General features: G+C 35.7%; 6 protein-coding genes, 2 long non-coding RNA genes, 1 other non-coding gene and 3 pseudogenes across 17 annotated transcripts in view; 6 read left to right on the top strand and 6 right to left on the bottom strand.

Moving 5' to 3' along the window:
* Positions 1–1893: 1893 nt before the first annotated feature.
* LOC121251691 (pentatricopeptide repeat-containing protein ELI1, chloroplastic-like) lies at positions 1894–3753 on the bottom strand. 2 transcript variants are annotated; one of them, XM_041151011.1, is made up of 2 exons: positions 3321–3478; positions 1894–3162 (listed from the first exon to the last, which is right to left on the bottom strand). In XM_041151011.1, the coding sequence occupies exons 1-2, from the start codon at positions 3338–3340 to the stop codon at positions 2001–2003; spliced, it is 1182 nt and encodes a 393-aa protein (XP_041006945.1). In that variant the 5' UTR covers positions 3341–3478; the 3' UTR covers positions 1894–2000. The 2 variants fall into 2 exon arrangements, with proteins under 2 accessions (XP_041006945.1, XP_041006944.1); XM_041151010.1 differs by having other exon boundaries at positions 1894–3753.
* A 12185-nt stretch (positions 3754–15938) lies between these two features.
* Positions 15939–20251, bottom strand: LOC121253564 (annotated as a pseudogene).
* Positions 20252–28927: 8676 nt separating this feature from the next.
* Positions 28928–31421, top strand: LOC121253092 (annotated as a pseudogene).
* Positions 31422–31577: 156 nt separating this feature from the next.
* Positions 31578–35822, bottom strand: LOC121253668. Of its 3 annotated transcripts, none has more exons than XR_005938424.1 (9): positions 35635–35820; positions 35321–35448; positions 34992–35064; positions 34232–34314; positions 33914–33952; positions 33183–33253; positions 32994–33108; positions 32580–32725; positions 31578–31798 (listed from the first exon to the last, which is right to left on the bottom strand). XR_005938424.1 is itself a non-coding variant. In XM_041153671.1 (9 exons), the coding sequence occupies exons 1-8, from the start codon at positions 35693–35695 to the stop codon at positions 32657–32659; spliced, it is 639 nt and encodes a 212-aa protein (XP_041009605.1). In that variant the 5' UTR covers positions 35696–35822; the 3' UTR covers positions 31578–31798; positions 32649–32656. The 3 variants fall into 3 exon arrangements, 1 of the variants encoding a protein (XP_041009605.1); XR_005938425.1 differs by having other exon boundaries at positions 35650–35816; XM_041153671.1 differs by having other exon boundaries at positions 32649–32725; positions 35635–35822.
* A 421-nt stretch (positions 35823–36243) lies between these two features.
* LOC121253143 (protein BUNDLE SHEATH DEFECTIVE 2, chloroplastic) lies at positions 36244–39849 on the top strand. The gene is made up of 5 exons (XM_041153076.1): positions 36244–36490; positions 36641–36738; positions 37423–37486; positions 38601–38697; positions 39566–39849. The coding sequence occupies exons 1-5, from the start codon at positions 36433–36435 to the stop codon at positions 39642–39644; spliced, it is 396 nt and encodes a 131-aa protein (XP_041009010.1). The 5' UTR covers positions 36244–36432; the 3' UTR covers positions 39645–39849.
* Positions 39850–42114: 2265 nt separating this feature from the next.
* Positions 42115–42196, top strand: TRNAS-GCU. The gene has a single exon. It is a non-coding gene; the product is annotated as a tRNA-Ser (tRNA).
* Positions 42197–42239: 43 nt separating this feature from the next.
* On the bottom strand, positions 42240–44171 carry LOC121253142 (annotated as a pseudogene).
* Positions 44172–56996: 12825 nt separating this feature from the next.
* On the bottom strand, positions 56997–61068 carry LOC121253255 (SPX domain-containing protein 1-like). 2 transcript variants are annotated; one of them, XR_005938382.1, is made up of 4 exons: positions 60649–61068; positions 58954–59080; positions 57514–58085; positions 56997–57423 (listed from the first exon to the last, which is right to left on the bottom strand). XR_005938382.1 is itself a non-coding variant. In XM_041153251.1 (3 exons), exons 1-3 carry the CDS (start codon positions 60958–60960, stop codon positions 57631–57633), a joined length of 894 nt encoding a protein of 297 aa, XP_041009185.1. In that variant the 5' UTR covers positions 60961–61068; the 3' UTR covers positions 56997–57630. The 2 variants fall into 2 exon arrangements, 1 of the variants encoding a protein (XP_041009185.1); XM_041153251.1 differs by having other exon boundaries at positions 56997–58085.
* Positions 61069–61495: 427 nt separating this feature from the next.
* Positions 61496–67561, top strand: LOC121252548. Of its 5 annotated transcripts, none has more exons than XR_005938237.1 (7): positions 61496–62124; positions 62224–62301; positions 63202–63716; positions 63805–63893; positions 65179–65336; positions 65458–65542; positions 67191–67561. It is a non-coding gene; the product is annotated as an uncharacterized LOC121252548 (long non-coding RNA). The 5 variants fall into 5 exon arrangements; XR_005938239.1 differs by having other exon boundaries at positions 61497–62124; positions 63202–63706; XR_005938241.1 differs by lacking the exon at positions 62224–62301 and having other exon boundaries at positions 61497–62124; positions 63202–63706.
* Positions 67562–84632: 17071 nt separating this feature from the next.
* On the bottom strand, positions 84633–85745 carry LOC121251542 (ethylene-responsive transcription factor WIN1-like). The gene is made up of 2 exons (XM_041150813.1): positions 85490–85745; positions 84633–85316 (listed from the first exon to the last, which is right to left on the bottom strand). The coding sequence occupies exons 1-2, from the start codon at positions 85567–85569 to the stop codon at positions 84746–84748; spliced, it is 651 nt and encodes a 216-aa protein (XP_041006747.1). The 5' UTR covers positions 85570–85745; the 3' UTR covers positions 84633–84745.
* Positions 85746–96903: 11158 nt separating this feature from the next.
* On the top strand, positions 96904–97562 carry LOC121253638. The gene is made up of 3 exons (XR_005938411.1): positions 96904–97035; positions 97113–97177; positions 97368–97562. It is a non-coding gene; the product is annotated as an uncharacterized LOC121253638 (long non-coding RNA).
* A 46299-nt stretch (positions 97563–143861) lies between these two features.
* Positions 143862–144179, top strand: part of LOC121251436 — a 1041-nt gene continuing 723 nt past the window's right edge. The window contains exon 1 of the mRNA XM_041150695.1: positions 143862–144092. Coding sequence (XP_041006629.1) covers positions 143909–144092 — 184 coding nt within the window. The 5' untranslated portion in view covers positions 143862–143908. The remainder of the gene's footprint in view (positions 144093–144179) is intronic.

Consider the following 144179-nt stretch of genomic DNA (forward strand, 5'->3'; position numbering starts at 1 on the left):
CCGCATGCACTACTTCACATGTAGGCCATGGCTCAAGTTAAAACCAAAATAACGAGGTCCAAACACGCAGTTGTATTTTCTACACCGATGACCACCGGAATTGTCCATATCTAAAACGACCTATCTCCTGTTTCAGTGCTTGTCCAAAGGCAGTGGAGTGGCCACCTAAAGAGAGGGATGGATCAGAAGCAAGATTGGTACGTAGAAACTAGAAACAAGTTACCTGTACTTGTCTGTCTCAGCCCACATGTGCATGCCATGTAGTCGATGTATGTCTTCACAAAGGATAGTTCCTCTTGGTTTGCAGACCAAATTCGACCTATTTTAATGGCTAGCTAGTTCCTTCTAATTTCACGGGATGTATTTGGTCCACAATGGCAAGGATCCGTACCTAACATTTTGTAATATTCTGTTCTCACTCATGTCATGCATGTTAGAAAAGTCTTGATCTAAGGGATCAATAAGGTTTTTTCTTTTTTTTATGGTGTAATTTGAAAAATTGGGTTCCTCCTGATTAAGAAATTTTAGCAATTCTTAATTTGGAGACAATTTTGGTAACCATAGCCCAATATATAAGAATTGAAACTTATAAAAATGTTTTAGAGGTTCCATACAATTGATCGTGTTGTGTGTAAATACCCCGTGAACCATCACGAAGGTTGTATAATTTACAAGCAATGAGATAGCAGAGGGAGCATTCACATCAAGCTGGACAATGTTTAGTTACAAATATTTTTTATTTTTTCTATTTAAATATTAACTTTACAATACTCTTTCATTATTTCATTTAAATATTTTATTATTATTTTGTGTCTTCCAGCATTATTATTATTACTACTACATTTTTTTTATCAGTATGTCCAATGATCTATTAGCCCTTCTAGAATGGAATAGCTAGGCATTTAAAAGATCTTGTTTGGAATATAATGAAGATTGTTAAAAGAAGCCTATTAAGTTAAAAAAAAAAAAAAATCTCAATCACAAATTAATATGACTAAATATCATACGATAGATCTACTTTATCATAAAAATAGTTTTATAATCTAATGTACTATAATGAGTTACATCAGTTTATAAATTTAGTTTTGTGATATTTTTTTACTGTCTTTCAAACATTTCTCTAAAGGAATTTATGTGCGCTCACGCTTTAGGGTCGGTCATGGCAGCTCCCTTGCTGAATTGAGGTGTTGCACTTGGACCACACCTGACACCACCAATTGTGACGATATTCTGATGTTCACCTCATGCTGGTGGTGGAGAGCTTCCATGGGCATGGAGCGGATCTAGATCATAAGGCTTACATGTAGCATAGGACAGCCTCATGACTTTCGGGGGTCCCATTCTATTTAAGTTCATAAACCCTAGCTTGGAAAATATGAAACCAAACTTCGTGCATAGACAGGAGAAAAAAAATGTGCCTCCTATGATCTTTGGGTTATCAACTCCCTGTTTTAATCCAGTTGATTTTAAAAGCATTCTGACAATTTTAAACCAAAGGACATTCTTCAACAAGTATAAGAAATAAAAAGAAAAATTGTTGCTAGAGAACAACTGCTCATGGTGGCCAGCAGGCCTCCGGAACCCCGACATGGGGTCGAATGTGAGCGGGTGGGGAGGGTCTCCCTCCATAGGACCAATTGAAGAGGAGGGTCGCATGAAGTGAACGATCTCCTCTCTCATTCCCACATTGGCATCGCACCAAGGTGGTTCGACAGGGGATCCCTCCTCTCCTTGTCCATGTAAGCAATGGCTTTCTAGCCTCTCTTTTTTTTCCCTCCATACGAAGTTCTACGTGCCATTTCTCTTTCCAAATTACATTTAATCTTCAACCACACACTGTGACAGAAGGGAGATAAAAGTATACGATGTAGCATAACTCATATTATTAACTCTGTAAAAGAAATGCAAGATTGTATTACTCAGTTTTAATAATCGATTCTTGATATATTGAGAGGAGAGAACATAATTACTAATACAATATCACATAGAAAATGGGCAATTCATTTAACCCAGTCCTCCAAATTAATGATTTTGGACAAGGAATCAAGCGTCTTACATATTTCTTGTGCCTGAGAATGGCAAAGATCACCTGCAAGGAACTCTTCTACTTTGCCACTGACCTCTATCACACTACAACCTGGTTTCTTCTTCAGTCTGGAATCAGAGATTGTTTTTCTGACTTTCTTCGCATCCATTTCCCAGCCAGCCTCCCGATACATATTGTATGAAAGAACACTAGTACCAGAATCAACCACTCCAATATCAATGAGTTTTTTCCAGACTCTGTTCCCAATTTCAACATTCCCGTAAATTCTACATGCACTCTGTAGTGCTCCCCAGATGTTGGCATCTCCTCTGCTGAAGCCCCCCATCTTCTCCTCTATAAACCTCTCGGCTTCCTCTAGCATACCTGCTCTAGCCAAAAGGTCAACAACACATGCATAATGCTCAAGCTTTGGTACAACCCCATAAATAGTATCCATTCGTTCAAACAATTTAAGCCCCTGATCAACCATCTTTGCATGTGTACAAGCTGTAAGGACAGCAACAAATGTTGTATCTGTAGGTTGAGTTCCAGTTGTGGTCATTTCACTGAATAAATCAAGTGACTTCATTGCATCTCCATTCATTGCGACGCCGGAAATCATAGCATTCCATGCTCCTGCATCTTTCTTACGAATAGTATTGAAAACTAACAGTGCTGATTCCACACAACCGCATTTTGAGTACATGTCCACTAATGCGGTTGCCAGAATCGGGTTGGACTCAAGATTATGTCGCTTAGCATAGGAGTGGATCCATAGTCCTTGTGTGACTGCACCAAGATGAGCACAAGCAGTGAGAACGCTAACAAGCACCGACTCATTAGGCTTTATACCCGTTTCTTGCATTTTCTTAAACAAACGAAGCACCTCTTTGAAGTCACCGGCCCGAGAATAAGCAGCCATCATCGCACTCCAAGAAATCACGTTCCTCTCAGGCATTTCTTCAAACAACAATCTCGCATTTGCCACGTCCCCCATTTTCCCATACCCATCAGTCATCGCGGTCCACATAACCACATCCTTCTTCGGAGTTATATCAAACAACAATCTTGCAGTTCCCATGTCTTGAGCAACAGAGTAATACTCAATGAGCGCGCTGACGACAAATGGGTCATCACTGAAACCAAATGTAACAACATGGGCATGAACTAAACGACCTATTAGCTTCGAAGAAGGGACTGAAAATGTACAAGCTTTGATCAACGGTGGAAAGGTGTAGTTATTAGGCACAAGGCCATAATTCAACATGCCAAAATAGCACAAGATGGCGCGTACCGGTGAATGTGATTGAGCATGCCCTCTAATCATAGTATTGTACATGAATATGTTGCGATGACGAAAATGTTCAAAAACCGAACGAGCATAAGAAAGAAAAGAAGCATCATTAGAGGTTGCGGCGATGGAGAGGAGCGGGGCGATGGCGTACGGGTTTACGGGTAAGTGGGATTTGAGGAGGTGGGCATGGATTTGCTTTAGTTGGTTTAGGGTTTTGCATTTCTGGGAGAGGTAAACAAGGGCGTTGTTTTCAACGGTTTTTTGAATCATTTGAAATGGCTGAACATTGTAAGCGGGGACCCCTAGCAATGCTCCATCGTTTCAAAATGATAGAACAATGTGAGGATGGTAGTGAGAGCGAATTCGGTTACGTATGGGATGCATGCTGCGAATCCTCAAAAACTTTTGAGCGATAATGCTAACTTTTCTTACACTACTTTCTTTTTAGCTGGCCATTGATGCAATGATGTTTTGAATTTTAGATAGTGTTTTTTCACAAAGAAGTTAGGATTCTAGATGAGAAAACTATTACTGTTTAGAGAAATACATATCTTATAAAAGGTAAACTAGACCCTATTCTTGGAGGGATCCTCAAGTTCTTATTAAGCCCCGTTTTGATTGTGAAGAAGTCTATTATAATTTTTTAAAATTTTTTAAAATATAATAAATAATTCAATTTTTTTAAATTTTGAAATAATAATAATAATAAATAATAATAATATTTTATTTAACTTCCATCTCATCTCAACTCTCAATCTAAACAGAATCACTTGATGAATTTATCTCTCCCACTCGAGTTCATGAAATTTGTGTAAGAATTGACAACCCTGAAATTGGTGCAAAAACTTGAAGCGATCTTCATTTTTGGATATTTAGGCTTTTTTTATTTTTATAGATGAGATGAGATAAGATGAAATAAGTTGAGATTAAAGTTAAAAATTAAATAAAATATTGTTAAAATATATATTTTTTAATATTATTTTTATTTTAAAATTTAAAAAAATTGAATTATTTATTTTATTTTGTGTGAGAATTCAGTAAAGTTGTAATCATTAAATGAGATAAAATGAAATAAATTGTGAGTAATTGTGAAAACAAACGAAAATTTTTCTTAAAATTTTTTGCAAGTGACATTACCTATGAGGCTCCACAATTTGATTCGTGATCTTTCATTTCGATAGGAAAATGCTAGTTTACCCCGTCGGAATTATCCCACTTTCTCCCCTAGTGCAGAATGTGTTTTGTTTTGTTTTTTTTTTTTTTCTTTTCTTAAAAAAAATGCTAATTTGCCTCTCAAAATGCCCCCAATTTTGAAAGTGTTTATTTTTTAATATTAAAAAGACATTGCACTAGGGGACAAAGTGGGGTGCACGATAGAGTAGCATTGTCCATTTCGATATCACTTGTCAGACTACATATATTGCTAGTCCATTTAAAACTAATTCGAAGGACGTGCTAATGTCTTCTATTACAATTGATATCACACCTCAAATGCCTGTTTTAAGAGCAATCGCTGGAAAGGTTATTGTGAACATATCCCAACACTATCCAAAGTTATATACATATACTATCTATGTAATCAATCTTGGAGATGAATTGTCGTTTAGAAAATCAAAATTTTCTGCTATTTTTCTAGGCTCATGAATTAGTCTTAGCTGTGCAAGTTACCAATATGGTGAGACATCGCCAATTGGTTGAGTGCATGTACATGATTGATTAGGGTTAAAATAAATTTATTTAGTTAGTATACTCGATGTGTATTATAATTGGCCAATTGTTACTATTGACAGTACCCAAACTTCAATGGACAAAAAATCCAATTTAGAACACTTACCAAATGCAGCGGTCTCCACTATGGCAACTCCACGCCCAACATCTACCATGCCATCAGTGCCAAAAGATCACCTCAATGGAAGCAACGGCTAGAAAGTTTCTTTGTAAATCAATTGTGTATATTTTGTTATAATAATTTCCATGTATACATTAATCATTGTCTAACGGTAATATACACCTTGTATAGTTGTAAAGCCATGGTATAAATACGAATACATTTATAGTACCAGAGCCCTTGTAAGAGAAGAGTCTTCCTCCCATGGCTACCATAGCTCTCAACGTCGGTAATTTCATCACATTGCGCCTCAACAACAACAATTATCTATTGTGGTGTGAGCAACTATTGGCCTTGGCTGAGAGCCAAGACCTTGTGGACCACCTCTTGAGTGACTCCTTGACACCTCCATAATTTGAAATACATACCGATGGTGCCTCTAGTTCTGGAAGACCAGAATCCTTCCCAGCCTTCTTTCATTGGCGAAAAGCAGATCGCTTGCTTAAAGGATGGATCATCGGGACTCTTTCAGAAGAAGCCCTTGGACTGGTTTTTGGCCTAGACTCCACCCACCAAGTCTGGGCTGCCCTCAAGGCGGCTTATGCTCATGACTCTCAGGAGCGAGAGTTTCATCTCACCCAGCAGCTGACGTACTTGAGAAAGGAATCCACCACCTCACTGGCCGATCACTTGCGGACGTTCAAGGGGTTGTGTGACAACTTGGCCTCCATCGGACACCCTGTGCAGGACAAGATGAAGGTGTTCTTGCTATTGAATAGCCTGGATGCCAAATACAAACCCTTCACCATGTCGGTGCTCAAGCCACCCATGCTGTCCTATGTCGAGCTCTTCTAAGGGCTCGAAATTTGCACCTCTCTTCATGATTCATCTTCTACCTCATCGTGGCAAGAGGGGTCACGTGGCACTCAAATGTTGGAATAGGTTTAATCATTCCTATCAACCTGATGATATTCCTCAGGCACTCGCTGCTCTAGCTTGAAAACTTTTCTCATGATATTAAATGGACTGTAGACACTGGAGCACCTGCCCATATGACAGGTAATCCAAGTATGCTCGAAAATCTTCGTCAATATTTTGGACATGATGTTGTCATTATAGGAGATGGTAGTTCTCATGCTATTACACATATCGGTGACACATATCTTGATAATGGCACCACTAGAATTAAATTGCTCAATGTGCTTTTAGTACATGCTCTAGCAAAAAATCTTTTATCTATTGGGCAACTTACTAATGATTATCCCTATAACTGTGAATCTTATGGTGTTGGCTTTGTTGTTAAGGAACGGGAGACCGACCATGTCCTGATGATTGGACAATGGAAGGGTAATCTTTACACCTTATCCCCCACTTATGAAGCTCACTTCTCTACTCGGTTCCGGACTGTCTTTGAAGACATGTGGCACCAGCGTTTAGGACATTCTCAGGCCTCTGCTCTCCAAGTCCTTAAATCCAAAGGACTATTCAAACCATTGGTTCTAATAAAATTCACTCTGTTTGTGAAAGTTGTCAGTTAGGCAAACTTAACAAACTCCCTTTTTTGCCATCTACTAGTTTTACTCATGCTACATTGGATAAGATTTATTGTGACTTATGGGTTCATGTCCCTATTATTTCTGTTGGAAAATTTCATTATTATACATGTTTGGTTGATGCCTTTTCTAAATCTATGTGGTTTATTTCGCTTTGAAAAAAATCAATTTTTTTTTAGTACTTTTTTAGAAATACATTGAATGTCAATTCAATAAAAAAAATAAAACATTTTCAAATTGATGGGGGCGATGAGTTTGCCAACACTCAACTTACTTCTCATTTACAAAAATAAGCTATTATTCATCAATTTTCCTATCCACGTACCCCTGAACAGAATGGCACTATCGAACGTCGTCATTGCACCATCCATGAACTTGGTATGATGATGCTTTTCCACAGTGGTGTTCCAAAACGTTTTTGGGTTGAAGCATTTGCTACTGCTACTTTTTTTATTAATCGACTTCCGACTTTCATTCTTGATTTACAGTCACCTTTTTCCATACTTTATGAAACTTATCCCGACTATAGTTCCTTACGTGTGTTTGGTTCCAAATGATATCCCTACACTTGAGACATCAAGCAAAACAAATTTGACCCCAAGACTTTACCCTGTGTTTTCTGGATACAGTGATAAGCATCGTGGGTACAAGTGCTTTCACCCTCCGATGTGTCGCACTTATATTTCTTGTCATGTTGTCTTTGATAAACATACGTTTCCTTCTAAAAATCCTGGGAATCTTTATTTACCTCCACTTGCTGAGCCAACTCTTTACACCTTTGACGTCTGGATTACACCTCCCTCGGCTCACCCCCCCTTCCGCTGATACTATCCCTTCGGCGACTGACTTACCAATCCCTTTACCTATTCCCCCCTCACCCCGCCTTGTCCCTGATCCTCCCTCCACTCTCTCTCCTCACCTTGATACTCCAACATGTTCTACTCCACAGTCTCCTCATTCCTCGCCTCTTACTAGGCCCATCAACCACACAATGGTTACCTGTTCAAAAGTCGGCATACACAAATCCAATCCAAAACATGCTAACCTTCATGCTCTCACCACTATTCCCAAAGAACCAAAAAATGTTCGCTCTGCTCTCAATCACTCTGGTTGGTCCCAAGCCACACTTGATGAGTTACATGCCTTATCTGCCAACAACACGTGGACACTTGTTCCTCGTGATCCCTCCATGTCTATTATTGGTTGCAAATGGGTTTTTAAAGCCAAACTGATGGTAGTCTTGATTGCTTGAAAGACCGTTTAGTCACCAAAGGCTTTCAATCAAATCGATGGTATTGACTACCACGAAACATTTTCACCTGTTATCTGACCAAGCACCATCTGGATTGTTATCACACTTGCCCTGATCAACCGCTGAACATGCACCAGTTGAACGTGAAGAATGTATTTCTTCATGGTGATCTTCATGAAGCTATCTACATGGAACAACTTCCAGGTTTTATTCACCCAACTCACTATTTTCATGTTTGTAAGTTAAATAAAACGCTCTATGGCTTAAAACAAGCACCACGTGTATGGTTTAATAAATTCAATAGTTTATTGCTCACTTACGACTTTATTTGTAGCACTATTGATTCCTCTCTATTTATTTATCACTCCTCTCATGGTTGTCTTATATTATTTTTGTATGTTGATGATATCTTATTTACTAGGTCCTCCATTGATTTTCTTAATGACTTTCTTTCAATTTTTCGCACTCAATGAAGGACCTTGGCCCCATTCACTATTTTTTGGGAATTCAAATTACTCCAACTCCTGATGGCCTCATATTGTCTCAAACCAAATATGCTCTTGATATTTTAGAACGTGCTCAAATGACTAATTGTAAGCCCATGGGCACTCCTATGATGCCTAAGACCAAAGGCCTTACCTCCACATACACTTTTCCTGACCCGGCCCCTTATCGCAGTATCGTGGATGTCCTATAATATCTCACCCTTACCCATCCTAATCTTTCCTATAGTGTTAATTTTGTTTCTCAATTTATGCACTCTCCTACTAAAGCCCATTTTAAAATGGTCAAATGTATTCTTAGATATCTAAAAGGCACTGTGGGCCTTGGCCTTCATTTTCACTCAAATTCTACACTTGATCTTTATACTTTTTATAATACAGATTGGGTAGGGCGTCCTCTCACTTGAAGTTCCACCATCGAATATTGTGTTTTTCTTGGTAGCAACTAGGTCTCTTGGTCTGCCAAAAAGCAACCCACTGTATCCCACTCAAGCTCTGAAGTTGAATACATAGCGATGTCTCAAACTACTGCTGAGCTCACCTGGATTTCATTCCTCCATTGTGACTTAGGCGTCACACTACCAACTTCCCCATTATTACTTTGTGATAATCTTAGTGCTCCAACTTGCTGATTTTCTCACCAAACCACTTTGTCTTCCTGCACCTTATGATCTTCGCACCAAACTTGGTCTCGTTCCTTGACACAGTTTGCGGGGCATATTGACAGTACCCAAACTTCAATGGACAAAAAATCCAATTTAGAGCAGTTACCAAATCCAGCGGTTGTAACACCCCGTATTTCAGTGTATTTTTACTAAAGGATTATTTTTTATTGTTCAAAAATTTATCCTCTTATTTTAAAATTGGTTGGATTTTTAGTAAGTTTATTTCTATGATTTTAATTTGGTGAAAATTATTTTTATGTGCTTTCCAAATATTTATTTATTGTTATACATTTAAATTGCTTTTAATATTTAAATTAATTACTGTGGGATTTAATTATTTCAATTTGACTTTACCATTACGTTTAAATTATTTTGTTTAACTTGTGGTTTTAAAATCATCTCCGTTGGATCATTTTTGTGACCCAAGTTATGAGGATTGGACCTCATTTCTTTTCCCTCAATTTTTCTTTCCTTCCTTTTTCTTTTCTTTCTTTTCTTTTTTCTTCTTTATTTTTCTCCTTCCCGCGCGCAACTCCCTCTCCCTCCCTCTCTCTCCATCCGTTCTTCCTCTCCCCCAGCTCGCCGCCGTCGCGCCGCCGTGCGCGACACCGCCCGGCCGACCAGCTCCCCCTCCTTCCGGCGACCTCACCTCCCAAATCTCAGCCCCTACCTCGCCGCCGGTAGCCCACACGCACCCCACGAAGCCGCGGGCCACTTTCACGCCAGCGCCGCCGTGAGCCGGCGGTGGCCTTCACCGCCCAGCCCGCTAGCTTCCCCAGCCGCCGGCGACCTCACCCCACCAACCTCACCTCCATCCGTGCCGCCGTTAACCACCAGTAGCCCTTCGAAGACGCGGCACTCTTTCTGCCGTTGCGCCGCCGTCGCACCACCATTGGCCACCATCTTCCTACCACTTCATCCCCGACCTCTTGGCAACCCATTGGACCCAACCCCAGCTCTGATCCGTCACCGGTGAAGCTCCACCATCTACATTTCCGATTTGGGCATTTTGGTCTTCTACCGCCAATTTCGCCGCCACCCACGGCAAACCACCACCACCATTGGCTTCACCGACCTCCCTAGGCCCTACCCTACCATTTTTGGGTCTTCGTTTGTCCTCGTTGAAAAGTGGGTATCTGTGACCCACGGCCACAGTGTATTTTACACTGTAGTGTTGCTCAGACATCACCACTTGCAACTTCGTGATCCTTCGAAAATTGTTATATTGCACTGTAAGTATTTTCCTTAAAGAACTTTCGTGATTTAAATATATTTTTGCACTAACACATATTATCTGTGAATTGGTTTGTTTTGCCGGACTGAGTCTGAGGAGTTTCGGGGGTCGGATGGATTGTGGACGGAGTTGTGTGTTTGTTTGCATTGTGAATTGTGGTTGTTGGTTGTTGGTTATGGCTTGTTCATATACATCGCATATTGCATGCATGATCATGTTTGTAAAAGAAAACTGAGTTTTCATGTATTGCATTCATGTTCATGTGATTTGAAAAGCTATGATTTTATGTGATAATATTTTTGGTGCGTGTGTATCACGACCCCAAGCCGAGATGGGGCATTAACTCGGTGGAGCTCCTCTGGTTACTCGGGAGCGGAATATACTGAGTAACGTCCCCTGGATTGTCGCCGGGCGACAATGGGATCAGACGAGATGGTCTCGTGCCGACTCCGTGGTCCTTCTGCTGGCGTAGACTAGAGGATGTCTGGCCACGTACACGCTGGGCGCGGAACTGGGCATCGCTCGTTGCGTAGTGTGGGTGCTTGGCCATGTACGCGCTGGGCGCGGAACTGAGCACCGCTACGAAGCCAGGACGTGCGGATGGTCCATAGGGGAGGCCATGGTGCATATGGAAATAATGCATGGTGCATTTGGAATTAATGCACTATTTTCTGGGAAAATAGTGCGAGTTGGTTTTTAGGTAAATCATTTTCTGGAAAAATGTTTTACGGATATTTTGGGCCAAAATGGGATTTTGGTGTGTGTTGGAAAATCATCATTTTCGGGGAAAATGATGTTTGTGGAAAATGCATATTTTTCATGTGCATGCATGTTAGCTGCATTTAATGCATTTTATATTACGTTGTTGCTTTGGGTTATACTTACCTGCGATACCATTTTGTGGTAACGCAGATTTTGATGCTGAGGAGGAGGAGGGCGAGCCTGAGGAGACGGCTCCGCCTGAGGAGTGATCTAGGATCACTCGTTTGTATATCTAGAACTATTGTAAATTATTTTATGGATGACTGTATAACTGCTATTTAAATCTTTACTGATGTTTGATTGTAAATAAATTCTAGTACTTAGTTGACTATCCGCTGCGTTATTTTATTTGTACACTGTTGCATGTACACACACTGGCACTTCGTTGGGATGTGTGACCGTGTTGTCACCATCCTGGTGTCTCAATCCCTGTGTATTTATATAAGGGGGATTGGGGGCGCCACAGGTGGTATCAGAGCAGTTCGGCTCTAGGTAAAACCACATGTCCCATAGGTGTAGTACCAGAAAATTTTAAAATTTTGATTTGAAATTATTTTGTTGGGAGTATATTATTTTAATTTATTTTATTTATTTTATTGTACGTTAATTGTTTGTTTATTTTTCTTATTTTTGTTATTTTAGTTTATTTAGTTATTTTATTATATGGCAGGCAATTTTACTTGTTTCAATTATTTTCTTGTGTACTATTTCATTTGTTTTATTCCTTTTGTCTTATGATATTTTATTTTGTTGGTTTTATTTTATTTTATTTTATGTGATATGGTTGTATTTTAATTTATTTTACTATAATTATATTTTTAGTTTGTTTTAAGCTGATAGTGGGGTTAAGGGTTACGCTATGGCAGGAAAATGGTACGACCAAGAAGGCAAGCTAATGAGCCCGAGGATGAATTACCGAGGGGTGATGGAAATTATGCCATGGCAAGGGCGTTGAATAGGATGACGGAGTTTCTTCAGCAGAATTTTCGTCCACAGCAAGGAGAGCAGTACAGGGCGATGCAGGCCGGGTGCACCTATGAGCGCTTCTTAGCGCATAGGACCCCTGCTTTTTCTGGTGAAGAGGATCCATTACGGGCTAGAAGGTGGATTCAAGATCTGGAAAGAACGTTTGAAGTCTGTGGATGCACTGAGGCCCAGAGGGTATTATATGGGAGCTATATGCTGCAAGGTGAAGCGGCAAATTGGTGGGAGACCAAGCGGTCACTTTTAGAGATGGAGTTGGGATCCTTGGCTGTTGTGTCTTGGCAGCGTTTTAAGAAAGAATTTGATTATCGATTCTTTCCTGTTTCGGTGAGACGGCAAATGGCTCGGGATTTCAATAATTTGGTTCAAGGAGACATGACTGTCGAGCAGTATGCAAGGAAATTTATGGAGCTTGGACGGTTCGCTCCTCACCTCATTGCTACGGAAGAGATGCGGGCTGAACGTTTCCAAGAAGGGTTGCGCCCTCAAATCCGCAGGCAGGTCGCATGCCTAGAAATCCAGAACTTTCAGAGGTTGGTCAATGTGGCCTCAATTGCTGAGTGAGAGCGAGGTGCTGTGGTAGGTTCCCCTCCGGGTAAGAAGCGACTGAACGTTGATGGTGAAGGGAGCAGCTCCGGGTCGCCACAGAAGTTTGTGCAAAGGATCGGGGCCAGAGCGCAGGCAGCTTCCGGTATACGTATTGGGGGCCGAGCTCCAGTTTGTGGTAGATGTAATAGAGCCCACGAGGGCGAGTGTCGTCAGGGTTGGAACCAGTGCTTTGAGTGTGGTCAGACAGGGCACTTTGCTCGTGAGTGCCCTAATTGGACCCAAGGAAATCAGGGTGGTCATCGCGGTGGTAGGACTAATCAGAGGCAACTAGTTCAGGCTCGGGTGTGTGCAGTGACTCCTGGTAGTGCTGGCGACGAGATTCCAGGGACTCAGGACGCTGGAGTTACGGCAGGTATGGGTCTAATCTTACCTTTCGTAATGGATGCCATGTGTGGTTTATTCTTGGGTTTTGGGAAAGTTATGCAAGCTGTACCCATGCCCATTGGGTGTTGGAGGTTGTGTGATTTTCTTAAGAGTGTTCTGGTTGTATTGGGTATCCTGCTTTAGAGTGATGTTTGGCCCTACAAATTTCGAGGACGAAATTTTATTTTAAGGGGGGAGGATGTAACACCCCGTATTTCAGTGTATTTTTACTAAAGGATTATTTTTTATTGTTCAAAAATTTATCCTCTTATTTTAAAATTGGTTGGATTTTTAGTAAGTTTATTTCTATGATTTTAATTTGGTGAAAATTATTTTTATGTGCTTTCCAAATATTTATTTATTGTTATACATTTAAATTGCTTTTAATATTTAAATTAATTACTGTGGGATTTAATTATTTCAATTTGACTTTACCATTACGTTTAAATTATTTTGTTTAACTTGTGGTTTTAAAATCATCTCCGTTGGATCATTTTTGTGACCCAAGTTATGAGGATTGGACCTCATTTCTTTTCCCTCCATTTTTCTTTCCTTCCTTTTTCTTTTCTTTCTTTTCTTTTTTCTTCTTTATTTTTCTCCTTCCCGCGCGCAACTCCCTCTCCCTCCCTCTCTCTCCGTCCGTTCTTCCTCTCCCCCAGCCCGCCGCCGTCGCGCCGCCGTGCGCGACACCGCCCGGCCGACCAGCTCCCCCTCCTTCCGGCGACCTCACCTCCCAAATCTCAGCCCCTACCTCGCCGTCGGTAGCCCACACGCACCCCACGAAGCCGCGGGCCACATTCACGCCAGCGCCACCGTGAGCCGGCGATGGCCTTCACCGCCCAGCCCGCTAGCTTCCCCAGCCGCCGGCGACCTCACCCCACCAACCTCACCTCCATCCGTGCCGCCGTTAACCACCAGTAGCCCTTCGAAGCCGCAGCACTCTTTCCGCCGTTGCGCCACCGTCGCACCACCATTGGCCACCATCTTCCTACCACTTCATCCCCGACCTCTTGGCAACCCATTGGACCCAACCCCAGCTCCGATCCGTCACCGGTGAAGCTCCACCATCTACATTTCCGATTTGGGCATTTTGGTCTTCTACCGCCCATTTCGCCGCCACCCACGGCAAACCACCACCACCATTGGTTTCACCGACCTCCCTAGGCCCTACCCTATCATTTTTGGGTCTTCGTTTGTCCTCGTTGAAAAGTGGGTATCTGTGACCCACGGCCACAGTGTATTTTACACTGTAGTGTTGCTCAGACATCACCACTTGCAACTTCGTGATCCTTCGGAAATTATTATATTGCACTGTAAGTATTTTCCTTAAAGAACTTTCGTAATTTAAATATATTTTTGCACTAACACATATTATCTGTGAATTGGTTTGTTTTGCCGGACTGAGTCTGAGGAGTTTCGGGGGTCGGATGGATTGTGGACGGAGTTGTGTGTTTGTTTGCATTGTGAATTGTGGTTGTTGGTTATGGCTTGTTCATGTACATCGTATATTGTATGCATGATCATGTTTGTAAAAGAAAACTGGGTTTTCGTGTATTGCATTCATGTTCATGTGATTTGAAAAGCTATGATTTTATGTGATAATATTTTTGGTGCGTGTGTATCACGACCCCAAGCCGAGATGAGGCATTAACTCGGTGGAGCTCCTCTGGTTATTCGGGAGCGGAATATACTGAGTAACGTCCCCTGGATTGTCGCCGGGCGACAATGGGATCGGACGAGATGGTCTCGTGCTGACTCCGTGGTCCTTCTGCTGGCGGGGACTAAAGGATGTCTGGCCACGTACGCGCTGGGTGCAGAACTGGGCATCGCTGGTTGCGTAGTGTGGGTGCTTGGCCATGTATGCGCTGGGCGCGGAACTGAGCACCGCTACGAAGTCAGGACGTGCGGATGGTCCATAGGGGAGGCCATGGTGCATATGGAAATAATGCATGGTGCATTTGGAATTAATGCACTATTTTCTGGGAAAATAGTGCGAGTTGGTTTTTGGGTAAATCATTTTCTGGAAAAATGTTTTACGGATATTTTGGGCCAAAATGGGATTTTGGTGTATGTTGAGAAATCATCATTTTCGGGGAAAATGATGTTTGTGGAAAATGCATATTTTTCATGTGCATGCATGTTAGCTGCATTTAATGCATTTTATATTACGTTGTTGCTTTGGGTTATACTTACCTGCGATACCATTTTGTGGTAACGCAGATTTTGATGCTGAGGAGGAGGAGGGCAAGCCTGAGGAGACGGCTCCGCCTGAGGAGTGATCTGGGATCACTCGTTTGTATATCTAGAACTATTGTAAATTATTTTATGGATGACTGTATAACTGCTATTTAAATCTTTACTGATGTTTGATTGTAAATAAATTCTGGTACTTAGTTGACTATCCGCTGCGTTATTTTATTTGTACACTGTTGCATGTACACACACTGGCACTTCGTTGGGATGTGTGACCGTGTTGTCACCATCCTGGTGTCTCAATCCCTGTGTATTTATATAAGGGGGATTGGGGGCGCCACAGCGGTCTCCACTATGACAACTCCACACCCAACGACTATCATGCCATTAGTGCCAGAAGATCACCTCAATGGAAGCAATGACTAGAAACCTTGCTTGTAAATCAATTGTGTATATTCTATCATAATACTTTCAATGTATACATTAATCCCTGTCTAATGGTAATTTACACCTTGTATAGTTGTAAAGCCATGGTATAAATACGAACACAGACTCTCAATGCTCTCACGGTTATTGAGAACTTTCATCAAACACCTCTGTCTCAATTTCTTTAGTTACCAATGCAAGAAATGAGTTTTTCTCTTTCTATTCACTCATTTCCATAAAAAATTTCTTATTTCCAATATTATCACCACGAAAGAGTCCAATGAAAGCAGAAGGGATGCCCTCTACACCATACATGTGTGATGTCTTCGATGGAGGGCTTGAAGTTGGAGATTATTACTTTACGAAGGTGATTAGAGGTTGTTAATATAAAAGTTGTGTACAAATACATATAACCAATTGCCAAATATCCTTGGATTGTGAGTCTGATCTTGTACACAACATAATCTATCATATCTGGTGCAGCTCGCTTTTCATTTGTATATTTGGAGATTACGCAAGAAATAGCAACTCTACCAAAAGTAGCATTCATGTTATAAGCAATTGCGACTTCCAACATCTCACCACCCACATTGTCAAAGTAAATGTCAATTCCATTAGGGGAAAATCAATTGAGATCCTTTTTAATTTTCTAATTGAAAAAGATAAGCACAATGTTAAAAGGTTCATGTGGGGTTATTCTGTCAAATAACTCATGTAGTGTGTCTACGTTGATCTCTCCTGAATTGAACTATCCAATTCGATCAGTCCATTGCAGAAAATCTCAATTCCAACAAAACTATGTCATTTAAATAAAGTACACAGACAACTCCAAGCTACAATCACAATTGTCCTAATGTGCATACATCCTCAAGCATGACTTGAGGTTTTTACCTTTTCAAAGTCGATTTCAATTTTGTTTCTTCCCTGTAGTTGAATGCATCGTCAAGTCCGAGCTTTTCTTTAAGCAATTTTACCTATTATAAGTTGATTATAAAGTGAAGATATAAAAAAATTATAAAGCGTTAAAATCATATTTTCTAAGACTGTTCATCTGGCATGGATTTTTTCCTAGCCCTATCCGGGTTCCGGCTCGGAATAACCCCAGGTCGGTACCCGCTTTTTAAAACCAGAGCCTATCCGTCCCAGATGCGGGTTTTTACACCCGGTACCCGGGTTTAGATATAAAAGCATCCTTACCTCGTTACCCGGAGATGCCCTAGCCCCCCCCCCCCCCACCCCCTCGAATCACACCCTCAAGTCTCTCATCTACTCTGTCTCTCACTCTCACTCACTCACTCACTCACTGTCTCTCTCTCTCCTCTGCGAAGTCGATGCCCTACGCCTCCCTCCCCCCGATTCCTTTCTCTCATCTGCTCTCTCTCTCGCTCTGCTCTGCGTCTGCAATGCCCTAGCCCCTCCCGAAATCACTCTCTCATATGCTCTGTCACTCTCTCATCTGCTCTATCTCGCTCTCTGCTCTGCTTCTGCGATACCTTAGCCTCTCCCGAAATCACTCTCTCATCTTCTCTATCTCTCTCTTTGCCATCTGTGATGTCAAACGGTGGAAGTGCTTGAGCTTGGGATCCAAGAGATTGAAACGTATTTCCGTTTGGATATGTTTTCTTTCATCCCTCTGTTTTGTTATCTATTTGTTGATTTTGGGTGTTTTTTTACTAGAATGTTTGAATTTTTTAGGAGTATTTTAATGGTTTAGATCTGTTTTAATGTTTGAGTATCTGTTTAGATCTATTTAGCTGCAAAATGCTAGAGCCGTGGGTTATTATTATTTGGAAGATTTGTTTATATCTGTTTATATTTGTTTAGATCTGTTATATCCGAAAACATATATATATATATATAATGAAGATTTGTTATGATTTGGAAGAAATGGTTTTTAGGATGTTGTATCTTTGATTTTTCTAGATTATTTTTAAAAATTAGTTGTGTTTCTGGGTGGACTTTGGAAAAAAAATTGGGACCTTTGGGTTTCTAATCACATTTGGTGAAGCAGCTAGTCCTCTAATCACATTTCTATATTTAATTGTAAATATCTATTACAAGTTTCAACCTCATGCAACTGAAGATAAGAATAATAATAATAATAATAATAATCACATTAACACTACAATATGCTAATACAACATCTTTATAGGATAGCCCAAATGTAAGGCCTTATGTTCATAGTTGATAAATAGGTGAGTGACTTAAGGTTTGCCATGGTAGGTAGAGCAAAAGGAATACCTTGCTAGTTTGTCCCGTGATGATTGCAAGATGTAGATTGACAAAATAAACAACAGCACAAGCCCTGGTTTATGCACGAGGAGTTTTAGTAGCAATTCTGAGAATAAAGTGCATACATTTTTACTGCTTGCAGACTCATGAAGATTGTGTTGTTTGAAAGTTGGTCCAAATTTCTAATTGAGTTAAATCCCTCAACCAGAAATCATGTATATTGGCATTTCTTTTAGGGTTTGATTGCATGCATAGCTTGTATACTAAAGATTCTGGAGAGGCAAGTTGTAGACCACCAAAAACATCTAATCATGTCAAACCCAGTTTTTTAGAGTTTTATTTTTCTCAGGTTTATGTACAACTATTATATTGTTTCTAGTTTGTACAGGTTGTAACAAATTCTCCTTTCCCATATGGCGTGCAACAACATCAAATACTAGTTTCTGATTCAGCCAAGAGAGCTTGTCAAAACCACTTTCCTATGATTGTTGAAAGAAGAGCTCATTGCTGGAAAATTTTTTGATTTTTTGTAAACAATTTGTTGTGTATAAGAGTTTGAATAAAGCAATGAATGTATTTTGTAATATTCTTAGCAAATTAGTTCAAACAATATAATATGTAGTTGATTGCATATTGTATGTTGCATGCATTTTACATGATGAATATTGATTTTTTTATTTTTACATGCATTTAGTTAAAAAGTTAATTAATTGTTTATAGGCTTATGTTGTATTAAGAATGAAGACTAAAAGAGATTTATATTGGTTTTCTATTGAGAATATGATTTGAAATTCTAAATGGAGACAAAATATTTGAAATCCAATTAATAATAAAAAAGCTTTTGTAAAAAAAAAAAAGAAAAAAAAAACCGGGTTCAACCCGGAACCCAGAATCCAGGTTTTGAAAAACCCGGGTTCCGGCCCGGGTCTGACCCAGACCATCTCGGTCTGGGTTCCGGCCTGGGTTTGAAACCCGGTTCCCAGTCCAGGTAGACCCGGGTTTGAACCCGGATGAACACCCCTAATATTTTCCATTGAAATCAAACCATGTAAATTACTAACAAAAGGTTTGCATGAGTGTAACCTCTGGTTTGCTTCCAACACAACCAACAACATAGCAACCAAACAATTTGCTGTATTGTCCAACCAAATTTCCAATTGATTCAGCAGTTGTAGATACAAAGACTTTCTCCCCCTTCTTGGGCTTGCATACTTCAAAAAGAAAATAAAGAACTAATATCTCTTGGTTCCATTAATCGACAAGATTAAGTTGTTGAAGAAGATGATTATGCCGATGATGATGATGATGAGTAACTAATTACCTAGAACTCCAACATGAGTAACTAATTGCCGATGGAAAGCCCATGGGATCCAATTTGTTTAACTTCTCTTACTAAACTATACTCTCCCTAAGTGATCAAACCAGAAACCAAGTCATTCTTTTCAAACTTGGGATTCCCAGAAGCCACAACCCTTGCCATACCATATGCGTCAATAGCATGTCCAAACCACTCAAAAACATTTCAAGCCGAGTTATTAGCAGTCTTTAAGGTATTGCATGAATGCATGCAAGGCAGCTTACCTAGCACGCTGGGGATTATGTCGACTAAAACATTTTATGGCTTTCTGAGAGGAGTCACAACTCTTGATCATGCGGTTGGTTTGGTATGGGTTGATCGAAACATACAGATTCTTCACTATAACATCAGTGGAACCTGGCTCAACTGAGAGAGCAAGAGCTGCAGTCTTGAGCTCAAAGTTAGACTCTTTTGGTGCCCCTTCAACATGAATCTCTATTATCATGTATTTGTTGGTGGTCACTTCCCTTGTAACCTCTACCTCTTTGTGCTGTTGAATTGCTCAGTGTTTCAGGTATAATAATAAGCAACAAAGAAATTGAAAAAGAACATAGATTACTTTAAAGGTGTAATCTGAAGTAATCTTTGTTGAGAGGTGGCTTGAATCTTGTCGAAAAAGTGCCTCTATAGAATGTTCGCTCGAGCGGCGTCTCTGCCGCTCAAGTCAAACTTCAACTTGAGAGTTCACTCATCACTTGCTTGACAATTAGCTCGAGCTGGACACAACCCGTGAGTTCGCTAGACCCTACTCGACACTCAACTCGAGTGAGATGGTAACCTATGAGTTCGCTTGAGACCTGCAAGATAGTCAGCTTGAGACCTGCTCGACCGTCAGCTCGAGTGGTATGCCAGCCCAAACGTTCGCTCGAGCACCACTCGACACATCACTCGAGCAAATGTTGCTTTTTAGGGCACCGTGCTATTTAAGTATAAATACAAAATGTTTTAATTGTATTTGTACTTTATGCATTTTGAGGCAGCCGTATACATACAATAGAGAGAGAGAAAGTAGTCCTTTTGTGAGAATCTCAAAATTCATTGGATGTACTAGGGATTTGGGATTAAGGACTTTGTGACTGATCTCTTGTACTCCACATTTGTTGATAGTGAATTCATTGAGACCGACCCCACTAGTGGACGTAGCTCACATTGAGCTGAACCACTTAAATCTTGGTGTTATGTGTGTAATTGTTGGTATTTCTTTTATTTGCTTCCGCTGTTATACTTCAAATTAGCATTTGATAACCAGTTAATCCCAACAATCTGGTATCAGAGCGCCAGGCTCTGCGTGAGATCTTGAGGGATGGCTATGGAAAAGTTTGAATTGGAGAAATTCGACTGTCAGAATAATTTCAGTTATGGCACATCAAGATGAAGGCTTTGTTGCAACAACAAGGGTTGTCCAATGTATTAGATGGGAAGGTGTCTGATGATTCTCCTGCACCATCAACAGAAGAAGAAGAGAAGGCACACAGTGCTATTCTGTTGTCATTATCAGATGAAATTTTGAGGAAAATTGCTGATGAGGAGACTATTGCTGGACTTTGGACTAAACTTGAGAGGTTGTATATGAAAAAATCTCTCACCAACCGTTTTAATTTGAAGCAATGATCATACATGCTCAAAATGAAGGAATATACTCCTATCTCTGAACACTTAGATGGATTTAATAAAATTATTATGGATCGAAGGAATATTGACACTAAACTTGAAGAAGAGGATCAAGCCTTAATTGTTTTGTTTGTTGCCCATGTCGTTTGATAATTTTGTGAATTCCATGTTGTATGGTAAAGACACTATTTCCTTGACACGAGATCTGCCTTGAATTATAAGGAATTGAGAACTAAATTGAATGTGAAAGACACGGATAATCAAGCCAGTGGTTTGTTTGTTAAGAGTTATTCTAGCAAGGGTAGATCCAATGAGAGGGGTTCAGAGAAGAAAAGGCAGTTCACAGTCGAAACTTAACAAAAAAAATATTAAATGTCATTACTGTCATAAGTTCAGTCACTACAAAAATGAGTGTCCTAGACTGAAAAATAAAGAGGAAGGCACTAGTTCCTCTACTGCTGTTAGCGTTGCTGATGAAAAGTTACTGGCTCAGATATTGTTTTAGCAATTAGCGACTCCAATGGTCGCATTGGTGAAAAGTGGGTCATGGATTCAGCTTGTATTTTTCATATGTGTTCCAAGAATGACTGGTTCACTAATTATGAGCCAATCAACAATGGCTTCGTTCTGATAGGGAATGATATGACTTGTAAAATTGCTAGGATTTGTTCAGTTATGATTAAGATATTTGATGAAATTGTCAGGACATTGTCTAATGTTCGACACATATGAGATTTGAAGAAAAATCTTATTTCCTTGGGGACTCTTGATTCTTTGAGTTTCCGGTACACCGACAAATGTGAAGCTATTAGAGTTAGTAAGGGCTCTATGATTATAATGAGGGGAGATAAGACAATTGATCTTTATTTCTTTCAGGGCAGTACAGTGATAGGTGCAACTGCAGTGTCTGTTTTAGATAATTCTGATTTAGATATCACCTGTTTGTGGCACATGCATTTGGGTCATATGAGTGAAAATGAGATGTCTATTTTGAGCAAGCAGGGTTTGTTGTGTGATTAGAAAAGATAGGAAAACTAGAATTTTGTGAACATTGTGTATTTGAAAAACAGTGCAGAGTTCAGTTTACTACAGGGATTCAGAGAACTGAAAGTATTGTGGACTCTATTCATTCTGATCTTTGGGGTCCATCTTCTATTCCATTGAAAGGTGGAGCTCAGTATTTGTTTATATTTATTGATATTTACTCAAGAATGGTTTGGGTTTATTTTCTGAAACAAAAGAGCGATGTATTTACAAACTTTAAACAATGGAAGGCTTTGATTGAAAATCAGACAAGTAAGAAGGTAAAACAACTTCGAACTGACAATGGTATGGAAATTTGCAGATGTGAGTTTGATGAATTCTACAAAGATGAATGTATTGTCAGGCACCGCACAGTTAGACATACGCTACAACAAAATGAGGTAGCTAAACTGATAAATAGGACTCTCTTAGAGAGAGCCCACAATATGCTTTCGAATGCTGGCTTGTATAAGGACTTCTAGGTTGAAGTAGCCAACACATCTTGCTATTTAATTAACCGTTCTCCAGCCACACATATTGGTTTGAAAACTCCAAATGAAGTATGGTCTGGTACTCCTGTTGATTATTCAAATTTGAGAATTTTTTTATGTCCTACATATTTTCATGTTAATGAGGGAAAACTTGAGCCAAAGGAAAAGAAGAGCATATTCATTGGATATGCCAATGGGGTGAAATGATTCAGGTTGTGGTGTTCTGATCCTAAATCACCTAGGTTTGTAATTAGCAAGGATGTTGTATTTGATGAACAATCCATGTTTAATTAGAGAAAAGAGTTTACTATGCCTACAGGTGAAGAACAAGGTAATGACAAGAAGGTGAAGTTGCAGGTTGAGGCTTCACAAGGGATGCCAGGCGGCACTCAAGATCATGTTATTGCTGATAAGCATGATTCTAATTATGATAATAGCGCATAAGGTAAGCAAGACTACAATATAGCTACTAGTGGACAGAGGAGGCAGATCAAGCCACCTCACAAATATGCTCATGCAGATATGGTGATGTATGCACTTACTATGGCAGGGGATATTGTTGGTCAGGAGCTTTCCAGTTATTCAAAAGCTGTTAAGAGTAAGGAATATGCACAGTGGTGTGCAACGATGACTGAGGAGATTGAGTCTCTTCACAAAAATGAAACTTGAGATTTGGTTAAATTGTCTCAAAAGACGAAGACTGTTAGTTGCAAATGGGTCTTCAAGAGAAAATAGAGAATCCAGGGTGTTGCAGATACAAGGTACAAGGCACGCTTAGTTGTAAAGGGCTACAGTCAGAGAGAAGGCATCAACTTCAATAAAGTTTTCTCTCTAGTTGTGAAACACAATTGAATCAGAATGTTACTTGCTATGGTGGCATTGTATGACTCAGAGCTACAACAACTTGATGTTAAAACAACATTTCTTCATGGTGAGCTTGATGAGGCCATTTGCATGCATCAGCCAGAGGGGTTCATTGTTGAAGGAAAAGAAGATCATGTATGCAAATTGAAGAAATCATTGTATGGTTTCAAGCAGTCTCCAAGGAAATGGTATAAATGTTTTGATTCTTTTATGATTGATCATGGTTATTTGATGAGTAGCTATGATAGTTGTGTTTATCACATGCAATTATCTGATGGGTCTTTCATTCATTTGTTACTTTATGTTGTTGATATGCTTATTGCTGTTAAAGGCATATCTAATGTAAACTTGTTGAAAACTCAACTCAGTAATGAGTTTGAAATGAAAGACTTAGGTGCTATAAAGAAGATTTTGGGGATGGAGATTCATAGAGATAGGAAAGCTGGAAAGTTGTACCTGTCCCAGGGAAAGTACATTGATAAAGTTCTTGAGAGATTTTGAATGTCTAATTTCAAGCCAGTAAGTACACCGCTTGCTACACATGTTAAACTTTCAACATTCCTATCTCCTCAGACAGACGAGGAGGAAAGGTTCATGGCTAGTGTTCCTTATTCCAGTGCAGTTGACGGTATTATGTGTGCAATAGTTTGTACTCATCCAGATATTTCACAGGCAGTGAGAGTTGTTAACAGGTACATGGCTAATCCGGATAAGGCTCATTGGCAGACTGTGAAATGGATACTCAGGTATTTGAGAAGGACTTCGAATTTTGGCTTAGTTTTTTTTATAGAGATACTGATTTCAGTTCTAGGGTTGTTGGTTATATTGATTCTGATTATATTGGGGACTTAGATAAGAGAAGATCATTGCCAGGTATGTTTTCACTTTGTGTGGTTTTACTATTAGTTGGAAAGCAACACTACACTCCACCATTGCTTTATCAACTACAAAAGCAGAATATCTAGCAGCAGTAGAGGCTATTAAGGAAGCCATTTGGTTGAAAGGTTTGATCAATGATTTGAGACTACAACAAGATGAAATTTCAGTATTTTGTGACAATTAGAATACAATACATTTGACCCAAAATCAAATGTATTATGAGAGGACAAAGCATATTGATGTCAGGTATAATTTTCTTCGAGAGTTTGTTACAGAGGGTGTATTAGAAATTTAGAAGATTGCTACTATTGAGAATCCAACAAATATGATGACAAAGCCAATTCCAGTGTATACGTTCAAACTCTGTTTGGACTTAATTGGTGTTCAGGGTCTGTGATTCCCTTAGGGGATTTGGTGGAGGGGTTCAATTCTTTGGTTAATGAATTTTGTTAGGCTTGGTGGAATTCAAGCCAAGGTGGAGATTTGTTAAGAGGTGGCTTGAATCCTGTTGAAAGTGCCTCTACAGATTGTTCGCTTGAGCAGTGTCTCTACTGCTCAAGCCAAGCTTCAACTCGAGAGTTCACTCATCAGTTGCTTGATAGTTAACTTGAGCTGGGCACAACCTGTGAGTTCGCTCGACCTCGCTTGACACTCAATTCGAGCAGGATGGCAACCATTGAGTTCGCTCGAGACCCGTTCGACAATTAGCTCGAGCGGTATGCTAGCCTTAACGTTCGCTCGAGCACCACTCGACACATCGCTCGAGCGAATGTTCCTTTTAAGGGCTCCGCACCATTTCAGTATAAATACAAATTGTTTTAATTGTATTTGTACTTTTTGCATTTTGAGGCAGCTGTATACAGACAGTAGAGAGAGAGAGAGAGGTCCTTTTGTGAGAATCTTAAAGTTCATTGGATGTATTGAGACTTTGAATTGCGGACTTTGTGATTGTCTCTTGTACTCCACCTTTCTTGATAGTGAATTCATTGAGATCGACCCGGCCAGTGGACGTAGGCTCACATTGAGTCGAATCACTTAAATCTTGGTGTTCTATATGTAATTGTTGTTATTTTTTTTTATTTGCTTCCACTGTTATACTTCAAATTAGTCTTTGATAACCAGTTAATTCCAACAATCTTATTTGAGAAATGCTTGGGATCCCGATAATGGGTCCCGAGCATTTCTCCTGACGGTATTTTTATTTTTTATTTTTTTTACTTAGTGATTAAGAAATTATTTTTTAATGATGTTATGAATCTCTTTTTTAAAATATTTAAATATACCAAAAAAATGAATGAAAATGAATTAGAAAAAATAGAAAAACTTTATTTTGCCTTCTCGAGAGATCCTTGGGCTACATCCTCGGGGATGCACTACTCATGTTATTTATATGCAACCGTCCTATAAGAAGGGAAGGTGATTTTGAATTTAAGGATATTTCTATAAAATTATATTGTTTTTATAAATTATTTTATAAAAATATTCTATTTAAAAGTAATTATGTAAAAAATTGTACCCGTATCATTTAGATACTTACCACCACTGTACGAACATTGTCGAACTTCACACATATCCTGTCCCACAAAATGGTCTTAGCATGTTTAGTTGACAAAACAACCATTCTATAAATTCAAAATTAAATATGATTTTTTAAATAAATATTTTATTACATGGTTTTGCATTAATTGTACATTTTTTTTAATAATAACGGAGCACATTCTATTCATGAAAGAGGATATTACAAAGTTGACTTGAAAATAGGTCAATTATAATCGTTAATAGCTTCCCAACACACATCCGTGACTAACATGGTCTAGTCTAGGCGGCAGATCTCTAAAGACTAAAGTCTAAGAGATAGTACAACTCTGTTTACGACAGAATTAACAAAACTTGGTGACAAAATCCCATATTCCGACTAAGTGGAGTCGGGCACACCAACCCCACCAAAACACTGGCTAAGCGGAAGGGACCTTTCCATCGGACTAATGTCTGAAGGTATTATATTTTTGGTTTTTTATTTTGAAAAAAAAAACATTGTAAAAACTAAGCAAACATTGCAATAAATAGAAAAAACAACTCTGGGAGGAAGGCTAACGAATGATCTTGTAAGTCTTGGAGTTAGAGGTTCTAGAAATGCCGAGCGATGCGGTGGCAGATGGCTTCTTGGTGGCGCGTGACTCCCACGTGCTGATAGCTTCGGAAACTTCAACCCGCGCGAGCAGGCTACGCGCCACTCCATTTGGCTCCGCGTTTTGGTGATCGGCGGCTAGGCAACACCATGGTGGGGCGCGTGTAGGCTTTTGGTCGTCAGAAGGTCTCAGATCGGCGAATCTCTCTTATTTGACCTAAAAAACAAAACACAAGAACTAAACACTACATGGAAGGGAAAATCGAACAGAGGCGAGGGGAGGAGAGTGGGGGAGCTTCGAGAAAACCTCCATTAGCCGGAGGTTCTTTGGCAAAGTTTAGAGAGAAGTGAGAGAGTTTAGAGTGAGAGAGAGTTTGGACAATATTCTATCACATTAATTGTACATTATTCGATCCCCACTTTTTTAGTAGAAAATATATATGAAAAACTACTCTTTAAGTTGTTATCCAAACTTGAAGGTCTCAAATGAGATAGAGGTAGACATATGAAGTAGATTCTATGACATTTAATACTCATTTAATACTGCTCAAAATATTTATATAGACAACAATAAATTTTGTAGGACCGACTGAATGTATTTATCTCTCCTCCACTCGAGACCCTTATGTTTAGATAAACGGATGAGATATTGATCCAACATATATAAGTCTTTATTTATTTATTTAACATATATAACTCTTCTAAAGTTTGACAACATACGGCATATTACAAACTTTGCAATTTGCAATTTGCAATTTGCAATGTTGATATAAGACGTGCCATGACACTTTCGTTACTCTAAAATATTCCTTATCTATCCAAAATATTATAACAATCTTATTATTTTAAGAAAAACCTAAGAATATAACGCTACATACATTCTTTGCAAACTAATTTACAAGGTTGATTTGCATTTTAGAGCAGAGAACTGGCATTGATTTAGGCATTAGTTTAGCCATTTTTTATAAAAAAAATGTTAGTATGCCGCTTGATTTTGCCTCCTTACTTTAACCGCTCATATATTTTATTTTATTTTTAATTTTTTTACTTAATGATTAAGAAAGTGACTTTTAGTATATTATTGTATTTTTTTTATTTCTTAAAAACATTTAAATATGTTAAACTAATATGAAAAGAAAAAGAAGGAAAAAATAAAAGGATAAATTTGTGCTAGACGGCAAGCCCAGCGGTCATTACTGAGCGGCAGCCTAACATTACTCTATTTATAATTACTAAATATACTACTTTTTACACTTTAACTAATCTATTCAAAATCAATCATTAATGGATATCATTCTCTATATAATAATAAAATATTATTGTTATTATTATTGTTATTATTAATATTTTATTAATATTTGTTTTTATATCTATTTTTCTCATGTGTATTTAAATCCATAGAATCAGCTTCATTTTCCTTTTAAAAGCAACCTATACAATCAAAATACATCCAAAACAAATTCAAATATCAAAATGCATTAAATTGCATAAGATCAACATCATCAAATTAACATAAAAAATACATCAACTTACATGAGAACACAAAGCAACAAAGCATAATTTTTATTAAAATTTTTAATTAATTGCTTGAGCTACATTCATATTCTTTATGGAAAGAAAATAATGTTATTTAATTAAAACTGTATTGCATGACACACAAAATGTTATTTCTCAATGATGATGATGATGAAAAAAATAAAAAAAAAACATAGGGAGCTATTTTAAAGTCAGGCATAGCACAGGAGAGATATATGACCTAATTTACTTTCTTTACAACACTTTTCCTTCTAGTTTAGAGTAATGATTCTTATCATTTTAATTTTTATAATTCTTTTATTATTTTATAGTGTAACATTAGATAATTAAAGATTATTTATTATATTTAATTTGTAAACTTATCATCTAATATTATATTATGAGATGATGATAAAAGATGATGAAAAAATAAATAAAAAATAATTTTTTATTTACGTTATGTCTTTATGATATCGTGGTTCTATAAGAGCACTCTTATTGGATTAGTTAAAAGTTAAATCTATTGAAAATTTAGCTATTAAATTATAAAATATGATCACATTGGAATGACTAAATTCCAAATTAGCTACGGTCACTCCTAAAATTATTTCCTAATTTGAAAGGAACTATTCATTCATCAAATACATTTTATATAAATTATTTTTCTCTCCCTTTTATATAAATTATTCTCTCTCCCTTTTAAATGACAATTGAAAAAATATAATTAGAATATGATTACTAATTAATATATAATATTATGAATAGTAAAATACGATAAAATAAAATAATTTATAATTAAAAAAATTAAAATATTTTTAAAATTATTAATTACTCATTATTATATAATAAATAAATAGATAATCCAATGTAGAGATTTGATATGAATAGCTAAAGATAAATTTATTTTATATTATTTTATTGTTATATAATAAAAAAATAATTATTCTAATATAGAGACTTATGTAAATAGAATAACTAAAAATTAAATTTATCTTATATTTATAAAAAGTATATTTACTAATCTAATAAAAGTGCTGTAAGAGAAATTCTTTTGCATATCGCGGTTGCTTTGCATGGATTGGCGGGTTGGACTACCCTGGGAGCAACTTGATGAGATCACAGATCCAAATCCCATATTTTCCTAGAAAATTCTACATCTCCTTTCGCGTTCCCTCGTTGCATTTGCATCCCAAGCTCTCAGCTCACAGCCACTTCAAAAGAAAAATTTCAGATATAAGTATGTAATGTATACTATTTAAAAATATATAATTTTATTTTTTTATTTTTATATTTTATAAGAATATTGAAAATATTAAAATATAAAATATAAAGATAAAAAAGTAAAATTTCATAAATCCATGGGACGGCTACTATGCCGCCCGCCCCATTTTGACCATTGGGCATACCGTCCAACGTAAATTTTTTTTTTTTACATATTTTTAACATATTTAAATATATTTTAAAAAAATATATACTAATACACTTAAAATTACTTTCTTAATTATTAAGTAAAAAAAATAAAATAAAAAAATAAATTTTAACTAGATGTCAAATAAAGATATCAAATTAAAGAGGAAAAGTAAACTTTCTCTAAATCCATTCCATTTCACAGGAGTTTGAGAATTCTGTACAGTACAACTCCTCAAAAAAGGATAGGGAAAACAAGTCTTTGTAGCCAGAGATCCATTCCATTCCTTAGTTTTCCGAGAAAGCTCGAAACTTGCCCGGAAAAGCCTCCCATTTTTCTTTCATGGCAAATGCTTGGAAAAGGGAGAAGTCCTCGCAGTTCCACACCTCGAAGACAACCAAGACCGTCTGCTTACTCTTTATCAGCACACTCCTTTTCCTCATGTTCTTCATCTATTTCACCGCCCAACCCTCAAGTCCTAACCCTAATCCCCCTTCAGAACCGATTTTTCTTTCTATCCAATTCCAGCTTTTGATTGCTTGAAGTGCCCTCAGTCCCACCCCGTGATCGCGAACGTCGTGGAGGGCCTCCGATACCCCTTCCTCTACTCTCTCGCGGACCTGGGAACCTTGCCTGATAAGCCCCACAAGAACATTGTCAGAATGCTAAAAGGGAAACCCTTTCGGAAGCCCGATATCTCGGTTTCGATTCAGGAGGTTCTGGAGAAACTAAGAGGTGAAGGAAGAGGTAATGGGCTCGTCGTCGATGTGGGTGCCAATGTGGGCATGGCCAGCTTCGCCGCCGCGGCGATGGGTTTTAGGGTTTTGGCTTTTGAGCCGGTCTTCGAGAACTTGCAGAGGATTTGTGATGGGATTTATCTGAATCGCGTCGGGAATTTGGTCACCGTATTCGAGGCTGCCACGTCTGACCGGACTGGGAACATTACCTTCCACAAGGTATTTGCTTTTGCCCATTTGCTATTATTATTGCGGCTATTCTGTGCTGAATTTTGTTGATGGCTCGTAATTGTGCATCATTGGAATTAATCAGTACTATCAAGTTTTAACTTTTAAGTGAGGGCTGTGCTGTTCTTATGATCCATTTTTCACTTCCTCCAATTAATGGTGCGAATCTTTTGAAACCCCCAGCGTTAGGCTGGTTTTGGGTAATGCTGTCAAAGTCTTAAGGTTAGAATCCTGGTGCAAATAATTTCTAGGTTCATGACCCATCGGTGAAAACAGATGATTTACTTGATCTGTATGATCTGGGTGCATTACAAAAGATATGTTTTGTTTGCATGGTCTCCGGACTTCTCACATAAAAAATTGGTGTTGCATCTTTTTTATCATCGGGAAATCTTTTTGAATCACACTTAAAACTTGTCATGCTACTCAATTTTAGTGTTAAGCCTTTGCTCATGTTGCAGTTGGTTGGTCGGCTGGATAACAGTGCAGTTTCAGCAACAGGTGCAAAGATGGCATTCAAATCCAATGAAGAGATAGCACTTGAAGTGAGGTCCATCCCCCTCAATGAAGTAATCCCAGAATCAGAGCCTGTGCTTCTGATCAAAGTAGACGTTCAGGGCTGGGAATATCATGTTCTAAAAGGAGCCTCGAAGTTACTAAGGAGAGAGGGAAGGGAAGCCCCATATCTCATATACGAGGAAGATGAGAAATTGTTGCAAGCCAGTAACAGCAGTGCCAAAGAGATTCAAGACTTCCTACAAACTGTGGGTTATAGTCATTGCACTAAGCATGGTACAGATGCCCACTGCACCAAGACAGATTGACGCAATTTTCTACCAAAGTTTGCTCTGAGAAATGTAGCGCAAGTGCAGTACGATTGGTGGCTCGCCTTAATGATTAGAGGCAGCAAAAGGCATGGAACTTAATCTTCCAAGAGTGAAAGTAAGGAATATTGTCAGAGTTGCTAATGACACCTTTGTTACAAAGATGACATTTTCGTGGTTGAAATGCCAGCTTATTTATTGCTTAGAGGATAACATCCATGCGGGAATTGACAGGCGCGCAACAAAGTTTGGTTTGATGAAGCTGCAATGCCATTACTAGCTAGTTGATTATGCTTAGTTTTTGTCAACAGTGCATCGATTTGTAAACTTTAAATGTAAAATTCTTTACCTTTTGTTATTTAGTAGATGCACTGATTTTTTATGGAATGCATTGAGGAACAGGCGATCACTGATGCGTCGTTCGGTTTACAATTTATGAGAACTTTTCAAATGTTTTGAAAGATCATTTCCCATCATAAGCTGACTTGGCATCAAACCACTTTAAATGGAAAATGAATTGCATTAAGCAAGTAAATAAATAGGGGGAAGAAAACTCTCACAAACTAAATTAACCACTGAAGTCGATCGTGCAACTACAACGAAATTGTCTTTTCCTTTTTATAGGGTGATTATACGTATTGTAGTGGTACAGATACAATGCCCCCTGTATACGTTACAAAAATCAAAAGTTTCAGCTGGCTATAGCCGCGCCAAAATATGAGTTATTACAATAATGAAAAATCTGATGAAACACAGTCCAAGAGTGAAAATATGTACTCAATGTAGCTCCAATGATTAGTCACGGTAATCTGTCAAAGCATGCATGAGAAATTAATCGCTATCAAAACATCTAAAAAATTATTACAAGAAACAGAAGAGGAAATTATGGTTAACTGTCAAAGCATCTCATCAGAGTGTTAAGATTTATCCTTCAGAAAAATTCTATTGGCCAATCTCTCACCATCCTTTACATGGCAGCAAATGATTAGATGCTCAGTAATATATGATAAATAATTTTCAAATGATTAGATGCTAAGTAATATATGGTAAATAATTTTTCAATCATTTAATGCCACGTTAGATGATGATGGCAAGAAGGATGATTAATAGCACTTCTCTTATCTTTATGGAGATGAGACGTGGGGGGATATTCTATTACTTGAAGAAGAATTTGGTCAAAAACTCGAGGAGATCCAAATCTCTAGGATACAACAATTATGAATGGTCATTTCACGCATGCATTGTGTAATAGCATTGAACAACATTCATAGCAGCTAGATCAAGTACTGTGCAAGGGAAAGAAACAAGTGAATTCCCACCTTCTAGGTAAGATATTGATGGTAATAGCATCCTAAAGTTTGCCAAAGGCCTTGTGGCCAGATAAACTTGCTCCCTAGTTTCGTACCCCAACCCTCCTTAAAAAAATATTCTAAATTTTATTTTAAACATAATTAGAAAAGCCAAACCCCAATATTACAAAATTTAAAACAATAGAATTGAAAAGGGAAAATCACCCACTAAAGAAAACAGAACTGTCTAAGGAGAAATTGTTTAGCAATAAGCAGCATGAGAGTGATGATTCTGTCATACCTCAGTCGCTAGACTAAAATATTTGCTAGAGATGGCAAATCAGGATGGTTGGAAGCAGAAAGCTCATGCCTTTAGGATTATTTAGGACCACTAGTTTTCGAAGGGCCAGCTCTCTCCACCATAACATCATAAAGTTGCTTCCCATTCTGCTTGTCACAAGAAAACAGCAAAGATTGAAATACTTTTAAGAAAAATCAAAGCTTCAGGTTAACAAGAATCCCTTCGGACTCATGAACCATCTTCCTAAAATACATTTGTAAATGACCCCTTTATTCCCAACAAAGCCATGGTAAGATGTTGGCAGAGCTTTATGCTGTTGATCCTTTGAATATTCCAAGAGGAGAGAGGAGTAGCTTTTTACACCTGGACTACAATGCCAATAAAATGAATGATTTTGTTTCTTTTCGTACTTACAAAAATCACTGGAAAAAAGTGTACTTGTCCATCAGGTTTTGTTTGTGTCTCTTTAAAGTACACCAAAATTGGGAAATTTGGCCACCAGAGCTCCCAATTCACAAATGTCGAATACCTGTAGAAAATCAAATAGGCGAGTTCAAGATCAGTGGAAATTGGTAAATGTATTGATTGATAAAATTTACTTACTTCCAACGGTTTTTCCCACCCACGAAGACATTTTCACCTGAATCCTGAAGCTGGTCTCCAACTTTTACCTCCTAAAAACACAATTGCAACAAACACTTTCAGTAAATTGATCATTGGCTAACTTTAGATGTGAAAAAAGAAGAATAAAACATGCTACAAATGATATAAAAAACTAGAAGTTTAGGACTCAAAATCAACCTGACGAAACATACAAGATAGCATGTTCATCTAAAAACACATATTTCTTAGTCAAGGTACTTGAATAGTATGTGAACCTAGTTTCTATTTAGAGAGAGAAAAGGGGGGGGGGGTTTGGTGCATTGGCATTGAGTTCAGGAACAAGTTTCTAAATGTCTCAGGACAAGTTCTGCAAAATAACTACAATGTTGCATCTACTTGCTACCAATAGAAACCATTAGAACATATACAGCCATACAGGTATGCTTATCTGTGCATGCAAGCATGACTAAAGTGACGATGGTGCTGATAAAATAAGTTACTTGTAGGCTCCAGTACAAACCAACCAGTCAAGATGCCAGAGCCTTTACTCAAACAAATTCAGGTAGCTTCTTCTTAAAGAGATCATGCTAATCTTTGAACTAACACACTAGTGCAAAGGAACAAATTCACAGAAATGACTACATACTGACTCTAGATAGAAATTTAACCTATCTCTTTGTTTCAAATTATTAAAAGAAATGGTACACTTTTGGGAAGGTTAGTGAACAAACCAGAGCCTCTTCATCAAAGACAAATCTCACTCTTGTAGTCTGGAAGAAGAAATAAATATGTTAAGCCGGTTCCAGGGAAAAATAATTGCATGAAGTTGCAACACAATGGAAAATGAAGTCAGTCTAGCTTAATTTTTAACTGAAAGACTGCTTTTTATCTATATTGTTCATCATTCATGGGATACCCCATTCTCAAGGCATCATGAAATCATTTAGGTTCAATCAAGATACAGAACCCAATAACAATAGGCAGGCTTGCCCCCTTAATTCTTGTAATTTCCAAAACGTCTTGCAACTTGTAGTTCTATTTACAGTTACCTGGAACAATAGAAGTGACCCAAGGAGACCAATAGGTGCAGCTGGCAACAGATTATTTGTATAGGCAAGCCCGCCAGCGAGAGCTGTTTCAGTTATCATTTGACACTAAATCAAAACCTACATTATAGAAGTAATCTCGCTTGGAGAAAGGAAGGATAGTTGATAAGAAATTATCCGATGCAACGAATACAACAAAGTCCAATGACTTAATTCTAACATTCCTAACATGGTCAATCAGGAATTAGTTAATTTATCTGCTTCTAATGTAGTTGTAAATGTTGGGTAGTATGAAGCTAGGAACCTCGTATCTATTTGATGTTGCTCCTCAATAACCAAATGATAATCTAATTTCAAGCAGAAACCAGCTCACAGGCTTGATTGTAGTCTGACAATGACTTTCAACAAACAGCACTGCTAAATAAATTTAGAAGCCGTTCAATCTATAACTAAATCCAGATCTATGCCACTGCAGATATACAATCGACTAGTCATTGTTTTGGAAAACATATTCAGTACACCAGTGTAATACTCATTCCTCTCACGTGAGAACTGTGAACCCTACCTAAGGAACCATTGTCCTGTGAGAGGAATGTGTAATGGGCTGGCCTAGGATTATGGAATAATTTCTTATCATTTTGCCAGTGTTCATTTTTATGAAAATCAATACACTTTGTTGTTCAAATTTCTTTGGGCATTTCCTCGTAAAAGTTCAAAATAACTGACAAAAGCCAAATACATAAGAATAATAGTCAGAACCCACCAAGTAAAACAACAGGTATGCGATAATCTGGGTCGGGAATCACAGTCTCTTTGTTCTTGACCGTCCTTCCAAGCTGTAAACACAAATAAATTTCCCGATAAACAAGTTGCACCAGATTAAATACAAAGAATCATATTACAATATTATTCCTTATTCACTCTAGCTCTCTTATTAAACTCAATCCACAAGTTTTTTATGCTTATTCTGCCTAAAAGATATAATCAATTTCACTTCCCCAACCTCATAAAATGCAATAAGAATATATGTAACTTTTAACTAGAAACAACAACGTAGAATAACAACATATACAAAGATGAAGTGGCACTGACCACTGACGCGACCACGGCAGGGCCTCCATGGGTGCTTGTAGTTTTCATTCTCACATAGTTTTGATTGTACAACACTTTGCCATAGAATGGATTTCTGAAGTTTCTTACAAGTCCACCTACTTCTCTTTCTGCTTGAAATAGCGTCCAACTCAATTACGTCAATCAAAGTTGAAAGTTTCAAACTTTCAATATCATAGTTCTCCCACAATTTGAAATAACAAAATTTAAACAAAACACACGACAAATTTACAAAAGAAGATAGCCTAAATAAAACAGAAAGTAAAAATTTCAAACCAGCATTTGAGGATGAGAACCTTGAAAATGCTTACTTTGCAAAGGGAGAAAGAGAGAAGTCGACAAGAGAGCGCTCGCCATATTCAGTTGGTTTCTTAAAATTTCTTCTCCGAAACTGATATTTCTGTGTTTTTTCTTTTTTTCGGTCGGTTCTTTTTGGTCCACAGCTTCGGAGGTGGAAATCAAGGTTAGTTTATAATGAGTTTTACATGTTTTTGCCTTTTGGTCGTTGAAGGCAATAAAACGACACGTGGGAATTTAATTTTTTGTGAGATAAAGAAAATCTGATTTACATCATAAAATCTATTTAATTTTTTGCAAGATAAAATAATAATTTAACTTGTTTTTAAAGTAATCTCTTCAATTCAAATAGTAATTCTATTTTAATTTTATTTAGAGTTAATTTATTTTTATAGATAAGATGAGATGATGTAAGATTAAAATTAAAAAGTGAATAAAATATTGTTAATATATATTTTTTAATATTATTTTTATTTTAGTATTTGAAAAAAATTAAATTATTTATTTTATTTTATGTAAAAATTTAAAAAAATTATAATAATTAAATAAGATGAAATAAAATGAGAGGAATTATAAATACAAAGAACTTAGTTATAAATATCTTAAATATTGAACCTATAAATCAGTTATTTTAAGGAGAGGGAGTGAGAGTGCCTTATCTTCTTCTACTCTGAAGCGCAGAGAGAGAGAGAGAGAGAGAGTGACTCTACACTTTGGTCTTAAAGCTCAAGTCTTCTCTCTGCTAACCTCTTTTGCTGAAACAAAACATATATCTAGGAATTGGGAAACCTCTTCCAATGGCTAATTCTTTGTGTTCCGTGCCTGTTTGTTCGTTCAAGTCCCCTAACAAACCAGGTCTCTCCCTCTCCATCTCTCCTATATGTCTTTTTGTGTTCTTTTCTATTTTCCGCATGTTTTCTGCTTTAATTTTGGGGTTTTTTTTTTTATCTGCGGATGTGATTTCTTCTCTCTTTTTATGAACATTTGATGGGATTTTCTCTGTAGGGATTTTAATTGGCAATTCTGTTGCTCGGAAGGTTCTTTCGGTGAATGAAGTGTCTCAGAAGTCTCAAACTGCTAAGTTCCAATCTTTGGAAGTTAAGGTAAGTGAAAATCGACCAATATAAGCTGTGCTTAATATTTCCCTTTCTAGCTGAACTGTCAATTTTCTTATGATGGGTTCAGGCCCAAATTTAATAATTTTTTTAATCATATTGTAGGTGCCAATTAGACTGAGAAAATAGAACTGACGGTTATGTGCAAATTTATGATATAAAATGGCCGCTTTTGTTATATTGGACTTAATGTATATGGAGTTAAGAGTTAGCTGCTCATTTTATCAGAAAGGGACAAATGAAGTGGTGAATAACTTTTGCTACATGTTCAATTTGTTCATACAAGATTATAAGATATCATGAATTGATTTTGTGACTCATCTAAGATATTTTGTAGAGATAATATGCCCATAGCATGAACATAAAAGGTTGGGGGCATTACTGCATAAAGGGACATGTGATTGCACTCTACGAAGAGTGGTGTGGTTCTAGTTAAAAGTGTTCAAAGGCAAGCAATGTAGGTTGAGACTTCAAGAAAAAGAGAACAGTGGATAACTCATGAATAATGAGTGAGATTTGGTCTAAGGTTAACATGTACAAGAATTCTAAGTTGCAAGCAAGTAGGATGAGGCATAGTAGACTTGACTTGAGACTGCATCATAGTTTGAAGGCTTTTCCATTTCCATTTTTACTTCTTTGCATTGAAATGAAACTCTGGTCTTGGACCAACAGGCTACAGGAAGTAATCCAGGCACCAAACCAAATAGCATAGTCTGTGCTGACTGTGATGGAAATGGTAAGCTTGTCAAACTGCTGGTTCTTATTTCAGTCTTATCTATTACTTCCAATATTGGATTTGGTAGCAATGAGATACAAATAATTAATACTATATGCTAATGAAGAGTAATCGGGCCAAATCTTTGCATCCTCATCAAATATGTAGTCAATTGTGTTTGTGATTATGCAATGCTACAATTGTATCAAAGAGTGAGCCATGACAATATCTAGACCTTTGCGGCTCATGTTGGTAGTGGCTGAGAACAAATGATTCTTCTCTTCTTCCACTCTAAAACGTTTTTTTTCTTCAGAAGTACAATGATTTTGCTACCCCAATGACAAACTTCATACTTTGAAATGAGTATTCTCCAGCTTTTTGCTTGATGTTGGTCATCTTTGTAGTAGATCTCTTGTACGAAGAGTGAGCCATGACAATATCTAGACCTTTGCGGCTCATGTTGGTAGTGGCTGAGAACAAATGATTCTTCTCTTCTTCCACTCTAAAACGTTTTTTTTCTTCAGAAGTACAATGATTTTGCTACCCCAATGACAAACTTCATACTTTGAAATGAGTATTCTCCAGCTTTTTGCTTGATGTTGGTCATCTTTGTAGTAGATCTCTTGTACGAAGTTTGCTTGCCTCTTTTGCAAGCTGGTTTTAAAAAAACTCAGTCTATCTAGGGACTTTTATAACTTATGTAGGGCCAAGTGGGAAACTACATTACTCTATGGGACTTCTTTTATGTTAATGTATCGATCACTCAGGTTGCTTCCCAATAGTTCCTGTGTCTTCTTCTGGATATAACATGCTTCAGGGTACTTTCAACAGAGTGCAATATAGCATTGTTGATGGAATATAACCGTAGCTTTATGGCTGTTGTGATGAGTCCATGTTGGTTAGATGTATTTGATGCCTGGCCATTTCTAAACTTTCTTGTTTGCCAGATTTTCCGGAACCTTCCAAATAACACTCCCAAATAAGTTCTTTCTTCTATATCAATGGGAATTCACCAAATAATGCATCTACATGGGCTTCCTGCAAAGAATGACCTAAGTGCTTGATTTGTAATTTTTCCTTCTATGCTAATAACATAAACAGGGATTTCGGTTATGTGTTTGTCTTCCTGTTCCAGGTGCCAAGTCGTGTACTCAATGCCAGGGTTCTGGTGTTAATTCTGTAGACCACTTCAATGGACAGTTTAAAGCTGGTGGATTATGTTGGCTGTGCAGGTATCCTAGTTTAAGTGTCCTTTCATCATCGTTATTCTCGTTACTGTGTGCGCATGCATGCATGTGCCTGATGTTTACTGCAGCAAACCAAGAGGATTAGTGTCAGTATCCAATAATCACCATAATGGAACCATATTTACTTCCTGCTTTCCCTATTATTGGCTGAGATATAAAATCAGCTTAAATATGTAAGTCACACATACTCAAAACTAAGGCAGTAGTAGGTGTTTTAGAATGAAAAGGTTCCTAGAAATGTTCCAGAAAATAAAGATTGCTTCTTGTTTCCAGCCTGCGGCAATGACAGATGAGGGTATGATACCTGTTGAAGATGCAGATCTCATCACTTCATTTCATTTCCTTGATCGCTATAAATTTAGGTGTTGCAAAACAAATGAAAAAACTTATGTTTGATTTTCCCCTTGATTAAAACATGATAACTCCTCATGAATAAACTCTTTCCTTTTCTACTTTTAGGAGACTACAGTCAGGAAAATAGGGTTGTGTCTGCACTCGATTAGCTGTTTTCCGGCAAGTATTGAAAATATTTTGCTGTCAAAATGTTATATTATAATCAAATGTTATATTATAATCTCAAAGCATTCTCACATGGATGTCCAAATGCCCGGAGTCTTGTTGAATCTCTTCATCAAGCATGCATGAAGGATACAAAAATAAAAAATGCACCAGTTGGTAGTTTCAGATGAAGAGAATTAATACGTCCTCATAAATGAAATGACAACCTCAAAAAATCCAAATCGATTGTAGTGTTCTTGCTTTATGTCTACTTTTATGAGTCCCTGATCAGCATGGGTTTCTGCTACAGTTCAAATTATAAGGTGATTGATACTGGTTTTTGTTTTCCTTGCAGGGGTAAAAGGGAGATTTTGTGTGGGAGTTGTAATGGAGCTGGCTTTCTTGGTGGATTCATGAGCACATTTGATGAATAGAAGCTTGAAAAAGCTGGCTTTTCAGTGAATCGACTGTTTTGTGCTGTGTGGTTCACCAGAATTTCTGCATTTTCTGTGAACATCAATATACAATTTGTATGGTGAGACTTGAGATTGAATTCCTGGCTGCCCGGATTGGACATATATTCTGAATTACCATTACGAAACAATGCTAAATTTTGTAGTCAATGAATCTTGAATGTCAGGTCTTTGTTGTCTGCCTTTTTCATTCTAAACCTTTGACTCTTAAAAACAGATTTTCTATTATGCTTTTCAGGCTTTTATGGATTCTTAAAAACAGAAGATCTAATCTATCCTCAGGCTTTTATGGATTCTTAAAAACAGACGCTCTAATCTATCCTCTGTGAGCTAGCTTGCACAATTCTTCTTCTAAGGCATGTCTGCATGATGCAAGTTCAGACAATAAATAGGATTTAAGGAATTGAAACGAGGCATACACATGAAAATAAGATTCCTGCTACTTGCAAATTTGCAATCCTTCGTTTGGAACACGTTATCCTTCGTTTGGAACACGTTTACATACTGATGATGTGGTAGGCAAAAAGAATTTTCAAAGTTGCATCTCAAAAGAGAAAAATAAAGCTGGACTACCCCATAGTACTTCATAAACCTCATGTTTCTGATACACGGCCCTTCCATCATAAGATCAAATTTTACCTCTGTTTCTATTTGCCAACCAAGATCATGGACAAAAATGTAGAAGCCCGTTATCATCCATAGTTTGAATACGCATATTTTCCTTCTTTCCCCCTTACTTTGAACTTCTTGAAAATAAATCACCGGGCAGGAGTTATAAATTTCTCACTTTTGGATCAAGTCGAAGATATATTGTTGCAAAGAAAGCAATTTTACAGAAGCAAAAGGTATACTGTTCATGTCCTTGTAGTTTAGCCATTATACAAATGAGCGGTGCTACTCTGCCGCCCGAGTAGCACCGCACGGTATTTCCACTAGTTGCAAAAATAATTTTTATTTTTTATTTTTCTATTCACATATTTTTAATGTATTTAAATATTTAAAAAAAATTACATCAATACATTTAAAATCACTTTCTTCATCATTCGGTAAAAAAAAAAAAAAAAAAAATCACCGAGCGGTCAAACCGAGCAGTATGTTTGGGGCGGCATAGTAGACTTTCTCTATACAAATTAGTACTTGTGGCATGAAAATAATTTTTTTATCCGTTATATCTACTTTATAATAAAAGTAACTTTATAATATGACAAGTCACATCAAATCACATCAAATTGTGAGATTATTTTGTATAATTCCTTTATAGTTAGAGTATTTTTAACTATCTGTAAGTGGTAGAGGTTACACATCAAAAGAAAATTCAGATATTCTCGTCGAAAGTAAGAAGTCTAGCTCGATCCAATATAGAAATACTCAAACTGCCGTGCTTAGGCAGCTGAGTGGGAGAGTGACAACAGTAAATATTGCCAAGAGCATCTACTGTAGATAAACTGTGACCCAAAGCATTTCTTTTCCTATAAAAATGGACTATGCTGCATGGAAAGGAAGCATGAAATTGTATGATGTCATCACAAATCTCAAAATATTTCCAAAGCCATTGAGTGAAATTGTTGAACCAATTCACTATAAGGAGAGAGTCCGAATCCATAATGAGGTCTAATACATTGAGTTGGTAGCATGAAGTTAACCCAATTTTCAACGTTGAAAGTTCTGCAAAATTGTTTATGCCATCACCCAAAAAGTAGGAGAAACCAAACATAAAGGAGCTAGAGGAGTGTTCTATTATTTGATCTTTGTTTTTTGGGTCAGTATATTTTCTGTCTTGGTAAAAGATAGCCTGAATATATGTTGGACCCTACATTACCTCAAATGTTTTTCAAAATGCTTCACTACTCAACTCAGGTTGGCAGGTGCTAATTAATTTCGAACATACAAATTCAGATTGAAAAAAGGAGACTTTCTTTGTGGAGGTAAACCTTTTGCTGATCTATATTTTCTTGGGATAAATATTTTTAGAGTAATGTTAGATAACAATTATGAGTTGTGCAAGCGTCGTGCATTTTTTTTTTTTTAAAAGAGTGAGTTTTACTATTAAAAATTAATTTTTTACGTGAATTCTATATTTATTCACTCTTATAAAAAAAATGTATGATACTTGCATATTATATGACTATAAATATCATTTATCATATTTTTAACGTCAGCATGATTTTGGGATCCTTTGGCTCAATTAGGCTTCGTTTGATATATAAATCCATCTTAACTCATCATTACAACTTTTTCAAATCTCAATACAAAATTTAATAAACAATTCAACTTTTTCAAATCTCACAATAATAATAGTATTAAAAAATAATATTCTAACAATATTTTATCATCTCAACTCAACTCAATTCAACATTTAAATGCAGTCTAAGACACCGATTTCTGAAGAAACTATTAGATACTTTGACACTGCGCCTGCATTACATCCAAAGTCGCTTTGGCCGAGTGGTTAAGGCGTGTGCCTGCTAAGTACATGGGGTTTCTCCGCGAGAGTTCGAATCTCTCAGGCGACGACATCATCATTTTTTATTTGCCTATATCTCTAGTTGTTCTTCATCAATTAAACTTTGAACACACTTTTCGAATCTCTCCTTGTGTACCTATCTTCACCTCAATGCTACTCATTTTAATCATGGCTTTCGGAAAATTCCTATTAAATTTTAAACCCAGCAATCCCCTTATGCTTCCGGCATAGTTTTCCATGATGCTACGCATTGCAGCCTCCCCCCATAGCCTCTGATCCGACTCTAAAACAACATATCCATCACGTTCATTCTTGAAGAAACTCACATCAAACTGGGTCTGGCTGTCTTTATCCAATACAACACATTTAGAGCCATCGCCACCTTTGGGACAAAGAGCTTGGAGCGTTGACAGAAATGCTTGGTTTATGGTGGGGTCGGCGTTGCCGGTGGTTGTGAAGTTATATAAACGGTACTTGAAGAACAAACAATCTGTTTGGCCTATGGTATGTGAACCTGGAAAAAATACAAATCCAGGCCCCATGAAGATATGTCAAATTATGTATGAAACATGTCAATCAATGTCTCCCTTCTAATGATCAGGGAGATAGAAAGAGGGAAATAGTACCAACTAAAGTGACAAGATTATGATCATCAAGGCCTTTAGCATCGAATTTTTGCCTCTGGGCAGCGATGGAGTCAAAAAGAGAAGGCAAATTTGAGGCTTGGGAGGACAAAGAAACTCTGCCATCTCGTCTTCCAATGGGCACTGACCAACTTGGACCATCATTCTGATATATGGAAAAAGCAGGCGAGTACACAAAGTTTAGATACACAAGTACTGTAGGTATAGGTGCTTAGTGTTGAAAGCCATGGAGTTGTGCTACTTATAATCATTATGAAACACACAATTTTATCTCATTTCATCATTACAATTTTTTCAAATTTTCACACAAAATAAAATAAACAATTTAAAATTTTCAAATTTCAAAATAAAAATAATATTAAAAAATATATTATAATAATATTTTATTCAACTTTTAATTTTAATCTCAATTCAACTCATCTCTGAAAATAAATGAGGCCTAATATATAACAGCCAAAAAAAAAAAAATTCAAGACACAAATGCTCTTTTATGGTAACAGATTTAGGAAACTTCTACATAAATGACCGTCAATAAACAATCTTGCAAATAGATTTTTTGAAAAAGAGATTGTATACCAAGTCGACAGCATCACGAGCAGGCAGAGCTAGTATATCGGTGCATGATACCACTCCAAGACACAATGCCTCGAGTTGTGATTTTGCATCATGGATTACTTCAAATCCTCTTAAGCCAAGGTTTGGAAGTGCATTCCTTTCAGCAGAAGACCCCGTAATCAACACCGAACCATCACAGCCCTGCGCCAAATATATATATTGATTGTCTATTAGTAGTTTCTCCCCTAACATGTCGAAAAGCATATCTAATATAGATCAATGAGAAATGTTACAGCCACAAAAGGATTTTATAAAAGTAAACCTACAAATTGACATAACTTCATATGATACGTTAGATTTATTTTATAGTAAAAATAGTTTTACAATCTAACATATCACATCAAGCCATATCAATTTGTAGGTTTATTTTTATATAATCTCTTTGTGGTTAAAGCATATATCTACATCTACATATATATATATATACACACACACACACACACACACATATACATATATATATTTATATATACAAAGATACACGAGAAACTCGTACTCAGTTGTTTTAGTGTTTAGAAAATAATCATGATCGAGATAAAAATCATAGATGAACAGGAAGTAGACCTAAACAAAGCAGTCATGGAAGTGAAGCCTCAACAAGCCAGCTACAATTGTAGGATCTTTGTTGAAGTGTTCTTCGACAGTGGACTTGACTATGGCCTTTGCTCTTGCGCATGAAGTAGAATAAAACCCAGTTTTCAATTGGCTTTCTGCACATAAACTCATCACTAAAATCACAAGGAATACAAACCATATCGCTTCCATCTACTCTAATGAAAAATTTAAGCTAATCCCAATTCAGAATTGATGATGCTCGCTCCTTTCTTGCAACTTATCTGTGCCACTAATTATTCTTAGATCTATTATATATATGGGTTTGCTAATGCTATTTTGTTGCCTGTCTCTTTCATTGAATCTTGGGCTTTCTTTAAGTACCTTTTGTTAGTGGAGTCAAGTGGGAGAAAAAAACATGGTGCTTTCCATTTCATATTCAATTTTTTTTTTTTAGTTGGATACTGGGAGATGGGTTTCGTGCTGACTACATTGTTACGAAGCAGTGGCAAATTAAGCAGCACGACTCTCGTTTACAATTGTTTTTGCTTCTTTTTTAACTTTGAATTGTTACATATTGTGTTCAAATTCACTTTTGTTATAAATGTCAGCCATTGAGATCCTTAAACATGTCAAATGGAGAAAAGCTACAGCCAAGTGATACACGAGTTGTTGAGGTATGGAGGGCTACAACTATTATGTTATGCGCATTTGTGAAACTATATAAGGATTGATGTAGTTCATTTCTAGATATGATTTTGATAGGAATTACATTGCGGCTTGGTGAGAGATTAGGGAGAAATAGAGAGGGAACCCGAGAGAGACACTTTGAGAGAAAAGTGATTGAGAGGGTGATATCTTGTAATCCCTATACTGTATTTTTCATCTTAATCAATGAAAACAGAAGACTCCTAGATGTTTCTGCCGTGGATGTAGATCATTAGGATTTAACCGTGTAAATCATTGGTGTTCTTTACTGCTTTCTCATTTGTTTTATACATTCTGTGAGGTTTCTTGGCAATCTTGGAAGCATAATCTGATCTGGAATCAAACACAGATTGGATTCGGGTACAACAACTTTCATATGATCATGCGTTTCCATTGATCAGCTTGATCACTAAAATGTAAAAGTTATGCTTAGACATAATGAGTCTCTTGATCAGTACCCGAATTGATGAAAACAATAAATTTTATGCAAAACTAGGTCAAGTACGTACCCACGGGTTTTGAAATATGCATCTACAAAATTATCTGCTAGACCAACAATTAAAGCCAGGAAATGATATGGACATAACTATTACACAACTCTAATAAAAGGTGAGGATTGTGTAATAGTTGTGTCTGTTATTTTGAGAAATGATTTACTCACAAAGAGATTTCACAAAAGTAAACTCATAAATGGATGTGACTTAATGTGGTAAATTAGATTGTAAGGCTACTTTTATTATAAAGTAGATCTAACGTATCATATAAATATCAGTTTGTGGGTTTGCTATTGTGGAATCTGTTTGTGACTGTAGAATTTCTCTATAGTATGTACCCATGAGGTTTTGGAATATACATCTATAGAATTATCTGATAGACCAACAATTAAAGCTGGGAAATGATATGGACACAACTATTACACAACTCTAATAAAAGGTGAGGATTGTGTAATAGTTGTGTCTATGTTATTTTGAGAAACGATTTAATCATAAAGAGATTCTATGAAAGTAAACCTATAAACTGATGTAACTTAATGTGATAAATTAGATTGTAAAGCTACTTTTATTATAAACTAGATCTAACGTATCATATAATGTCATGTCATTTTGTGGGTTTGCTTTTGTGAAATCTATTTATGACTGTAGCATTTCTCTATTATTTTTGCATCTTCAAAGGTCATGATTGAATGCATTCATTTCAAATATGCCAAGAAAACCAAACTGTGATTCCTACGGTCCCCAAGGATTAGGGGTAGTTTCATTCTGCCTTAAGGCCATTGGCTTAAAAGTATACGGTTAGACGTGCACTTGGGTGTATGTTTACACGTGCTTAATTGCATGTTATAACATGCATAATTAGTGGTGGAAATTTGTATTTGCGGGTTGTATTAGTGTCATGTTAACTCATAAACATTCGACTACATAAGTTAATCCGAACACGACCCATTTAAATAGCAGATCGTATTGTGTTACCCGTTTTGACCTATTTAATAATTAATTAGAAATGAGTTAACATGACACGACTTATTTCAACCCATTTCATATAAATAGGTTGAACTATCCTGCATAACTCCTTTGACCTAATTAACATAATTTTGCATAAAAGTTATAATCTACATTTATTAGTAACCACAATATCTAAAAAAGATAATAAGACTACCTACTAATAAAAAAATATTAATATTTTTCATATTTTAACCTAAAATAAAACCAATATTACAAACCCAACAATAATAAATATGAGCATAAGTCCAGAATTACAATTCCAATAATAAAAGTATAAACAAATTGAGAAATACTAATACTACAACCCGACAATAATAAAATTGTAATTTTGAAATAAGATTTAAACGGGTTATTCTGTGTTGATTTTGGGTTAAGCATATTGATCAATTATTGACCCGTTTATTAATCGTATTTTATTGGGTCAATCCGTTTTGACCTGAGCCTATTTATGTCAAATTTAAACTCACTAATTTTGTGTTGAGTTCACGGGTCTTGTCACATTTTGTCACCCCTACGCGTAATGGATCAATCTAAGTCTCAAGTCAAAAATACGTTTTATCCTCCATTACTCATATAAAGTTATTAGAGCTACGGTATTTACAAGTCTATTGTGTAATACACTACTTATTATGAGACCTATTATATTCAGACGGAAGGTCAAAGTGCCAATAATTTTATATGTAAGCTAATGTGGTAGGCTACCACATCAGAGGTATATGTAAATATGTGTCAATACATGGGCTTGTAAATAGATTTATTCAAGTTATTTATCACACTATTCTTAATATGTTATAAGATCGTGAAGCTCTTGTAATAATTGTTAATTATGGGGAATCAGAATATGGTATATAAGTCATTTTGATAGTCGTGGAATTATATACATGTTAGACATTATCGTGATATTTAGGATTAATATAAATGAGTTGAGATTAAACAAGTTGTGGGTAGTCAGAGTTTGTATTTTATTTGTATTTGAATATGAGTTAAACTCAAACTCATTACCTAGTCACCGAGTTGTATATTATGTTTACACGCAATTCATTTATTTATGGAATGAGTTTGAACATTTTGATCAAGAGCTATTTAAATTTGACAAAATAGATTAATTATATTATATCTGGAGGGCCGAATGAACCCTCATAAAAAAGGGGCACCCACAACCAAGAAAGGCCTATAGGGTAGAGAACCCAAGGCCCGTGATCCATAAGGAAGGGGTCCCCATCCGCAATGCGCCAATACGTAATTCAATTTCAAGTGTTATTAATTATTGATTGATAATATAATAGGCAAGATCCCTCTTGGCTTGATCTCCGACAATGATATTTGCCCAGGGCATTAATCTCCCAAACGTAACGGCGGATTATGACCCTTGACAAACCACATTCCAGTAGGGATCAAAGGAGCCCTCTTACTCCATCACCATCACATATAAATAAAGGTCAAAGGACACACCTGAGGTAACTTTTGAATGATATACACTCGAAAATACATTCCAAAATCCATACTTATTTAGGCATTGAAGGTATCCCTAGACACATACAGCCCCTCCTACTTTCTGATTGTAGGTTTCCGAAAGACGTTGTCACTGCTATGAAACACCTTTATAATATTTGGCATGGTTTGTGGGATCTCTTTTTCTTACATCTCAATGTGCTTTTCATATGCTTGCGACAACATGTTCTCAAGTAATCCACGACCAAGAAACAGCGAGAACAAGTATTTGAGCAAAGGATAGGATGGAATGAAGGTTCATGGAGATGGAGGAAAGGATGAATAAGATGACTCTGGAGCTGGAAAATCTTCAACGAGAAAAAGAGGCTCTTAGGCAAAAAAATGCAGAGAATATTGCACTATTGCACCAAGCCATGTTGAAAGGAACGAGGCAGAGTTGCAAAACAAAGCCAGGAAAATGCATCACCTCATGGAAAATACAAGGAGATGGCCAGGAAGATGCACCAAATCCTCCTCAATTGATACTCTACTCAATAGCACCAACTTGCCTTACATCCACGAGATAATGACTATGCTGCTCCCGCTAATGTTTAAAGTCCCACAAATGGAATTGTATGGACAGGTCTAATGATCCTGTAGAATATTTGGATGCCTTCAAAGTTCACATGACTCTCCACAGTTTCTCCGGAGAGATTGCCTGTTAAGCTTTCCCTTTGATTCTGAATGGGTAGCAAGAAGATGGTTTGGAACCCTATAGTTAGGCTCCATAGATAGTTTTGAAGACCTTGCCAGGCAATTTTTGACCTATTTCCTGGCGTGTAGAAGCAGAAGGCGACCAACGACTTACCTCCTAACAATCAGACAATGGGAGGACAAGAGCTTGAAGGCATACCTGGTCCGGTTTAATAAGAAACACATGTTCGCGGACAATCAAGACAAAAAGATCACGCTTGCTCCGATCCTTAAAGGCGTATGGACCAGGAACCAACTAGTCACTGAACAGACAACTCCCAGACGACAATCTTCAGGCCAGAGGAGGGAGCAAACTCGAAGGCTTCACGAGGTGAAAGTCTTAAGTGGTGGCGGACAGTAAGGGGAAATCCTGACGATGCTTCTCACGAAAATCTAGGAAGGAACGATGCACCATTAGGTAAGATCCATACAATAGTGGGAGGATTTGTTGGGGGCTGGCCCCGCCTTCTCCAGTAGGAAGGCATATACACAGAGAGCATGGACCTCGTCTTCCAAGTAGAGCTGGCGGTCAACAATTCAGCCTGCGAGTTTGTCGACTCCCTGAGGCACAAAACCGGAGTGTATTGGGATAAGGAAAAAAAAAAAGTAAAATGGTGATTAAGGTGAGAAAACTCACTGAAGACAGAAAGCCCCTTAGTCGATGCGTAGTGTCCCTGACTGACTCCTCTATGCAGCTGTGATCCAGTGGAGCAGATCCTAAGTATGAGACTCGGATGGACCAGGCAACATAGAAAGGTTAAGTCCCTCACCAGAAGAATGGGGCCTGGAGCCACCCACTTGCTTAGACAGCGAGGTAGCCAAGCCATTGGCGGGCAGAATGCGAATGTGGAACCAGTCAAGATTGTTTGTTTGCCTTCCATGAATGGCTTGGCATCACCTGAAAGGGTAGCTTGGTTCGCGACCCTCTCTAAATTAACGAGCGGAGAGGCTTCCCTACCACAGGGAGAAATATTGAAGGGCAAGAAAGGAATTGAAACCTGACTGCCACTGAACTCCATGCTTGAAGGTTCATCACAGGATAACCCTAAGAACTGAATGGAAGGTTAGGAGACTCCCCACTAGAAATCATGGAAGGAATGGACAGTGTGGCAACATTTTCTTGCCAATTTACAACACGACGCTCGAGTCCCCTAGGGCCAAATACGTGCTTTCCATAGTTTCAAAGGGCAACTAGAGAAAAGCACCAGCAGGGCTCTTTAGCGCATGCTCCCGAAATGCGGAATGCAAAGCCATATCAATATTCCCCTTTCCACCTGATCAAGGACTTTACCTTCGGCCGTGTGATCAAGGGGGGATGGAGCTTGACCAATTAGTTCTTGGTCGCCTAACTCTGAAGACTCGACCTCCAGGACTAAGGCCAAGTCGGCCTCGGCCTGCCTCAAAATCTCCTCCAGACAATTCCCAGGAGGTGAGACTAGGCTAACAGGTTCACCACCTCTTAAGGAGGCTAAGGCGTGCTACTAATGATCATCGACTGTGAAGAACAGCTGCTTCCTAATGGTACAGAAGAAATCTCAAAACTTAACCCGCTGGAAGTCTTGTCATGAATAGAGTCACCCTACAATCGTGGATTTTTCCTTTTCTACTCTGGAAGGATGGAGGGCCCTCTTTTCTGCCTGTGATAATTGGATGAACCCCTAAAAAAATTGCGCCTATTAACATGAGAATGACGGGGCATGACCAAGAAATGATCAATGCTCTCCTAAGAAAGGAAACGTCGGAATAGGCTGGCTCAGGGTTTTGTTCGATCCAGAATTAATAGACTTGCTAAAGACAATCGTCCTCTCTCACAGTCAAACTCGTGGTCTTTGGGAACGACACTCCACACCACCCGAACAGAAAACTTCTAGCGACTAGTTTCTCTTGCGAGGTGCTCCCAATGGGTATCTGACATGAAGAAAAACTTCTTATGATAATCATTGACATTAGAATAATGAGGCTCTAAACACGCCACACTGCACTTGGTCCTCGAACGGAAATTGCACAGGTTTCCGCCAATACATCGAATATTATGAGCATGGAGGAACACCAGGGCGGTAAGGTTGGGATATTCTTCACCAACAGGTTCCAATACTCTAAGCCACACGATGCAGCATGACAATAATTTCCTCTAGGTGTTGGAATGAAGTTGGGCTAAAGCTAGACCTATATAATCCAAAACGTCCCAAATCGAACGGCAAAAGGGGAGGCATAATTCCATTAGAAATAAACTCATGAAAATGGTCACCTTTTTGGTAGACCCCTCTAAATCACCAGCCCCATGATCAGGCTCAGGCGTCTCCAAAAAATATAAATTAGGGACTCCATATGAATCCCTCACAAAGTCCAAATTGGCCTGAGAAGTCATGGCATACCAATGACTGCCCTTAAATTCATCTAGGTGGTAAGAGCTGTCACCCTTGCCTTTTGAAGAGAGGCTTGGGGGGGGGGGGGGGAACAAGAGCCACGAGAACCAAAATGAGAAGTATTGCGCGAAGCCATTGAAAGTAGAAAGAGGAGTAAAGATGAAAGTTAAAGGAAAACTTAGGGTTTAGAGGAGAGTACAGTGGCAATAATTGATTAGGGTTTTGGGAAGAGAATGCAATGAAAGAAAATGAAAAGATATGAAAAGAAGTGTTTAAATAGGAGCAGTGACGGTTAGACAACCCCAACGAGAGCATGACAATTGTCGCTAACATAGATACTAAACGGGCAAATCTTGTTATTTGTGCTGCACGAAAGGACATGGGGCGAGAACTACCACATGCCTTCCCAAACATAGGAAGTCGTATCGATGAAACAACTACTCAAAATCAAAGGAAATAGTCAAAGGCAAAATTGAAAATTTCCGCTGCACTTATGCGACAAAAATTTACGAGGTAATTTGGAAGGCCAAATGGACCCTCATAAAGAATGGGTTGAACCCACAACCAAGAAAGGTCCACAGGGTAAATAGCTAAAGGCCCACGATCCACGAGGAATGGGCCCCGTCCGCAACGCACCAATACAAAATTTAATTTCAAGTGTCATTAATCATTGATTGATAACATAATAGGCAAGATCTTGCCCGACGTGACCTCCGCCCGCTATGCTTGCCTAGTGCATTAATGCCCCAACGTAATAGCGGGTTTTGAGCCCTAACAAACCGCATTCCAATAGGGATCAAATGAGCCCTCGTACTCCACCACCATTGAATATAAATAAACATCAAAAGACACACTTGAGGTAACTTCTGAACGTATACACTCGGAATACTCTCCAAAATACATACTGACTTAGGTGTCAGAGGTCTCCTTAGACACACACAGCCCCTCTTACTTTCTGATTGCAGGTTATTGGAAGACGTTGTTAGTGCTATGAAACATGCCCGCAACAATATCTTATAATTTTATCTACAAAACTTGACAAACCAACTTTAAATTTTTTAAAATATCTCCATACCGTGTGTCATATATATATTTATATAATTTCAATGATTATATTCATATGAATCTGAATATCACGTGCCATGTTAATTATCTTATCTTTTGATCAAATACGTACTCAATAAATTATCATATAAAATTTATACTATTTTACTAGCTATAAGATCAATAACATATAAGAAATTACACGTACGAGTTTATAAGAGTTTAATTGAATTTAATACCAATCGAATTCTTTAGTAATCGATTCGGGCGAAAATTTCAACTAATCTTGTTCATTTATGACCCAAAGAGCTAATTTGTACGCATTTCACCTAAACCTTTTCAAATGAAATTTATTTGGCGATCTCAAAGAATCGCTCCATCCCTTTACCTACTTGATCACCCATTGGAGATTTTTGTTAAAATAAATATAAAAACTTGAATAATCGATTCATCTATAGTGCGTGGTTACCTATAATAAGTCCGTCACCAATAACAGAATAAACATATGCTTTTGCCTACAAAAACAAATAAATTAAAAACAGAAAGATATATACTGCATGTTTTCCATTTATTTTCCTTTTTTTTAGCATACGTACTGCATGCAGTTAGACCACAGCTTTCTTTCTAGATTAAAACGTGCCCCTCGCACGTTTACTTTATAATTAATTGCCTTATAATATATTACTAATTTAGATGATGAATAATGCATGGACGAAACAATTCGAACCAGCATATTATATAACGATTCTCATAAAGTCTTGATCAAATTTGAGTACTTTAATAACAAAATTAGGCAAAATTGGTTTATTTTATTTTATTGTAATCATTAATTAATGTTCGTAGTAATATTTCTGAAAAAGGAGAAATACAGATAGTGAAGTATACTGAGGATCCTTAACAATTAATTTCTCCAAATGATCAGTTTTCCCAATGCTAAAAAGGTTCAATTAATTTGGATCCATGCATGCACCCTTGAATATCCAAAAATGTGCTTACGTAGGAGCTAGCTGTAACGACTAGTGATGTATATATTGCGTCGATTAGAGGAAATTAAGGACATATTAGCAAGCTCTGTAATTTTGTGCTGTGGCCATTTGGCATATTAGCATGGCAGATCTATATATGGAGATCTTCATTCTTTTGGATAAGAGAGATTACTGAGAAAAAGTAGTAAACTCCCAAAAGAAGTGATGAAGATCAGCCCCACTTTTATGAATAATAGGCTGGGTGTTGGTCTTTAGATGAGGGATAAAATGAGCTAGCTAGGTTTCCACTATGAAAGTGGTGCATGAGATGATCCACGTGTGCCTATGGCCGCGACACATGGACTCCATGCACACACGACGATACATGAGTACTTAATTAGAGCATGGTCGGTGAAGCTAAATTGGAAGATCATCTAGCGTGTGGAAGACGATCAACATGATGGCGTCCAACTTCTTGCAAAACATGCAGGAAAAACACATAACGGAAGGGGGCACGAAAGTGCAGCGTAGTAGTACTACAAGAAAAAGGCAAAAAAAAGCTTGATTCTGTTAGAGCATTTCCAGCGAACAATATGGACTTTTCCGGTGACATATAAGTGCCGGGAAAAATATTATTTTGTGACCCCCTAAGAAAATGCCCGGAAATTGTTTTCTTGACTCAACTATTGCAACGATGTTTCGAAGATAAAAAATAGTCGGAAATAACGATTTACGGCAACTTTTTCGACAAATTCTTAACGCCAAAAAAGGCTATTTTTCTCAAAGTGGTGCAACTTAAAAAGAAAAAGATACTGAAAGGGAGGAAAGCTTTCCCTTCATCTTGGAAAGCAAATAGAAGGAGTCGCGCAGACAAGTTTTGATTTTTGGAGATATATTGTTTTTGAAGAGAGGATTAATATTAGTACGTTTTCTACCTCACAGGCTCAAAATCCCACCCAACAAAGAGGACCGCACTCCATCTTTTGTTTGGTTGGATCTTGACTAATTTGTTGGTCTCAATAACTCATCATGACTGTCAAAAGATGGGCAATCAAAATTTTCATAGCCATACTAAAAGTTAGAACTATTTTGTATTGGGCAATGATATACTTGCAACTATATATTTTACAAGTCATTTTCCTTTGTAAGTCATGATGAGTTATTGAGAGCATTTTCCAATAGTTGTAATGGAAGGTATTGAGACCATTAAGTCAAAATGGAAGGTAATTATGTAAAATAGTCGTAAAAAAGTTATAAATTTATCATTTTCCTTCTGTTATTATCATCTACTCAATAAGCTAGCTTGATTTTACATTTGATCATTGGACTCCGTTTCAATCAACTTATATATATAAAAGGAGGGCAACCATGAATAAGACTTGAAAAATGAAAAAGAGTGACATCAAGTAGGATCTTGATGGCCGGAAAGTCCTTGATCTATGCCAAAAGTTAGTTTTAAGGATGATGAACAAATGGATTGGCAAAGAATTCTTGTAATTAAATTTATCTTTTTGAGTCTGAGAATTCTTTTGGTTTAAGATTTACTATCATGGATCGAGCTAGTTATGGTATGGGGTGACTTTGTTGCTCGTTGTGAAAGTCTTTGAACAAGAGTCGTTTCAGCAGCTGGTTGAGATGATTCAACAGAGAGAAGAAAGTGATTTTCTATCTGCTGAGTAGGAGAGGCAGGTGCTAAAGGTTCAATATCCAATTTAAGGGTTGAGATACTCTATAGATTGGATTGTGCATGTTATATGGATGTAAGGGAGCTAGGTGAAGTCTGTATGATTGATTCTTGAGCCAATGGTGTTGAGAGTGAGGCATTGAGATGGCTAAAGGTAGTATTTATTGAATAAAAATGAGAAGGTAAGAGAACATGACCTTTTTGGGAAGATGCTTCTCGAGCAGAAGTTGTAAATGCAAGTTGGTCATGTGCTGGAAACCATAGCTCATCAAACACTAGATCATGTGCAATTTACACTTTGTGAGAGACTAAATTCGAGACATTTGTAACCCTTTTGATTTGACTAGTAATCCAAAAAAATACATTGTTTGCTTTGAAACTCTAGTTTGTGCTTGTTATATGATCTTAGAAGTGGGTAGCATGCACAACTGAAGACCTTGAGGGTGGTGTAGTCTGGTTCTTGCTGAAATAGCTTAGTGAAGGGTGATGCAAATTTAAGTGTAGCTGTTGGCAATCTATTTATCAAATAGATAGCAGCGTGAACAGCTTCAACCCAATAGGTCATAGGGAGATGAGATTGCCCCAAAAGACTAAGTCTAGTCTCAATGACATGTCTATATTTTCTTTTAGCTATTCCATTCTGTTGGGATGTATGTGGGCAGTTTAATCTATGGTAAATTTCATGATCAACAAGATACTTAGTGAATTGAGTGGATGTATACTCTCCTTCACAATTGGTTTGGAGTTGCTTAATTTTGGTTGAGAAGAGATTTTTAATCACACACTTAAATTTGACAAACGTTTCAAACACCTCGAATTTATGTTTTAGTGGGAATAACCAAGAGTACCTAGAGTGGTCATCAATAAAGTGTACATAAAACTTGTAACCATTTATTGACAAAATAGGTAATGTCCATACATCACTATGAATAAGTTCTAAAGGACATGACGAGATTCAAATAGACTCAATAAATGGAAGTTATTTACTTTTTGCAATTTGACATGAATTATACAAAGACTTATTTAGACTTAAGTTGGACATAGGTAACTATCTGGTCTTGACAAGATGTTGCAAAACTTGAGAGTTTGGATGCCCCAATCTGTTATGCCAAACTGTTGCAGAAGTCCTTATTCCCAACAATGCCATGTGTGCTTTTATTTTTGGCTAGAGGTTTCAGCTGCATAGGATACAACCCATCTCCATTGGCCATCTGGAGGAGGATCTTCCCAATAAGGTTGTCCTTCACAACAAAATAAGTGTTGGTTAGTTTAAAATAATAACTATTATCTTGACAAAATTTATTGATAGAGAGGAGGTTGGTTGAGGCCTCAGGGCAGAGTAAAATATTTTTAAGATGACAAAATGAATTGTTAGAATGAAAGGTAGAAGAAACCGTGTAGGCTATGTGGAGTCCACTACCATTGCCTACTGCAACTATGTCATTTTTTTGGTATGGTTGTTGCAAGATTAGCTTATTCAAGTCTGCAACAATATGCTTGTTAGCTCCGCTATCCACAAGCCATTCTTTAATTGTCTTCATGCATATAATTTAATTGGGCAGCCATAGCAGCAACTTCACTTGGTGAATGGTGACCTTGGAATGCATAGTCCATGCGGTGGAAGCAATCGAGAGCTTGATGATTGTTTCTACCACATATTTGACAAGGGACATGATTAGTGATAGTAGTACTTTGTCCAAAATTTGGCTTACCTTGGGCTATAGGATGATAAATCTTCTTTGAGTTTGAGCCTTTGGTTGTAGAGGAGTATTTGTGCTGGTTGTGATGCGCTTCCATACTTCTACTTATTTGATGGTTTCTGTGAGTAGAGTGCAAAGGAGCCAGATGAGTTGTTTTGATTATCCAGCATCTGTTCAAAGCTGAACAATTCCGATTAAAATTCCTCCAAGGTCATGGAGGTTTCCCTTGTGGGGAAGGAAAATGAGGTTTCAAAAGTATTATAGTGAGAGTTGAGGCCTCTTAAAATGTAGAAGATTAAGTCTTCATCTTTTATTGGCTTGCCAACGATAGCTAGTTGATTAGTAAGGGACTTTGCAACACGAACAAACTGTTCCCTTGGCAGAAATTTTGCAATTGGCGACACAAATGATTGATGTGAGATCGATATGAAGAGGCATATCGATTTGCCAATGCAGACCACATCTGTCGTGAGCTATTTAGCCCATAGACAGTAGAGATTACTTTCTCAGACAGTGTGGAGATAAATCAACTCAGAATATACTGATCATCTTTTTTTCCCAAATGGTGAAAATAGGATTGAGATTCGATTGGGTTTGATCATACTCCTTTGTGTCAGGCACATATTGATACTCAGGTGGGCATGGCTCTGTGCCATCAACAATGCCCAACAGGCCATTTGATCGCAAAATGGGTAGAAACTGACATACCCACATCATGTAGCTTGTATCATCCAACTTAATATTTGCAGGGTGTGTGATGCTAGGAAGAGAAAGGCTAGTAAGAGAGATTAGTGATTAGTGATAGGTTGTTGGAGGATGTCATGGATAGAAAATGGTGTGAACCTGGCGGCTCTAGTTCCAAGTAAGGAAGTATGAAACTTTGAATTTGACAGAATGATTCTCTGTTTGCATTGATGAGAATATAAAGATTTTACATGATAAGATAATGAGTACAACAAATGATGTTTACAAAGGCTATGTGCTATATAAGTTACAAACTTCATTCTATAATTATCCAATGATCACTATCTTCTGTTGCTATATTTTTTGAGCTGATAAGTGTTGGAACTGATCTTGAGTTTGTTGCTGTACTGTTGATAAGTCTTGGAGTCGTGGCAGTGGTTTTGAGGTTGAATGTTTGAGTTTGAGCAGGATCCATAACACTTTGGACCTCCCTTCTCTGGCTAAAGTACCTCGGTTTTGCGTACTAGGTATGATGTGTACCAACCCATTTGGATCGTCGAGCTTCCCCGTAACCCGGAGTAACATCTCTAATGAGAATGAAACCAGCTAAAGATCATGGTACTCGGAACTGAAAATGGAAACCAATTTTTGTTGTGCTAAATCTGGAAACACCATTCACTTCTATAAATCACAAAGGTTCTGTTACTACACAACTTATATATATTGATTTTAGGTGGAGTTTGGAACTCTACATGTGTTTGTATCCAAGGCATCTATCGTAAGAGTTGCCTGAGTAAAAGTAAGTACTTGTCTCAACCTCTTTACCCAAATCCAATTACTTGGCTGCTTGTTCCAGGATTGGAGCTTTAATCCAAGTCTCCTCAAGCCCACTGGTTTGCAGCGGTGGCAATGAAAAAACGCTAACAGTTGAGCTCCCACTCCGAATTTCCTTCAAAACCCGCAGCGCTGAGATAGTGCTCTTCATGTATAAGCTCTTCATATACACGATCTCAGCAAATTCCTTTGGCATTCTGAGCATGTCATCATTCTTGGTAGTATCCGAAGTTGCCGCTGGATCACACGCATCATCCCTATTGGCTGGCGAGGTCGTCGTCAGAGCCTGGAGATCATTCATGGGGAAGAGGCGCTCCAGCATTGCCTCGCACTCCTTGACAAGCTTGTTGAGCAGGTCGGTGGTGAAGAAGGGCTCTTGCAAGACCTTCTGAATGAAGGGTAAGCGAATGAGAGCACCTGTTCTTTTGTCATACTTCTTCAGTATCTTCACCAATCCTGTTTATCATAGCATGCATGTCAATTAGTGAGCATGCGCATGCCTCCAAAAAGCTGTAACATTTCTAAGCCTCTATTTCATAAACGTGACGACTTCTAATACAAGAATATTCATCAAACCAAACTTTAAAGAAAAAGCAATAAGCATATAGATGGATTAGATAAATACAGGGTGGGCCATAAAAATGCATGCCATATGAGTGGCCGGGTCTCTTCAAACTCTCTGGTTTGATTTCAAGACTAAAATCTAAAATTTTGAAAATCTCTCGTATCATCATTATAATTTTTCTAAATTCATAAAAATGCATGCCATATGAGTGGTCAGGTCTCTTCAAAGTCTCTAGTTTGCTTTCAAGACTAAAATCCAAAATTTTGAAAATCTCTCATATCATCGTTACAACTTTTCTAAATTTCTATATAAAATAAAATAAACAATTCAACTTTTTCAAATCTCAAAATAAAAATAATATTAAAAAATATATTCTAACAATATTTTATTCAACTTTTTAACTTTAATCTCAACTCATCATATCTCATCTCTAAAAACAAACAAGTTATTCATGCAGAATTTGTACATTTAAGACTTATATAAATTAGGTTTTTAGTTAATATTTTCCCCTCATCTTTCCTTATTATTAAAAGAACATAAACAAAAAGACAAAAAAATGAAAAGGAAAATATTTTTACCACAAATGAATTACACAAAAATAAATCCACAAACTGATATGCTTGGCTTGATATGATACGTTAAATTATAAAATTAATTTTATTATAAAGTAGATCGAAACCACACCAGTTTGTAACGAGCTGTTTACCTTGTGTAATATTTTTTTTTATGTTTATAGCAATTATCGTATAAAAAAGATACCTGTGTAGTTAAGGGCGCTGTAGTTCTCCAACAAAACCATCTCTCCGTGGAAATCCACCGTCTCCTTCCAAAGTATCATCATCTCTTCGTTGCAATCCTTTGCCTTCGCCACCCTATCCTGCAACTCCTGCATTAATCCCATCACTTATATAAGTACTAATGGGTCAACGACAACACCTATCATAACATTATTGAATTATGCTAAATATTATATAACTGTTATTTCATGAATAAGTCTTTATACAAATTTATTTATTGACATATACGCTGTTGATATAGCTAGAACTAGTTAATTGCATCAGTTTCCATAAAAAGTAGAGAACTCTTACATACACAAATAGATTATATAAAATAAATTCACAAGCTGATGTGATTTCATGAAATTCGTTAAATTTACTTTATAATTAAATAAATTTACAATTTGACGTACCACATCAAGACATATCAATTTTTAAATTTACTTTTATGTAACTACTTTGTAGTTAAAGTATTTTCCTAAAAAGTATTTGATATTTCAAGTTTGATATTTTTATAAACGTGACGGATTTCATATTATAATTATAATATAATAATAAGATGCAAGACTTGAAGATGATACTACTCTTTTTTTCTTTTTCATTACTCGCCCACTTTAGTCTATAATTAATAGGAAATGGCATAACGATCGATGGATTAATAAAGCCGTGATTTCTAACATGGATTGAAATGTTCTATTTCTAAACATGGCAGACAAAAAATATATATTTTTTTTTATGTATAAACTTATCACATCAATCACTATATTAATATATTTTGTTATTCACTTCGTTGCAACAAATATATAATAAATAATATATTTATAATTTGACTTGAAAGGTATATATATATATATATATATATATATATATATATAATTATTTTTAGAATAGTGCTATTTCACTTATGATCCTATTATACGTCTTTTATTCACAATATTATATATATTCATGAATATCTATTGTATTTTATCAGTTTTTTATTTTTTAATTTAAATTTTTATCATTTCAATAACTACCACGCCATATAATTATAGATATAAAATTATAAATATAAATACGACATTCCTTATTTTTAACATTTTCTATCGTTTGAATCGTTTAGAAAGGGGAAAGACGTTGCTGACGTAGAAAGTAGCCAGTTGGCACAAAGTACCAGTGTCTACAACCAGACGGCGGCGAGATTGCCGTCTGGGGAGACCTCATTGACAATGAGATTATGAGAGTGAGTGCTAAACGGGGTACACGACAACAACGGCGACGCCACGACAAAAGAGTAACGGCTTCTGCCAGTAAACGAGGAGAAACTTCCACGTGCTCATGAGTGTGAGCCAAAAAGAACACTACTACCGGTGCAAGATAGATAGATAGTGAAGAACGACGACATTATAGCTATCATTTTGGGTTTAATAAAGAATGTGTACGTGTTCTTTGTTCCTGGAAAATCTGTTTCCCCTAAGAACTAGATTAGATCAAACGCAAATATTAGCAGTTGATCAGCTTCAATTTAAGATGATCAATGGCAATATATTGGGTCAAAAGATTAAGAAAGTTTCAATTGATCTCTGCCTAGTTAATGGAAATACAGACGATAACGAAACAGGAATTGAGATTTACGTACGCAACCGTATTTTCTACTCTCTCTCAAAGAAAGAGAGTGAGATTTTGGAAAAAGATATACCTTCAATCTGATAATGTACTCCTCCTCTTTCTCAACGAAGAACGTGTTAAACTTCTCGAGCTCGTTCTCCAGCAGCCTTTCGAAGTCGATCTCCTCCTTGGACATGCTCTGCTTCTCATCTATGGAGGTGTTCGGGCCGTTTCCGGGGGTGGATTCCGCGGCCTCCACTCTCGAACGCTTTGTCGGCCTATCGCCTCCTTTGGGCTCGAGGAGCTTCAGCTTCTTCTTGAGCTCCTTGTAGGACAGGAACTTATCCCGCCATTCAGGTAAAGCCTCTTCAATCTGGTTGCTGAGACTCTTTCCGAATTTCATGTCTATGCGTTGCAAGTGTTTGGTAGCAAAGAAAGTAAGAGGACGGGAGCGGAATGTGAAGGAAAATGTTCGAAGTAGTGGCAGAAGATAGGGAAGAGAAGGGAGGGTGAGATATCGTTATTAAGAACAGAATATTCGAGGGGGATTGGTGGAATATCCGTTGGTTTAATAAGACTATAAGAGCATATCTCGAGTTTTATTCTTTCTTATAAACGCAGTGAGAAAGAGACACAGACATGACACAGACAGGGATAGATACCACGTGGCAATATATATTAGGGCCGAAGCCACTTTGGCAACAAAACAAACATCTACGCTGACTATATAAGGGCAATAGAGTGAACAGTAAAATTATCATCTTTTATGTATGTAGTTTATATTTTGTGTATTTTATCTTTTTTATCCTTCTGTTTTTACATTTTGTGTCCATTATGTGAGGGTATTTTAATCTTTTACATCTTGTAGTGTGACGTTGTATGAGTGATATTTTCACTTCTCTCTCAACTATTGATTTCTCTTCGTCTTACTGAAACTCAAACCATCGAAGTAGTGAGACCCAGCCCCAACACCTCTCTCTCCCTCTATTTCCATCATCTTGACCTCAACCTGATCTGCGATTTCTAGCTAAATTTGTCGTTTCTCTTCTTGATCTCCCCCACCGCGCCTTAGAAACTGTAGTTTCGGTAGTGTTCTCTCTCTGTCTCTCTCCACCCTCCACCGTCCATGGCTAGAGAAGCTGCCTAGCTCTGACTTAGTTTTTTTTTTCTTTTTTTTTTTTGTTTTAATTTGTTCCAGTCAATTTTTGGTTAGAATTGTTCTATGATTTTCTGTTTCTGAGTCTGGGTTTAATTATTGGTTTTTCTTGAGTAGGGTGTTGGAGGCCCTGATGGCTGAAGCCTCTCTGCTCAGTGAGAATTTCTTTGTTCAATGCAAAGTTACATGCAAATTTCCACTAAGAGCAGTTTCATAAATGGGTTTAGATTTTTTTTCCTTGCATGTCGTGGTTTTCTGCAACGTTAGGTTTATCTTTACTCAAATATTTCCTTCTAAGACCCTCATTTTCTTAGTTTCTTATAATTTTAATTTTCAAGGTGTCTACGAGAGGGACACAAAGAAAACCCTCGTCGATCTCAATTGCAGTAGATCTCCGTCACTGGTTGCTTTGTAAGTATTACAGATATTACTGCTCCATCATTGGTTGCTCTATAAATTTTATAATGCCCTAACCTAGAGATTTATTTCATATATTTTCATTGCGTATAGGGGCTAATGTTGCGAATCTGGTTGTGAATATATATGATGTTGAATCTGGGTTAGAGCATGACGAGAGCGAGATTTCAGGTTATAAAAATGCCTTATTTAATTATAAATGCTTTGGATCACGACACAATTAGAAAGCATGCCATGCAACAATTTAATAGATGGATTTATATTTTTTTTTCTTTGCATGTCGTGATTTTCTGCAATATTGGGTTTATCTTTATACAAATATTTTCCTCTAAGATCCTCATTTTCTTAGTTTCTTTTAATTTTAATTTTTAGTGAGAATTTTTTTGTAAGTATTATTGGGTTATGAAGCCTTGGGCAGACAATGACATAAAGCCTTTAGTTTTTTATTTTTCTTGTATGAATTGGCTATGGGAATAAATGACATGTCCTTGGTTTTGGAAATGATTGATTTTATTATCCAAGAACATAGGTTGCTTGGAAACTTGGTTAGAGTGCTTAGGACATGTATTGTATAGACCATGAGGGGGTCATGAAGTATTGGGCAATCATTGGCACGAGCCTTCTTCAAAATTTAATTTTCCACATGTATATTGCAGGAAGAATAGATATGTTGCTGTTTTGGTTTAATTTTATTTTTTTAAAATCATTACTTATAAAAAATGTTTTTTTCTTTTTAAAAAGAATTTATGATGTTTTAAATCATAAAATGCTGATCGGTGGTCTTTAGTTTTATGATGGAAGTTTTAATACTCACTTATATTTTTAACATGTTTTGTTTCTATCCCATGTGAAAAAAAAATTCTCAGTTATTTCTACTTATAAAAACAAAAAAGTTATTCGTTGAGCAGCTGGAAAGCGTTTTTCAAGGAAATGAAACTTCAATAAGGTGTTGACAACTTGTTCCTTTCAAGGCTGTTTTGTTCACAAATGTAATTTGATGTTGTCTGCAATAGTTTAAATCAAGTTACTATTTTAGTGTGCAAAATAAACACGATTTATTATTTGTTGCAGTCAAGATGAGCTTTTACTCAATAGTCGAGATCAGCCATGATTAAATTGGTTTTTTTTTTTAAAAAATGGCATGATTACTATGAAAAATATAACCTTATTCTTGTATTTAATGTGATATGTCCTGGGGTGCCAATTGTATATTTTAATGTAAAAAAAAAATTTGGATGGGTTTTTCTTGCTTAAGCAAGTTACAATATTAATAGTTGTTTCTTTATTAATTTAATTTTAATTCGTGTGGAGAAAAAGATGGAGCGAAAGAGTTTTAACTAAAATAATTAAGTAAGGATTTATTCTAATTAAGAAAATGGTGTCTCTTTTCATCTTGTATTAAGTTTATATGTGCTTGAGAAAGTTGTTCCCATGTTGATATGCATGTGTATGATGACAAGGCACATTTGCCTCCCATATTCAGAGGCAACAGGGTTTAAAAGCTTCAGTTATAATCATTCGTAATGGTAAATCGGGTGTAGCAGCTGCACATATCCTCAATGATGCATCATTTAAGGTGATCATATGTAATGCAGTATATGTCTTTTTCTTTACTAAAAGCTTTAGGTGTCTTGCTTTCTACAATTTCTTAATATCGTCAATTTTTTTTTTAAGGTAATCTTGCTAGAATCAAAGGATATATTTGGCAGTCGTATTCATACAGACTACTCATTTGGTTATCCAGTAGAAATGAGAGCATCATGGTAAATTCACTTGTTATTTTTGGTGAATCCCTTTTTAAACTCTAGATGTTGTAAATACAAATGGATTCATTGGTTATGCAATGAAAATTAAATGGTGTCTTTATCTATAAATTCACAATGCTCTGTTAGTTCTTGTGGCACACTATCCAATTTATTTGCTCTATTATCCATTGTTCATGGGCTATCTTTACATACTGGTATCAGCTTTAATATCAATTCCCCTCTTCTGGATTCAATTCCATTATTTATAGTCCATTATCTACAGCTTAATTTTTATTTTCACTTTTTTTAACAGATACTTCATAAGATCCTTGAAATATCAAAGACAACACAATTTCTTTGTTGCTTAAGCACATCTGGAAATTAATGCCATTTTAAATGTTTCATCTCAATTCATTGTTGCTAGATGAATTAATGTTTTTTTGTTGCTTCTGTTTTTTGTATCTTCTACAATACTTTGTTGTTTAAAGCTCCCTAAACAACAGCTTCCATAGGGCTAATAACTCTAGCTAGATGTACAGTTGCATTTCTTCTATACCATTCACACTTTTTTAAGTTACATTAATAATGATTAAGTTATATTTTAACTTTGATTTATTTACTTATTTATTTCTATTGCATAAAACTTAAAAAAGCAAAGCAGTAATCCAAATCCAAAGATGAATCTTTGAGAAAGCTAGAAGAGAACTTACAGAACCTTGAGAGCAAGGCTAAAGTCAGAGATCAGGGTCAAAGTCATTGGTTCATGGATTTTATCATTTTGTTATCTAGCTTATCTGAAATATTTATTCACTTAGAGTGGTTTTGCATGGTTCTCTTTTATGAGCATATAATTCTCATTGTTAGCTTGAAACTCTGTGACCAGTGTTGGATGTTCTGTTGAATGATCCGGAATTTGTTGGAATCTTTCATTCCTGTTGTTAACAACCTTTTTCTTTTACAAGAATTATTTACCTTGAATATGATCGAGGTTGATATGATCTTCTCTGCCAACATTATTGGCATCTGTAATTTGGTTATAGAAGTGTTCAGGTTTTTCTTTGTATTGTGGTTTTAATCTAAAAAAGGTGTAAAACTTGGTTCTTTGACCAGGACAAGGTGGTTTGTCTGGAAGGATTTTTCAGTTGGAATAGTTATATGCAGTGACTTTACTTTTAACATGATAATACTGATATTACTTTTTCTCACCAAGTGTTTTCTACTGCATGTGGATTACCAAATATACATGGTATTCTATATTATCTTGTTTGTTTTTAACTTGTGTTTTCTGTTTGCAGTGATGTAGCCTGATATTACCGTTCTTCAATATCAAAATCAAAAGCTTGTACAAAAGTTAGAAGCCCAGAAGGTAAGAGTATTTTTTCAAATAAATTCTCTCAACTAAAGCAAACACAACAACCGTTTGATTTGACATTAGCAATGGTCAATAAGTCATTAAATAAGGTAATGATTGTTTTTGTATACATTCATGTGTTCTTTAATAATCTCAGGCAGCTTTTTTTGGTTTATATATACATAATTGTATATTTCTTGATGATCAATTCTTTCTTATTTTGGAAATCAGCTTGTGAATGATTTGGAATCATTTTTTATCTGTACAAGAGATTCAAGTAGTGAACGAGATGGCAAACATATGCTAGTTATGGACGGTAAGGACCAACTGCCTTAATGATTGTGTTGCTTCTTCTTTGGTGGTGGTACTCCTATTTGATTAAATAGTTAGCTTATTCTAAGTGCCCTAAAATGTTATACCAAAACCACAAAAAAAGGGACACGAGCCTTCTTCTTGTGGAAATTAGAAGAAGCTGTAATTTTTCAAAATGGTGTTATTTGTTCTATGGTACTTTATAGAAAGTCATATTAGAAATTGGTGATGAATTAGTTTCTTCTTTGGGATGCACTAGAAGAATTGGTTATGGTTTGATTCATTTGAATATGTTGTAATCAAACTTATGATAGTCATTAAGTGTGCTATATATTCCTAACATGCCAGCTTAAGTTTGATTGCAATTACCCATGATTTATGTTGATTTTGTTATTATTTGTGATCGTAAGTTAATTTTATCATGTGCGGACTTTTATGACATTTACTAGCCTTGTTATCGCAACCATCCCACCACTATATGTAAGCTGACTAGTGTTTTGTTTAAGCTCATAATATCTTTGTATTGCTTGCCCCAACATTATATATGATAATATTATTCATCTGACTTATGATGATTGTGACTGTCCTTTCGATTGTATTTAAAATTTTATCATGGGGCTCAAGTGACTTAGACATTACAGTCACTACTATTTATGCTTTAGTCTTCTAGTTTTTTTCTTTTTTTCTTGATGTTTCCTTTAGGGCCTGTAATGGGACAAAGTATTTTACTTTTTTCCCTTGTGGGACCTAAAATAATGACAAAGTGAGTTACTTCTTTCACAAACAATTGTTTCCATTCTCTTGCTCTTTCAGCTAACTGCTAAAGGTCAAATCTGAATTATCAGATGTAATTTCCCAATGAGTGCCTGATATGTGTAGTTATGCACATTCTTCTATTTTGGTAGTGCCTAAATCCAAAGAAAGTATTACTCTTTTGTTCAAAGAGATATGTGTAGTTATGCACATTCTTATGCACATTAAAACCCTAGATTTTAGAGTATCTGCTACTATGCATGCTTGACTTGTCCTCATATGATTTTTTATGGTCTGGCATAAGAATGATGGTTTTCTTTCATATACTAGATATATGAACCCTAGCTTGTCTCAAAATTTTCTCTACAACCAATTTCTTAAGTTTGTAAGCATATTGTTTCAAAAAATTAATAATTTGATAAGATCCTCAATTTACACTTTTTGTTTGATCTTATATTTTTTGGCCATGCAGTTGCAATTGAAATGACCATTATATACATAAACCACACTGGATTAGGTAAACCAAACATTAGAGTGGATGCACTAGAAAAATATTCATATTGTTTTTTTGAAAATTTATTCTTGTAATCTCTAGCCATTAGTTTTAAATCTTTTTTGCTAGTTATTTATACTCTTTCAGGATTTTGGAACTTGTGCGCAAAGCATGTCTTGCAAAAATTGTGAATGTTTATGCAGTTCCTTTTTTTCTTTTTAAAGAAATCAAATTTCATTTTTATTTTTTTGACATGTCTATCCAAGAGTTTTATATCTTTCATATGATTTGCTGCTTAGTGCTTGATCTGGCCTTGACTTAATTTTTTTTGCTTTTCATTCTCCTTGGGTTGTCTGTCTTGTCCTAATTAATGCTAAACTGGTATTATGTGGTGTGGTTGTTATAGTCTATCAGCATTAATGAGTTCTTGAAGCTTGCTCAAGGAGAAAGGTACTACAACCCAAGTAGTCTTGGCAGCATCATTCTGGGAGAATATTGCAACACAACTTCCCAAAAAGATCGGATGATTCAACTTGGTGCAAATATAGATTAACTCAAGCATCAGTACAAAAAATTCAATATCCTCTCAATAAATCCTGCAGAAAAGTGCACAACATGCGAGATTATGTATTGAACTATGGTTCATATATGATTTGTGTACCATTTTAGTTTGGAAATTTGTATCAAACACAGTTGACATTAAGCATGTATGGTACTTTATTTTGTAAACTTTTATCAAACTTTGTTTTTGTTTTTATGCATTAAATTATTTATTAATCAAATTTTCTTGTAAAAACCATACTATTTTTGTAAAAAAACTGTTTCACCCAACTAGTCAAACGCCTCTTGGTGTGTATATTAATTTAATTTTCCATCTATATATAGTTCATATATATAAAAAATTAACATATATATTTTCTCTTCATTGAAAAACGTCCCTTGGACGTGTCATTACTATTAGAATATTACTTATACATGTATGAACCTTTTACTTTTTATTTATATTTTATTTTTAATTTGCGGATGGTAATGAACTTATGAGTGTGATTTCTAATTCTAGCATGGTCATTTTTCAAGATCGACTAAGCATTTAGATGTTTGTATCTTAAAATTTTATGAATGGTAGTAAAATAATTTGAGTAAAGATATATTATTGGATTTTGAGAAAGAAGATAGAAAAAAGTGCATAAAAATATTTTTTAAAATATGTATTATATTGGAGTTCATGAAATTGAATAGATAAACTTATTTAAATATATTTTTTTTGTTTGAAATTTATAAAATTGTATTGATTTTTGTGTTTAAGTAATGATTAGGTAACGATTAGGTGAGAAATTTAATGTTTGAAATAGAAAAGTATTTTGCATTTAAGTAGTGTTTGAAAACGAAGTTATGAGAAATTTTAGAAATATTTGATCTTTTCCAAACATGCCCTAACTCTTTGTTCCAATTTGATGGACTCCGGCGTGAGAAAAATATATACATAAAATAAACTTTTGTATATATAAATGAGTGAATTGTGATATGTGTTGGTTTGGATTTAGAGATAAGATGAGATGGTTTTAGATAAAAGATGAAAGTTAAAAAAAATATTATTAGAATATTATTTTATAATATTATTATTGTTTTGGAATTTGAAAAACTTGAATTAAGATTTGAAAATTTGAATTGTTTATTATATTTTATGTGAGAATTTAGAAAATTTATAATGATGAGATGAGATGAGAAAATTTCCGAATCCAAGTGAAGCCATAGTGATTTTAGAAAAGTGTGCATTCACATTCTTAAGGCTATTGAGCTATAGAATTAGGAAATTTTTCATTTAATTATGTGAAGTGCGTTTGAGAAAAAATCTTTATTTAGAAATTTTCTCCCAAAATTAGTCGAGGTTTTATTTCAACCAATATCAAATTGTACCAACTCAAAAAGTTGTTTGAAAAACTAAAATCATATATCTTTATAAAAGTTGGACAAAAAGTAGGTTACCTCCACGCTTAGAGTGGGTTAACTTCACACATAAAGTAGCCTTTTTTTTTATTTTATGTCTATTTTTCTCCCATGTAAAAACTCTGAAAATCAGGCAAGAACTTCAACCAACCTTGATCCAATATTTCATATTTATGCTTTTGATGATTTTGTGTAATTTTCTATACTTATGATAAAAGAGTCAGCTAGGACTCGGATATTGTGTTTTTCTTCTAATTGTGCATACTAAAATGCCAGGACTCGGATATTGTGTTTTTCTTCTAGTTATGCATACAAAAATATCATTCATAGTGAATATGCTACCAGTGATCATTTGCAGCCAATTGTGGAAAAAACAATTCACTTCAACTCGATTCAAATTGATTAATCGTTAAGAAACTGAATCGATTTTAGTGAACATTTTGAATTGTTCACTTAACCGTTTCAATCAATTGATTCCAACTGATTTTAGACCAATTTGAATTGATTCTAACCAATTCAAAATTGTATTTATTTTTAAGTTGTCTAACAATCGATTTTTTCTATTAATTTCTTGTATAGAAATGTGATAAAACTAAACATATATTAATTTTTTCATCATTGTGTTAAATAAGAACTGAAAAAAAATTGAAAGATAAAATATGTAATTTTTTATTTTTTTAGTTGAACAAGAAATTAAGGAGATGAATGATTACTTTATATTAAATTTATGGTTGTGCATAAAATACTACATTTTCCATATGTTTATAACTTAATGGTCTTTATCTTTTTCGTATATAAGGCAAAAAGTGTCAACAATTGAAGTTAAATACATAAATTACATATTTATTAAAACTATTTATATTCATATAATATTTTTATTGAAACTAGCCAATGAATTTATATTTTATATTATTTTATACATTATATAAAATGTTTGAATTGTACCAAATATGATATTTAATATTTTATACTAACATTGAAATATCCAATTTTGAACCCAATTCTGATTTTTCGAGCCTTGTTTGCAGTAATAAGTGTCATTTTATTGTGTAGCATCGGTATCTCTCGTGTCAGCAGTTGTTATGATTGGATCTATATCTGCAAGGATTATGCTACTCCCACAAAGGGAGTCCACCGAATAGGCAAAAAAATTGTCTTTTTTTTTCAAACATTTTTTTAAATTCATTAAATATTTTTTAAAAAAAATAAAAATTCATTTTAAAATAATTACTTAACAATTAAATAAAAAAAAAATGCAATTGGTGGCCACCTTCTATGGGAGAAGCATTTCCCATTTCGGACAGTGCGACGTCCACTGCTCCCAGCTCCCGCTAGGAGCTACCGTTTGGCCTAATTGGTCTTTTTTTTTTACATATATTTTTTAACACTTTTAAATATTTTTAAAAAAATAAAAAAATCACAATATTATTAAAAAATACTTCCTTAATCACTAAGTTAAAAGAAAAATAAAAAATTCCAGCGGTAAGAACTAGTAGTGAGAGTATCATTTCTCATCTCCATTTATATTATTCTACAATGTCAGGCTCTTCCTTTTCCCTATTAAGAAAGCTACGGCTCCAAGCTCAAGCCTAAAGAAGCAAATCTACTCCTCAACTCCAACAAGTGCCAACCCTTTTCACAAGCATACTTTCTTATTTTTATTGTCTTGTTCCTTCTTGTTGTTGTCTTCCTCAACACAAAAATGTAACTATTTTTTTTCCTTTTCCTTTTCGCTCATTGAAAGCATCACCCAAACATGAGAACCAGTTATCCAAGATCAGCATAATCAAGAATAGATGAAAGTAGTAATGTTGCGTCTTGAAGAAATGGTTGAGATGCTGAGGGTGAGAGGTGGTGATAAACAGATGGGAAGGAAGCCTCCGGCTATGCGGAGACTCACGTTAACAGCTCTGTCTATATCAACTAACATAAAGGCCTATGGAGCTTGCCAGGGTGGCAAGCACTTTGCCTTGTGGAGTGCTTGCCAGGGTGGTAAGTACTTTGCCTCCAGTGGTGCCCGCCTAGATTGTTAGCATTTTGCTTTCCATAGTGCTAGTTGAGGGTGCCAACACTTTGCCTCCTGGGATGCTAGTCTGAGTCTCAAGCACTTTGCTTCTCGTGGTAATCGCCTAGGGTCTAAACACTTTGCTTTGCATGGTGCTCGTCTGAGGTTCTTGGTGCAAGCATTTCGTCTTTCAGGGTGTTCACTTGATGTGCAAACACTTTGCCTCCTGAGATGCAAATTGCCTCATGGGGTGCTTACCATCCTTGGGGACCAGGCATTGGCAATCACCACAACTAGGACTTTGACGAACAAATATGGCTCTACAAAAAGAAGATAGGACGGAAAAAGCAATAGGACAAAATAAAAAAGATAGGATGGGAAAATGAATATAGGATGGACAAATGAATATAGGATGGAAAAATGAAATAGAATGGATAAATGCAATAAGACGGACAAATGAAGATAAGACATAAAAATCCAATACGATGGGGGGTGCGAGCACTTTGCCTCATGAGACGCTCGCCAGGGTGGCGAACACTTTTGATTCTTGTGGTGGTCGCCTGAGGTATGAGCACTTTATCTTCTGCGGTCTAGGCACTTAGGTTCTCATGGTGCTCGCCCAAGGTACGCACACTTTTTCATTAGCAGTGCTCGCCTTGGTACGAGCACCTCATCTTCTGAGGTGCTCACCTTGGATATGAGCACTTTGTGTCCCAAGGTGTTACCTAGGTTGCAAGCACTTTGTTTCCCTGGCAAGAACTTTGCCTCTTGAGGGGAGCACTTTCCCTTTCAAGGTTTATTGGCGAATTTTATGCTCCTTCATAGTGCTTGTTGGGGTCCAAGTACTTTGCCTCTTGAGGTACTCTTAGAAGGTGAGCATTTTGCCTCTAGAGGTGCTTTCCGGGGTGAGCATTTTGCCTTCTGGTGCTTGCATTGGTTTTGAGCACTTTGCTTCATGTGATTCTCGTATGAGGTTCGAGCACTTTGTGTCCCATGGAACTCACTTACTTTGCTTTCCTAGGGTCCGAGCTCTTCACCTCCTAAGATGCTCACATTAGTGCTCGCATCTTGCCTTCCAAAGTGCTCTCCTGGGTTGCAAGCAATTTTACCGGGGTGCTCGCTTGAGGTGTAAGAGCTTTGCCTTCTGCGATGCTCGCCTAAGTGGCTAGTTTCATGCTCTTTCACTACATTCACCGAGGTGATAGGCATTTTGCCTTTCCATGGTGCTCATACAGGAGAGAGTACTTTCCCTTTAATTTGTCTAGTTGTGTCTTCTTCTTCTTTTTCTCGGCGTCCAGTTGTGTCTTACTAGGCTATGATTTTACTTTGGCATGAATTGTTAGGCTATTATAGGCATCCATATTAAGATTTTTTACCGTTTGTTTACTCAATCAAACTTGATATATTTTTAGCGTGAGAAATCAAGCATGTGCAACAAACGTGTGATCCCAATCTAGTTATAGATGATGAGGGAGTTGTACAAATTTATAGATTTATTTGGAACAAATACTATTATTAGATATCTGTATAAAAGTTAGAAATTAAGATTTATTAATGTGAAAGTGTGCTATATCAATTCACAGAAAAAAATCTTTTTGTTTTTTATTTTTGTCATAATACGCATATGTTTATACGACGTCATCTTGGAAGTTGCAGAAAAATGAATAAAGTTTAATTACAATATTGTAATTCCCGAAGTGATTCATATTCGTGCCTCTTGGTTAATAAAAGCTGCGTTAGACTTCTAAAAAATAAAAAAATAATTCTTCTGTCATTATTCATCACTCCACATTTTATGAAAAATATTCTCATATTTTATAAAAAATACTCTTATATCCTATAAAAAACACTCTATATTCTATGAAAAAATTATAAGTATAAGGTGTGAGATCCGCATTGGTATAGAATTACTCTTAAAAAAAATGATACATGAAGCCATGAACGGAACTTGTTCTCTTACTTGCATCACCCCAAGCAAATGCTTAGATTTAGAGTTGGTTTTGTTACAAATCATATTATCACATCTCATTATTATAATTTTTTTCAAATTTCTATATAAAATATAATAAATAATTTAATTTTTTTAAATTTTAAAATAAAAATTATATTAAAAGATTATATTTTAACAATATTTTATTCAACTTTTAATTTTTATTTTATCTCATCTCATCTTAAATATTGTATAACCATATGAGACAAATAATTGCAATTAATATTTAAAATATTAAAAAAAATGATAGAGTTACTATTCTCTTGAGTTGCTAAATGTCAAATATGTGTTTGAATTAAATTAAACAAATTAATATTTTAATATCGATTATCTTAAAGTATAAATAAAAAAAGGTTTAATAAATCCTTACTCCAGAGTCGTGTTCCTTGAAAAAGAATAAATTGTCAAAAAATACAGTTTGTTGTAATCAAACAAATGGATTGAAAAGTTACAATTAAATACCAGTCGCCCCCAACTTCCCTTTTGTTGAAAAAAAAAAACCACAATCAATAGAAAGAGTTCCCTAAAAACTTAAAAGAGACACTTTTAACATTTCCTCGTAAATAGAATTACCTTAAACATTCAACTAGAAAATGGAGAGATTTTCCTTTTTCCCGATCTTGTATTCTCCTTGCCTAATCTTCTCTCTTTCCGTTGCTTAAAAACAGTTTTGCTGAATTTGATCAGTTAAAAAAAAAATAGTTGGTATATATAGCAAGTGAAAGATAGGACTTTTTAACGAGTTGAGTTTATATATGTGAGGGGAGTAATCCCCAAGGTTAGGCCCGGAGGAGTAGACCCAGTATACAAGGCTTGAGGATAAGGACTAGACTGGGCCAGGTCGTTCCAGAACGACCAAGAAGAAGAGCAATCGGGCAAAGCAAGTTGACAAAAGAATGGAAGGCAGGACAGTCTGAAACCATAACTGACCGATAGTTAGGGACATCCCCTATCCTTGAACCTTGGCATCCGGACAAGTTAGAATGATGGACATACTAGACCGGAACCACACCATATTTAATGAAATGGAGACAGGCATGCCACAACAGGAGCCACTCCGCATCTAATGCATCCTAGGGCTCCGCACTCCACGACGTGCCTTCTGGGGTCTTGGTGATAGCCGCAATCAGGCCTGACAAGTCTGCAGCACAACAGGGAATTGGTAGGGACACTCGATCTTAGTACGGAGCTGCACATCCACTACCTCCACCTCGGGAATCGTCCTGACCAGGTATAAATACCCCTTCCCTCAGCCAAGGGAGAGGTTTAGACCATTTTCCTACTGCAGCTCAAATTCTATTTGATACAATACTTCTCTCTTTCACTCGAAACCAACAACTGACTTGTGCATCTAAGGTACCATGGCACCCCGAGTCCCCATTCTCTATCTCAACAGGATCAAGACCAAGCCCAATAGCATGGAGTTGCCTAGGCTGTAAAATACGACATCAACAATATCTAATAAATTTTTTACTAAAAATTGGACAGATGAGATTTATTCACCTTAATCGATTTCATGGGTCTATCCAATGAAAAATTGGTTAGATATAAGCCACACTCACTATTAATATATATATATATATATATATATATATATATATGCAGTCTATGACATGTCACAACATCATATATACAACAAAAAGTGAACTTACGTTCCACTTGACATTTGGTCATGTTTTTTTAACTCCTCGTCATCCTACCACATTCATTATCAAGTCAGTGTATAAAACACATCATTTATTTTATTTAAATTATAAAATTTAATTTGTAATATTTAAATTTTAAAATTTATATTTCAAATTAAATTATATCATATAAGTATCTTACCATGTATATTTTATACAATGACTTGATAAAAGAATTTTTGTAATTAAGATATAAATACAATTTACAACTATCTTCTAACATGGAGAATCGCAGGAATAACCATGAGCCCAAAATTATCAGGGCCACAAATATGGAAGAGACCATTTGAGCCCAACAACGCAATGAATAAAAACAACAACAATAATAATAATAATAGATAATTTAGATTATTGTCTCAGCTGGCCAGCTAAGTGGCTGTAGTGGGCGTGGGCTTTATTGCCCGACGGAATGATCCCAATCCCATGCCAGGTTGACCCAAAGCCATTCGTGTTTCTTCTCATGAATCCATCAAAAGAAATTAACATTTTCCTATAATATATATAAACTAGTGGTTGTTCCCTTCTCCCTCAAGCCTTGCTTCGGGCAGATTACAGCATGCATGCCTCAAAAATAATAGATTGATGGGAGCGCAAAAAAAAAAAAAAAAAAAAAAAAAAAAAACATATATACTTTCCTTTATCAAACCATCACTAGTTTCCACAATATGACTACTAAACTATTAAAGTGGTTACTTAAAAGGAAAATACTCTAACCACAAAGAGATTATACAAAAGTAACCCCACAAACTAACGTAGCTTGAAGTGGTTCGTCAGATTATAAAGTTATTTTTATTGTAAAGTAGATCTAACAAATCAGATGAAACCACGTCAATTTGTAAAATTATTTTTGTGTAATTCTTTTGTGAATGTAGTAATAATCTACTTAAAATATTATGTTCAAATAGTGAATTAAATGGTATAATTCATTCAAAGGCGCTATGATTAATTGAGATTGTGAAAAATAAGTGTATTAATATTGTAGCGTCTCAATTATTTATAAGAACATCCTAATGAATGATAAAGATGAGGAATGCATGGGAAAAGGAGCTTAAGACCTTAGACTTTTTTCCCATACAATAAAGATCGATCCAAATGCAATTCAAACGTCAACCCGGTCGGCCTTGGAATAGGACCTACATTAAGGATGGGAAAGTGTAGTATTTATTGCATCTATTTTCCACAAGGTCATGATTAAATTTCTCTCGAGGTTGGTTATTGTCATTTTCGTGTATAATAATTTTTGCTATTGGGTGACCTAACTTTGACGGATGGGACAAAGTTTCAAAGGACGAGGCCGGAGAAATTATATGGGTCTTGCTCTTTAACTCCCCACATCTATAAATGCTCTCTCTTAATTATTAACCTTTGCTTATATCTACCCTAAGAGTAATGCACTCATGTGTATTAAACAAAAAGAGTATGCGGACTTTATTTTTGATGTAATTTTTTTTATTGAAAAAATCTTCTTGCAAGCGTGTTCGCACAGTATCAAACCAAAAAACTTTTCTCTTAATATTTAAGATAATGATAGATTGATAGTGGTCCTGCAATAATTAAATTTCGTCATGTGCCTTAAAACTATACTTGACTATGATACCACAAAACTCTCTTTCACAATAACAATGTGGCTTCATTTCATGTATATGTACCTTACAATTTAATTAATGTCTGTATTATTATATATAGTACTGAATTCACGTACACGTGCATCTCTCTCTCTCCATATAATATATATATATATATATATATATATATAATATAATGAGTAATGTTATTTTGCTTTTAATTTATACAATTTATTTTGCCCTTATCCCACATGATTTATTAAAAACATAGTTAAAAAATATATATTTAAAAATAAATGACGCCTGAAAACATAAAAATATGTTGAAAACTAAAATCATAAATTCCATTCACCTTTTATGTTTGTGGTTTTAATTTTTTTTAGTTTTTTTAATTATATGCCAAGTCAAGAGGCAATTTGAATATTATAAATTAAGAGGTATAATAATATATATTTTTATATATATATAATTAGTTCTTTGGCACCGTATGATGTGTAGTACTTTTATTGAATCTTTTACACTTAATTAATTTTAGATATAATTTTAGATTATATAAAATTCGTACACTTATTAAAAAAAAGTTAATTTTAAAAAATTTATTTATTTTAATGTAAATATCATATTTATCAATTTTTTTTAATTTAAAAAATGAGTGAAACTTATACATTTTAAAAAACCTATCATTTCTCTTTATTACTTTTCCTTGATTGATTGACGTAGTTAATTAACTAACTGATCATCTACCGAAAATAAAAAAGAAAAAAAAATGTTGATCGTACGGTACTGGAAGCGGTTGGTTGAAGACTCCGTTTTGTGCCGACATAGGTCTCCAACTCCTTAAGGCTATAAATCTTGGCCTGGATGTTGAGAAGTCAAGCATGTCGACGACAAAAGAGGCATGCTTTTAGTATTACTTTTTTGTTTTTCTTTCCCAAAATCCTTGGAGGGGGCCATCTGGGGAAATTCGTCTTCTCTGGGTATCACCAATTTATACATTATGTTGGACAACTTATACATTAATTTATCACTAATTTATACATTATGCCGACATAGGTCTTCTCTATAGAGAAATAGGAAAGTTAAATAAAATATTTTTTTTAATATTATTATTATTTTAAATTTTAAAAAAGTTTAAATTATTTATTATATTTTATATAAAAATTTAAAAAAATTATAATAATAATATATAATAAAATGAAGCCATTTCTATATTCAAACTGACTTAAGAGTAATCATCTATAGAGAAGTTACAAATGCATAAATTTTGTGCAATTCTTTTTTGTAAAGAATAAACCTCTCTCTATATATAAAATGAGTTTTTTTACATTTTTTCATAAAAGACATGTAAATTTTATATATTTAAAATTTGTATATATCATTATTATTTAATTAATTGAAAATTGTGAGTACCATGTATCTTCAAGTTAAATTGTATCCAACGATATATCTAGCTCCCATTCCCACGACATGCAAATCCTATTTAACATAAGCATTAATTTGTTTCTTCTGCCCTATATAGTTCTAAAAAGAAAAAAAAAAACTTGTATAAGGTTTTGTTTGGGAATACATCTCATCTAAAGATTTCTCATAAGTTCTTTCTCAAATATTACTCAAATATAAACATTTTTCAATTTCAAAATTTCAACTCTTTCATCTAATCATTACCTAATAATTACAAATATTTTTCTAAACTTCTAAACAAAACATAAAAAATAATTCAATTTTTTCAAATTTTAAATAAAAATAATATTAAAAAAATTATAATCTAATAATATTTTAAATTCTTAATATTCTTATTCAATTTCTTTCTCTCTTTTCTCAAAACCGAATAAAACATCTTAACTCAAACAATTTCTGTAATATTTATAAATTATTTCACTACTATTTACAAATTTCTTATCTTATCTCATTCCCCAAACGAGACTAATAAATCTACATAACTTTCTGGAATTCGTATTAACCATGCATGTCAATACCTACTCGTGAATATGTAGTGCCTTGCAATAGTTTTATGAATTAGTTCATTGGGGACGTTATTTGGGCTTCCTTTTTCTTTTCTTTTTTTATAGTGTAACGAGGGAAATATTTCTCGCAAATCATGTATTTGATGACAGAGCTGTTATCCTTTATTTTGATTTTATCTTCTCCAGTCATGCATGTTGGCTAATATAATGTCTTTTAAGTGATTTATATTAACCACTTTAATAAAAAAAACAACTTAAATTATCGCATCATTTATATTAGTTGTTGTGTATATATATATATATAGCTCATGTTAGTCATGATATTGGAGAACAATATTTCTCTCTATAATCATCATTATTACAAAAAGGTATAAATACGGCTCCATATAATTTTTAGATTTAATTTACAATAAAAATAATTTTACAATTTAACGCATTATATCAAGTCACGTCAATTTATAAATTTACTTTTATGAAATATTTATATCTAAAGTATTTCTTTTATAATTCACACAATTTCTTTTTGCCAATTTATCACGAGTGCAAATATTGCTAAAAAACCAAACCAAAGTAAACAACCCTGGGCCTACGATGATCGATCGGCGTCATTTTCTAACCCAACTTGTGTTAACCTGTCATAATCATCTTAAGCTATTTTGTATTCACTGAAAAAACAAACTTGTCAATTCTATTTGTACTACTGCATATATATTTGCACGGGACCATTTCAACACCTTGGTGACTCTGTATTACTTAACGAATGTGCAGTAGAATGCACAAGCATTACGCACTTTTTTTTTAAAAAAAAAAAAATATAAATATAAGATTTACATAAAAAAAATTAATTTTTTAATAATAGGATTCACTCTTTTTTAAAAAAAATATTGTGCAGTACTCATACAACTTATGACTGTATCTAATATTACTTTTACTTAATTTTTGCAATTAACACCTTGGTGTGAGATAGTGAGGTAATTAATGGTACCATTGATGAATTTATATTGCTTAATATCTTTGTCCAATATTTAACAAATACTAGTCAAAATATTAAATATCGTTATGATCACTAATTAGATAATTAGGAGATATATAGTTTCTTTCGAACAGAAACCAGATTCACAATCTTCTTTGAAAATAGATAATTATCATTTGAGGGAGACAGGACATCCAATCGGTTGTACACAAATGAAGTTCTCCTCCCCAAAATGTTTGATTAAAAAACAAAATATGTCGCAAATTGATGTAACTTGGTATTGTAAAATTTTACATTTTTTATTGAATAAATTTGATGCACCATAATAAATTATGTCAATTTATAAAATAGTTTATTATAAATTTTGTTATAAATCTTATGAGTGGAAATTGGTGTTCGCGGATTATTTTCGCAGTTCATGCCACGTTAAATTACATTATTAAATTATATGGATAAACTGGAATACAACTCGTTTAATAAAATGAGTTAGACCTTAAAATTCTAACATGACTCGTATAAATAATAGATGATACGACGTGACTCTCACAACACATTTAATAATTAAATTTTATTGAGTTTATTTGTATACAACCTATTTTTATCTGTTTCAACTGTTTTAACTTTTAATATGTTTCATTTAAATGGGTTGAGCTTATCCCTATATTTATTTCTTAATTCAATTACAGTTGAATTCTTGATAAAATCTTCTATGATCAATATCAAAACCAATCATTTATAAGAAAATCAACATTCTCATAAAATAAAATTACATATTAACAAAAAAAAGTTTAATAGTTTGAGATATTAAGTAGTTTGAAATATTAAGTAGCTAGTTAGATCTAAATATTTATAGAATTTAAAAATTGAACCTATTTGTGTTATAGGGGTTGAATGCAAGTTTTATGGAACCTCGACTTACAATTGACTTGTTTATTAATTATTTTATCTAACTCAAATCTATTTATATTAAACTCGAACAAACTTATTTCATATTATATTTCTATCAGTTTATAGAATCGTGACCTATAGTACTAAATCTAATACTCTCATCTATGCATGTTGCACTACCTCGGTGTGATGGTAGATGGCAAACGTGATGCATATATAAAAGGAGAAATGATATTTACAATCGTGAATGTGTAAGTACCGCGCAGTCGTTTTGAAAAAAATGAATAAATATGAGACTCACGTAAAAAAAATTAATTTTTTAATAGTAGATCTTACTTTTTTTTAAAGTAACTGTATAGTATTTACGTATTTTACAACTATATGTAATATTTCTAATATAAAAGATGACCCTTTCTTACGAGTTAACGGAGTTAGTTATGGCGGGTACAAGGTCAAGGCAGTACTAGTTAAGTGTGTGGACCTAGAAAGCTAGCTGTGTACAAAACTTAAAAAACACTGTTACACAGTTGCAAAGTCGAAATTGTTAAGATGGGGTCCAAGATTAATGGAGCCACGTGGGCTGGCTATTGCAAAAAGTTGGGAAAATAAAAAAGATCCCTAGCTATAGCTAGGTAGCCAAGAATTTATTGGAAAAAACAGTTGGGTAGTGAAAGGGAACATGAGTTCGTACATGCGTGGGTTAAATTAATTAGAAGGAAAAAAATTGTACATACTTTTTCAATAGCTTATATTAAATTTAGAGAATGGGTTGAAATAAATTAAAAATTAAAAGTTAAATAAAATATTATTAAAATATAATTTTTTAATATTATTATTATTTTAAAATTTAAAAAAATTAAATTATTTATTATATTTTATATAAAAATTTATAAAAATTATAATAATGAGATAAGACGAAATATGATAGAATTAAAATATTTCTTAATCAAAACTAAACCCTATTATTGAGGGTTGATCAAGTGAAATGGATCGCTTTTCGAGACTTATGCACACAAAGCATGCATTGAAAGTTATGTATACCAACTAGCAGCTAGATGGGACCGAATCAGAATTTGTTGCCCGGTAGTCAAATGAAGTTGGGAATATTCAATCCAGCTGCATGCCCTATGCAGTAGTACGTAGAGTCTGAAAATAAAAGAATAGGTACCGATGATAATCTACTTTTTTGGATGAGTTTCTTATCTTTTAGATCGAATTATTACTATCTAGTTTTTCTTTATAACTTTTCATTTCATAATGTAATAAATATCATGTATATCCGTATTTAATTAAGTAGAGCATAATATATATATATATATATACGTACTGATTGTGAAAATATCTCTTACAAGAAAATTATTTATTTATATATGATCAGTTATTTTCTATTAAAATAATTATTTCTTATCAAAATTAATCTATTCTCATTACAAGTAATTATTCTTGTTGTAAATAACTATCTATAAATACTCATTTTTCTTATAGATATATATCATATATTATTTCATCGTCTATATTTTGTAGATTAATCTTTTTAAATTTGTAATAAGGGAGTATGAGGGGCCAATCCTCCCGACAACTGAATAGGGTTGGACCCGAATCCTCCTCCCCACCCACCCACCCACGCCCAATATTGTAGGGTGTGGAGTGTGGAATGAGGATATCCATTCACGCCATGCGGGTAACATTCCTGACCAAAGCTGCTAGGAAATGTAAAAGACTTTTATGTCTATAAATATGCAAAGACCATATATATATATATATATATATATATATATATATATATATATATATATATATGCCTCGAGCTTGTATGTACCATGATGTGTCGAGAAATGAGATGAAGTTGTGGATACAGAGACGTAGGCTGACATTTGAGATTCTGAGAATGATTTTCTTATAATTAGGTTGAGTTCGTTCTAATATAAAGCTTTTTCTAAAAAGATCAGAAGTGTTACATGTATAGATTAAGCATTTCTCTTTTGAAAAAGTAATACGAATTAAGGATCCGTGAATCTAATAATTGATTAATTTTGCCTTGAAATTCACATCGATCCTACATAATATAAACAAATATGCAAGTTTTCTATATTTTCCTTACACGTTAATTCATAATAAGAAAACTATTTATTTGCTGTTAATTATTTCTTGCCAAATGAGTCTATTCTTGCCGCAATTAGTTATTTTCGTCGAATATAACTCATCACAAATACTCAATTTTCTTATAGTGCCGTTCGAGGAATATGGTTAATTATATCTCATACGAGCCTTTTTACATGTATAATTTACAGAAGAAATACCAACTACCCTATTGAGTTTGAGAGAGAGAAAGAAGAACAAGATCAATAACATTAAGGACAAATTAGAGTAGTTCTTCAAGAAACGTTACGTGGCTTTTACATGTAAAGCAATAAAGGCAACATTCATACCATATATATGTAAGAAAAAAGAAACAAAAACATTTTATGTATATTTATAGGACAGCTCAAAATACTGATGAATTAGATGCAAAATTAAAGGCATACACTTAAACGGACGTCGTTTCTATATATGTATATTAAAGGAACACTCAATTAAATTTACTGAACATGCCATTTTTTCTTTAAAAGCACTTTTTAATTAACTATCAAACTCAAACCCAAACAGACACTCTTTGATGGTGCTAGAGACAAATTTGGGGTGGTCTAAGCAAGATCGTTACATTTTTTTTTTTGTTGTTTTAATTCATAATTTTTTTTAAGAAAAAGATTGAACATGCTTTTGCGCGCGCTATAAGAAAACTATTTCTTTGTAATCAACTATTTCCTGCAAAAATTACTATTTTCTACTACAAATAGTCTGTTTTCGTTGCAAATAATTATTTTTATCGCAAATAATCCAACACAAACACTTGTTTTTCTTGCCTACAAGCTCACGGATATATAACAGCCAAGCGAGCAACTAGTGCTTAACCGTGCATCATTGTTTTCTTCTTTTTCAAAGTTATACTTTTCCTCAAAGGTATTTTTTAAGTTTTTTTTAGATTAAAATATATTTTAATATATAACAACCAATTAACAACTTAATTTTACCATTAAAGAGCTTTCGAAGCTATTTAAACACTTTTTACGACCATTAATAATGCAATTCCAAACATGCCCTAAATCTTTAACACTTTTTTAATAAAAGGATTGAAAGTAATTTCCTCTATTTTTAAAGAGTTTAAACTTCTAAGATTGGAGAGATCTTAATTAATTTGTGGTATAGGAACAATATAAAATTTCATTTTTTTTTATTAATTCTGCATATGCGTATTGTTAAATTTAGTTTTGCACAATTATTTTATGCGTTGTTCATGAATGTTTTTTCAACTTTCTAGTTTAGAAACTTAGGTTAAACAATGTAATAGTACTAGTGCATGGGAAACTAAAAACCTGTTAATCCTTTTCAAGAAAAAAGGATGATCATCATGTATGACAATGTGTAAATATAATTTGGAAAAAAAAAATACTATTTATACTATTAATATTAACAGTACTTCAACTCTTAGGGCTTGCTTGAGTAATGAGATCATGATGAGATGAGAACTTTTTGAACAGTTGTGAAATTGTTTGTGAATCGTACGTAGCTAGTGAAATGGTTTGAGTCAAGAGATTTTAATTGGTTTTAGAAAATGAGAGAGAAAATGTTGAATAAAAGTATTATAAAGTTAAAAAATTATTTGAATATTATTTTTTTAATATTATTTTTGTTTTAAAATTTGAAAAATTTGTATTATTTTTTATATTTTGTCTGAAAGTTTAAAAAAATTGTAATAATTAGATAATGATTAGATAAAAAGTTGAAGATTTGAAATTAAAAAATATTTTATGTTTAAGTGATGTTAGAGAAGGAAATTATAAGAAGTTTTGAGATAAGAGCAACTCATCTCACTTGCGAAACATGGCCTTAGTATTTTCCTAAAATACATACAAGTTGAACATGTTTCTACTATAATTAATACTTGTGAACTACATTGACCATGTTTTCCAGTTAAAAAAATACTATAAAATACTTTTCCACAAAATATTTATACATTAAATGTAGTTTCCCCCAAGTACTCTTGAGAGTGGTGATCTATATATATATATATATATAGTGATTCATCATAATTTTCGATCGAGAAGAAGAGGAAGGTATATTTTGTACGTAACGGCCAGCTCAATCTTTCATGCATGTACCCATTATTTTCAATTCGTACCAGCTCGAACAATCAATACGGTTTATCTATTTACATCCTAATTCTTAAACTATCACTTTTTCACACGTAAATTAATAATTACATGCACCCTCGATCGATCGGTTATAATGTAAGAAGTACGTATAGTACTGTAAAATACTGAAATTAGACGTAATTTAGAGGGGAAATAATTAATAGTTTTGATAGCTAGTTTGGGATGCAAATTATAAAAATTAATGTTAGTTTTTTCAATACATGTAGTTCTAATTGTTTTGGGTTCTAAATTGAAAATATAGATTACTACTCATGCATGCCTGAGCATATAATATATATTTGTAATTATAACAACATTAATTAATGCTTGGCATAGCTAGCTAGCTAATTGCAGGCATATACATATATATAGATGAATTATGTATATATGTATATATATGTCAAGGAAATTGTAATTACTAGCTAAACGCAATTATCTATCAATCGAGTTTCGTCACACAGAATTTTACTCCAAGCCTTCGACATTGACTTAATTTGGTTTCTCGTATCATATATAAATATATATGTATATATATATCGATCGGTTTTCTGTTTACATAAGCCCCCAATTATATATATAATTACTTCTCATCATGAGTCTTTGGGCACATACATATATATACTAATTATTATGATGCTAGACATACATATATATATATATATATATAATATATATATATATATATGATTATATATATGCAGCAAGCTGAGTACTAGAGGTAAAAACTTCCCTCTCCTTCTTGAATACCAAAGGATTGAGGGCTTGGACAATTCCTGTTGAGAAGCTCCTCTATCATTTGCAGGGCAATTCTCTCTTCCTCATCCATCTCTGCTCGCAGTTCAGGACCCCCGGCCATTGCCGGAGAGTGATGATGATCATCAGAAGACAACGCCGGCAATGAACTATTTTGATCACCATCAATATTATCCGCATTAATATTCTTCTTTCCGAGCTGAACCGTCATGACCCAACTCGAATCAGAGTGCTGCCCCGCGCGCTTTTGCCATACTCCTATATGAGAACTCACAGTGTCGAGCCTGAGACAAGTCATGGAAGGGGACGGAGCCTTGCTGCATTTCCGAAGCTTTGCGTGAAGAATTTCTGACAAATCCTTCGGTGCTGATGATGGGGAATCCTCACCAGTCTTTGGGTCCCCCGTCGGAGTTTGGGTCATCGGAAAGTTGGTTTTGGCATTGCGGCCACTCATCAAAATGGCCGCTTGGTCGTAGGCCCGGGCTGCTTCTTCTGCTGTCTCAAACGTGCCAAGCCACACCCTTTTCTTCCTGTGACGTACGACACATAAAAATATATTAAAAAAAACCCCAAAAAGGAAAGAAGATTGACAAGAAATTAGTGACTGATGAAGTCGAGAGAGAGAGATCAGAAAGATAACTTAGGAAAGCTTAATTTGAGGAAGTTATAAATTCGTTTATTTTCGTGGAGCTAGCTAGCTTACAGTAATGGGTGGCGTATTTCGGAGACCCAGGAGCCCCAATGACGCTGCCTGACGCCTCTGAACTTCTTTGACTGGACCATTTTGTTGGAAGAAGGATCGCTGGAAGAAGGAAAGTACAGAAAGAACAAATTAGAAGCCAGAAGGTGTTTGTGGGGGTTAAAAGCACGAAATGTTCATGACTGAAACTGGTTACGTACAGTAGTGTCGGCGAACTGATCATGAGATTGTACGTACTCGGTTGCTTGCAATAAACATTGTCACCTAAACCTTCCATTTTATAGCGGCCGATTCCTCGAGAAATAATTGTTCTTGCTAGCTTGACAATTATTAATTAGCTAAAACAAAAAAAAGAAAAAAAGAAAAAAACACTGTGCTAGCTAGCTTGACACCTCATGCTTGTGTTTATGGTCCTTGTGTGTGCTTTATCTTTATTAATTACGAAATGACTGGACCGTTAGCCATGTACGTAGGGTTTGCGAGGTTTCAACCCATTCAATTCACAGTACGTACCGATCGATCGATCCCACTTGATCATGAGTTAATTCCATTGAAATTTCGATCTGATTTTTCTTAAAATAAATAAATTACTGCATATTATATTCATGTAATATTGTATCTGTGTATATACAAATGCATTTATGTAGAAAATTGTTGAAGATGTGCCAAGTTTTTAAAAGTGAATGGGTTTATATAAAGATGCCGTTTATGGAGCCCAACATTGCCGTTTCATTATATTTGTATTTTAGTAATGACACTTTTATAAATAGAATAATGTCAATTTTGTAATATTTGATTAATGGCAAACTTGTAAATATGTATTTGTATATAAGGCAAGTGTGCCTTCATGAATCACAGAGCCCAAGTCACTTTACCAAATTGAAGTAGCGATCCTGGGAGAGAAATGGAAGGGGTTTTCAAATCCTAGTCTTACCAATATCAAATTGGAGCTTGAGAAGATGATTAAGTGTGTTTTATGATGTGGTCTCATTAGAGGATAAAACGAGAAAACCAATCCATATTTTGTGCAGTGATAAACGGTTGTAAGTGATTGTAAACTTAAGTTTTGATGCATTCTTCAATAATAAAAACTCCTAGACTGTTCATGCCATGAATGTAGCTTATTAGGGTCGAACCACATAATTTCTTGTGTTGATTTCATTTCTTTTATTATTTTTTATTTTATTTTGATCTTGTGTGAGTATATATTGTGATTTCGGGTTTCTAATGTGTTTAAAATAGAAAACTAAACCGATCACGTTAATCATATAGTTTCTTGATGTTTTTGTTGTCTATTGTTCAATATTAATTGCATATTACATCCATGCAGTTACATTAATTTGATGCTTTGAGTACTTGTTTGTTAGAGGTCTGAAATTCTAACAAAAATAAACATAAAATGATGTAATATATATAAAATGCATGCATGGTAAATATATATAATATCAAATGCAAATAAAATTTAATGCAATTGTTTTATAAAAATAAAAAATAAAAAACCAGGTACGTACTCCTAAACATATTTTGAAAGGGAGATCATCATGTGATTAAACATACATGCGTTCATATATGGGGACTTTGTGTTACCATGATATTCTTCCGCCATAAGCGATGACTATTAATAAATTGGGGCTACGTCTTTTTTTTTTTTAAATATATATATATATATTTATATATATGGAGAAAAATACTTCATGGGGGTAGTATAGCAGGTAGTTAGGTTATAGCTAGCGTCATTGTCATGAGAAAACGATGCTAATTACTCGATCGGGTCCTTATAAATTTGGTGTGGACTTAATTGGTGAGATTTATTGGGTTTAGTTTATAAGGTTTCCCTACAATAATTTGACGTATACCAACATCATTTATATATATATATATATATATATATATATCCGTTGTTCATTTTTGGAGGCATGCATATATGCATGCGTTGCGTGTGTGCACAATTAGTGTGGATTTCGTTAATTAATTATTGTAATATTAATGCATGTAGGTTAATATTCATAATGGCCGGAGCATTATCAACCATTTAGTCATATGGGTAATGTTATACACCACACTTTCATCCTATTTTGATCATACTAAGTGGTATGTGGCATATTCATCACCATTAGATGATAAATAAGCATACAATAAATGATCATTTAATGGTGATAAATATGTCACATCATACTTAATGGGATGAAAATAAGATGGTAGTATGGTGTATAGAATTTTTCTTAGTCATATATAATTTCGGTTATGGAAATTAGGGATATATATGTGAAAAGGGTATGATTCAATACATGGGATCTGATTAATGCAAAACAATAGTACTTGTATACAGCCAATTAATCCAGATCAGTCTGTAGTTTTGACAATTAACGCAGCCTCAAGCCAAAGGCCCAAAGATTTTTCGTTTTGCTAGGGTTTTTCGAGGGCGTTCGATTGGGGGCTTTTGCGGTCATGGCCTCGCCGCCTCCGGTAGGAGCTGAGGCCGAAGGGTTGAGGGGAGGTGAGGACGGTGGTCTGGTTGCAGGGGTGGTTCGGGGGAGGCTTTTCTCAGCAAAGGGGAAAGCTTTGTAGGAGGATGATCGTTTGCTCAAGCCTTGAAGAGGCCAATTCCAGCAGTGAAATTCAAAATTCCTCTACAGAAGCCGGAATTGATTAATGGGGAGTTGGGTTTTGTTTTCACTGATGTGGAGATGGAAAGGGCAGCCGAGGATTTGAAGTTTGCATTGGTGCTTAAATTTCTCTTTTCAAGGCCGTCTATCGATGTTCTTCGGAGGCAGATTATCCAATCTTGGGGTTTATCTGAGGTCCCAATGATTAGTTTTATGGATAATTATCATGTGTTGTTGCATTTGGCAAATGAAAAAGATTACATTCATGCATGGGCATGAGAAGGAAGATTGGTGGCTGGGTGTCAGTTTCGATTATTCAACTGGTCCGTGAATTTTGATATCAATAAAGAGCCTTCGATTGCACCGCAGTGGATATTTTTACCAGGTTTGCCTTTACATCTATATAGATTGGATTGTTTACAGAGTTTTGCAAGCAGATTTGGTAAATTTTTGGGTACGGATAATGCCACTTTATATAGAACACGAGCCACTGGTGCACGTTTGTGAGTTGAAGTGGATTTGCAGAAGGATCCTATTAAGGGTTTTCCATTGGTTGTAGGATAAAAACAGAGTTGGCAAAAGGTAATATATGATAATAGGGGTTTTTATTGTAAGAAGTGTTGTAGGCAAGGGCATATGGAAGTGGTCTGTTGTGTTGGAGTGAAGACTTTGGTTAAAAGGAAGGAAGGGCTGAGGAAGGAGGGAGAAGGGTTAGTATGGAAAGAAGTGGGTAGAAAAGAAATTGAAATTCTGGAAGAGGGGGGGTTCAATTTTGAGATTTCAGGGGCAGGGAGAGATGGAGAAAAAGAATGAGGAGGTGCAAATCCCTTTGATTATGAGTGAAAAAATATGGAAGGAGTGACTGAGGTTAGTAAGGAAAATAATGTTAATAGGGAGGAAGGAAATATGAGAGAGATGAGTACTGAAGGGGAAACCGAAATAGTTCATGAGCCTTGTTTAGGGGTTATAGGTGTGCAGGTTGAAATAGGAGGTTGTTCTAGGATGGGTCAGGAAAACAGAGTAGAAAATAGTATGGAAATGGAGGAGGTTCTCGTTGAGGAAGTGGATGAGATGGAGGGGGAAGAGGAGGGTGAGGTGGTTAGAATTAGTTCTGATGTGTTATTTGAGGGAGATGTGGAGGTTGGTATTGATAATCAAAAAGACTATTGCTCGGATCCAGGTATTGTGCCGATGGGTGCATCAGAAGGAAGAAATAAGGAAGATGTGCAAGTTAGAAATTCTAAGAGGGCTAAGGCCCTGCCTCAAAAATTGAAGTTATAATTGATAATGTTATGTATTGGAATGTGAGAGGGTTGGGTATGTCAAAGAGAAGATTAAAGAAAATTGTGAAAGAGTATAAAGTGTCTATGTTGGCTGTTGCAGAGCCTTTTCAAGATGTGGAGAAGTTACGAAGTTGGGCGGGGTATTTGCAATTTCAAAATTTTTGTTCTAATGTCATGGAAGGTGGGAAGATATGGTTGTTCTGGAATGATGAGATTCAGGTTGATATTGTGGGAAGTTCTAATCAATGTTTGACAATTTTATTAACAGAGGATAGAAGCTCCTTGCTTCTTACCTTTGTCTATGCTAAATGTTCTCAGATTGAGAGGAGGGAGTTGTGGGAGCAGATTCAAGGGATTTCCAGTTTTGTGGTGCCATGGGTAGTTATGGGAGATTTTAATGTAATTCGATCTGATGTCGAAAGGGTGGGAGGAAGGCCTCGCTTGGGTTCCTCTATGCCTGAATTTAATGGATGTATTGATGGGTGCGGTTTGTTGGAACTCAGATTTGAAGAAGGAAAGTTTTCTTGGTGTAATGGACATCAAGGGTTGGCACGATGTTGGGCAAAACTGGACAGGGTGCTGATTAATAATGATTTCTCTGTAAAATACGATGAAGCTAAGGCATCTTTGTTAAAGAGAAATACTTCAGATCATTCTCCGATCCTTTTAAAGTTGGTTGCAAATATGGAGAGGTATGGTCCAATGCCATTTAGATTTCAGAATATGTGGACGTCACATGTTGATTTTTTGAACATGGTTGGCATTTCTTGGAATGAACATATGGTGGCTGATTCAGGGTTGTGTAAACTGGTGGGTAAATTAAAGAGATTGAAACAAAGGCTTAGGGTGTGGAATAAACAAACCTTTGGACGTGTTGGTGATATTGTCCGAGAGTTGGAGGAAAGGGTGGAAAGATATGAGATTTTGCTTCAAACAGAGTATTCAGAATCAATTGAAGAAGAGTTTCTTGTTTCTAAGGCTGAATTGGATTTATGGTATAAAAGGGAAGAGAGAAGGTTAGCGCAGCAAGCAAAAATAAAATGGTTATTTGATGGTGACCAAAATTTCAAGTTCTTCCATGCAGTGGTTGCGCAAAGAAGATGTAACTCTTGTGTGAGTTCCATGACGTTGCCTGATGGGTCACTGCTGGAAAATATGGAAATGGTTCATAATGGTGCTGTAAATTATTTTGAACAGTTTTTAGACCAAGATATTTCTGTATAGAGGCCAAATTTGGGTAGTATTATTCTGCCAGTGATTTCTGAGGATTCTATACGGAAGCTGAAAGAAGAACCGATTGAGGAGGAGGTATATGAAGCTGTTTCTTCTATTTCAGTGGACAGCAGCCCGGGACCGGATGGTTTTGGGTCAGCTTTCTATATTACCTGTTGGGATATAGTTAAAAATGATGTGATGGAAGTGGTGCAGGAGTTCTTTAAAGGTGATGTGCTGCCTCGATTTTTTTGTTCTTCTTATATAGTTCTTATTCCAAAGGTAAAGGATCCTCAATATTTTGATAAATTTTGGCCAATAAGCCTTTGCAACGTCATATACAAAATTTTCTCTAAACTCCTTGTTGGTAAGCTGTCCATGGTGATTGGTGATTTAATATCACCTGAGCAAGGTGCTTTTGTGAAAGGTATGAGTATTTTTGACAATGTAACGCTTACTGAAGAGATGTTGAATTTGTTACATAGGTGGGTGAGAGGTGGTAATATTATGTTAAAACTCGATATGAGTAAAGCGTATGATAGAGTGCAATGGAAGGTGGTAGATCAGATTTTTCATCATTTTGGTTTTCCAGGGTGCTTCTGTAAGTTGATTCAGAATTGCATTTCTACTCCTTGGTTTTCTATTATGATGCACATCACATATAGGGGATTCTTCAAGTCTAAAAGGTGTTTGAGACAGGGGGATCCGTTGTCTCCCTACATTTTTATTATTATGGAAGAAATTCTTCATAGATTAATCCACAAGAAGATGACAGAGAAGCGTATTTTACCATTTGCACATCCGAGTGGTGCCCATATTATATCTCATTTGTTGTATGCAGATGATATCGTTATTTTTGCAAATGCTTGCCAAAAATCTATTAGAAATTTAATGGAGGCGCTGAGAGAGTATGAAAGCTGGACTGGTCAAAAGGTTAATAATGATAAATCAGCTATCTTTTTCTCAAAGAAGTTGAGTGTTCAACGGAGGGGTGAGTTGCTGCATGAGACTAGTTTTCTTGAAGGTAAATTTCCTTTTACTTACTTGGGAGTGCCGTTAGTGGATGGTAAATTGAAGGTTTGTCATTTTGACCCTTTGAGTCAAAAAATAGGTAAGAAAATTGAGGGTTGGAAAAGTAGACTTTTGTCTCAAGGAGGTCGACTAGTGTTGTTGAGACATGTGCTGTCGAGCATGACTTTGCATTTGTTAGCAGTTTTGAATGCACCAATGTTGGTGATAAAAAAGATACAAAGTATGGTGATAAAAAAGATACAAAGTATGTTTGCCACTTTTTTCTGGGGAGTAACTGATGGGAAATGAAAAATGAAATGGAAGGCTTGGAGGACATTGTGTGTGCTTGTGGAGGAGGGGGGTATATGTGTAAGGGACATTTCAAAAGTGCAACGGTCTTTATTTATGAAGTTGGATGGCAGTTATTAACCCATAATTCATCATGGGCTAGATTTTTTAAAGCAAAATATGTTAAAGGAGGGCATCTTACTATTTGTAAGGCACATGGATCATATTCTTCTTTTTGGAGGAAAATATTGAAGTGTATGCCTGAGCTGTTAAGCAAATCAAAGTGGAAGGTTAGAGAAAGAGAAGTAAGATTGTGGTATGATAATTTCTTGGATTCAGGCCCGTTGTTTTCGGATATTACAGATGGTGAACATTTTCATATCAGATTAAAAGAGTTGGTTATTAATAATGTGTGGGATGTGGAAAATTTACAAAGGCTGCTGGGTATGAATAAAGCTGAAGAAGTAATGGACAACATTGGTTTTCTTAGAATTCAACAGATATACTCTTATGGCTTTCGGAAAAAAATGGTTCTTTTAACACAAAATCAGCATGGATGTGATCAGATTTAGAGCACTAAGGTTTGAATGGGCTAAGTGGGTTTGGAACAAATGGTTGCCAAAGAAAATTGCTATATGTATGTGGAAAGCTGCTTTTGAGTGTTTGAGTGTGGATGATAAGGTGAGAAGGGTGGAGGTGTCTCTTGCATCTGCATGTGATTGCTGCCAGTTGCATAACATAGAAGATTTGGAGCATGTCTTGAATAAAGGAGATTTTGCTGCTGAGGTATGGAGGAAGGTTTCGATGGAAGTAGGTTTGCCATTCGTTAGATACCAAAGCTGGAAAGAAAGAGTCCAGATGTGGTTTAATAGGGCTTCCAGATATTCTCAATTGGGGAATTTGATGGGGTTGATCCCTTGTTTGGTTGTGTGGAGGTTGTGGAGAAGGAGATGTGTGGCAATAATGGAGGGGAAATTGGAGAGTAGTGCAGATGTTTGGTTGTCCATTAAACACTGGGTGGGGTTTTGAGCAATAATATGGCTGTTATAGAGCATTTGAAGGATGCTGATCATCGGGTATTGAATAATCTGGAAGTGAAGATTGCTGGAAAAAGAGAGAAAACTATGAAAGTAGTGAGATGGCTAAAACCGAGACAAGTGAGGCTGAAACTCAATGTGGATGGGAGTAGCTTTAGGAATCCAGGGCCGGCTGGTGGAGGTGGTGTCCTTAGAGATTGTACATGTTTGTTTATTTTTGGTTTTTCTAAATCTTTTAGTTCTTGTACTAATAATGAAGCTGAATTGAGAGTAGTGATGGAAGGAATAAAGCTTTGTAAACAGATGGGATATTACTAGATTGACATTGAATGTGATTCAAAGATTGTAGTGAATTGGATAAGATCTCATAAATGCCCTTTATGGTATTTGTGGGATTTTTGGGAGGAGCTGAATTTGTTATTAGAAGGAGTAGATTTTTCTATAAATCATTTGTATAGGGAAGGTAATAGAGTGGTTGATGAGTTGGCTCGGCGGGGGGCTATGGGGAGGAATAATTTGTTTACAAATAGTTTTCAACTTCTTAGAGTTATCAAAGGATTGTATAGATTAGATAAAATGGGTACGGTTATATTAGACATGGTTAGTTGGTTTTTTTGGTGGCATTAGTATAGATTTGTTTGCATTTATTGGCTGACTTGATGCTTGAAGATTTTTAATGGGTATTTTTGTAAATTCTAAGTGTTTTTTTGTTACGATGGTATTCATTCGCTAAAAGTGAGGGATTTTTAATAAGATTGAGACAGGACTGCTATGAGGGTGGCTTCCAGCTCTTCGAAAAAAAAAAGTCAAAGTCCCAAAGCCACCAAATCTGCAGTCAAGTTCGAGCAAGTAATATTGTTTAATTTTTATTCCAACATGAGCCAAACTCAAATTTTTTATCGAGCTTTATTTTATGTTCACAAATAATTCATTTAATATTCGAGTGAGTTCAAACATTTTTACAAGCTGCTTCATTTAGATAAAATAGATTATTTATATTTTATAACATTACTTGCAAGTTTTGACAAACAAAATTTTGACTTTTTGCTAATATCTAAATTTTATATGTTATATATATGCATATATAATCAATTATTAGATTCATAAGGAATCAACTAACATGTTATTATTAAAAAAAAAAAAGAAAAAAAAAAACCTAACACATGTTTAATATTAGAAATATGATTAAAAACGTCCTTATTTTGACCCTCTCTCTAAAACTCAAAAGCCAGACCCTCTCTCTCTAAAACTCTCTCGTCTGACCACAATTGGGGGGAGGGGGAGCTTTGGCTCCCTCTTCCCCTCCCTCTCCTCCCTCTCTACCGTCGTCTCCAACGGGTTTTGTGTATTTTTTTACTTTTTCAAGTTTTCGGCCGAATAAGGGGAGGGTAGTCGATCTGAACTTCTCCGATGACCATTTTTCTACACGCGCACTACCAGGAGAACCCTCACCCGCCGATCTTGCAGCCGTCCATTTTGGGTGCCATTCGGAGCGGCGTGTCGCACCCACGCGCGGATCTCAGAGAACGCGTGGTACTCTCGAGTCACCGCGTATCTCACTGCGTTGGTGCCATGTGCGGCAGCTTATGGCCCAATTCACTGGCACTGCTTCGACCGGCCGATTGGCTCCTCCCCAGAGTGACGCGTGTCATTCACGCACCACCACCGTTTCCCTTTATTGCTTTTCAGTTTCTACATGTTTGGTGGTTGTTTTGTTGTTTCTGCATCTGTGTTTCCGACTTAATGTCGATGTGTTTTTCTTTGTTGGTACTTGTTGTTTTTTGTTTGTAGGAAATATAAAGTGAAATAGGCTATTGGACCTATGTCCATAACATTGTGGGTTCCTCCCTCCTCCGGTTAGGAGGATGGGTGTTTTTCTATACTTCTCCCCCTTTTGGTGGATGGAGTTTGGATGCTGGTTTTTTTAATCTCTGTTTTATACAGAGATTAATACTCTCTTTTGAGAGTTTTATGAAGTTCAGACAATGTCCGTCACATAATATTTGTGTACGGAGAAGCTTACAACAGGAGTTTAGGTTGGTTTGTACCTTGAGTCACAGATGTAACTTCCTTATAAATGAATGAAATGATGTCTATTTCCTATAAAAAAAAATATATATTAGAAATATGATTTCTTCTAAATTCTTTAATTATCTTATTATAAGTATAGAAATAATACCATAAAACGTAATAAATACAAAGTTATTCGATTTACATGATAGAAGTCAAGCCAAATTTTATACTAGTGGCATTTTTCATAATATTCACGAATACATTATTTAATAAATGAATCCAGCCAAACTTGAGTTTGAGCAAGTTGATCTCAAGGTGCTTGTCGATCTCGAGCTGCTTTTCAACTAGTATTTTTACTTACAATCCTAGCTCTTTGCCATTAGTACTTGTCCAAAAAGTTTAACCTGATGGGAAAAATGTAGATATAATTATTTGTATTTTTCTAGCATCTGCCCTCACGTATGGGACATATTCTCCCTCGATAAATAAGTCCTTAATTAAATAGGCTAGAATGTAGGGTCAGAATTTGAAGTACTTGACCATGACTTTTGCTCTAATAACATATTAAATCACTTTTATCCTGAAATTGTAAGTAAATGGAAATAGGTAGATTTGATCATTTATATATTTTTTTAATAATGCTCCCATTTACGAACAAGTCCATGTTTTTATGAATTTTTATTATTGTTAATGTACGTGGGACTAACTAGATCATTCTTAGCTAATCTCTTTTATGATGCACGTGTGGAGTTTATTGGTCAATGAGGTAATTTAAATAAATTTCTACCTTTCTAGCTAGTACTATATATATATATATATATATATATATATATATGAATTGATCATTACTCATTTTGTATCTTTTTTCCTCCCTTCCTTTTAACATAGTACGTACGTGAAACTCTAGCTAGTTTGATCCCATGCAATAAGCTCTAAACATGCACAACAATTATCGTTTCTACAACCAAATTAGGCAACTGAAGAGCCAATTATCCCGTGCAAACCTTAAACAGAATCCGGCCACCAAATCCCTAATTACTCCAATATCGATATTTTAGGCTCCAACTATTCTTTATTGTTCTTTATTAATTAATTAATTATTATTTCTTATACGTGTTATAATTTAGTGACTCTTTTCTTACGTACCTGTCCTTAATTTCCCATATATTAAATAAATATTAAGTACTCGAAATTTATTTTCATTCAATACATATACAGTACACAACCACATGCATACAAATTAATTAAGCTCTTCTCTACCATATATGTATGAGCAATATTGTACATGTGCGTGTGCCTGCATCTCGCTCCCGGCCATACGTTAATTAAAGATGTGGTGGTAGTACTAGTACTTGTACAGGCCATCCATAGTACTTAAAAGTAATTAAATTAGGTCCCGCTAGCTTAAGATCGACGAGGTGATGATCATTACCACATATATTTATATACGTATATATTTTTTATTTATGTCATTAAAAGGCCAATTAAGAGTCTTGATCAACTATTCCGTTACGTTTGGATATATAGATAGATCATTAATTTGAAAGAAAATATTCGAATTTGAGTATTTCAAATTCAAATATACTATCAGTGCACTACAAGAAATCAGACATTTTTTAACGATTTTTAGATCACTGCAAAAAAAATCGCTGGGAATAGTCCTTATTTGCGGCGATTATTAATTCGCCACTGAATTCCAACGTAATTCATAAGACATTTTGAATTGGAATTCACGGTTCATTTATTGCGGCGATTTTTGAACTATTGTGACGATTTTTTTCATCGCAAAAATGTTTTTACTGTAGCGGCAAATTAAAAATCGCCGTAAAATTTGTAAGCCATGTACCAAATTTATGAGGCTATTTCTGGCGAAGTTTAGTCACCGCAAATGAGAATATTGCATCCATTTTCTTAATCGCCACATGAGATTCGCATCTTGAGCAGCGAAAGTTTATTTTTTGCAGTGATAATAACTTGCTGCAAAACTCTTCCAAAATTTAATTCACCCGCCTTTTGCCCTTGTTCATTTCACTCCAGCTGCTCCTCCCTCTCTCCCCAATCCGTCTTCGTCTCTCGCACGGTGCGCAAAAAACCTACAGGTATTTCTCTCCATCTCTCTCTCTCTCTCTCTCTCTCTCTCTTCATAGTAGACCCTCTCTTTCTCTCTCCTCTATAGATTTTTCGTGGGTTTGCTGTTGCGCATTTGTGTTCATTGTTGGAGTTCTGAGTTGCTGATCGATGGTAAGGCCCTTCTCCTTCACTGCTTCTCACGAACACACCCACACCCACATTCACTTCAAGTTAATTTCCACTTCTATGAAATTTCTGTGAAATGAATTTTAACCCGTGCGTGTCCGTGGGTTTTAGGGATTTTTCCTACATTTTGTACGGAGTATCCTTTATCTTGATATTTTCCATGTTAAATGGCTAGGTACATACGGAGGGGAAAACCATAATTTGGTTTTGTTTTGTTTGAGTCCGAGTCTCTGAAATGGCCCGAGTTTGTAGAGTTTGATGATGTTAATGGAAATGTGCTAACCTACTCTACACAAGACAGGTACTTTGTCGGTGTTTATACAGTTTATTTACGGTGCCAAATGCACAATTATTTTGTGGATGCTAACAAGCCCTTAAAATGAATATTGGCAGTATATACAAGGTGTTTGACCTGAGAATTTGGGTTTTGAGAACTTTTGGTTAAAATTGATTTGAACTTTATAATTCTTTTTGTTATTTGTTTTGCTTGCTGTTTTTATGCTATGTCTACCCATAAATCATGCTTATTTTCAATTTTTAGTTTGAAATGTTTAAGTTTTTCATTTGTATTTATTTGTTGGCTTTTTTGAGTTGATGAGTTTGTACTTTTTTATTTTTATTTTTTGTAAGTTTGTCATTTATATTTATTTGTTTGTTGTTTCCTGTTTCAAGTTTGATGTGAGAAACAGAGAAAATTTGTGAGTCTGTGTTGAAGTTGGTGTGATGATTGTGAGCACCAAATGTTATGTTGTCATGTGTTGGTATAGCTAAAGTTGAAGTTGGTGTCATGAAATTCTGCTAATGAAATTCAGTTTGTTCTTGCAGGCATAGCTAAAGTTGGTGTGATGATTGGAAGCACCACTTTGGTGACACTTGTTATTGGTTTTGTGTCTCTCACTTGTGCAAAACCTTACACATTTATTTTGAATGATACTAATTATATATGCATGGTTTCTTTCTATAATTCATGATCAGCAGTACACATTCATTCTCAGGTTCAAGCTATGTGTTAAGGAAACAATCCCTTGATTCAAGGCTTAATATCATTTACCTTAATTCTAGGACATTCATTGTATAGATTGATTCTAGTTTCCTTTCATGCAATTATACGTCATATTCTAGTTTCCTTTTTATGTAATTAAACGTTATGTAAATCTTGCATATATAGAAGAATACTCACCACGATTGAGGTGTGGTGGTTTTTATCAATCTTCTCATGGTATCACGAGCCTCATCGGATTAGCATCCCTCAGTTCTTCTTTCTCCTTTTTTCATGGCTGCCGAACCCAACCCCACTCTTCTTCCCTTCAACACCATGATCCACATGGTCACCATCAAGCTTTCCTCCTCCAATTACCTCTTGTGGAAAAGCCAATTACTTCCCTTACTTGAGAGCCAAGAGTTATTAGCTCATGTGGATGGCACCCTTGAACCTCCCCCACGTTTTCATCCCTCCAACTCTCAGACACCAAACCCCAAACACTTGGCGTGGAAACAAACTGACCAACGCCTCCTAAGCTTGTTACTCTCCTCCCTCAGCGAAGAAGCTATGGCTGAGGTTGTCGGTCTCTCCACCTCACGTGAGGTTTGGCTTGCTCTCGAAAACTCCTTCAGCCATCGCTCCAAAGACAGAGAAATTCGTCTCAAAGACGATCTCCAGTTGATGAAACGTGGGGCACGCACTGTCTCTGAGTATGCCCACACCGATACCATCTCTCTACTACCAAATCTACATTTATTAGATGTTTTGGTTGTTCCTCGTCTCACCAAAAACCTATTGTCCATTAGTAAATTAACATCTGATTTTCCTCTTACTGTTACATTTACTAATAATTTTTTTACTGTCCAGAATCATCAAACGGGAAGGGTGGTGGCAACCGGTAAACGTGATGGTGGTCTATATGTGCTGGAGCGCGGACACTTCGCCTTTATTTCTGTTCTTAAGAATAAAGCTCTTCATGCTTCTTATGATTTATGGCATGCTCGCCTTGGTCATGTAAACCATTCCATTATCTCTTTTTTGAATAAAAAAGGTCGTCTTCATCTTACATCGTTATTGCCTTCTCCTGCATTATGTAGTACATGTCAACTTGCAAAAAATCATCGCTTACCTTATGCTCGTTATGAACATAGATCTTCTAATGTGTTGGATCTCATTCATTGCGACATTTGGGGCCCTTCACCCGTCAAATCAAATTTGGGTTTTATTTATTATGTGATATTCATTGATGACTATTCTCGATTCACTTGGCTCTACCCTTTGAAATTCAAATCTGATTTTTATGATGTTTTCATTCAATTTCAAAAATTTGTTGAAAATCAATATTCCACCCGTATCAAAATTTTTCAAAGTGATGGTGGTGCCGAATTTACCAGTAATCGCTTCACAGCGCACCTTCGTACCTTCGGTATTCACCATCAACTCTCATGCCCATACACACCCGCCCAAAATGGTCGCGCTGAAAGAAAACATCGTCATGTAACCGAGACTGGTCTAGCCCTTCTTTTTCACTCTCACCTTTCTTCTCGTTTTTGGGTTGATGCCTTCAGCACTGCAGCCTACATTATCAACCATTTGCCCACACCGCTTCTTGGAGGTAAGTCCCCTTTTGAGCTTCTCTATGGTTCTTCACCCAACTATGAAAATTTTCATCCTTTCGGTTGTTGTGTTTACCCTTGTTTACGTGATTATATGCCTAACAAATTTTCTCCTCGCAGCATTCCTTGCATTTTTTTGGGTTACAGTCCTTCTCATAAAGGATTTCCCTATCTTGACCCCACTACGTCCAGGCTATATATCACCCGACATGCTCAGTTTGATGAAACCTATTTTCCCTCTCATTCTAGCTCTCATGCTCAACCCATCTCCTCTCTTACTTTTTCCAATTTTCTTGAACCACATCCTCACCATAACGACCTCCCTCCTCCATCCCCTATGCACCATTCCTCACCCATTACACCATCCGGATCTCTCCCGTGTGCTATTTGTACTGACCCAGTGGATGAGTCTTTGCAGGTTTCTCCTTCTCTTGCAGGTCCCTCTTCTCTAGTCTTGGATCCCACACTGCCTTCTGTTGAGACTGACATGGATCCTCATGTTCCAGCTTTTCCGATGGGTTCCCACCCGATGCTTACATGAGCAAAGGCTGGTATCTTCAAGACTCGACATCCGGCAAACCTCAGTGTCGTGTGATCCTCTGGACTTCTCTCTGCTCTTCTTGCATCCACTGAGCCCAAAGGATTCAAATCTGCTGCTAAGAATCCTGCCTGGCTTGCTGCCATGGATGATGAAGTTCATGCCTTGCAAAACAACCGTACCTGGATCTTGGTCCCTCGACCTCCCAACACCAACATTGTGGGTTCCAAATGGGTGTTTCGGACCAAATATCTACCTGATGGATCTGTTGAACGTCTCAAAGCCCGTCTTGTTGCCAAAGGTTACACTCAGGTACCTGGACTTGACTACACTGACACTTTTAGTCCTGTTATCAAGGCCACTACTGTTCGTGTTGTGCTCTCTCTTGCTGTTACTAACAAATGGCCTCTTCGCCAATTGGACGTCAAGAATGCCTTTCTCAATGGCACTCTCACAGAAACTGTTTATATGGAGCAACCTCCCGGGTATGTTGATCCTCGCTACCCTCATCATGTATGTCAGTTGAAGAAAGCTCTTTATGGCCTCAAGCAAGCTCCTCGAGCATGGTTTCAGCGCTTCAGTTCCTTTCTCCTTACACTTGGTTTTTCTTGCAGTCGTGCTGATACCTCTCTCTTTGTGTTTCATCAACATTCTGACATTATCTATCTCCTTCTTTATGTTGATGATATTATCATTATTGGCAACAATTCTTCTTTTCTTGACAGCTTCACTCGCAAGCTTAATTCTGAGTTTGCCACTAAAGATTTGGGTTCCCTCAGTTATTTTCTTGGTTTGGAAGCTACCTCTATTCCTAATGGTCTTTTTATCAGCCAGCTGAAATATGCACGGGATATCCTTGCTCGGGCGCACTTACTTGATAGCAAGCCAGTTCACACTCCTATGGTTGTCTCCCAACATCTGACTGGAAATGGCTCCCCCTTCTCGGACCCCACTCTATACAGATCTCTTGTTGGAGCTCTCCAATACTTGACCATCACAGGCCCTGACGTTGCTCATGCTGTAAATTCTGTCAGTCAGTTTCTACATGCTCCTACTACAGATCACTTTCTTGCTGTCAAGCGCATTCTTCGCTATGTCAAGGGCACCCTTCACTTTGGTCTCACCTTTCGCCCTTCTACTGATTCCAGTGCTCTAGTAGCTTACTCTGATGCTGACTGGGCTGGCTGTCCTGACACTCGTCGTTCTACCTCTGGCTACTCTATTTATCTTGGTGATAATTTGGTCTCTTGGAGTGCCAAGAAGCAACCCACTGTCTCGCGTTCCAGCTGTGAATCTAAATATCGTGCTCTTGCGACCACTGCAGCTGAACTTCTCTGGCTTATGCACCTTCTTCAGGATCTCAAGGTCTCCATCTCACAAAAGCCACTTCTCTTATGTGACAACAAAAAGTGCTCTTTTCTTAAGTTCCAACCCCGTCTCCCACAAACGGGCTAAGCACGTTGAACTCGATTATCATTTCCTTCGAGAACTTGTTGTTGCTGGGAAACTTCGGACGCAGTATGTGCCTTCTCATCTACAAGTTGCTGATCTCTTCACCAAGAGTGTTCCTCGCCCTCTCTTTGAATTCTTTCGAACCAAGCTTCATGTCTGTTCCAATCCGACGCTCAGCTTGCGGGGGGGTGTTAAGGAAACAATCCCTTGATTCAAGGCTTAATATCATTTACCTTAATTCTAGGACATTCATTGTATAGATTGATTCTAGTTTCCTTTCATGCAATTATACGTCATATTCTAGTTTCCTTTTATGTAATTAAACGTTATGTAAATCTTGCATATATAGAAGAATACTCACCACGATTGAGGTGTGGTGGTTTTTATCAATCTTCTCACTATGCACACAAACAGCAACCATGTTTTGTTTTTTCTTGAATTTCTACTGTTGTCTAGAATTTATGTAGTGATTTTCACTTTCCATTTCTCACATCTTATGTATTTGAGTGGAAAATCATAAGGAAAGAAGGATCTATAAATAGGTTTAAACCCACCTGTTAGAGTTCAAAGTACATCAAACAATTCCTGATGTTTGCTACTGCATGAGAATTATGTATGTTAACAACGTTACTAACATTTCTGATTTTTGTTCACAGGAAGGATAAGGATCCATTGAAACCTAAGCATCCAATGTCAACATTCTTCTTGTTCACAAACAGTAGCCAAGTTGCACTGCTTGCGGAGAAGAAGAGTGTTTTAGAGGTATTTTATTATCACAATTCTCATTTTCAATATTATTCCATTTTTTAAGCCACTTGCTCTCCTCTAATTTGATGAATTTTGGCTTGTAATAGGTTGCAAGGATCAGTGGTCAAGAGTGGAAAAACATGATAGAAGAACAGAAAGGACCTTATGAAGAGGTTAACAGTTAACTCATTTTCAAAGAAAAATTTTGTGCCCCAAGTAATCATGGCTTAAATTCCTATTTAGCTCGAGTCTCATTATTCTCTCTATTTGAAACTTACAGATGGCAAAGAAGAATAAGGAAATGTATTTGCAAGAAATGGAAGCTTTCAAGTAGAAGAAAGATAAAGAAGCTGTTAACCGCATAAAGGAAGAGGAAGAGCAGATGAAACTTCATAAGCATGAGGCCTTTCAGCTTCTGAAAAGTGAAGAAGAAAGAGAAAATTGAGAATATAATCAAGGTACATTAACAAACTATCGTAATTTTTTTTTTTTTTTTTTGTCTTTGAGTGCGAAGACTTTTACTGCTGCCAATATAGTTCTCTAATGTGCATAAAATGAAAGAAAATCGACAAAAGAAGGAGCAGCAGCAGAAGTAAGACAAGAAATCTAACTCTTGATTATATTTAATGAGATTTTCTCTAATGTTTTGCAGCTTTTAGATTTATGCACCTGCTTTGCTCTCACTTGAGTCTTTCAGGTAGCTCTTGATGTTAAAGAAATGCAATCTTTTATTTTTTTTGTCTCAATCTTATATTTTATTGTCACAATATTTTTTTTATCTCTTTCATTTTAATTGTTTTGTCAGCCTCTTAATTTTTTTGTCAGCCATATTCAAAGACTACTTGATAATTACTTGTCATCGACTAGGATCAGATCAGTGAGAAATGGTCGAGGTAACATAGTTTTGATGATGGGTTTTCTTTTTGTGACATCAACTTGTTTAGAGTGTAGTTGAACAAAGGCCATTAGAGTGTAGTTAAAATAGCATTTGACAGCTTTTTAGTAACTTGTTGGAACCAAATTAAATGAAGAGTTAAAGCTTATAAGATGGTTAGTTTTTGTCCCTTGTTTGCAATAGTTTTTCATACAAACAAATAAATTTGGTTGAGCAAAAGATGCCAATGAAAAATTGGGATGAAATGGACTGGTTGAAGAAGCAAAACAGAGTGCATAGCAGAATTTTCTGCACTACCATGGACAGCCAGCAGTTTTAGTACTTTCATGCTCATTTTCTGCAGACTGGTTGAAGAAAGATGGATGCTCATTATTCCTAAACGGGAAATTATATTAATATTTGATTTACTCACATCAACACATGTTTGAGGATAGGTAAGGTTGTTGGGTCAGATGGGGTTCACTCCCATCTTGTTGAGCTACATAAAAAATTTACCATATATCCAAACATTTGTCTTTACATTCATGTTATATTGATCCTTGTGTGCATTCCAAAAGATTGGTTTTGTTGACAGATTTCAATGAAAAGTTTATGAATTGATCTGAATATTTTTTAACTAAGGTGAATTACCTTAATCAAAAAGCTGCATGCCATGCATTAGTTATAAATTTGAAAGGTTTTTAAAAACATAAAAACCCATAAAAATCTTGAGATTAGGGATATGTATATATATAATATATGTATATATCGATATTGTAGCTTATGCCAATGTACGTTGCTCTTGCCACCAACTGGTCACTTGGTAGTTGTTGGTCATTTAATGTCCAATGAAACTGTTACAACCTAGGTAAGTTATCAGTACTTTTTCATTTCTTCTTCTTCATACTTTTTGCTTTTTATATATCTTTCGTCATTATTCTTTCTCATTCTTTAGATGTATGCTATATTGCTGGCCGCTTGCCCTTGGATTCAGTATTTTATAATACTACTTTAAAATTGGTTTTCCAGGATAATATTGGTAAAAGTAGTATAAAAAGCACCCAACTAGCACTAAATTAGGGCATCTTATAATGTATCAGTGGTGAGGTAGAGACACTTGTATTCAATTGGATACCTAAAATATTATATGAGCATTCTAGGTGTTTTCAATATAAAGCTTTAAGGTGACTGTTTGTTCTATCTTATTGCAAGTTGTAAAGTTTGTCTGATTGACATTTATTAATTTATTCCAAAATTTTCATTTCAACTTCTTTCTTGGGGCTTGGAGGGTCTTACTAGAAACAATGAGATAGTTAAATGATGTGTTTCACATTAGATGTGTTTCTTCCTTTGGTTTGTTGCTTAGGTTCTCTAACAAGTAACAATCTATCCACTGTTTTCATATTAAATGTTTAAAAAAGTTACTACTAGTGTATATATGTGTTTTCATAACATTAAAAAAATAAAAAATTTTCTTTTATATAATAATAATAAAGAAGATGCACAAGGGGGAACTTGAGGGTGGAGTAGCAGCACCTTTTATGATGTTGTGTATCGAAAGAAATATCATTACAAATTTAGTAAAAGTTTACTTATAGACAAATGGTTTTCAAGATTTAATAAAACTTTTAAGTTCGTTTTTTATCAGCTTGTCAATGTTACTTTGCCATTTCTACTGCTTTTTCTACTCTTGAGGTGTATATATATAGACACACTCTTTATTCCTTATCAAAAATATATATACATACATGTGTGTGTGTGTAAATCAGTGTTATAAATAACCTTATAAGCTTTTAAAGTTGTTGATATTGGAAGGTAATGAAGAATTGTTTCAAGGTATATTTCTTCTGATGCCATTGCATCTCTTTTGATATATTGAACTCTAAATATCAAAGCCTATCCTTACACCTTCTAAAGTTGTTGACTATTCATGTATCACACTCCCTGTTTTTATTAATGGTGAACGCGCTGCTGCTTTAATATCACATTCTAAAGTTGTTGAATACTTCGTTTTGCAGACTTCGAAACTGACTGTGGCTTCAATTCAAATCTCATCATATTGCTGCTGGAGCTGTATTCCTTACTGCTAAGTTTCTGAATTTAGATCTTACTTCTTATCAAGATATCTGGCAGTAGTTCCAAACAACACCAGAAATTATTCAAGGTATTGTAGTCTTGTGGTGATTTACTTCCTGAACTTATGCTCAAAGCTGATTTATTATGCATAGTTAGGTGAGCCTTTGCAATATTTGAAACTGAAACTGAAATTTTCTTCAAGATGCTCAAAGAAAAACTAACAAAGTTTTTCTTTTTTAATTTTGTAGAAGAGTATATCAACTTGTAGTGAGCTTCATAAAATTTGATGAAGTCCATCTTGAAGAAAATCTCATTCCCATGTTGTGGAAGTCAAAGAAACAAATGAAGAATATATGATTTTATATTGTATATGATTTATTGTAGCAGAATGTGCTGCCTAAATAGTTTGGAATTTATATTGTGAGATTTTGTGCATTATGTTCTGTATTTCCTTAAGATTTTTCTTTCATGCCAAGTTGATGATTGTGCCTTTATTGTTAGGCTAGTTTCACTTAGTTTTTGCCCTTGTCATTGAATGAGTTCCTGTGTTCATTTAATTTGTGGATTTTTTTTATTATTTTGTGAAATATCTTTTCCGATGATTAAAATTTGCCGGAAATACTTTTTTACACTAAACTTATTATTTCTGGTGACTATATATTGCAGGAATACTTTTTACCGGCATTTTAGGGTATTTGTGGCAAATATTATTCGCCGCAAAAAGTTTTCCCACTGATTTAATTGAGCGGCGAATATTATTTTTTGCGATGACTGTAATTCACCGTAATTGATGAATTACCAGCGATGTTATGATCGCTGCAACTGAGTTCACAAAACCAATAACTCAATTGATGAATTACCCCCTCCCTCCCTCTCTCTCCCCCCATCCCCTCTGTTTAGTGCTCTGTTTTTGTATTTGTTATGTTTTGCAGGCTAAATAAGGGAGAATAGCGGATCTGGAATGTCTGGCGACTATAGATGAGCACACGCCTCTCCATGGCATTGCCCAGTCGCCGATCTTCAAGCTTACTGAAGGCGGCACCAAATGGAGCGGCGAGTTGCTCGCACGCACGACCAAAAGTTGTCGGATGCGTTCGGTGAGGGGCTTTCTCGCGCTGCCAGGAGGCCTCTGCCGTCGCCATGCGCATTGCCACTGGGGCCTATGAGTCCGGAACCTCCGAGATCGGTCGACGGTTTCCTCCCAAGGTGGCGCATGTACTGCAAGCGCCACCGCAGCCGCATGTACTGCACGCACCACAACAGCCACTTGGAGCATTGTCCTTTTTTCTGTTGTTTCAGTGGTTTTTCCTTTGTAATTTATTTCGTGTCCTATTTTTCTTTTTTAAAAAATAAAAAATCTAAAAATTTGGTTGCTTCGGACTTTGGTCCGAACAGTGTGATGTCCCCTCTCTACTTAGGTAGTGTATGGGATTGGTGTACCCTACTCCGCTTAGTCGGGGTATGGGTTTTGTCACCTGGTTACTATTTCTCTGTCGGGGACAGAGATGTGCACGACGGATCCCTTAGACTTAAGTCTTTAGAGATCTGTCGTTTGGACTAGATCATGTCAGTCACGGTAGTGTGCTGGGGAGCTTTAACGTTTGTAATTGACTTTTTAAGTCAAATTTGTATGTCCTCTTTTATGAATGAAATGTGATCCTTTTTATAAAAAATAAAAATAAAAATAGTTTTAAAATCCATACATTTGGAATCAAGACATTCTACATCCCATGATGATTTAAAATATATATCCAACTTGAAATGCATCAATCTTGGAGTTCATATATTTTGCATATCATGATTTGCAATCTTGGAGTTAATTTGTAGAATAGTGTATATATATTATATAGTTGGTCGATCTATTATATAATTCTTACTATATATGACCAAAACAAACATGCATGAAATTGAGAATTTAGCCATTAATTAAGCCGCTACTGATCATGCATGGGATCATCGATCGGTAGTTGATGAAGTTAATTGGCAAATATTTTTGGTACATGATTGTCTACTCTTGATATTTTCTATGCATCTAATTGGTTACATAGCGATCTGATAATCTCTAAGAATTTGTATACGTACAATTTACAAAGATGACTGGTTCGTACAATATTCAAATTAATTCTGGAAGATCAAGCAGATCTACAAAGATCGAGTACTGATCATGTATAGTAATACTACTCTTGTCAATATGCATGTATAATATTGAACGTACGTACGTACGACATGATTTCACTTAATTGTGACGAAAAGATTATTTGTGACGAAAACAGACTCATTTTAACTGTAAATAGTCATTTCGCTAGAATTAATTGACTACAAATAAACAATTTTCTTGTAGTGGGTATAACTATATATATTTGTTTATTTAGATTTTGTTACCATGCCATCAAATATATATTCCTGAAAGCAAATTATTCCATGCATGCAAAGCCCCTTCTTAGTTCTTGAGGCTTTCCAATTTAACAAAGTTTTTATTAAGTTTCAAAAAATCCTTGATTTGATGATACATGATCATATATATATATATATATATATGACTAAAGGCACATAGCTAGGGACATTAAATATCTTATAAATCTTCCGCACTGATAACGAACCTCGATCGTTTGCTAATAATTTGTTGTAATTACTCTAGGAGTAATACTATTGATGAACTCACTAGTACCGTACCTAATTAATGAACCTGCTGCTGGATCTCTAAGAACGATCGAAGTGATCGAAACTTCATCATCAACATGGTGGTAATTTGTGTACAGGAGAGAATACCGTTTGGCTTAATTTACGACTCGATATCTTGCATTAATGCATGTGTTTTCTCTCACCAAAAAAACAAATGATTTGGATTGTTAATATCAAAAATCGCACAACAGCTTGAAAGAGAAGGAAGAGTCAATCTGGGCCTTGATTGATGTAGTCTGAAGCACCCGGCATGATCCGGTGTGCTAGGGTTGTAAATCGGTCCGGTATGGTGATAGACCAAACCGAATATTCATAGGGACTGGAACGAACATCCAGCTAGTTCGTTTGATCTGGCCTAATTATGTTATTATTTTTTCATCTTTTTATAAATTAATTAATAAAAAATTTATTTTAATTACTAAATTAAAATTAAGTGAATTATTAATATGGATTATGTAATTAACTCATTAAAAAAATATTTTACTATAATTATATTTATGAAGTTGACAGTCACTACTTACTAAATTAGATTTTACTCTTTAGTATGCATAATTATTAATTGTTGGGGTGAACCTAGCGCTCGAGCGAAACTCTAACCATGAGTTTGCTTGAAATGCGCTTGAGAGTGGGTTCGATCAAAGCTCAACTTGTGAGTTCACTCGAGTCTCATGCGACAGTAGACTCGAGCCAAACACAAACCCAAGTATTCACTCGAGCCACGCTCGACACCCCGCTCAAGCCAATGTTAATGAATATCAAATAATTTCATTTTAAATAAATTATTCATGATTGCTTGCAACTTAGGTATTTAAAAAAAATTACCTAATTATTTTTATTAAGTGTAAATAATAGAGTATGTATGAATGTATGATGTATTAACTATTTACATATAACGACATAAATTCTCACATGATTTATAATTTATTATTATTTGATAGCATATATTATTTATATTTTATATGGTCAATAATAATAAATTATATAAAAATTACATCATTAATTTATATAATTACTATATAAAAACAATATATTAAATTTTTAAAAATATTTTAAAAAAATATATATAGGGGTTCAGTCCAATTCGGTCCTGTCCGGTCCAAAATTTTAAGACAGCAGGACAGGACCGAATGTCATCGATCCACATATTTTGGGACTGAAACCGACCGGTCCATAATTCATTCTGCTTCGGTCTGGACCGATTAGTTCGGTCCAGTCGATTTTGTCGGTTTGAGCTGAATTACTTACAGCCCTAGGCGCGGCTATGCGTATGTCCTTGGCAGTGAATGAAAAATAAATACTGTGAATGTAAAATAGAGAGAGATACACAGATTTACGTAGTTCAGCATAAAGTCTATGTCCACAGAGTTTTTGGGGAGAAAATATCCACTATAATAAGCTTATTTATATTCTCTTATTGCCTCTCATTTCTCATTACAAAATAGAGATCTTGAATATATTTTTTGGAAAATATGTTCTAGCTAGAGCCCTTTCAAGAGATTGAAGAAGTCAAAGTCCCTTCGAAATCATTTGCTTGTTTCCTTTTTCTGACTCCTCCTTCCACGTGCCCCTAGGGAGATTGGCCGTCTTCCCTTGTGTGTCTAACATCTCCAATTCCTTTACACTTTTTTCCTTCACCTCTAATCCTTTCATGGCTTTTCTTATGACATCATCATTCTCATTGTCCTCTCCTTGTCCCCCCCCTCTCTCTCTCTCTCTCTCTTTCCTGTCTCCTAGTGGTGGCCTTTAGGTGGGTTGGGCTTGGTCTTGGGCTTGAAATATTTTATCCCCTTCAGTTGCCCACAATTCTTAAGGTCGATTTACTTCAAATTAAGGCCTTGAGAATCTCTAGGATAGAATATACAATGAAGGTAGCGTGCAGTAATCTGTAATGAAACAAGTTTGGTTAGTGGGACCTCGGCTCTTCATTCCTCTTGTGTTGAGTAGTAAATACCTCCGAGGGCGATATTAGGTGGGAGGTGTGCTCGAGTACGTCGGGTGTGAGTGTGGAGCTCAGACGCGCGGGAGATGTACTCAACCGCGTGAGATGCGAGTACAAAACTCGGACGTGGCGGGGGATGTATTCGACTGTGGAAATGGAGCACGAATGTGGTCAGGCGATCATGTGACTTACCCGCCTACTCGAGTGCCTGGGAGGCGGGCGGTCCCTGACCTTTCCCTCCTGTTAACTCAATTTGAAAATAGTGGTAAGTCGTGCAGCCGAAAGATTAGACCTGCCTCTTTGGTGTGATGGAGTTCGAGCTGTTCGTAAGACTGGACTCGCCTGTCATTGTCGAAAAGCGTATATTCATCCGATGCTTTTATTTTTTATGGTGTTGGTAAGATTATCCTTTTCCATCATGAACTGTTGTTAACGTCTCCATTTTATTATCAGTGTTGGAGTTTGTATGTATGTGGTAACCCACACAAAGTTGTCAGCGAGCCCGTCGACCATTTGGATCTACCTTAGACGGTTGCCGAGCCCATCTACTTATTCCCATGGCATCTTGCGCAAGGCAATTGTGGAGCTCGGAGGCTGATTAACTCTGAGGGCTCGTTCCTAAAGGAAACCAACTAGCAGCAGTTATAGCACCAGTGCATACACCCGGCATTCGTTGGTGGAGATGTCGTCCCTTGGTTCTTCTCGTCGACCTTGTAGACTAAGAGACAGGATGAGGCAAGCCCATGGCGACACAGTACTTGGCACCCTTAGTCTTCTCGTCAACCTTGTATACTAAGAGAAAGGATGAGACAAGCCCGTGGAGATATAGTGCTTGGCTCTCCTGATCTTCTTGTTGACCTCTTAAACTGAGGGAAGGGATGAGTCAAGCCTATGGAGACATGGTGCTCGACTCCCCTAATCTTCTTATTGACCTCGCAGGCAAATGGAAGGGTTGGGGCAAGCACGTGGAGACACGGAACTTGGCTCCCCTAATGTCCTCGTCATTGGGGGTGCTAGAGTCGGTGCAGATAGTTAGGGTGCTTGATCAAGCTACATAAGCCAAATCGGTTAGCGTAAAGACTTCCAACCACAAGTGCGAGATTTGCATACATGAATTATCTTGTTCGATAGTAGAGAAAGTTTAAGGTGCGTTGTATTGCCTGTGAGCAGTCATGTTTCGACGGTTACAGAGATCCAAGGTAGCCAAAAAATCAAGGCCAAGCGAGGGCTGGTGTGTTGCACGTTGCCCATGTAGCCAAAAAATTGGGTGGTCGTGTGCTGGAGGTTGATAGCTTAATCACCCAGGCCACACACTTGTTCACACCGAGAATCCTATTCGAAGATCTTGCATGGTCGTGGAGTTTGTGTAGCCGAGGGCAAGGAGTGGCATGGCCATGGAGTTGCAAGGCCTTGGGCAAGGAGTTTGGGAGATGAGTCGTCACTGGCTAAGGGGATCTCTAGTAGAGGAAACTGGTTGGTTCATCACTGGCCAAGGAGATTGGCAGAGGCGTCACTGGCCGATGAGGGTTTTGGCTGGGGGACGCTGGCCGTAGTGAGTCGTGAGCTGGCTGAGGAGTCCAGTGCTCGGTTCGTGCACTTGGTGCATGGCCGAGCGGATTGGCTAGGTCAGCTGTGGTGGTCGGGGACCACCATAGTATCTTTAGAAAGTGCCGGTGGCCTTCATGGTAGCCTTTGGAGAGTAGTAAAGTCTCACTGTAGTTTGTTGTGAGCTGGCCGAAGAGTTTAGTGCATAGTTCATGCACTAGATTTGTGGCCAAGGGGCCACCAGGGTCATTCGTGGTGGTTGGGGACCACCCATTAGTCGGCAGACGACGCCGAGGGTCCAAGTGATGACCATAGGTAGGAACAAGAAGGGCTCACGGTAGTCTACCTTGAGTTCGCGTCGTGTGCTGCCGTGGGATAGTGTTTGTACCCCGCGGTGGTCGGAGACCACCTCTGGACCGGCAGAAGACGTCCATGGTCAAGGTGGTGATAGGAGGGACTCACGACAGTTTGCCATGAGCATGCTACATGCTCCTGTTGTGCAAATGCCTTGAGTCCATCGTTTGTCCGCCACGGTAGGCGGGTGCCACCTTTGAACCAGCAGAAGACGTCGCCGGTCTAAGTGGTGATCGTCAGTGGAGACACTAATGGCTCACGAATGTTTTTCACGAGTTCTTTGAGAGCACATCACACATTCGTAGTGCGTGGTTGTAGGACAACGTGTTCCCGCTGCGGTGGTTAGGGACCATACCGGCAGAGACAAACGACGCTGTTGAGCCATAGGGTGGCCACCAGCATCCTCCCCCAGACGTACCGCGGCTGGGAAAAGTTGTTGTCGCATTAGGATCCATAGCATGTGGCGTGCATTCCCGTACGCCGCCTTGTTGAGGGGTGGTCAGGGACAACCCCAAAGGGGGCAGACAACGCCGACAGTCCCTATTGTGGCCGTCAGTGCCTCCCCTCGGATGTGCCATGGCCGGGCCGTGGCCCTGCATGCACCTGCTGTGTTCCCATCATGCATAAGATGCGGGCTACTGTTTGCCTGCCTTGGTGGTCGGGTACCAGACCAGCGGGGATAGACAATGTCGATGGGCCATAAGGTGATTGCCGGCGGCTTCCACCGGTCACACCGTTGATGGGCAGAGCTACTATCCCATGTGCAAGGTAAGGTGTACACGGGGGTGCATTGTTCACAGCCCCCATGGACGGGGGCTGTTTAGGTTGTCGTCAAAACCTTCGTTGGTCCTTGTGAGGACCACTGATGGGTCAGCTAAGCTCCTGACAAGACGTCGGGAGGCTCTGGGTGCACGGTAACGTGCACCCGTGCTGCACTAAGTATGTGTGGTGGACGTGCATGGCACTATTCATGCCTTGCATGGCCACCACGTTCCACTAGTGCATTGTGCACACTTGGTCTATGGCCATGTGTGCATGCTTTTAGAGTGTATCCCGCCCTCTCTCTTTTTGCACAGTGCACTCAAAATATACTGAGCATTTTGCAGCTTAAGTGGCCGAGGAACTTGACTTCTCGCCTGGGCGAGAAATGGTTCGTTCGTCAATTTTTGCAAAGTTCTCATAAAAATAAAAGTTAGAGGGTTGTGAATACTTATCTGGGAAACTTTTATCTGCTTTGTCGGAGATAATTTAGCTGGCTGGAAAATCCTCCTTATTTCTCTTCCGGTGTAAAAAGTAACTCGGATACCATAGACAGTGCCAACTGTTAATGTCAAAAATCACACAATAGGCCAGAAGGGGAGAAAGAGTCATTCTCGACACACTATGACGATATGGGCCTCGATCGATGCAATCTAGAGCCCCCGACATGGTCTGGTGTTGTTGTGCATACGACGATGGTAGTGAATGGAAAATAAATACTGAGAATGTAAAAGAGAGAGAGATATACAGATTTACGTGGTTTGGCATAAAGCCTACGTTCATGAAATTTTTGGGGAGGGAATATCCACTATAATAAGCTTATTTACAGTCACTCATAGTCTCTCATTTCTTACTGTACAATAGAGATCTTGAATATATTTTCTAGAGAGGATGTTCTCACTAGAGCCCCTTTTTGAGAGGTTGAAGAAGCTGAAGAAGTCGAAATCCCTTATAAATTGTCTAGCCGTTTCATTTTATCTAACTCCTCTTTTCGCATGCCCTTAGGGAGTGGTGAGGATTGGCCGTCTTCCCTTGCATGTTTGACATCTTCTTTTTTCTTTTTTTCCATTTTTTTTCTTCTCCTCTTATCATTTCCTGGCTTTTCTTTTGGCATTCTCATTTTCATTGTCCTCTCCTTGTCCCCCTTCTCTCTCTCTCTCTTGTCTTCTAATGGTGGCCTTTACGTGAGTTGGGCCTGGTCTTGAGCTTGAGATATTTTATCCCCTTCAAGGATTTTAAAAAAAATTGTCCACATCCTTTCAAAAGTCGCGTATCATTAATCTGTAGTACGTAGTTTAGTATTGCTCAAGCTGTGAGTGTCACGCCAGCGTCGAACGAACTTTGTGTATAAGATTTTTGTTATATGCATCAAGTGATTAATGTTGATAAAAAATTCTATAAAGTTCTCGGTGAATTATGCCTAAGGTAGGCCGGAGTCTAGCAAACTTGAGCGCCAAACTTATCATGTCAAACCTATTACAACTCAATTGGACCAAGTTCCTTCATTAGACTACCTCGATAAAATAATTATTATACCAAAAAATTTATCCTTAGTTCAGTCATGTATGGTGCATGCATATATACATGGCGCATGACAAGTATATATAATCTGAACAAATGAAACGAAAAGACTTTTATCAAAAGAAACAACAAGAGAAAGAAAATGCGAGTATGCAGTACTGATGGATCAAAGTATAACAGAGATCATATGAAGAGTGTGTGAGAGAGAGTGCATGCGTACATGGCACATGGCATAGATGGAAACGAAAATGACACGCGCGCGATATATTGGCCACAAGTGAGTGGCGGTCGATTTTGTGAGGAGGATTAGGATTTAGGGAGTGGCGACACATTTAATTAGCTCGAATGAGAGATCGATTAAGAGTAGAGAGCCAGAGTCTAACTAGAGACTAAAGAATAATTAGGAAAAAAGAGAGAATGAGAAATCAATCAATTAAGAAAGGGTTTCAGGAGCCCTAACCAAACCTTAATTGAAGAAACAAAACTGTTCTGTCAGGTTTTCCCCCTTTCTTATACTAAACGGTTGCATTTTGAATTGGGGGGGGGGGGGGGGGGGGGGGGGGATTGATTAAGCATAATTGAAGCAGGCTTAAAAAATTAAATAGATTGAACCAAGTTTAGGTTTCCATTTTGATCGATCTCGCCGGCCTTGTAGGTTTATAAAGAAATCTCAGAAAAGTTATTTTATAAACTGATTGTTATTTGTGATCCGTTAAGATTTACTTTATATTATACGGGTGACAATTCGTGTTTATAACTAGTCGTGTTTGTATCATGTCAAGTCAATGAAAATCGACTATATGGATCAGCATGAACATAATCTGTTATTAAGCTAAACGGGTCAGGTCTTCAAATCCTATATGTTTCTATTTAAATAACGGGTTGTGTTTTGTCACCCAATTAATAATTAATTAGAAATGGGTTAACATGACACAACTCAAATCCGTTTCATATAAATGGGTTGAACTAATCTGCATAACCCATTTAATCTGATTAACATAATTTTACATAAAAATTAAAATTTATATTTATTAGTAGTCACAATATCTCCAAATGAACAATAAGACTACCAACTAACAAAAATAATATTAATATTTTTTAGATTTTAACTTATAATATTAAAACCAATATTACAATCTCAATAATAACAAATATGAGTATAAGTCCAGAATTACAATCTCAACAACAAAAACATAATTATATTGAGAAATAACACTATTACAACCTAACAATAATAAAATTGTAATTTTAAAATAAATTTTAAACGGGTTATTGCAAGTTGATTTTGGGTTAAGCTAATTAACTCATTTATTAATCGTATCTTAATAGGTTAACTTGTTTTGACCCGAACTCATTTATATCAAACTCAAACTCAAACTCGTAAATTTCGTATCGTGTTCATGTTGACACATCTACTTTATAACAACAAACTATGGGTCACATGCATATTGACACCCCTACTTTATAACATCAAACTATGTGAATTTGTGAATTTTATTTGTCATATTCCTGTGAACCAAACATTATTTCTATTAAATTCCATACAGCCCTAACTGGTTAGTTAATGCATGGCTACTGGTGTAAGATTCTTCCAGAATATTAAGACTGTATTTGAATGTTGAACTGAGTTGAATTGAGTTGAAATAATAAAATATTGTTAGAATATTAATTTTTAATATTATTATTATTTTGAGATTTGAAAAAGTTAAATTATTTATTATATTTTGTGTTGAGAATTGAAAAAGTTGTAATGATGAGTTGAGATGAATTTAGGTTCCAAAAGAATAATAATTGGGTAATAATATCATTATACTCATTTACTACTGTTTTACTATTCAATTATTTTTTCCTTTTTATCTTTAAATTTGAATTAAAAATATCAGAACATGACTTTTCTGTATAATTTAGAAGAAAATAAATTCAACTAACTAACTCATGTAAATTAATTAAAAATAAACTTAATTTATAAAAATTGACTCAAAGAACAAAAGTAGCTCAATTTTTATAAAATTGAATTTATTTTTAATTAATTTATATGATTACGTTAGTTAATTGAATTTATTTTTTTCTATATTATATAAGAATGTCATGTTCTAAAATTTTTAATCCAGATTTAAAGAGCAAAAAGAAAAAAAAATTAAATAATAAAATAATAATAAAAGAGGTGTAAAAATATCATTACCCTTAATAATTATTTGTCGGATGGAAGAAACACCAATAAATTAATATTTTACCCTTTTTTTTCCTACTATGTACATAAGTTATGAATATCATTTTCTGCAAAGGCTTCATTCGCGGGCATTCAATTTGATGTGATTTCCAACGTTTGTAAGTATTAAATCCTGATAACGAAAGCTCAGGAAAATGAAAAAAAAAAATTAAATTAAAAAGTTATACATGCTAAAAAAAATAATATTTCTTAAAAAATGATGTGACTTCATCTAATACGTTAGATTATAAGATTATTTTTATTATAAAATATATATAATATATTATATTAAATCGAGTCAATTTATGAATTGCTTTTACAAGATTTCTTTATATCTATAGTACTTATAAGCTAAAAATTATCTATTCTTCTGTCCTTTCCATTTTTCTTTTTCAAAATTTGTCTTTCATTTTCTTTATCATGATGTTTTATCCCATTGATAAACAAGTGATCAACTCATGTGCTTCGTCCTTCACGCACCGCCAGCACAACATTACCTTCATCTTGATCACTGGATAAATCTAATATCTTCACTGCCCATATAAACCATTCCTTTGGTGCGTATGACCTAAATGCCTTTATTGACTCCATTGCCATATATATGATCTTGATGATCTCAACCACATGATGACGTCCACGGCGACTTGCTACACTTAAGGCACCCCTTTTGTTGGACATGTTGGAACTCTTCCCCGCCTCACGGTCTCAATCAATTGTTGATGGACGAGTAAATCAAACAGTATCTGAGAGAAGACTCTCAAAATCAAGCCGCATGCACTACAATAAAATTACTTATTTATGACTATTTATTTCTTACGAAAATAATTATTTTCTATCAAAATGAGTATATTTTCATCGCAAATAATTATTATAATCGTAAATAATCAATCACAAATACTTATTTTTCTTATAATAATACAACTGATCATCTGCCTCAAAACCACCTTAATTCTCAGGTGGCACTACTTCCTGCTAGAGGCCATAGACAATACTTGGAACAGCCCAAATTTTGCTCCAATTCCATTTTGTTATGCTTTTTAATTTTCTCATCATGTACTTTGCGTATACTCGTAATTAATTTTTTGGACTAACGGTACGTACCACGCAAACCCCATCTATCCCCTCTCTTTGTATGTTCTTTACATTTATATAATAGAGTACTATAGTGTTATATATACTTATATTTTTATTTATATTTTTATTTATAAGATTCATTTTATTAGTTTTCTTTTAAAATTTAAATTTTATAATTTTTAATTTTTTAATAACTGACACGTGAAGAAATAAATATTTTATAAATTTTTTTTAAAAATATATTTAATATTTCCCATATAAAAATATCTTACACATATATAGCAAGCGCGATTACCGGCTTTTCATTAATGAATTAAAAAAGTAACTTTAAATTTCCTTCTTTTACTAATTTCAGGATTTTATAATATGACCAAGACCTCTTTTTTTTAAGAGAAATTATTTTTGCAATCCTCGTTAAGAGATTACATGTATAAACTTTTTATTAAATAAAAAAATATTATTTTGATAAAGATATTATTATAATTTAAAAAAAAAATTAAAAATAAAATTAATTATAATTATAATACAATTTTCAAATAAAAATTATACGTAACGTTGCTCTTCTCCCAAAGAGGCCATGGAAGCCAACGTATAGTAGAAGTTTGACATGCGAATTAAGTTTGGGTATTAAATTTTTTAAGGAAAAAAGAAAGCTTTTTCCAATGAGTTGTTGATAGGAAAGGGGTGGCCATCTGCGAAGCAGTACTCAACATTAATTGCTATGTAGACCTATCGAAACCTAATGGTACTACTGAATAATTCCCATTCAAAGGACAATTATCTAATCAGGAGGAGGACAAGGACCACCTGAATACGATTATTACACAAAAAAGCAAACAAAATATTTTCGACAAAAACTAATCTTGTCAGCTTGTCTTGTTTGCCAATAACCATCAAGGATATGGATGGTGATGAGTCCACGTCTTCGAAATAAGAACTTTCAAAAGATTTTTTATTTTTTTAGGCCATCTTTTAAAAGATTTCGATTTTGCAGAAGCGTGTTTCATGGCTAGTGATAGAATTACAATTTATTTACTATCTATTTACTATTTATAATATATTTATTATTTTTTTATTTTTTTATATATTTTTTTAACATCTTTAATTATTAAGAAAAAATTAAAAATATATATAATTTTACCAATAGTCAATTTCTTAACCATTAAATAAAAATAAAAATTAAAAAAAATAAATACAAAAAGAGTAATAAATGAATAGTAGGATGATTGTAACCCTATCACTTTCTGTATTTCTTTTGGAACTTTTGTAATAAGCGAAGAGTTTGGATTTTGGATTCTTTTCTAATTTAATACTAATTACTTGAGATGAGATGAGTTAAGATAATTTATAAATAGTAATAAGATATTAAGTTAAGTTGAGATGAGATGAAATGTTATAAGTTAAATTTTGAAAATCTGTGTGTTTGAATGTAGAAGTGAGATGAGATAATTTTAACATTTTCTGAGATTTGATATTGGTGGATCCCACTAATTATTGCCTAATATGTATAATAATTGAAGATTATTTATAAATATATTTTATATTAATTAATAAACTACGTACATACTCATAAAAAAAATTAAAATAACAAAATTAATACAATTTTCTTTTTTAGAATTTAAATTATTCAAAATTTCCAAAAGTATGATTTTTAATTATAATATACATCATTCTAATTATTGATTACAGAATAAAAAATTCCGTACCTTATTTCTTCTCGAACCCATTATTTCATTTAAATTGATTTAATTCAAATTAAACAAAGTTTATGAAATACCAATATTCAAAGCACCAACCAAATTCGAAATTTACTTGATAAATGTTTATATATTTCAATAAAAAGTATGCCATTACAACCATAACAAAATTACATACATGCCCAGTTAGAAAAAAAATATTCAATGGCCACCCATTTTTGGCTACATAGTTATTGCAATCTCATCTCTCATTGCAACCAGTTATTGCATTCTCATCTCTCATTACAACCATAACTTGGGCTAATAGGGAGCTCATGTCTAGATGAAGTGATGATTCTACCGTGTCATCAACCACACGCCCATTTCAATCGAGCCTCACATTGCTCCATGTCTTAAATATCCAGTCGTTCGGAGTGATCGTTCTAATAAAGTTGTGGAGCATACAACATGTAGTAACGATGAGCCTACTCTATAAAATGTCTACACCAAAGTTTATTGAATTTTGAAAAAGAAAAAGAGTATTACAACAGCCACAACAACCACAACACAGCTTTAACAAACCTAGTGAATGCACACATGACAAGTCTACTCTATCACAACAACCACAATCCACATCAACAAAGGGTTTTTCAGTTCAATTCACAAGTCCTATAGTGGGTTTTTTTTTATAGAGAGATAACAGGTGTTTTAACAATAAAATACAAATCGAATTTTAGATCATTTTTTACCTAATCATGGCAGATAATTATAGAACTGCGATGTAGAAAATGCATTATAAACTAGGATGATAACGGATTAGGAACCAGATATCAAATTTCTACAAAAATTTAAGTATATGATGTGGGGACTGGAAATGGAACTAAAATCACAATCACATATAGGGTTACCTTGTACGACCGCAATCTCAGATTCATGGTATCTGAGGTGTGGGTGCTACAATGTCTATAGGCAAAGTATATTGGATTCGTGTGGTGCTCGTAGAGTTTGGTTGTGGTGGATTTCGTCAGTTTGGCCATCTTCAATTTATAGATGCTCTTCCTTTACAAGAAACAAAACAGGCCAGCAAAAATCAATTGAGAATCTCAACAAACCCATGGGACATTGCGTGGTGTTCCATAGTGCAAACCAAGTGGATGAAAAAGTGTGCGAGCGAGGTGGCTTTTTAGTTAAAGCCGAACGGACTATCCATAAGCAGAGGCTAGGGGAATCTCCATTGTTTGCAAGCATGCGAGGCCACAGTTATTGAATTTAGCCATGGAATCTCCATTATTCAAAGCCCACGCAAAGACCATATCAACAAGTTAATTTCATTTCAGATGGAGCTCTTCTCCTTTTGCAGGCTGCAAGAGCTCGACAAAGCACTAGATGAGGTTTCTCTGAGATGGATTCCAACTCGGATATTGGGTTTGCAGGGTGTTGGTTGGGGAAGGAAGGAGGACGAGCATTGAAAGGAAGAAGAGTCCAAATGTAAACGTGTTTCAGGAAAGAAGGGAAAGAGCTGAGTTATTTTTTTGTCAATGAGTGGTCAAGTCAGTAAAGAATGGGTAAATAATAATGAAACACATATGAGATACATTAATATGGTTGTTTGGATATATTGAGAGACTATGTCCATATGAAAATCAATAAGCTTCCCACTTGATCTCTGTATCCAAACCTGGCCTTAATTGAGCACAATCGTTGGGTAAATTTTCCCATAAATAAAGAACCAAACCCAAGTACTTGCAAATCACATGTGATTCTAAAATTGGCTCGATCTTAGAACTCAAATATCTTGGGCCCAATGGCCCAATCAGTATGGGCTCTTGGGCTGTAGGGAGAAAATAGTGGGCCAACAATAAGTCAACCATTTTAGTTACCATTCTTCCTGTGCAGGACAAGGTGAGTGATTAGTTGATTTGCTGAGTCATGACCGTCTTTTACTCTTATAACTTCAACAGAAACTGCACACACCCACCAACTCAACTCACCCAATCATCCTTCTTGAATAAGCCCAACTCACCCACTATGCTCGAAGGCAAGCTCATTAACGTTTCGGTCCTCAATCAAGAAAACAAGCTTGGTCTACTTCTTTTATTAGGTTAGTATAACTCGCCAGCTTTAACATTGGAGATGAAGATAATAAAGGCTCTGTGTTAGGGACCAGTCGGTGTAAGAAGGATGACCTAAGGAAGAAGATAAAGACTGAACTGAAGTGGAACTGGGAGATTGGATTATGCGAAGTGAAGTGAAGAAGGATGGAATAGGGAATGATGTTGTTGGAAGGGATCAAGATGCACTGCGTTTTGAAGAATAAATTGAGGCATGTTGGCTAAAGCTTGGCAATCGTTTAGGATCTGCAATACCCAACGTTTAATTGAGTCTTTAGTATTTTTCATTTAGACCTACTGTAATACACATCGTTTTAGGATTAAATACACCAAACAATACGTTTTATTTTACTGTCATTTGCAAGTGTCTGCCAGATTAGTTTATCAATTGCTAGGAATTACTTATAGATTCGCAAGTCATGGATATATGAGAAATGGAGAGAAAACTGTAGAGTCATTTGGAAAATTTTCAAGGTTTCATTTGTAAGGAGGTTTTGGAATCCCTCGAAGAATTCCTACAATCAATATACATGTGGCTCACTTGAGTCTTTTCTCAAACACTTTCCAATCATTTATTATTCTGAATATCATAAATTATCATTACCAACCCAACCCTTCCTCATTAAATCATAGCAATATCACAACAAATTCCTAACAATAGGTATCAGTATCCATCAATCCTATAGCAGACAATACAAGATCTAAACATCAACATAAAGAGGCCCTTCAACAACAACTAAATGAAGTTCAACAATAAAATGAACACCAACAGTAGACTATACATGATCTGAAGCCCAAAGTGGAGCAATTGAATGACATGATGTGCACACTTCCAGCCGGTCGGGCTATCCAAAATCAAATAACAACCCTCCACGTAAGTCCTTTAATTTACATGTCTTGCGCCTGCCTACGCTTGATCAAAAACTCACAAACCTCCCAATCTTTTCTCATATCCTATCTGTCTTCTACAAAAGGACCTTGACCTAACCCAGAGCTCGACCCTACTGAGCTCGACCCTGTCGAGCCGTGAAAAACTACTGATCAACAAGCAGCTACACCCCATTTGACCAAATCTCTAGAAGAAGATGCTTCCAAATCCATAAACCAATTCGCACTCCTCCTCAAAGAAATTAAAAATAAAATCGTAACAATCGATCGGAATATTACAAGATATCAAGAAACTAAAAGATAGGGAAAAAAATCTTATTTTTGAGGTCTCAAATCCTCCATATCGAATATAAATCCTCCGTAGCTATTCCTCCTCTCCTTCACCCCAACCACTAGCTTTTGTCCCTTTCAACCAACAAATTCACACGCAATACTCCTGAAAAAAGAAAGAACAAAAAAATATGAAAGCCTAACAATTGAAGACTTCCAAAGGCTCTGCTTCCTTTGACCAAAAATATTTGAGAATTTACACGGGAAAGTATACATGTATTTAAGGAATTAAAAAAAAAACATCTTTATTCATGAAAGTAATCGACGAGGCACGATAAATTTCACCTAAGTCGCAGGGAAAACAAAAAATATGAAATTGCAAGCATTCCATAGAACCACTTTCCTTTAGCGGCTCGAAAAACCAAAGCAGTGGAATTATTCGTCGTCAAAAGCTAAAAATGGAGGGCGAATTATTTTTCTCGAGAAAATATCTTTCTTAAAAGATGTTTCCGGAGAAGACTTACCAGCTCTGTAAATTGGTTTTTCACTTTTAATTTGTTATGGTTTTAATCAGGTGTGTGTTTTTATAGTGTGCATTTAGACCACTTTCCTACATGTCTAATTGTAATTGGTGAGTTGTTATTCTGCTATCTTCAGATGGACTGTTTCAAAGAGGAACTGTTTCATCAAACCCTTATGCCTCACCGCATGCTCATGGCCTCCTATCGCATGGATGGAGAGGCTCTTGTGTGGTACCAAGAGTCTCTGGAAGGGAGCCATTTCCGTGATTGGGATACGTTCACTAGATCGATACTTGTCCATTTTGGACCGATGGCTTTTGACGATCCCTTGGAACCACAGACTCGGTTAAAACAAACTAATTCCATCGCTGCATACAAGGCACAGTTCGAGGCTTTTTCCAATTGGCTAAGAGGACTCTCAGATGTGCACAAGCTGAGTTGCTTCCTCAGCAGGTTAAAAGACAAAATTTTCCTTACTGTTAGGATGTTTAATCTTTTCAGTTTAAATGCAGCATATGGGTTAGCCAAAATATAAGAAGAATACCTCTTAAGTACAAAAAAATCCAGCAAGACTATAATAGAGAAGACTAGTGCAGCAGTTGTGGGTTTTTCTCAAGGATCCTCCTCAGGTAGCAGTAACAGTAAATGGCCTAGATCCACTAGGCAGGTATCCTCAGCCCAAATGGATGAGAAACGCAAAAATGGACTATGCTACCACAGCGATGAGAAGTGGAGCCCAGCCCATAACTACAAAAATCCAAGGATTTATTTTTTACAAGCTAATGAGGAAGAGTTAGTAGAGGAAGGTGACAGCCAACCAGATGACCATGTAGAAAAGGTTGAGGAAAACAATTTTGGAGATAAGGTGGAGGAACCTGAGATTTCCATGGCTACAATTGTTGGAACTCCAACAGCTAGGACAATGAGGCTGGTGGGCAACATGAAGGGGGAACAATTGGTGATTTTAGTGGATTCGGTCCAAAATTGAAACTACCAATGGATCATTCTATTACCTTAAAGGTTAAGGTAGCTAATGGTCAATACTTTAGGAGTGGTAGAGTGTGCAATGCAGTAAATTTAAAGGTGCAAGGTACCTTATTTCAATCGTCTCTTTATTTACTTGATCTCGTTGTTTGTGATGTTGTGCTAGGAGTCCAATGATTAAAGACATTGGGCCCCATAACTTGGGATTTTTCTAAATTGTTGATGAGTTTTATGCATGATGGGAAGCTGACTGAATTACAAGGGTTAAGTTTGAAACCATCAGTTGTGTAGGGTTACCACAAGATGCTTAAGGTCACTATGTCTAAAGACAAGGGAATTTTGTTATAGATTATGTCTGTGGAGGGTGATGGGCAAGATTCTAAAATTCTGGATTGTGATATTACACAGTTGTTGGAAGAGTTTCAGGGAGTTTTTAATGAGCCTAAGGGGTTGCCCCCACCTCATAGTCATGACCATCAGATAGTACTTGAGGAAGGCACCCAACCCATCACTAGTAGGCCCTATCGATACCCATACTACCAAAAAATAGAAATCGACAAAAATATTGGCTGAACTACTGAAATTAGAGGTGATAAGACCAAGCTCCAACCCCTTTTCTTCTCCTGTTTTGCTGGTTCGCAAGGCCGATGCAAGCTGAAGGCTTTGTGTCGACTACAAGTCTGTAAATAAGGAAATTGTGAATGAGAAATTTCCTATTCCAGTAATTGATGAGTTGCTGGATGAATTATTTAGCTCAGTGATTTTTAACAAACTCGATTTAAGGTTTGGTTATCACCAAGTTCAGGTAGTATCTGATGACATACCCAAGACAACCTTTTGGACTCATGAAGGGCATTATGAATTTTTGGTTATGCCACTTGGCCTAACCAATGCCCATGCCACCTTCCAATGGTTGATAAACAAAATTTTTAAACCCTATCTAAGGAAGTTTGTACTCGTATATTTTATGACATTTTGGTACATAGCAGGTCACGGGATGAACACTTCGGGCACCTAAGACAAGTTTTATCTATGTTGTAGCCACACTGTTTGTATGCCAAGAGGTCCAAATGTCGGTTTGCAATAGGGAAAATTGACTATTTAGTTCACGTAATCAATGTTGAAGGTGTAATGGCTGATAATTCTAAAATTGCTACTATGTTGGAATAGCCTGAGCTTAAAAATGTGGAGTCTCTTAAGAGATTTCTAGGACTCATGGGATACTATTGGAAGTTCATAAGAAACTATGGTCTTATTGATGCACCCCTAGTTGCTTACTTAAAAAGAATTCTTTTTCAGGGAATCTAGAAACTAAGAAGACATTTGAGGATCTAAAAAGGGCTGTCTCTCTACCATCGGTGTTAAGGCTACCAAATTTTAGCAAGTCATTCACTATTGAGTATGATGCATGTGGTATAGGGCTTGGTGCTGTGTTGATGCAATCTGGGCAACCTACTGGATATTTGATTCGAACGCTTAAGGGGAAGGCTCTACTATTATCTACTTACGAAAAAGAGCTGCTGGCTCTTGTGACGGCAGTGCAAAAAGGGAGACCATATCTCCTTGGGCAATCCTTCGTTGTAAAGACTGACCAACAAGTTCTGAAATTCTTGCTTGAGCAGTGGGTGGGAATAGAAAAACAACAAAAATGAGTGGCAAAATTAATGGGTTACAATTTCTCTATTGATTATAAAAAGGGGAAGGAAAATAGGTGGTCGATGCCCTTTCTCGAAGGGAAGAAAAGTTAGAAAAGTCCTTCATTTCTGTCATAATTTCATTTCCCACCCCATTATGGATCGAAGAGTTAAAATACAATTACCAAAAGTCCACTGAATTGACTGAAATCTTGCAACAACTCCACTCCAACCAGAATGTTTCAAAAGGGTTCTCATTATAATAGGGTTTAATTATAAAAAAGGGAAGAATTGTTGTGGCTCAAGATTCTGAATTTAAAAAGAAGATTTTACAGTATGTGCACCATAATTCCCAAGTAGGTCATTCAAGTTATTTGAAGACGCATCAGAGAGCTAAGCGAGATTTTTACTTGAGGGGTATGAAAAGGATATTAAAAAGTTGATGAAGGAGTGTAACACTTGCCAATCTATGAAATATGAGACCTCACACCCTGCAGGGCTACTTTAGCCCCTACGCATTCCACAACAACCCTGGTTTGATATTTCACTAGATTTTATTGAGAGACTGTCTGTGTCAAAAGGGTTAAGTGTGATATTTGTGGTCATGGACCGTTTCACTAAGTATGCCTATTTCACGGCGTTGGCTCACCCCTACACTGCCTAAGCGGTGGCTGAGAAGTTTATGGAGCAGGTTTTCAAACTCCATGGATTCCTTAAATTTGTGGTGTCAGATAGGAATTCCATTTTTCTGAGTATTTTTTGGAGGGCCTTATTTCAATCTCACGGGTTCTCATTGGACTACAGTTCCTCATACCACCCGCAGACAAACAGTCAAAGTGATGCTATCAAAAAATGTATCGAGGGTTATCTAAAGTGTTATGCAAGGGTTAAATCCAAACTATGGTCACAGTAGTTGACTATAGCTAAGTGGTGGTACAGTGCGACCTACCACACAACCACTAAGATGGGCACCCTTTGAAGCCACTTACGATTACCCACCCCTAACCCTCCTTTCCTACATTCCTGGCTCCATCTCTAACGGGGCAATTGATCAAATATTGCGTAGCAGAGATCAAGTAATCAATTTGCTGAAGCAGAATCTAATAGAAGCCAAATACCGTATGAAACATTTTGCGAATAAACAAAGGACAGAAAGAGAGTTTGACAAGGGAGAATGGGTTTACTTGAAGCTTCAGCCCTACCGATAGAAAACCTTAGCTTTGATGCATAACATGAAGTTGGCTCCAAGGTACTATGGACCGTTCCAGATTGAAGAGAATATAGGTCAGTAGCATATCACCTAAAGCTTTCCAAGTCCTCCAAGATCCATGTTACATTTCACATCTCTTGCCTCAAGAGGAAGTTGGGGTCCCAGATTCAAGTATTTCCAACCCTACCTCCCACAGACCAGCAGGAAGAGATACATCCAGAGTCGGAGCATATCTGAGAACATCGTATGAAAAAAGAAGGAGATCGCACCGTCACTGAGTTGTTGGTCAAATGGGTTGGACTTCCAGAAGAAGAGAGCAGCTGTGAAGTACTACGGAGGCTTAAGGCCCATTACCCACACCTTGTGGGCAAGATGCTTTGAATGATGAGAAATTGTTAGGGACCAATCGGCGAAGGAAGAAAGACATAAGAAAGAAGATGAAGATTGAAGTGAAGTGGAACTAGGAGATGAGATTATGCGAAGTGAAGTGAAAGGATGGAACAGGGAATGACGTCATTGGAAGGGATCATGAAGCACTGTGTTTTGAAGAATAAACTGAGGCATGTTGGCTAAAGCTTGGCTATTGTTTAGGAACTGTAATATACAGTGTTTAATTGAGTCTTTAGTGTCTATTGTTTAGACTTGTTGTAATACACATCGTTTTAGGATTAAAAATATCAAACGGTGCGTTTTATTTTACTATCATTTGCAAGTGTCTATCATGTTAGTTTATCGATTGTTAGGTGTTAGTTACAGATTCGCAAGTAATGGATATACGAGAAAGGGAGAGAAAACTGTAGAGGCATCTGAAAAATTGTCAAAGTTTCATCTATAAGGAGGTTTTGAAATGCCTTGAAGAATTCCTACTATCAATATACATGTGGCTCACTTGAGTCTTCTTCTCAAACACTTTCCAGCCATTTCTTATTCTCAATACAACAAACCATCGTTACCAACCCAACCCTTCCTCATTACATCAACGTAATATCATAACAGTGATACAATATTTAAGTCCAAAGAAGAGATTGAGACCTTCCAACCCAACAGGTTCAAATTCAATAGAGAGAGTAGTGACGATAAGAAATTTTATCCAAAATCAGATGTAAAGGTCTTGATGGGACCCAATAAAGATGTGGCGTGTCCATTTCCATGAGAAAAGATCTGATCTTGAATATGTGGCATGTGACTTGTGCTAGCTTTAATTTGATGGATGATGATAATATAAAGACCATTAAAGTCTCTAGAACTCTCGTTCTCTCTGTCCCTTTTCTCTTTTTCATTTTTCGTTTATTTTATATTTTCTATTTATGTCATGGTATGATCAATCAATCTAGTATAATAAGGTTGCATTTGGGTAGTGAGGTACTCTCAGGTATTCTGTGAATAGTAGTAAAAAAGTAATGAAAAAATAATGATAGAATATTGAATAGTAGTGAAAAATATGTAAAAAGTAATAATAAAATAATAAATAGTAGTAACGTATTTTTTGCGCTTATTGTGTGCATGTACAAAGCCTTAAACCATTTTTTGTTTGCCTTTTAATTATTATCTCCAACAACCCTTGATTTTGACCTTTGAGCCTAACCAACAAGTATTTTACTATTTCATCATTTCCCTCTACATGTAGCATCCAATGAAGGAAGAAACCCCAAACTCGAACTAGAATCCAATGCATGGAGTCCAAGCATGCCAATAGCAAAGCATCCAATTACACACAACTCCAAAGTTCAGAAAATTTAAGAAGTATTAATCAGAGTTAAATTAACTATCAATTGGGGAGAAACCAAAAAAACAAAAAACAGATTGACGGCAAGCTTTAATGGAGACTCACCATCAGATTCTTTAAAATCACGATCTGATCATCAAGAGAAAGCTGTCAAACGATGACATCTCATTTACTAGATTTAGACTCCGTGTGGATATTGAGCTGAGTTGAGTTCTATATGAATATTAGTGAGTTGAGATAGTGTCGTGAATTTTGTGGGGCCCAACTACGATGAGTTTAGTTGTGTTTGGATATTAAGATGAGTTTAGATGTATTATGGAAAGTTGAAAAAGGTTGTGAGTCCCACGTGGTAAAGAGGTATTGAGTTGAAAAAAGGGTTATGGGTTTCACATGTAAAAGGGTTTTGAGTTGAGTGATGTTTAGTGATTCGAGAGTTGTATGTTTGGATGTTAGAACAGGTCTAAAACAGAATCCAACTTAGATGAGTTGAGCTCATTCAAGGATCCAAACGAAGCCTTATACTTGAAGTAGTCAACTAGTTAATGTACCTGATTGTAATGCAAATGTTTAAAAATTGAGATAATATTATATCATCTCATGATGTATCCTATTCATTATAAATATAAAGGCACTGCGACGCATGATTGACTGTAGGGTGCGCAATTACAAATCCAAACTATTAGAATTATTTAAATTAATGTACTTGCATAGGTTATGAGTCTTACATTATATAATTGCCATATATAAGGTTTGGATGTATCTGTAAGGCTCAATAAATGTGATTAATAAAGTGGTATAACGGGACCATTGACACATCTCTAAAAGTCCATAATTTTGATCACATCATGAGCATAAAGTGATACGGGCCCAATTCATGCATAGAGATCCATTAAAAACTCATATAATTCCATTGTTTTATGATAGGAAAAATTAGAATTCAAGTATTATATATAGATCATGCTGCCCCCTAGATTCAATCTTCTTGACTCTACACATCCCATTGTAGCGAGTTTTTTCAGAAAGTAAATTTTGGATGTGGAATACCATATTGTTGCGCTCTTCTTGACAATGGCTACAGGTACACTCTCAATGCTAGATTTCTACACAAATTTGACAAATGATCTTGATGATTTCGGATTTATATAGATCCAACAAGTGGTATCAAAGCCTCATTGTTAGATTTGTGCGGAAATAAAGTTTGTGGAATATGACTTCGTATTTTATGAAGTTTTCACCGCTCAAAGTTCCTTTATGATTCGGGTTTTGAGTTTTTTGGGGTGACTGGAAAGTTTCCCTTAAGCTGTTATGGTGGTTGCCAGCGTGTAGCCCATCGGATCTCTCAAAAACCCTCCACTTATGGTTGCCAAAAGTTTTTTTATTTTATTTTATTTTTTCAGTTTTTGACTGAAAAGGAGCTGTTGGAGGCATGGGAGGACGCTTGAAATGTCCTCACCGGTCTCCCCTCATTCAAATCTACTAGAAAAATGGTCTGATCAGCTAGAATAGTGATCGGAACAGTGACGTTGCCGGTGGCTATTTTCTGCTACAGTAACTCGGGTCACATAATGTTATTCCTAGGTTATGTTATTTTACATTCGGCTAGGATTTATTATGTGAATTGGACTTGGGTCTTAACACAAACCTTGGACTTACTTTAGTTGGTCCAATCCTTAATAAATATAAGGTAAATTGAGTTAAGTAAGGATTGGGTTTATATATTATGAGCTAGTCCATGTGTTGAGTCCAAGTTATAAGACTATTGTGTTTCATGCTTGTGAGCCGAATTATATCACAAGCCCAAACCCATGGGTTGATTCTTACCCATTTTGACTAAGACACTTTTGACCCAATTGACCAAATGACTTACCCGTTTGACTCGCCCAATTTGACCTGAATTCGGATCCTGACCTGAATCCAATAGAATGTAAATATTATTTATTATTTTAATAATTTCCTTTTTTAAAAGAAATTGGATATCTCTATTTTAGACATATTGTTTAATATTATCTTATTTCTATGCATGATTTTTTTTTTTTTTTTAGATATTCAGTAGTAATTCATACAAGTGGCTTAGAGAAATTAAAGTGATACGTCACTTTAGTGACATATGTCATGGAGATTTTCTCCTTGGCCTAAAATGTAAAATTTTAATAAATTGCATCACGTTATATCCACGAGAATGACAATCGGCTCAAATGAAGGTTGTTATTTGGCCGAGTCATAGATGGTATAAGGTCGTTATATGTGAATTACATAATTTTTCAGTTAACCTATGCATTCAATAGTTGAGCCAAAGGAAGGCTATTGTTTGGCTAGGTTGTATAATTTTTTAGATTAAACTATACATTTAATAGTCGGCCAAAGGAGGGCTATTGTTTAGCCAGACCCAGTTTTTTGCACTATTCACGATAACTAGCCTTATTGGGAGAAAGTCATTTGCATGTTGTAGTTACCATCCAAAGACTTGATTGCAATGATGTACTTGGTATCTCATACGATACCACTTTTATGAAACCATCAAGTTTTTTGTTTAATTTTGTCATGTTGTCTAATTGATTTTGTTATTCAATTGGACTAAAGTTAGCATGACAAAAGTTACGGTTTGTTTAATAATACTTCAAGATTGATAGGATATTTATTTTATTGTGAGTTTCTTTTGTTTTCTTATAGTGAATGCATTTTCGATATCTGCCAATTTAAATAACATTTTAATTCTTAATGGATCAAATTTTACAAAATGGAAAGAGTATGTTACTATTGTTCTTGGGTGTATAGATTTAGACTATGTGGTTCAGGTTCATGAGCCTCTCAAGCCTACTTATCAAAGTTTTGCTGATTAGAGGACACCTTATGAATAATAGGATCACTCTAATCTCATTAGTCTTATGATAATGAATCATTCTATTCCTGATTCTATTTAAGGTGTAATGTTTGAATAGGAAAAGGTCAAGAAGTACTTGAGCCAAATAGCAGACCGATTTGTTGCGTTGGAAAAGGTAAAGACAAGTACATTTCTTATCAAATTTGTCTCAATGCGGTATAATGGCAAAAGGAATATAAGGGAGTATATTATGGAAATGCCAAATCTTATTACTAGATTGAGAGCACTAAAGTTAGAGTTCTCTAATGAAATTCTTGTGCATCTCATTCTAATTTATCATCATGCATAATTTGGTCTTTTCAAAATTAAGTATAATACTCAGATGGAGAAATAGACTCTTAATGAGCTTAATACTCATAATGTGCAAGAGGAAGAGAGATTGAAACAAGAAAAGAAAGAAAGTGCTCATATGACAATTTTTCATCATGGAAATCTAGGCACCAAGAAAAGAAAAAGGAATGATAAAGATAAGGCAACTGTGGATGCTAGAACTTCACAGACAATTATGCAACAAAAACATGATAAGGTGTCTGTCTGTTACTTTTGCAAAAGGGGTTGGTCCTTGCTTAGGTCTATTGTTGTGTTTTAAATGTGACAATATGTTTTTTAGAAACGTCAAAGCCCAAGAGGTCTGTCTGGTGTGGAAATAAGCAGTGTGATAGTTGAAAGGCATGAAGGAGTTGCTTATTCCATTAAGAAAATTAGATGAAATATTCATAACCCCCTCTCCAGTCAATGTACCTGGAAGACTACGAGACAATGAATGTTCAATTACTTCGTTCAATTGATGGAGGAACTACGTTTGGCTTTCAGCCTATGCTTCTGAGGACACAGCCAGCACAGGGCTTGTCACTTGGAAGGATAATGTAATTGAAAGAAACATTCAGGAAGCTTACTTTAATAGAGCACTCTTATTGGATTAGCTAAAAGCTAGATCTATTGAGTATTTAGATATTAGAGAGCAAAATATGCTCACTTTGGAATTTAGCTACAATGACTTTTAAAAAAATTTCCAAATTTGAAGGTTACTGTACATACATCAAATACATATTTTATTAATTATTTCTCTCTTCCTTTCTTTCTATCACATATTTTATCACAATTGGTATATTAATTTGAGTTAATGATATTTTAATTTAATAAGAATATGATTATTAATTAATATATAATAGGTAGAATAGTAAAATATGATAAAATAAAATAAATTAATAATTAAAAAAATTAAATATTTTTGAAATTATTAGTTATTCATTACTATATAATGAATAAATGTATAATCTAATGTGAAGATTTGATGTGAATAACCAAAATTAAATTCATCTTATATTATTTTATTGTTATATAATAAAAAAATAGCTATTCCAATATAGAAATTTATGTGAATGGAATAGGCAAAAGTCAAATTTATCTTATATTCATAAAAAATGTCATTTAACTTTGGCTAATCCAATGAGAGTGCTCTTGGATGAGCAAAAAGCTTCACACAAATTGAAATCAGTATTTTCTTTGGAGTTCATTCGGCTGGAATTCACATGCCTTGAACGTTGAGGAAATTGGTGATGTGAATCTTATTCCAAAAGAATTGTCACTCAAGATTGTCATTCCAATGTGGCCTGAGAGTATCCCAGATAGTGCATCCGTGTAGGATGTAACATCCCATATTTTAGTGTATTTTTAATTGAAAGATTATTTGTTATTAATTTAAAAATTTATTCTCTTGTTTTAAAATTGTTGAATTTTTAGTGGGTTTATTTTTATGATTTTAATTTTGTGAAATTTATTTTTGAAGTGCTTTCTTTAAATTAATTATTGTTATGTGTTTAAATTTCTTCTCGAATTAAATTAACTTGTTGTTGGGTTTAATTATTTATTTCATTTTAATTACTGCGTTTGAATTATTTTATTTCACTTGCTGTTTTAAAACAGTTTCCGTTGAATCATTTTTGTGACCCAAGATGTGAAGATTGGACCTCATTTCTTTTCCTACATTTTTCTCTTTCCTCTTTTTCTTTTCTTCCTTTTTCTTTTTCTTCTTTTCTTTCCTTTCTTTTTTTTTCTTCTCCCCTAGTTTCTTTCCCGCGCGACGCAACTCCCCCTCCTTCTCTCCGTCCGATCCTCCTTCTCACCCCAGCGCCGCCGTGAGCCGGCGGTGGCCGACACCGCCGGCTCCCCAGCTTCCCCAGCCGCCGGCGATGCCACCCCTCCATTTCCAGCCCCAGCTGTGCCGCCGTTAGCCACCACGAGCCCTTTGAAGCCGCAGCATTCCTTGCGCCGCTACGCCGCCGTCGCGCCACCTCCGGCCACCATCTTCTCACCACATCATCCTCGACCTCTTGGCAACCCATTGGACCCCACCCCACCTCCAATCCGTCACCGGTGAAGCACATTCATCAACATTTTTGATTTGGATATTTTGGTCTTCTACTGCCTATTGCGCCGCCACCCACGGCCAACCACCACCACCATTAGCTTCGCCGACATCCCTAAGTCCTACCCTATCAATCTCGGGTCTTCGTTTGCACCCGTTCAAAAGTGGGTTTTTGAGACCTACAGCCACAGTGCATTTGGCACTGTTTTGTTGCTGCGTTGCCGCTTCTAGCACCTCCGTGATCTTTCAAAAATTATATTATAGTATTGTAAGTATTTTTTTCTTGAAGAACTTTTGAGATTTAAATATATTTTTGCGCTAACTCATATTTACTGTGAATTGGTTGGTTGTACCGGACTGAGTCCGAAGAGTAAGAGGGTCGATTGGATTGGATGATGGAGTTATTTGTGTGATTGGTTTATGCTATGAAATTTGTTGGCTGTTTCGAATTTAAATATTGGTGTTTTAAGTTTGACGTTAGTCATGGTGGATATTGGTGATTTTTTTTAGGAAGTGGGGATATATTTTGGGATTATGAGGGTTTTAAGTTTTGAGAAATTAAGATAGATTATTTTAGAAGCTTAGGCTTAAATATGGAAATTCGTGATTGATTGAAAACTTACGGAAATTGTGTGATTATTTTTATAGGTGACGATTTATAGTCGACTCGACATTTTTTAGGAAAATTCTGAAAAGTTAAGAAGTCCAGGTAAGCGGGGTTCATATACTAGTTTTGCATAAAAGAAATAAAATGAGGTTGACTTTGGAAATAAACATGTTTGTTTTTTAAAAGAAATTATCTGAAAACAACCTCAGATGTTTATTCTGCATATGCATAAATTCAATATAAGAGAAAGTGTTTTCTGTCATGACTAGTGTAGACATGAGCTAGTTTTGTGCACTTTGTTTCTGAACTATGTAAAAGAACGAATAAGGAATTCTAAAAGTTTTGTTATGAACAAATGAGAATATTTTGTTTATGTTTATCTCGAACATGTGAAATAATCTGAAACTATTCAGTGTTTTGTTTTGATATGATGTGTCGTCTGAAAATCTTGGCATGAAGTTCTGATTCTGTATATGATTGTAACCGGATTTTCGATGAAATCCGTTCTGTTTCTGTTAAGGCCCAGCCACGGGTATAATGGTAGTTTATAACCCTACCACGGGGGTGAAACATGGAAAATGGCCCAGCCACGGGTATAATGGTGGTTTATAACCCTACCACGGGGGTGAAACATGGAAAATGGCCCAGCCACGGGGATAATGGTGGTTTATAACCCTACCACGGGAATGAAACATGGAATATGGCCCAGCCACGGGTATAATGGTGGTTTATAACCCTACCACGGGGGTTAAATATGGTATTGTCCCGATGTGATATTAAACGATGATAAGATTATAATGTTTCAGTTTAGAAAGGCCAACGGATTTTCTTTTTGGAATAAGTTTATTTTTCTGGAAATTTCGCTCTAATGCTTTTGTACAAAGTTTTGTTTCTGCATTCTGAAAGTAAATGTTTTGTTCTGCTTATCAAATGTTATAAATGCTCATGTTTACATACTAGTATATGCTCTCTGCTTACTGAGTTGTTGATAACTCACCCCCTTATCTCCATAATATTTCAGATGACATTGATGGTTCAGCTGAGGATCAGTATTAGAGTTTATAGAGAAGATTAGCAGTGAATGGTTGTTGGGTATCTCGTGGTATTAGTGTTGATGTTGGAAGTTATTTATATTTCTTGAGTTTGCTTCAATGGATTTAGACGGTTTATGGAGACTTATGTTAATGTTTCATTATTTCTAATTTGTTATTTGAGACATGAAGAAGAGTTGATTTTATTTGAGTTGCTGGATTGAAAATTGGATAGATGAGTTTATATGGTTTATTTAATTGAAGTATTTACGTTTGATTTGAGGTTTGTGAAAATATATATTCTTGAATTTGGAAGTACTCTAGCCTTGTTAGAGTTGATTATCAGATTATATGAGTTAACTCTCCGAACTCTCGGGGACGGGATGTTACATAGGAAATATTGAATTAGTAGAACAAGACAATGCAGATGATGTACAAGGGCATAGTTCAGGCCCTCCAAACCTTCACAGAAGCCAGAACATTACGTGACACACCTAGCTTATGAGAAGGGAGTGTTACAATTTGGTATCAGAGTCGGTCGAGAGATTCTGTAGACATTTTGAAAAGAAAAACAATTATTATTAATTCTAAGATAAAGTTAACTAGGATGCTTTTCGCCCGCTAGAAAGTTATTGGAATATTTCAGCTTTTTTAGCTTTCAATAGATAACACTATGATATTGTTACTTTTCTTGTAATTACTGTCATTATTATTGTTTTAACACAAGCCAGAACATGATATTGATTACTATAGAGCTCATATTCATGCTAAGATGATGATGATAGGTAAATTGGTTCATCAATGTTTTCTAGATGGATTGAAGTACCTAGCTAGCTATCTCAGTGTCCTTCAATATGATCTCTCCATTTTAGCGGAGAAAAAACAAGAGACTACATCCAAAATCCATATAAATATCAACTCAAACTTCATACATAAATCCATTTAAAATCAACTATGTTTTTTTTTATGATTGTGTGAGTCATTTAGTTTCTTGCCTGGCCATTTGCTCTGTTAGCCCATTAATCTTATTGAAGATTGAAAGGTGATCACAGAGCAAACTGGGATAGAATTCTTTGCAGACACCAAATCTAAAGTTCTCGGATCCAAGTCTAATTAACTTACTTCTGACTCCGATTCTCACAACATAATTGCCTTGCTCTGATTTTAAGAGACAAGCTCTTTCTTTAGTCATCTGAGGCCTCATTTAGATAGTGAGATGAGGTGATATGAGATGATCTTTAAATATTAATGAAATGATTTGTGAATAGTAATGAAATTGTTTGAGTTAGTATATTTTATAAAGTTTTGAAAATGAGAGAAAAAGTTGAATATAAATATTATAAAGTTAACATATTATTATAATATAATTTTTTTACTATTATTTTTATTTTAAAATTTGAAAAAATTGAATTATCTTTTATATTTTGTTTGAAAGTTTGGAAATGATAATGATAGGCTTACTACTTCTTACCACCTATTTATAACTATTCTCTTTATTTTTTTTAATTTTTATTATTATTTTCTTTTACTTAATGATTAAGGAAGTAATTATTAGTGAAACTGTATATTTTTTTTAATTTTTTCTTAATGATTAAGGATGTTAAAAAATTACTTAAAAGAAAATAATAAAAAAATAAAAAATTGCAAATACACTATGAGTAGTAAAGCTAGGGTGGTAGGAAGTAATAAGTCTATCATTATCTTTTTGATATTTGGATATTAAAATAAGACGAGGTGAGGTAAAATGAGTTTTGAAGAATTTTCTATCAGCTTAGAATTCCCAATGTCATGGATGTTTGTTAGATCTATTTTAGAAATTGCTCATAAAAACTAATTAAGAACTGATCATCAGATCCTAAGATCTTGTCAGGTCATCATTTATCATTTCATAATTTATAAAAATGTACAATAGCTCATAGTTTAGGGATTTAAAGTTCATTTAATCCCTAATTAAATATGATATATAAAGGAACACTACAAGAAAAAGGGTCAATTGCGGCGATTTTTCATCTGTTACAAAAAAAATCGTGTCAATTGGTCTTTTTAGCGGCGATTTTATTTTTCGTCACATAGAGTAAATAATGCCTTTCGATTTATCAAGAGTTAAACCAGCATGATATCTAACTAAGAAATATATTAGAATATTAGAAGTCCTAAAAGAATCAATATCAATTCACTCCAGCTTATCATTTCATTGTGCTAATTACAATGAAATTAGGTTCCTTACACACCAATAACATACTTAGTTATTTGTAATTTATTATCTATGTATTTGTTTCTTTTTCTGCATGATTCAAAGTGAAAGAGGTGCATGCAGGTCTTGTCAACAAGACTAAGGAACCGTTGTACTGTTATATATATCTATCAACAGGTCTTGGACATTTTCCTCAGAAAATTTAGTTCATATCTGTGGATTTGCGGGGTCCCTTATCTCCAAGTAGGGTTCAACAGCTTTATTTTGACAAGTTCAGTATTGTTTTTGGGTTTGCATGCAGAATTCCTTTCAACTGGGATTTTTTGCATGGTCTTGGGTAATGTGAATGGTATGACTAACATATTGGGATGCAAGGTACCCTCTTTGCTCATGAAGTACTTTGGCCTATGGGTGCCTCCTTCAAGGCCAAGTCTATTTTAGTGGCAAATGTGTTTCAATCACATAATACTCTGCTACAACTTTTTTTTTCCTTCTCTCTACCTCTTTTGGTTAGAAGCCATACAGCTTCATAAAGTTTCATGCACAAAATTGGGAATAAAATGGCTCTGTGTCTGCACTTACTAGGATTGTGTAGAAGTGTGAATACAAAGATTTTATACAAGCCAATATTATTGCAATTATATAATCACTTCAATTTATCTCTCATTATTGAAGTGTGAATACAAAAATTGTAAACTAATAATCACAGGTGGATTTCTTGTTATTATTATTTTTTTTTAAAAAAAACTTTTGTTTTCTGGGTTGTGAGATTGTGAGACTCATTTGATAAATTGTGACATTTTATTCAATTTTTATTCTTTTTTAGTTGAAGAGGTACTGCATTCCTTCTTTGGATCATAATGACCTTTTTGGGTGAGTTGGGAAGAACATACATTCATACATTGTATTGATGTCCATGGAGTAGTTGGTTGCTGTCATGTTAAAAAAGTATACCAGATTATTCTACTAATAGTAGGATGAAGTGCACTCCTGGATTATTCTGAGCTTTAGTCAACTAAAAAGTAAACAAGTTGTTGGCTCGTGGCCTGTTGAATATTTTGTAGCTATGTAATCTTTTAGTTGCTATTCAAACTGATTGTGCAGATTTGCACATTAATCATGATTGTTTTGTTATACTTTCTAGGGAACTTCACACATTTTTTTACAAGCCATTAGGCATTATGTTGTTGCTAATCCATTTTCCTTGGCCTTCTCAATCGATATTTATACTTCTTAATTTTGATTCCCTGGTTGCTAGTGCCGTTTTCCAGTGATGGTTTTGTCATGCAATTTGTCGCACTTGATGAATATGTACAGGGGTGGGATTTGCTTCATTTTGGTAGTTGAAAACTTGAATCATTATCTTGCATGAACATAACTTGTGATTTTCTTTGATCTTATATCTATTACTTCTCGTAACTTCTTCATTTTTAATATGTTTTGCATGTAATTTTTACTAGGACAGCATTATCTAAGAATCTAGGGTCATAACTGATAAGTTATATGATAAAATATTTTATAAAATCCATTTTCTCATAAATCAAAAAATGATCCACCCTTTGCTTTTGTCATAATTATTTTTTCTTAACACATCTTCAAGTGAATATACAGTGTGTGCACCCTAAGCCACATGGCTATAAAACCCTTTCTCTCAAACTGACTGGAAGCACAGATGTCAAAGTTCAGTTTCAGTTGAAAATGCATGACATGAAATTAATTTCACTTTTAGTTATTAGTGCTTACTAGTTCATATTTTAATTGACTAAAGCTATCTTTTTGTGAACCTAGTCAAATTAATTTTACTTTTAGTTGTTTTGTGTGCAATTGCAATCAAAATCATGTCCACTAGTTTAACACAGTCATAAAGGGTTCAACATAGTCAAAACATGATTCAAACTCAATATTTATAATAGAAGACCTTTTTAATATTAAAAAGAGTAGAAATAAATATCAATATTCAATAAGTCTACATTTAACACAACAACATGAGTAAAAGATGAGAGGCATGGTACTTAGTTGACTTAACTTAAAGTAAAGGGCAAAGTGGCTTGAAGTGTTGAACTGTCAAGCTATAGGACTGATTTCTAAAGAGATGACCATTTGTGACTGATCTGTATATACAATACTAAATGAGGAGCACTGAATGAGGCCAGGATAAATGTTCACAAGTAAATTATTTGTATGCAAGGTTTGGAATTGGTCCAAGGCCTTCATGTGTTTTTTGTTAATGCATTTATGTGGTTATGCATGAACGAGAGTATTTGATATTTGGCCCAACTATATATGCTAGGTATCCATGAACAAAATGATCAAAGTAGTTCTTGATTGTCTGTTTTATCATATACTTTTATGGATGTTAATTTCTATATCCTTTCTGATTATGGTGATTGATATGCAAGTTGCTGGTTACAATTGTTTACATCATGTAATTGAAACAGAACATGTAGAGTACGTAGGAGAGAACATGTAATTAAATCGCCGTTGGAATAGATTTTAGCACTAGCGGCGATTTATTTTATTTTTTCGTGAAGACTATAATTCGCCATAATTGATGATTTTCCAGTGATGTTATAATCGCTACAAATGAGTTCACAAAATCAATAACTCAATTGCAGTGATTTTTAAATCGTTGGTATTGATCTATACTGGCGCATTTTTATTGCCGCAATTGTTATTTCAAAACCGTTTAGTCAATTGTGGCGATATCAAAAAATCGTTGGGAAAGTATATTTCCGGTGATTTTCTCTCTTTTAGCAACAGTATTAAATCGCTGTAATTAATATTTCCTAATGATTAACAACTGAATCGTATCTTGCAATTACGGCAATAAAAAGTGGGGCTTTAATACTGGCGAACCTCTAGCGATTTATAAATCGCTGGGAAAGGTTATAGGCGGCGATTTTATTGATTTTTCCAATAAAAATAAATCGCTGGGAAAGGTGATTCCCCTTATAGTGGAAGATGACAAATGCTAGGTTGTTGTATGTGATAAACGTGGATATAACACTGAATTTGAGGCTTGCTATCATAATTTATATAAGATCAACTTGATAGATAACCCTAAACTCATGGCCACAAGTCCTTAGTACATTAAATATTGTTAGTTTGTCAAATTTATATGGCAACCGCATGTATTAAGTAATCGGTCCCCACCAAACTAGGGCTTGGGAATATTGACTTCTATAGTTTTGATCCTAGGCGGCCTTATCCATTGAGGATGTCATTATTAATTACTTTGAATTCTTTGTTCGATCTTCTTTCTTCTTCTCCTCTCACTTTGTATCTAATACCAATATGAATAATGCTACTCAGCCATATGAAATTGACCGAATAACTCTCTTGAGTCCATGTGATTTATTAAAAAAAAATACAAACACAAAAGTGGTAGGGAGAACCTAGAGTCTTAGGTTGTGAATTGATTGTCGAATTAAACTCAAATCATCTCAAATTAATCATTGATGAGACTCGTTACTTTTTAAACTTCTCATAAAAAAATTAAATTCATCTCAACCGAAAAAAGTTCAACACATCTCAATAGAACCCATAAAATATTACTATTCATAACTCAATTCAACTCATCTTAACATTCAAACATAATCTTATAGTCTTCATCTTTTAATATTTTCAACCCTTTTGTTTTGAATGTGTTTTTTTTTTTAAATAAATCACGTAGCACCACCATGGTGGTACCACATGAAAAAGATCATCTAAACAATAAGTTTCAATAGTACAGTAACAATATTCTACCAATATTCAATGTTATCAACTGAATTGGGGTTGCTAATAGTGACCAACCAACAGCTTTGAAATTGAATCCAAAACCGCACCTTGTTCACACTTCACCTTTTCTTTTTCTGGTAGGTTCAGGCGTCTAATTTCAAATATCTAATTAACTACTCTATCGGATCATCATGAAGAATAAAAATAAATAAAATAAAGTAGTTTCACTTCTACAAGGCTTGCAGATTCTTCAAGACCATAGTACGTAAGCTAAAAAAAAGAAAATAATAATAATAATAATCTAGAAGAGATTTGGATGGTTCCTCGTATTCCTGCAGTTCACACTTCCTTAATTACCCCTTTTTTCCTTCTACAGTTTCAGTAATCTCTATCATTTGGTCTCACGGAAAACTATAGCCACAAATTGATTAGATGCCTTAAATGTCATATCATACGATTAAATTGTGAAAAGGTTGTATGAATATTATCCGATCATTATTAGATGGAACTGAATTCAAGCGAGCATTTGTAGCGGTATTGATTATTTATGATAAAAATAAATTTATTTTAATAAAAAATAATTATTTTTATAGAAAATAAATATAGGATGAAACATGTATTTAGATCCTAATAACAACAACAATAATAATAATAATAATAATATATAAATAGTGTCATGGACCTATTGGGTCAGCCTTGAGAGTGGAGAGTCGAAGCTCTTAATACAATATGTGACAATTAAATTAATAATTCCCGTCGATCTTTAGGAATGGAACGGCATGCATATTGCACGACTCAAGGTCAGGGATGACACATGCTATTATTACCTAATAATGACTCAAATTCCAATTTCATAAAAATAAATTTCTAAACTTGTGCCCTTAAATTATTCATTTATTTTCCTTTCAGAAAATCTTAAAACAGGATTAAAGAGAGACACGTCAGCAGTTTCATAAACTTACTCTAAAGTAGGCCAGATACTTAACACTTCTTTAATTCTGCTGTGCCGGTGCGCAAGCACACTTAAATTGCTTTCAGTTGCTCTCTTCCTCTCCTCTTACTCCCCACTCTTAACAAACTGATCTCCACAAGCTTTCTCTACTCATTCAACAAATTCTCTCTCTCTCTCTCTCTTCAACTTCGATTTTCCATCAATCTCTCTCCTCACTTTGTGAGAAATTAAGTTGAAAGAAATGAAATTTATTGAGATGAAATTTGATTTGTTATGAGCAATTACTGGGGCTTAATTATTGTGTGATTAGATTAAGGTATTGGAGATTTGTTGTGAATAATTACTAAAAAATTGTTGTAAAGAATTTCAAAAAGCATTACTAAAAAAATCTCTCAAATTTTTATTTAAATGAGAGAGGCTCAACGTACAAATTCTGACAAAAACTTAAGGTTTTGTTTGGTAACTAAATCATCTCAACTCATCTCAATTCATCATTATAATTTTTTCAAATCCTAATATAAAATATAATAAACAATTCAACTTTTTCAAATCTCAAAATAAAAATAATATTCTAACAATATTTTATCATCTCAACTCAATTCAATTCAATTCAGTTCAACATCCAAACGCAGCCTTAAGATTACCTTATACCAAAAATGAAAATATGAGAAATTCTATCTGTAATCTCCAAATAGAGATTGCATATGTAAGCTTTTTATTAAATAGAAAAAAGTTTCATTTTGATAAAGATATTATTATAATTTTAAAAAATTTAAAGATAAAATTAACTAGATTTATAATATAGTTCTTCTCATTTGAAAACTATTAGTAGTATTACTCAATGAATATACCCGACGCAATGGCTTACACGCGCAGCTATGACGCTGGTGGTGAGTGAATTCACGACCCATGTGAGACACACGAGCTAGTTAAGCCTATCTTTGGCACTGCCACGAGCTAGTTAAGCCTACCTTTGGCACTGCCGTGCGGGCACAGGCAAAAAGGTTGGTTGACGGTCGCTTCCTTCAAAAGCCAAAAAAACACATGCCATTGCTGACATGCATCCTCTTTTTTTAAGAAAAGTCATATTTACAGATACAGAGTGTAAAATTACTACACAATGATTTTTAAAAAAATAAATAAATATAAAATTCAAATAAAAGAAAAATTAATTTTTTTAATAATATATCTTACTTTTTTTTTAAACGATTACTCTCGATATTTATATACTTTACAACTATATATAACATTATTGTTAATTTAATCTTCTCCAATTAAAAAACAACCTACGAATAACGAATCAAAATTCAAAGAAACTAATATAAAAATAAACCCCCAACCAACCAACCAACCCTTCATTCACACACTTAAATAAAATGATACCCCTTTTGATTCCATTACAATATTTTTAAAATCTGGTCCTACCTCACCAGTCACACCACCATGTTCAAAGAATTGTAGTCCCCCCCCCAAATAAAAAATAAAAAAAATAAAAAAATCCTCAGCCTTTTTCATCATCTCATTTATATATAAATATACTTGTGGTTGTGTCTGGCTTGCTTCTTTCTTGTAGCCATGTCTTCCATAATAAGTCCACAAAGTATGGTCCTGGCGACGGCCATGGCTGTCTCCGGCACCGTCGTCCTCCTCATGCTTCGCCTCCAGAAGTCTCTTCCAGTCCCAGCTACACAATTGCACGTTGACCCACTTTCCCAGTCCTTGCCGCCGACTACAATTCTACGTTCTTGTATCTCAACTGGTACGCCAAAGTGAATACTCCTCCTCACATGCATTCAATATTTCTTTCTGTCTCTGCTAACGGGTGGTGTCTTTTTTTTTTTTTTTG

This window comes from Juglans microcarpa x Juglans regia, chromosome 2S (assembly GCF_004785595.1).
Source record: "Juglans microcarpa x Juglans regia isolate MS1-56 chromosome 2S, Jm3101_v1.0, whole genome shotgun sequence".
Classification (NCBI taxonomy): domain Eukaryota; kingdom Viridiplantae; phylum Streptophyta; class Magnoliopsida; order Fagales; family Juglandaceae; genus Juglans; species Juglans microcarpa x Juglans regia.

Bases quoted from the DNA above. Each gene is read 5' to 3' on its own strand.
- LOC121253668 (XM_041153671.1), bottom strand. From the start codon at position 35,695: ATGGCGAGCGCTCTCTTGTCGACTTCTCTCTTTCTCCCTTTGCAAAGT. The intron at 35,065-35,320 runs GTCAGTGCCACT...TTGTGTTTACAG, and splicing joins CTGCCGTGGTCGCGTCAGTG to CTTGGAAGGACGGTCAAGAA. The intron at 33,109-33,182 runs GTAAGTAAATTT...GATTTTCTACAG, and splicing joins GGTGGGAAAAACCGTTGGAA to GTATTCGACATTTGTGAATT.
- LOC121253255 (XM_041153251.1), bottom strand. From the start codon at position 60,960: ATGAAATTCGGAAAGAGTCTCAGCAACCAGATTGAAGAGGCTTTACCT. The intron at 59,081-60,648 runs GTATATCTTTTT...GGATTAATGCAG, and splicing joins AGTACATTATCAGATTGAAG to GAGTTGCAGGATAGGGTGGC. The intron at 58,086-58,953 runs GTATCTTTTTTA...TATGATAAACAG, and splicing joins CAGCGCCCTTAACTACACAG to GATTGGTGAAGATACTGAAG.
- LOC121251542 (XM_041150813.1), bottom strand. From the start codon at position 85,569: ATGGTCCAGTCAAAGAAGTTCAGAGGCGTCAGGCAGCGTCATTGGGGC. The intron at 85,317-85,489 runs GTAAGCTAGCTA...CGTACGTCACAG, and splicing joins GAAATACGCCACCCATTACT to GAAGAAAAGGGTGTGGCTTG.
- LOC121253143 (XM_041153076.1), top strand. From the start codon at position 36,433: ATGGCTAATTCTTTGTGTTCCGTGCCTGTTTGTTCGTTCAAGTCCCCT. The intron at 36,739-37,422 runs GTAAGTGAAAAT...TTGGACCAACAG, and splicing joins TCCAATCTTTGGAAGTTAAG to GCTACAGGAAGTAATCCAGG. The intron at 38,698-39,565 runs GTATCCTAGTTT...TTTTCCTTGCAG, and splicing joins GGATTATGTTGGCTGTGCAG to GGGTAAAAGGGAGATTTTGT.
- LOC121251691 (XM_041151010.1), bottom strand. From the start codon at position 3,590: ATGATTCAAAAAACCGTTGAAAACAACGCCCTTGTTTACCTCTCCCAG.